This window comes from Mytilus edulis, chromosome 1, assembly GCF_963676685.1.
Source record: "Mytilus edulis chromosome 1, xbMytEdul2.2, whole genome shotgun sequence".
NCBI classification, from domain to species: domain Eukaryota; kingdom Metazoa; phylum Mollusca; class Bivalvia; order Mytilida; family Mytilidae; genus Mytilus; species Mytilus edulis.
In genome coordinates, this window is record NC_092344.1 from 116,991,491 (window position 1) to 117,115,762 (window position 124,272).

Here is a 124,272-nt window from a genome sequence, read left to right on the forward strand (position 1 = left end):
ATGGTTAAGCTCAGTCACTTGTTAACATGTCCAATATCACTACATAGTTTTTTTTTGTTTACGCACAACTTTTGAGTTCCTCAACTAGAGGCGCATTAGGGATATTGACCAAGCTATAAAGCTAAAAGGCCCTAACATGACAAAATGTAAAATAATTTAAACAATACATGTAATACCAAAAGCCTGGCTTATTACACACAAAAAAAATACATTTGTATGATATGAAGCAACAAATGACAACCACTGAATTACAGGCTCCTGACTTAGGACAGGCATCTAAAGAATATGAGCACTCAACCTTGACTAACTCATGGTTCATGGTTCTAAACTCAGTTGGAAAGCGCTAGACTTATCAGATCTGTGCTTAGAGCAATAAAATGTGGGGCAAAGTTTTATACGACTGCATAGGTTAAATCCTGATCATTTGGAGCAAGTATCGACACTACCATTCATTCGATGGATCTAAATACACAGTTAGATTCAGCATATCTAATTGCATCAAGAATTCAATGTATTTATTTATAAATGAACAACATTAGTTAAGTTTTTAAAATGCTCCAAAAATAAATTGAGTATAAGCTGATATTGGCACAAAAAAAACAATTTATTAGATTAATTATATCTATTTTTAACCATCTAAAAATAGCACAATGCATGAACAATAATCACTAAAATTAATATATCTGAATCAGAAAAAATCTAAGTAACATTTAAAAATAAAACAGCAGCTTCTCATTTGCATATCGTATCAAAGAAAAGACATAAATTACAAAGCTGAAACATTGCACAGGAGGTAAATCTTAATGTTAAAAAAACTCCAAACAAATAAAATTGATCAAATATAAGCAATTCAGCGTAGCAAAATCCCCCACCATTAAATTTATGTAGAAATCAAACAGAAATTTAATTTTGGACACTTCTGGACCCTTCTGGACCCTGATGTGAACAAATTCAAAGAGTGGGCCTCAAATCCAAACTCTAAATACATTATTAGATTCATCATATTGAAATCAATCAAAGTTTAATTTTAAACCATAATATGGACCACTTGAACACACATCATAACATAAACATGTTTAACAACATGACACAACATAACATATACATGTTTAACAACATGACACAACATAACATATACATGTTTAACAACATGACACAACATAACATATACATGTAAACATCATGACACAACATAACATATACATGTTAACAGCATAACTCAACCTAACATAAACATGTTTACATTTCATGACACAACATAACATATACATGTTTAACATCATGACACAACATAACATATACATGTAAACATCATGACACAACATAACATATATCGTCGGTGTTATGCAAAAACCTCGTATCTCAATTTTTTGCGGAAATCTTTTTATCAATTATTTAGGGTTAAATATGTATGTTCCACTGTATGCCAAAATATCTGATCTTCTAACCAATCATTAACCCAAATTCTGACATGTGACGAAAAAGTGTAGTCGGATTGATGAGACATTTTGTTGTGCGAAAATATCGTATCTCTAAGAAAAACACATGGCACAGCAGCTGACATTATCACAGGTACAGTTTTAACAATTTTAGGTTCTCAAAGCTATTACATGATGAAAAGCTTTGAAAATACGTAATAGGTGCAGAAATATTTGCTCGTCTTGGTAATTGATTGGTTAGAAGATCAGATATTTTCGCATACAGTGGAAAATACATATTTAATTCTAAATAATCGATAAAAAGATTTCAGTTTTTTCTGTCTGGTGTAAAATTATCAAAACCTAAGATACGAGGTTTTTGCATAACAGCGACGATATGTGTTTAACAACAAGACACACCATAACATAAACATGTTAAACAACATGATTCAACACTACATATGGGTGTAAACATCCACAGCATAATTCAGTGGTTGTCATTTATTGCTGTATATCATATGTTTTGTTTGTTTATTGTTTTGTATAAAATCAGGCTGTTAGTTTTCGTGTTTGAATTGTTTTACATTGGACATTTCTAGGTCTTTTATAGCTTGCTATGCTGAGTGGGTTTTTCTCATTATTGCAGACTTTACAGTCATTAACATGTACTGAATATGTCTTTTATTAGCCCCTGGACATCAGTTATCTATCATCATTAATAAGGTTGTTGATCAAAGAATGCCAGACCATGTGTTTTTTTTAATTTTCCAGAATTCTCTGAAAGCATGTGTAATGTAAATTAATGTTTTGAATGACTTCAAATAAATACAAGTAAATGATAATTTTTATTTTGTGTTTAATCTTTGACATTTGTCAGATCCTTTTTCTTTGTTGTTTTCAGTTTTTGCAATCCTTGATCCAAACTGTATTGCTCTCTTTGGGAATGTTGCAGTTTTGACCAGTCCTAGTTTCATGGCACATAATCGTAGCAGCAGTTTCTCCCCAACACCTCTGGGTAGTGATAAATCTGCCTAGAAAAAACAAGACATTAGTTGTTTTACATGTATATAATCAAACATTGTCCAAATACTTCTTACATACTTGTAAATTTGAAATAAAAGTTATGAATCAATTTAAAAATATGAAGACGTGGTATGATTGCCAATGAGATAACTCACCAACAGAGATCCAATGACAAAGCTGACAATTATAGGTCACTTTACGGCTATATATCCTGTTTATATCAAGAAGATGAAGATAATATGTTATGATTTTTTTGTTGTTGCAAAGTGATAAACATTGAGGTACCCATCCACTTGGTGTTTGTATCTAGAATTCATGACTTAATTAATATTCTTTTAAAAGAGTATGCAACAGTTAATTATATTGGTTGTTGATATTTCATGGCTCTTGTAGCACGCTAGGTTTTATTGAGACAGCTAGTTTTTTACTGGAGGAAGAAACCAAACTGAAGATGAAGCAGAAAACCATAGGCATGAAAACTGATCATTTAGAATCAAGAGACAAGCACCTGCCAAATGGAGGTTATGAACTTACCTCAGTATTGACAGGCTAGTTTACTTTTCTATATTGGCTAGAGGTATAGGGGGAGGGTTGAGATCTCACAAACATGTTTAACCCCGCCACATTTTTGCGCCTGTCCCAAGTCAGGAGCCTCTGGCCTTTGTTAGTCTTGTATTATTCTAATTTTAGTTTCTTGTGTACAATTTGGAAATTAGTATGGCGTTCATTATCACTAAACTAGTATATATTGGTTTAGGGGCCAGTTGAAGACCTGTTGGTGACCTTCTGCTGTTGTTTTTTTCTATGGTCGGGTTGTTGTCTCTTTGGCACATTCCCCATTTCCATTCTCAATTTTAGTGACACTGTAGAATCAAGAGTCAAGCACCTGCCAAGTGGAGGTTATGAACTGACAACCTCAGTATTGACAGGCTAGTGACACTGTAGAATCAAGAGTCAAGCACCTGCCAAGTGGAGGTTATGAACTGACAACCTCAGTATTGACAGGCTAGTGACACTGTAGAATCAAGAGTCAAGCACCTGCCAAGTGGAGGTTATGAACTTACAACCTCAGTATTGACAGGCTAGTGACACTGTAGAATCAAGAGTCAAGTACCTGCCAAGTGGAGGTTATGAACTGACAACCTCAGTATTGACAGGCTAGTGACACTGTAGAATCAATAATCAAGCACCTGCCAAGTAGAGGTTATCAACTCACAACCTCAGGATTGACAGACTAGTCGATGAACTACTTAGACCTGGACTAGAAAACTTCATTTTGCATAATAGCGTATATGCTTTTCTTTTAATGGGGTTAATATTTCATTATGAGTGACTAAATGTTGTATCAGAAAAAAGTTACTGAACATTGTGAAATGAAAAATATTCTCCTTTGTAAAAGAATTTCAAGCTGATTTTTTTCAAATATGACCTATTGGGTTTTATTAAATGCAGTATTTTCTCCAACGAAGTGCATTTTCTAACTGTCAGAAGTTTGGAAGAGGTTTTAAAAATTTTGAACTTTAGTACTGTTTTTAAAATTTGTGTTACCTAATACTGTATAGGAAATTGTAGAAATATAATATATAGATATGAAGGTGTATGGAACTACGTAATACCATTTACTGTATAATTGAATGTCCAAGATAATCATGAAATACCTTATATTGTACAGGTAGTTGCAGAAAATGAAGTCATACCTTATACTGCATAGGTAGCTTTTGTAAGTAGTTAACAACATTCTCATCAATGAATGGAAACCTGGATTCTTTACCATGGTCAGTTATAATTCTGAAATATGCATAAATTAGCAATTAATCTAACAGAGCTATAGTTTTCTGTTTAATCTGCTAAGGTTGCAAGCTAAAGGTAAACATTTAAGGAAGACCTGACATTTATCATTACTAAAAGTAAACATTCAAGGAAGACCTGACATTTATCATTACTAAAAGTAAACATTTAAGGAAGACCTGACATTTATCATTACTGAAAGTAAACATTCAAGGAAGACCTGACATTTATCATTACTAAAAGTAAATATTTAAGGAAGACCTGACATTTATCATTACTGAAAGTTGACAGCCTAATATTGTGTGGTCCTACAAAGAGCACTAACTGATAAATATATTTTTATTTTTTTTTCCATTTTAGGAGTTAAACATTTGTGAATTTATATAACATGTTTAAATGGTTTTAACAATTGTGTTCAGTGAAAAAGAAAGGGAAAGAACTTTGTATATACTAACATGTCTACTATCTAAAATTAATTTACCTATCATCTCTTCCCAGATTTCTGGCTGATATTCTGTTTACTTCCATTTCTATTTCTTCAAGTAATCCTTCCCATCCATGCTCCCTAAAATTTACAAGAATTTTTATCAATTAGCCCCAAATAAATGAACATCATTAATTTCAAAATAATAATAAGATTCTATACAATAGAAATCAAAATATCCATGGACTTTCACAAATCATTCTTTCCTACCAAATTAGTCAGAAAAGGTTCAATAAATTTGAAAATTCAAAACTTACTTAGGAAAATTCCTACTAAACTCACATAAGTAGAAAACTGAAATTGCTTATTAATATATAGTCAGTTGGCCATTGCCTAGGAGGCAGGATCTCGAAAAATTTGTCAAACTGAAATGCAACTGATAGTTATGCAACTTTATAAATAAACATCATTGATCTAACACAAAGTTCTGGTTTGATCCAAACTTAACAATTGTTGACACCGCTAAAAAAAACCATGGACACAACTTTCTTCACCAGTGAGACAAAAACAAGATGTTGTTGAATTTAAAAAGTGATAGAGCCAACATGACATGGATGTAAGCAATCATGATAAGTTTGCATACTTTTTATAAGAAAACAAAAGATGCAGACAAAGAAACCATTACAACTTTAACCCAGAGAAGTGCCTTTGTCTGCTTTGCAACAACTCATAGATTAAATTGATGATTGATTAATGTTTATCCCACTTTCAGCACTTCTGTCTGGACTGTTAAATCTTAAATCCATACCACCAGATAGCAGCATATAATTTTAAAAGAAAAAAACGTAAATATTTAACTCTTAGACTTACATGAATTTTCCTCTATGTCTTGAATAGCCAGCAAGTTGTTCATCAGCACCCATACCACATAATATTACCTACAACATAAAAAAAGTAATTGATCTTCAAAAAGATTTACAACTCAGAGAAAATGAAATTTTATATTCAAGACCCTTTTAAAACATACAAAATGTCATTAACAAGATCAGTGACAAGTTTTACATCATATCAAAAAAATAACTGATCCAAAAGCAGGTTTTCAAAATTGATCAAGACCAGCTTTATGACATAAAATAATATAATTGAAACCAAAAAAGTTTTACATCATATTAAGAATTTAATTTATTGAGAGCATACTTACAATACTTAGTGAAACTAATCCAAAACCAGAAATAAAAAACAAAAATGATCAGTTATACAAATTGACAAAAAAATGACTAAGATTTTATTGATCAAAAACCAAATTTAAATTAAGACCTGTACCCATCACCAGAATACAGTCATAGTGTTAACATGGTCCTTTTCTCACTGTAATAATCTTATGAAATCCCCTCAAGTTTGCCTCTTGAAAGAATTTTTAGTTAGAATAAATCAAAATTAACCAGATGCTCCGCAGAGGTTGAACCCTGAAAGGTTGGGGCAAGTATGGACACAACATTCAAGCTGGATTCAGCTCTAAATTTGGATTGTGATTAAATAGTTGACACAGCATAGGTTTCTGACACAGAATGAATGTGGTCTAATGAACTTAAAAAAAAATGTTTGCCTTTGAGCAATTCACTATGCTGTTGAATATTAATCCTCTCAAAAAAATGTTTGAAGAAATTTTCTTTTTATTTATGAAATCTGAAATGAAAAAAATTGACCCTCCAATTTTTTTTTCACATCCCCCTTTCCCTTATTTCAAAACTGATCTCAATTCAAATTTCTAATGAAGTTTGCAACAATAACTACTCATTTAAATACATCATAAAATATTAAAATGTAAAAAAAGTGCTTGTTATCACTGAATGGTAAAGATTGTTTTAATCTATCAGTTGGTAGTAAAAGTGAATATACATTGTATATTGTATAAAACAATGATTTAAGTTGATTCAACTACTATTCTGGACAAAGAAAGATAACTCCAATTGAAATCCAATTGGAATTTTTTGCTATTGCACAATATTGTGCAATTAGATATTTCTTGCTATTGTGGAATACTGTGCAATTGAAAATATTTGCTATTGCACAATACTGTGCAATTGAAGATTTCTTGCTATTGCACAATACTGTGCAATTGAAGATTTCTTGCTATTGCTGAATACTGTGCAATTGAAAATTTCTTGCTATTGCACAATACTTAATATAATAATTTTGGATCCTGATTTGGACCAACTTGAAAACTGGGCCCATAATCAAAAATCTAAGTACATGTTTAGATTCAGCATATCACAGAGGCCCAATAATTCAATTTTTGTTAAAATCAAACTTAGTTTAATTTTGGACCCTTTGGACGTTAATGTAAACCAATTTTAAAACGGGACCAAAAATTAAGAATCTACATACACAGTTAGATTTGGCATATCAAAGAACCCCAATTATTCAATTTTTGATGAAATCAAACAAAGTTTAATTTTGGACCCCGATTTGGACCAACTTGAAAACTGGGCCAATAATAAAAAATCTAAGTACATTTTTAGATTCAGCATATCAAAGAACCCCAAGGATTCAATTTTTGTTAAAATCAAACTAAGTTTAATTTTGGACCCTTTGGACCTTAATGTAGACCAATTTGAAAACGGGACCAAAAATTAAGAATCTACATACACAGTTAGATTCGGCATATCAAAGAACCCCAATTATTCAATTTTTGATAAAATCATACAAAGTTTAAATCTGGACCCTTTGGGCCCTTTATTCCTAAACTGTTGGGACCAAAACTCCCAAAATCAATACCAACCTTCCTTTTATGGTCATAAACCTTGTGTTTAAATTTCATAGATTTCTATTTACTTATACTAAAGTTATAGTGCGAAAACCAAAAAAAAATGCTTATTTGGGTCCCTTTTTGGCCCCTAATTCCTAAACTGTTGGGACCTAAACTCCCAAAATCAATACCAACCTTCCTTTTGTGGTCATAAACATTGTGTTTAAATTTCATTGATTTCTATTTACTTAAACTAAAGTTATTGTGCGAAAACCAAGAATAATGCTTATTTGGGCCCTTTTTTGGCCCCTAATTCCTAAACTGTTTGAACCAAAACTTCCAAAATCAATCCCAACCTTTCTTTTGTGGTCATAAACCTTATGTCAAAATTTCATAGATTTCTATTTACTTAAACTAAAGTTATAGTGCGAAAACCAAGAAAATGCTTATTTGGGCCCTTTTTGGCCCCTAATTCCTAAAATGTTGGGACTAAAACTCCCAAAATCAATCCCAACCTTCCTTTTGTGGTCATAAACCTTGTGTTAAAATTTCATAGATTTCTAGTCACTTTTACTAAAGTTAGAGTGCGAAAACTAAAAGTATTCGGACGACGACGACAACGACGACGACGCCAACGTGATAGCAATATACGACGAAAATTTTTTCAAATTTTGCGGTCGTATAAAAAGTACTGGGAGCTATGTCTGGAGTGTATTGTTTTTTAGCTGTAGTACCAGGATTTTCATTTACGGAAGCAATGCTCCTGTTATTCACTTTAGAATTCTGTTACCTTAGCAGTACTTCTGTATGCCTTCCCAACCTGTTCAGTATTACCCAGAATCCCACAACCTCTTGAAGCAAACCACACAGCACAACCAATGCTATCATCTAATACACTCTCTAATGGATATAATAAATGTTGTATATGGTTAGTCCTGAAAAAGGGAATTAAAAAAGTTTCATACTATTTTTTTTCAATTAAACATATTTTATTTGTTATAACATGTAACAAGAAGGATCAGACACAAGTTATCACATCTTAGATAGTCCTCTCCTACTGTTTAATAGAAGCAGTTGTTTAACAAAAGTGTCAATTTATTAAATACATAATAAGAGTGTGTGCCTTGAAATGTCTTTATACTATAAGGATTTTTGTTAATGCTTTAATTATAATGATGTTTTATGTTGAGAGCAAAATCTTCTTACAAGTAACATAATTTATTTTTACTGTTTCACTAAATACATTTAATGATGTGTCTATGTTTCCAAAGGACAGAATATCTCTCAATATTTCTTGTTTGGATTACAATATAACACGGTCTTCCCAGTTGTCCATCTCTGCTCCTTTTGAATTATCTTCTATTTCTCTGAGTGGACTTTGACTTCAATGCCATTCTAATTTGAGACCAAGTTCAAATTTCATTATCTTACCTTAGTTCTTGAAGCTCTTTTATAGATACATTCACCTACAAAAAATAATCAATTATTTTCAAAATTGACTCTAGACCGACATTTATTAGGACTATGACTAATGCACCCCATGTTTTTTTCTATAATTCTGGTTATGAGCATTCTTAATTAAAATCAATTGATATGCTATGAATCTAGTAAACTAAACTAGACCAATCAGTGGCCTGCATGTGTTTTTTGCTCTTTAGTCAGGCTGTTGACACATTCCCCATTTCCATTCTCTATTTTAACTTAAACAAAAAGTTATATATGATTCAAGACAGATAAATGGACAAATGGACTAACAGTTAGACAGGTTTTAATATTGTGCTATATTTTCAAATATATACATTATGTCTGTGCTTTCAGCAAATTGACTTCTGTAAAAAGGAAAGTAAATAATCGCTTTTTTTATTTTCAGTCTTTTTCATCTTAACTTTATTTTCTCATATACCTCAATAAAGTTCCACCTTCTGTTTGGATTGAGTTCCTGTAACGCTGTATAACCTGTTACCCTGTCTGGTACCTTCCAGTTGGTTTCTGTAGTTTCTGTCTTGGGCCTGTAATGTAAGTTTAGAAGATAGAATTATAATGAGAAATGATATGAAGAAGATACATATTAGATAAGAATCTTACAAAAAACTGGGAATTAAATGATATACCAAAGAAACAGTACTTTTATAGCTTTTCTTGAAAGTTAACGATGCTAAACATGCTAAATGACCTTTCTCTTTGACTTGAGCATGTTAAGTATGTTTTCTTCTGATTTAAAGTATGCTTTCAATATCAGCAGGTTTGAGCTGGCTTTATGCAACTATTTACATCCATAAGCAAAATAAATGTAGTATTGTTTACGTATATGTACATATTTTTATGTTGTGTGGTTTACTGTTATTGTAGGATTTCTGTATAAAGGGTTTTAGGGCTAAAATAAAAGTTAATCCTCATGACATGTTCTAATGACATTGAATGTCTCAAGTCAAGGACTTCATCAGTATTTATCTTTAGTATTAATTAATTCTTATCTTTTCTAAACTAAGAACACATTGCAAAGACACTTGTCATGTATTGCATAGTTATATGTTTACCTCTACACCTTTTTTTTGTGTTTGGATTAATGCTTACTGACATATAATTAAGGACTTCTTTGGATTAATGCTTACTGACATATAATTAAGGACTTCTTTTATCAGTATTTTTAGATTTTAAATACCAACAAATTGGAAATTAGTTTGGCGTTCATTATCACTGAACTAGTATATATTTGTTTAGGGGCCAGCTGAAGGACGCCTCCGGGTGCGGGAATTTCTCGCTACATTGAAGACCTGTTGGTGACCTTCTGCTGTTGTTTTTTTCTATGGTCGGGTTGTTTATTGTCTCTTTGGCACATTCCCCATTTCCATTCTCAATTTTACTGAATATCTAACAATTCCCATTGTTTACCTTTCGCCCTTCTTTTTCTGAGGAGACTTTGCCTTTTGTTCAAATGCAACATTCATTAAATCCACAGGTTCCTCTTCAGGCAAACATCTGAAAAAAGAAGCAAAAATTGCAAAATTAACCAATTCATACGCCAATAATCTGAAAGTTATCTTTAAAGGCAACATTAACCAAATTATGGTGTTCTACATATGTAATCATCTGAAGTATGTCAATAAAGACAACATTAACCAAATCTAGGTATCAATTATATGCAAAATATCTAAAAGGTGAACAAAATTCTGTAAAATATGGCTTTATCATTTTAATCTAGGGAGAAGATAAAGGAGAAGAAGAATTAGGAAAGCACACTACACTTTTTTTTTTTATTAATTATGCAGAAATAAAGTTTAATTCAAGGTACAGTTTATCATTAGAGCAAATTATATATCTTACAAAGCATTAAATTCTTTCATTAAAAGTATTTTTACCTATCAACCAGAGCAGTGATTACAGCAGAATCTATCCCTCCAGAAAATAACACAGCTACTCTAGCATTGCCAACTATCTCTGATTCTGAACATGAACTTGCAACATCAGGTGAACAGTCTTTAGTATGTTTTCCATTCAATGGTAATAAATTGTCCTCTGCAGTTTTACTTGAACACTTTTCACTCATGTCAGATTCTGAGTTACAAGAATTTTCTGAATGAACATGATCTGTTAAACATGTTACTCTATCACTATAACTTTCTTTTTGTTCACAATCCTTATTATTACTTGAGTAGCTAACAGAAGTCTTCTGACAAATTTCAGCACTATTATCAGCATGCTGCAATGTTTGCATCTGTTGGCAGTAACCATCTGAATTTTTGATCCTCTGTAAATCTACTTGATTATATACACGCAAAGTTACAGCTTTTAACAAAACATCCGTAAGTTGATCTGATAGTTTATTCATTAATTCATCAGTCTGTAAGACATTTTCTAGATATGATTTTGGATCTATAATCTCCTCTAGTATTTCTACATTGACATTTTTCTTAGAGCCTGTCGATGTATGAGAAGAACTAGGTATATGAGCTCTTTCAGAGACAGAACTAGATTCTGCCTTAGCAGTTGCTTCATTGACAGAGCCAGATGATTCTAATGTATCATCCTTTTTAGAAATAGAACTAGAAATGCTATCCTCATCTAGTTCTGATTTGGTCATTAATTTATTAGCATCGGTGCTAAAATTTTTGCTGGGGGATCTTATACTGCAGTGTAATTGTTTATTTAATTTAGGTATTGACATAGGTACCATCTGTGCCTTGTCGAATTGGAAATCAAAATTTGGAGCAAGAGTGAAAGGTATACAGAAATGACTAGGGTCAGATGACTTGACCAGGAAAGATGTCCCAGGCCAAACTGCCTCATCTCTAGGATACATTGTCATAGTAACCACATCACTGATTACATGCATGGAATATAATCCAACCGATGGCACTTCTTGAAATTCCTGAAACAGAACAAATACAAGTCTTTTACTCATAATGTGATATTTTGAAATGTAACTAATATTTAACTCATAACTAACTCATGGTTCAGTTTTCCAATACATTGTATAGATTTTCATTCTTTGTCAATAGTAGTGTTATCTGAGAACTTTCAAGAAAATTTAGACTACAACAACATTTGAACCCTTTTCTTGATAGAACTTTGATGGGTAGAGCTCTAACAACTCCCAAGAAGACCCCTCAGTACTAAAGGTCAGTGGACTAATAGTCCATTATAATACCTAATACATATATGTACAATAGGACATACATCCTTCAAATAATTTTGTTTTATTCTGCATTAAAATAATAGCTTCATTAGACTTAACATATTTAAAGCACACCAGCCTTAACATCATTCCTACAAAACTTTTCCATTTATAGATTGCACTCTGTAAAATACAGCCGTTTTTCAAACCACGTTTCTTTTTGGGAGATTTAGAATATTCATAGATAATTAATTTTGCTAACATACTGGTTCACAGTTCTGACCTGTATGTTGCATCTCATAGAGACATAACTTGGGAATATTACCAGTAAATATACATGTGAATATTGTTTATATTGAAATCTATGGTAACCCTGCAGTCGCGGTAGGGGTAGTTAAGAAATTTAGTGTTAGTTTAAACTCTTAGAAGGTCGGGGCATATAGACGTAGAAAATATGTCGCACAGACCTATATTTTAGTAATGCATATGCACTTTCCATTCTGGAATATGATTTTTTTCAAAACTTCATAGTAAAAGTGATACAGTTTTAGCCATAAAGAGAGTTCCTATGGGAAAATGTATTGTCAATATTTACAGAAATGCAACCTAAATGAAAACATTGAATACACCACCTACATAATCACTTATCCTGACAGACGACAACATGAACACATCATCAACTGTCCTAGGGAGGTGCCATAATAAACTTCTTCTTCCAAACATGTCTCTACCAAAATACACAGTCTGTGTGGCATTCTGAAATAAAAGTTTATTATTTTGAGTGTGATAACATATTTGGAACATCATTAACATTAGCAATGTAAAACAAAACTAGTTTAAAATGGCATGTTCATTTACAATTGAAATAAATGGGGAATGTGTCCTTGGGACACACAGATGATGCCCCGCCAGCATATAATGTTGTTATAAAGGGACATAACTCAAGATCTGTAAAAGTGATCCTACCCAAATTTGAACTTGATCTGAGTTTTGTGGTTATAAGCATTGTGTACATGTTTCATAACATTTGGTTAAGGCAAACTAAAGCTGAGTACAGAAATGAAAAATTCAGCAATATTTCAATTTGTAAAGGGGCATAACTCTAGAACAGTGAAAGTGATGCCTCCAAAATTCTAACTTGATCTGTGATTTGTGGTAATAAGCATTGTGCATAAGTTTAATAACATTTGGTTAAGGCAAACTAAAGTTAGAGAACAGAAATGAAAAATTCAGCAATATTTCAATTTGTAGAGGACCATTACTCTAGAACGGTAAAAGTGATGCCACCAAAATTCAAATTTGATTTGTGGTAATAAGCATTGTGTATAGGTTTCATCAAATTTGGTTAATGCAAACTAAAGTTAGTGAACAGAAATGAAAAATTCAGCAATATTTCCATTTGAAAGGGGGCATAACTCTAGAATGGTAAAAGTGATGCCACCAAATTTCATACTTGGTCTGTGTTTTAAGGTAATAAGCATTGTGTATAAGTTTCATAACATTTGATTGAGGTTAAGTAAGAGAGTAAGAGAATGGAAACCAATGAAGGGTAGTATGCAGAGGTGGATTAAAATTGGTTGATTATATAGGGAATCACTGAAGCGCGATGGGAGCGGCCCCCTCTTAGGCAGCCACTGAGCCCCCTATTATGAAAATTTCTAGATCCGCCACTGGTATGGACAGACAAATGGACAGAAGTACAGACGGACGTACAGACGGTCAAGGTTATAACTATACTAACTTAATGCCCCCTCCACTACAGGGGCAGAAAAATGTCATCTGTTTTGTCACTGCACAGATTTATGTTACATGAAACTCTAATGAGCATTGACATTTTACTCTCTTCAAATTACCTGCCAATATATAAATGACCAAGGTCCTTCTACATTTGCCATGGTTTTCAGTATATGTTTTGGTGATGCATCTTTGGTTAGCAATTGAAGTAAAATATCTGTGTCATTCTGTTCTTCTCCAATCTTTAATTACAAAAATTAAATATTTCATCTTTTAAATAACAAAATTTTTTAGAATGTAAGCAAACATTATATTATCAACCTAGCTTTAAGTTGTAATGTAGTGCATCATTAAGTTTCTTTTTTGTCCTTTGTTGTGCAATTATTACTGTATCTAATAGTTTTTCTTTATAAAGATTTTGTATGGGTTTTAACTATATATATCCAATCATATACTGACTTGTATTCCACCAAATATTTCCCCATTCCATAAAAGTAGATCACCATTCTGATTTTGAAGAGGTTGTGATGTGAGTTGACCTCTAAGATGAAGTACATGGCCTGTCAAGGTCAATACATGTTTGTCTGATATTGTTACTTCCTTTGTGTTTGATGAATCTGGTCCTCGGTGACAAATCTGTCCATACTCCATACAGTGCTACAATAATTGTTTAAAACTTGTGTTAACATTCTCTTAGTAACAAAAATTACCAGTTACATAGAATATATCATGCTAGCTTTGATAGCATTTGTTTAATGTATGATGTAACACTGCAGTAATTTAAAGTTTTATCAATTGTGTAAAATGTAAAGATAATGATGACAAACATGTTTTTTATATGTTAAATTCAGTCTTTTTAATGCCTATGGTATGTAATAACAAAAGTGAATATATTTAAATGTCTTACCGACTTAACTGATTTTCATTTTTTTATATAAATAAGGCCTTAAGTTTTCTCGTTTGAATTGTTTTACATTGTCATAAAGGGGCCATTTATAGCTGACTATGCAGTATGGGCTTTGCTCATTGTTGAAGGCCGTAAGGTGACCTATAGTTGTTAATGTCTGTGTCATTTTGGTCTCTTGTGGACAGTTTTCTCATTGGCAATCATACCACATCTTCTTTTTTATATTAACTGATAATGATTGAATTTATGTTGAAAGTCTTTCAAATGATCTTTTAAGTATACAATAAACTTGACATTATCAGTGATCACTGTAAATGAGGTCAAGGTCAGACTACCCCTGCTGTTTATCTACCTGTTAATTTATGCCCCTACCATAGGCAAGGGGGCATTATCTAAGAATTACATGTACCCTTGACTGCTTATCCTTACATGTATGTCAGTCCCATTTCGTTTCCACACTCGTAAGTCAAAAATACAACCATTATCATTTAAAGGGCAATAACTACAAAAAAGTAGCTATATCTTGTTATCTGAATATATATGTTTTCCCCTCTCCAGTCACAATTTATCTTTTTCTCATAATTTTTTATGATATACTAGTAAAACATTTACCCCTATGTTTTTTTGATGATGAAAAGAGCACCCTAATGGTCTTTGATGTTTGGTTTGAATTAGTTCAGTATTTTAAGAGTAAAAGAACTCTAACAAAAATTAAGACAGAGGGAGGATGGACATGAAATGATGGCAAAAAATCATCATGGCCTTTTGTTGGCAAAAGCATTATGAAAAAGTCAGCAAATTATTACTATTTTTAAAACTTAATTAATTAACCTTTAGATCACTGTAATCTTTCTCATTTCTTTCTGTCAACAAACAGCATATACCACACATTACTGTAGTTTTGTTCAACCTAAAAAATAAAGAAAAAGAAATCAGAATAATATCTTAAATACAAATGTGTATCTCAACAAAAGTGTTATATCAAGGACTAAAGCTGTTACTATATTCAACAAGAGTGCACACACAGAAATGTCTCGCCTTCTTTACTAATCATTGATATTATGTTGATACTCCTAACAGGCGCGGATCCAGAGGGGGGGTTCCGGGGGTTGGAACCCCCCCTTTTTTTTGGACAATCAATGCATTTGAATGGGGACATGTAATTGGAACCCCCCCCCCCCCCCCCCCTTTGTCCTGGGTTAGGAACCCCCCCTTTTTAAAATGGCTGGATCCGCCCCTGCCTAAATATAAAGCTTTATTAAGACTGTCACATAAACTTAACATGAACCATTAAAATGAGGTCAAGGTCAGTTGAACCAAATGCCAGGCAGACATGTACAGCTAACAATACTTCCATACAACAAATATAGTTGACCTATTGTTTATAGTTTAAGAAAATAGACCAAAACACAAAAACTTAACACTGAGCAATGAACCGTGAAAACCAGGTCAAGGTCAAATAAAACCTGCACGACTGACATATAGATCATAAAATATTTCCATACACCAAATATAGTTGACCTATGACATATGGTATTAGATAAAAAGACCAAAACTCAAAAACTTAACTTTGACCACTGAACCATGAAAATGAGGTCAAGGTCAGATGACATCTACCCACTAGACATGTACACCTTACAATCATTCCATACAACAAATATAGTAAACTTATTGCATAAAGTATGAGAAAAACAGACCAAAACACAAAAACTTAACTATAACCACTGAACCATGAAAATGAGGTCAAGGTCATATGACATCTGCCCGCTAGACATGTACATCTTACAATCATTCCATACATCAAATATAGTAAACATACATGTATTGCATAAAGTATGAGAAAAACAGACCAAAACACAAAAACTTAACTATAACCACTGAACCATGAAAATGAGGTCAAGGTCAGATGACATCTGCCCGCTAGACATGTACACCTTACAATCATTCCATACAACAAATATAGTAAACCTATTGCATAAAGTATGAGAAAAAGACCAAAACACTAAAACTTAACTATAACCACTGAACCATGAAAATGAGGTCAAGGTCAGATGACACCTGCCAGCTGGACATATACACCTTACAGTCCTTCCATACACCGAATATACCAGCCTTATTGCTTATAGTATCTGAGATATGGACTTGACCACCAAAACTTAACCTTGTTCACTGATCCATGAAATGAGGTCGAGGTCAAGTGAAAACTGTCTGACGGGCATGAGGACCTTGCAAGGTAAGCACATATTAAATATAGTTATCCTATTACTTACAGTAAGAGAGAATTTAACATTACAAAAAATCTGAACTTTTTTTTCAAGTGGTCACTGAACCATGAAAATGAGGTCAAGGACAATGGACATGTGACTGACGGAAACTTCGTAACATGAGGCATCTATAGACAAAATATGAAGCATCCAGGTCACCCACCTTCTAAACTATATAGCTTTTAAGAAGTGAGCTAACAACGCCGCCGCCGCCGTAGCCACCGCAGCCGGATCACTATCCCTATGTCGAGCTTTCTGCAACAAAAGTTGCAGGCTCGACAAAAACTAAAATGAGTGCATCCTACTTGTTACAATCATGTTTTTTTCATTAGAAACCAGATGCTCTGCAGGGCACAGCTTTATACGACTGCAGAGGTCGAACCCAGAACGGTTTGGGCAAGTATGGACACAACATTCAAGCTGGATTCAGCTCTAAATTTGGATTGTGATTATATAGTTGACACAGCATACTGTGGATTCATTTTTATTCGTTTGATACAAATTTTCGTGGGTTTCGTGGGAAGAGGTGAACCACGAATTCAAATATTCAACGAATACCATATTTTCAATAAGCTTTGTATACAGAGATTGGCAAAACCGCGAAATCAAATATCCACGAAAACGCAAGTTTTCAGCAATCCACGAAAATTGATACCAACGAAAATAAATGAATCCACAGTAGGTTTCTGACACAGAATTAATGTGGTCTAATGAACTTAAATTTTTTTTTTGCTTTTGAGCAATTCACTATGCTGTTGAATATTAATCCTCTCAACAACAAAAAATATTTGAAGAAATTTTCTTTTTAATTTCTGAAATCTTAACAGAAAAATTGACCCAACCCCCAAATTTTTTTTTCACCTCCCCATTCCCTTATTCCAAAAGTGATCTCACTTCAAATTTCTAATGGAGTTTGCAACAATACATGTAACTACTCATTTAAATACATCATAAAATATTAAAATATAAAATGTCATACAGACATGGTTAAAATTATTATTAATTAATAGTAAGTTCTAAAAAAAAAATAGGGAATGTGTCAAAAGGGACACAGATGATGCCCTCGCTAGCATATAACATTATAAAGGGACATAACTCAAGAACTGTAAAAGTGAAGCTGCCAAAAATTGACAAGGTAATAAGTATTATATACACATTTCATTAAATTTAGTTGAGACAAACTTAAGTTAAGAGAACAGAAACTAAAAAATTCTTCAATTTTTCCACTTGTTAAGGGGCATAATCCTAGAATGGTAATCAAAACGTTTGTAATCACTGAATTGTAAAGATTGCTTTAATTTATCAGTTGGTAGTAAAGTGAATACTGCATTGTATATTGTATATAACATTGATTTAAGTTGATTAAACTACTATTCTGGACGAAGAAAGATAAGTCCAATTTTTAAAGAAGATTTCATAAAGCATTGGTTTTAGATGATCAACAACCATTCTGGACAAAGAAATATAACTTCAATTTATTGTCTTAAAACTACAACCAGGTGCTCCGCAGGGCGCAGCTTTATACGACCGCAGAGGTCGAACCCTGAACAGTTGGGGCAAGTATGGACAAAACATTCAAGCGTGATACAGCTCTGAATTTGGATTGTGATCAAATTTTTGACATTACATGGTTTTTTTATACACAAAACAAATGTCAAGATTTTACAAATCAATTAAAAATTTCTTCTTCAAACTTTTTAAATCTAAAATTAAATAGTTGACACAGCATAGGTTTCTGACACAGAATGAATGTGGTTTAATGAACTTAAAAGTTTTTTTTGCCTTTGAGCAATTCACTATGCTGTTGAATATTAATCCTCTCAAAAAAATGTTTGAAGAAATTTTCTTTTTATTTATGAAATCTGAAATGACAAAAATTAAACCCCCCCTCCTTTTTTTCACATCCCCGTTTCCCTTTTTCCAAAACTGATATCAATTCAAATTTCTAATGGAGTTTGCAACAATAACTACTCTTTTAAATACATCATAAAATATTAAAATGTAAAATAAAGTGCTTGTTATCACTGAATGGTAAAGATTGGTTGGTAGTAAAAGTGAATATACATTGTTTATTGTATAAAACAATAAAAAAAACTTCATCAGCAACATTTTATATTGGCAAATTTCCAATGAAGTTATTTACATAAAGTTATTGGCAAATAAAAATAGAAAATGACATCATAGTCATGTCTGGCAAATGTCCAACATACATTATCTAAAAACATTTTAGATAAGATAAGGAAAAAAAGCTTCATCAGCAACATTTTATATTGGCAAATTTCCAATGAAGTTATTTACATAAAGTTATTGGCAAATGAAAATATAAAATGACATCATAGTCATGTCTGGCAAATTTCCAACATATATTATCAACTACTATTCTATACAAAGAAAGATAACTCCAATTGAAAATTAATTGCTATTGCACAATATTGTGCAATTAGATATTTCTTGCTATTGTGCAATACTGTGCAATTGAAAATTTCTTGCTATTGCACAATACTTGATATGGAATCCTGATTTGGACCAACTTGAAAACTGGGCCCATAATCAAAAATCAAAGTACATATTTAGATAAAGCATATCAAATAAGCCCAAATATTTAATTTTTGTTAAAATCAAACTTAGTTTAATTTTGGACCCTTTGGACCTTAATGTAGACCAATTTGAAAACTGGACCAAAAATTAAGAATCTACATACACAGTTAGATTTGGCATATCAAAGAACCCATTTATTCAATTTTTGATGAAATCAAACAAAGTTTAATTTTGGACCCCCATTTGGACCAACTTGAAAACTAGGCCAATAATTAAAAATCTAAGTACATTTTTAAATTCAGCATATCAAAGAACCCCAAGGATTCAATTTTTGTTAAAATTAAACTAAGTTTAATTTTGGACCCTTTGGACCTTAATGTAGACCAATTTGAAAACGGGACCAAAAATTAAGAATCTACATACATAGTTAGATTCGGCATATCAAAGAACCCCAATTATTCAATTTTTGATGAAATCACACAAAGTTCAATTTTGGACCCTTTGGGCCCCTTATTCCTAAACTGTTGGGACCTAAACTCCCAAAATCAATACCAACCTTCCTTTTGTAGTCATTAACATTGTGTTTAAATTTCATTGATTTCTATTTACTTAAACTAAAGTTATTGTGCGAAAACCAAGAATAATGCTAATTTGGGCCCTTTTTTGGCTCCTAATTCCTAAACTGTTGAAACTGAAACTCCCAAAATCAATCCCAACCGTTCTTTTGTGGTCATAAACCTTGTGTCAAAATTTCATAGATTTCTATTAACTTAAACTAAAGTTATAGTGCGAAAACCAAGAAAATGCTTATTTGGGCCCTTTTTGGCCCCTAATTCCTAAAATGTTGGGACCAAAACTCCCAAAATCAATACCAATCTTCCTTTTGTGGTCATAAACCTTGTGTTAAAATTTCATAGATTTCCATTCACTTTTACTAAAGTAAGAGTGCGAAAACTAAAAGTATTCGGACGCAGGACGACGACGACGACGACGACGCCAACGTGATAGCAATATACGACGAAAAATTTTTCAAATTTTGCGGTCGTATAAAAATGCTAGTTTTTGGCCCCTTTTTGGCCCTTTATTCCTAGACTGTTTGTCCCGTAACCCACAAAATATATCCAAACCTTCTACTTATGGCATTAAACAATGTGATACAATTTCAGAACAATTGAAATACTTATACACAACTTTTTGTCCTGACACTAGATAAATGCTTTTGTGGGCCCCTAATTCCTAAACCTTAGGGACCATTACCCCCAAAATCAATCCCCAGCTTCCTTTTGTGGTGATAAACATTGTGTTAAAATTTTATTGATTTCCATTTACTTATACTACATGTACTAAAGTTATTATCTGGAAAGCATCCATCATCAGACAATGCTGATAATGACGACGACGTGATACCAATAAACGACCGCAAAAATTTTGAGGTCGTATAAAAAGACAAAGTTGCAATTCATAAAGATAATTATAAAAAATTCTGTCCCTTTGAATTGTACAATTATGGCATGTTTGCTGGCAAATCTGACATAGCTTAACATCTGACTGTTAATATATTGATTAATCTTATGGTCAATAGTAAAATGTATTTTATTACCTACACACAAAACACAATATGACAGTCCAGTATTGAATCCATACTATAAAACAGAGATTGAGGGACAAGAGATGGTCCAGATACTAGCAGTACAATATGAGATGAATAAACAAAATGAGCACTCAAGTGTGAGTAAAATGATTTAAAATCACTAACACTTAGCATTGAGATCTTTGGTACATGGGCGAAAAGATGCAAGACTCACCAAGCTCTTCTAAATTATAAACTTGCAGCAATAAAGGAAATTATTCTGATGCCACCTAAACTGTCAAGAAACATAACAGAAGCTTCAAAATTTTAGCAACATCCAGGGGCGGATCCAGCCATTTTAAAAAGGGGAGTCCCAACCCAGAGTAAAGGGGGGGTTCCAGCTATATGCTCCCATTCAAATGCATTGATCGGCCAAAAAAAAGGGGGGGTTCCAACCCCCGGAACCCCCCCCTCTGGATCCGCGCCTGACATCAAGTGACTACCAGAAATATTCTTTACCCATGAACTTCAGAGATTAAAACACTCCCTTTCTGGCAAGTTGGGGAAGTATTAGTTAAAGCTTCCATCAGTTCATATCCTAAGGGGGAAAGCTGAACTAAACTTAGGGGGAGGGGTCATTTTGCACACTATTGTCATGACAAAATACTCAGTTTGTTGATTGTTCATGTAGAAATGCATGTAAAAGAGACTTTCTAGAACATTTTTTTAGAATGTTTTGTCATGTATGTTAACAAAATAATTAGCAAAGTTTGGAGATATTAAAAACAGTGACATATTGAAAGAATGACAAAAACATTTACTGTGCCCATAATTTATTTTGTTCAGCAGTACTGTATATTAGCTAAAATAAAAATTGTGAATTTGTGTGAGAGGACACTGTGTAGCGAATGGAACAAGCCATCGACAGAAATACCATCCATAATAAAATTATGAACACCTCTAGCTCACAGATGTTCCCAGGGGCGTAGCCAGAAGAAAACGATGTGCAAGCAACTACCGCCGAGCGTAGCGAGGCGAATAATTTTTGGGACCCTTTAATGCAGAAAAATGTTTTTTTTTCGGTTTTCGGTCATTGGACGGTTTAAAGAGGAGCTACATGTAGATAGGACTTATAAACAATTTATGAACGTAAAACTATTAATACTTGAATCTTCTGAATATAGTAAATCATGGTTAATTTAATACATAAACAACACATTTTTGAATTACAGAATTTACTCAACATTGACCAAAATCTTCTCTTCGGGTCTAAGCAGAAACGAACTTCTCTATTACTTTGTCAACATTCACACTGAAATCCCGATCAATATGCAGTAATGCTAGCGATGATAACCTGACGTTGTTAATTTTCAACAGACTTAATAAACTGATAGATCTGCATGGTAGCACTCGCGAGATGTTATAAACCAGCGTACGTGTTCTCTCGAGCGACCTCCCGCTTGAAATCAGTGTCCGCCAAATACATGCCAGGTCATTTTGTATGTCTCAAACAATGTTGAGAATTATTCGTTGGTTATATGTCCTACAACACGAGGAAGCAGATACGACACAAAGAAGCTATTTTCTGATAATACCAGACATCCTCTACTCTCCAATTCCATTATCATATGGTCTTCGTGTGTGAACGCAAAATATAATGAGACTTTCCAATGCTCTTTTGGCGTGTTTCCAGGGTGATTGGCTCTGGTAGTCTGTCGAATACATCGCCTCGGCATATTTTCAATAATATCAAATGGTTTCGATAAATCTCGAATGGTACATCGCATCGCAAACAGATAAGCCGTACTCTGTAAAATGTGCTCCGAAACTACACGTCTTAGACTGAGTATAATAAATTCAAATCTGGTAAAAAATACAAGTTACTGTTCGATTTTTACATGATCTCTTATTAAACGTTTAATTTGAAATGCCGTTATTTAATGAAAGTTCATCAATTAAAAAAGTAACAACATATGTGTTTCCTTTAACCATAATTAATTTATAAATTTTTATTTTGGCATTTTTTTTTTTTTGCTTGCCGAATCGATGTGCACGCAACTGCGTGTTAGCGTATATGGAGCTACGCGCCTGGTTCCACAGACTCATCAGAAGAAATTTGGGTGATAACTCCCAATCTGCAATAAACTGTATAAAAACTGATGAAAATGAATTTCTTTTTCTGGCTAAAGACCAAAGGAAAGCTTTCGCAAACTATTACGAAGATTTGAGTGCCCCTAAACCGGAACAATTTGATGATTTATATGTAAATTTATGCAAAATTCGTCAAAAAGAAATGTTGAAAACACTCGAAGACCAGGAAATACCGTCTGACTATTTTACATCAGCTGATATAATCAAAGCCATTGAAGAATTAAATATGAATAAAAGTCCTGATGAATTTGGATTATGTGCTGAACATCTCAAATTTTCCAAAAATGAAATAGCTCCTTATCTTACAAAACTTTTCAATAACATAATAGAAACTCTAAAGACTCCAGGCACTTTCAAGACTGGCATTCTCTTCCCCGTTTTAAAAAAGGACAAGGATACCTCTGATGTCAACAGTTACCGTGGTATTACAGTAACCCCAGTCATAGGAAAAGTTTTCGAATACTGCATTCTACCTAAACTCAATCTGCAAAACATTACGAACTTACAATTTGGCTTCACTAAAGGCCTAAATCCTCTCATCTCTAGCTTCATTATATCGGAATCAAAATATGATCAAACAAGGAAAAACAGTGAATTTTATATGGGTTTCTTGGATGTTAAATCAGCCTTTGATGTGGTACAGCATGACATTATCCTAGATAAATTATTAGACTTAAATATTCCTTCTTTCCTCTGGCTGGTAATTAAAGATCTATATTCTAATCTTTCAACAAAAGTGAAATGGCAAGGCGATCTTAGTGAAAAATTTTCGGTCCACCAAGGTGTACGACAAGGTGGGATTTTGTCTACTCATCTCTACAAAATATTTGTACAAGACCTACTTTTAGAACTAGAAAGAAACTCTCTAGGTTTAAATACTGGAAATATTTTTGTTGGTACTCCTACATGCGCTGATGATATGGCTTTTATTGAAACAAATAGAGACAATCTTCAAATTATGCTCAACGTTTCAGAAAGATATTCTAAACAACATCACTACAAAATTCATCCTACAAAAACAAAAATTGTTACATGTGGAAAGGTTATAAATGCTGACTGGACTCTATACGATACTCCGGTTACAATATCAAAAGAAGCAACTCATTTAGGTATAACTAGAAGTTGGAAAAAGGAAGGAGAAATAAATGTGGCCAATAGAATAAAGCTCGCAAGACGAACTTTGTATGCATTAATGGGCTCTGGGGTGCATGGAACAAACGGCTTAGATCCAGTAACATCTTATAAAATCTACAACACATACGTTCTACCAAGACTCCTTTATGGTTTGGAAGCCATTCCTCTAAATAAGACTAATATATCACAGCTGGAATCTTTTCATAGAAAGAATTTAAGACATTTTCAATCTCTTCCTCAACGCACGGCTATAGCTGCAATATATCTTTTAATTGGTGGATTGCCAATAGAGGCTGAACTACACAAAAAGCAACTGTCTTTCCTACATAATTTACTGTCTTCAAATGTTCAAAGAGTTGATGATATCATCATCAGACAAATGTCGGTCAACTATGACAACCCGAACAGCTTCTTCTCAAAAATTCGAGAAATCCTGTTAAAGTATGGACTGCCTCCAATTCATCTTCTCCAAGAAACTCTTCCCTCAAAATTGAAATGGAAATCTCTTGTGACGAAGCATCTGAACACATACTGGCAAAATACACTAAGGGACGACGCAGAATCTAAATCAACTCTAAAACATATGAATACTGAACATCTTCTTGTTGGCAAAAATCATCCAGTATGGACTATATTTGACAAGACAAAAGCCGAAGTTCGGAAAGCTATTATTAAAGCTAGAATAGTTTCAGGAACCTTTATTCTGAATTCTGATCGAGCGAAATTTAATCAAGCACCTTCTTCAGTCTGCCAACTATGTAATCTTTCTGAGGAAAATATCTCTCATTTTCTCCTGGAGTGTCCAATTTTATCAAATACTAGAATTACATACTATCAACCAATCAAGACATATGTTACTCAACATATAACAGCTGAAGTCTGGCACAGTGTCTTTCAATCTAAATCAAATATCATCAGGCTAATTATAGACTGTAGGCATTTCTCACAAACGCTAAGAGACGACAAGATAATGAATATGATAGAAACCAAAACAAGGGAGATGTGTTATAAACTGTATATCAAACGCTTAAAGTTGCTTGAGGCAATGGATGGTTGACGGTCTGAAACAAACAGTTTTTATTCCGTATAAGTTGTGTTTTAACGTTTATAAAAGACACTCGGATTTTATGTGTAAATAGAAAGAGTTTTCTTTTACTGTGTATTATACTGGTGGATATTAACTTTTAAAATATATATAACATACATATATTTTAATGTGTAAATAGTACTTTTACTTGGAGATAATCCTTGGTGTTCCTTATAAAGGAAGCTTATACGGAGAGAAGAAGAAGAAGAAGTAGCCGAAATGCTAATTTCTGTAATATCTTACACATGATCAGAAAGGTACAATTCATTTGCGGTTTCAATCGTCAAATAATTCACTGAGACATCTATAAAAAGTATTGCGTTTCTCCCTGCTGGTGGCTGTTGGTTCAAATATAGAAGGGGAAAGAAACTTGTCAAGTGTGTTGGAAAATCTGTGAATCGGTGAAGTGTTAATTTAACACTTTACAAACAACATAATAACTTTAAAGTGTCTATTTCCCACTTTATAGACAACCTGTTTCCCAAATTTTCCGGAAGTAACAGTATATCTGGAATGTTTCAGGACATTTGAACTGTAATCTGTTCTATTCTGTTCTGTACAGGTATTTTCCTCCGTTATATATTAGAGCACTCCCACTTGGGATATATGTGTTTAAAATATTTACACAGATATTTACAGCGGCCGGGTGATGGGTGCTTAAGTTTAAAAAAAACTTTATATACAGGTAAAACTGTGAATTTTAAAAACAAGTGTTTAAAATCATGTGCTATTTACATCATTTATAATTCTACCTAGGTTAAAAAAATGATTTTAAAAACCGTTTTGATTCCCGGTTTTGATAAGTAAAAATGATTAAAATATGAAACTGAGAAAAATTTTAAAACCAAAGGATAAAAGTTAAGTATAAGTTGATAGAACAAAACAAAAAGAATGGGATTAAATTGTGTCAGTATGGTTTTAGCTTAAGACAAGATTACCAAAAATAAAATATATCAGTAACTGCAAGGTCTAAGCATATAATTAGATGTAGGCAGCTAATCTAGTCGTAGATGGAGGCAGTTAGCTTGGCATTCCATGAATACTGTTTGGTCCATCCTGTGTTCTTTTACTTACTGACTTATTTATTCACTGTCCTACTCTCTGTGGGCACTTGCATCTTCGTTCTAAAATAAAAACGCCCATTACACAGTCTCAGGCCTCTTCGATATTATGCCCCTGATTTTTATTTAGCAAGCCACGGAATATGGAGTTGAGTTGACCAGTTCGTACTAGTGATACAGTGCACCCTTTTATTTTATTGTACTTGTTTACTGAAATCAAGAAATTTCTCAGCAATTTCAGACAGCTTCATACCTGAAATTCTTACTGGAAAATAATAAAAGGCTAGCATAATCCCAATCGTAACTACTCGGTCATCTCGCTACGCTAGTTCTCTCTTTGTGCAACTAGACATGCCGAGTAGTTCTGAATGGCATAATCCTTTAAAGATGATTTCCTCTCTATAAATAATTCAAAGTTTGGTGACTATGATGAACGCATCCATTCCAATTTCCATCAAACTTTATGATAAAGTATATATATATAAAAGATACAATTAAGTCTTTCTCATATTTTTATTTACATCTTGAATTTGACAATGAGGGTCGGTTGACGAAAAAACTTTACGAAAAAAGAGATGATGATTTCAGTTTCCCAATTGTGAACTTTCTGTGTTTATGTAGCAACATTCCGGCAGCGCCGCATGGTTTTCTTAGTAGAGGGTTGCTTCTTACAAAGAAGCTATTGGATCAAGAGTTCCAAATGGTGAAGTTGACATCATTCCTTCGAAAATTGCACAGACACCTTAACCGATGGGTAAACTGTTATGGAATATGTTTCACTGATGACTGTCAACTATGTTCCAGAATTGTCGTAACCACAAACGCGTCCGCTTTTCCTCAAACAGTTTTGCAAGTTATAACTTGTTCAAGTACTATTGTCGAAAAAAACAGGTAAAAATAATGAAAAGTGCGATTGTGTTGTACCATGGAAGTATTATAGTCAATATAATACTTCGATGGTTGTATTGACAATGATCAAAGAAAACCTTCGCAGATTCGCTTGGAAACGATTTCCTAACCGCCAACGTAATGTTTGTGTCTTTAATAAATTGTCAATGAGTAGCTGTGACTGTTATCACAATATCAATTTATTACACGTTATTCTCAATAACAGTTTTGCAGAGGGAGAAAGAACGTAACGGAATGTGTTGGTGGTCACGGTATTGTTGCTGTTATGAGCCATGTCCGTTTTGTAGAGGGAGAAAGAATGTAACGGAATGTGTTGGTGGTCACGGTATTGTTGCTGTTATGAGCCATGGCAGTCAGTTAGGGTTAAGGCAACACTGTGACGGACTTTAGCTGTGGTGTCAACATGCAAATACATAAGATTGAGTAGAGTTCAACATTAGATAAAAGAATACCAACTTCAGACTCTTTTTATACTATTAACAGAATGATAGCAACGATCAACCTATTGATTACCCCTACAGAAATATGATTTAACCGCATGCGTGAAGCCTTAAGTAAGGTTTTGCTTACACATTATTAAAAGAGGGGAGATTAACCTTATAACCCACTGCTTGAAAATAAGTCACTACTGAAGTACTGTGCGAAAGAATATCACTCGATGCCGCCTCGCTTGCATGAGTAGCTGACTTCACAGGGTGCAGCAAACTCAGATCAAATCGATAATGTTTATATACAATATATTCAAAACATTTGACTTCTTCAATTATAAAACATAAAAAATGAAAATGCAAACAAGTTGATAAATTAATGACAACACAAGAACACAAAAATATACAAAATAGTATACATACATGTATATAGATATACATATGACTCGAATGATACATGATTATATCAAAACTGGTGTTTTCAAAATAGAGCTTGAACCGATATAAAAGTGTTTCGGAAAATAAAAGATATATCCAAGTCATTAATATTAATAGAATAATAAGTATAACTGATTACTACTCGTACTATTGTGGTTGAACATTTCTTTTCCTTCAAGGGAAACGCCTTGTAAGTAATTGCAATCGTTGTTTTGAAAGCTTTCCGTAAGTATAGTATGGGGGTCTAGAATGTTGTTCGTTGTCCAATATCTTTCTGTTTTGTTCGTTGTCCAATATTTTCTTTTTAGGTATCATCAGTTCATGGCAGTGTTTTTATACTTAATGGGTGTTTTCCTAGCTTACAACGAAACATATGACTGGTATATCACGTAAGAACTTTATGTTTCAACGATTGTCATGATGAGAATGTATTTATCATTACAGAGAATGTATTTATCATTATAATCGTCGAAAGACCCGTTGAAGGAGAAGAGGTTGGTATAGAAATCTCGGACTATACAAGTATGAACTCTGCAAGTCTAACAGACAATCCGACGACCCGAAGAACTGACTTGGACACTGCCGATGGCCTCTGGAGCTGACTGAGACTCCCGGCGACCTTTAGGGCTTACTAGTTGCCCTCCATGTGACCTGGATGGCTCAGTGATTGTGAGGCTAACGATAACCTGTATGGCTGATTGGGAGGGTTCTTGTGACCTGCAGGGCCGATTGTGAGACTCCCTGCGAATTGCAAGGCTGACAGGGAACATTCCGGAGTGAAACAGAATTTTAAACTAGCATGCCGTGTGTCACTCTCCAATCTAATTAAAAAACCGATCTCTCACCGCTCCTGTGTCTGATATGTCGCGTGGGAGATCTAACGAAACCCGCTTTGAGGTCACATGTGAGTGACCTCGTAGGTGTGTCTTTTTCGACCAATGAAATTGAGTCTTCCACGATCTTGGAAGTTTAACGTAAGGCAAAGGGATGTAACTCATTTTATTTACGACGAAATCGTCAGTCAAAATAATTCATAAACTTTTTTGATTGGCTTATTAATAGGTCGTCAACTCATTTGCATATCTTTATAAATTCATGACTTTTAGTTCACTCACATGTGACCTCAAAGCCGGTTTCGTTAGATCTCCCACGCGACATATCAGAAACAGGAGCGATGAGAGATCGGTTTTTAATTAGATTGGTCACTCTCTAGATTTTATTAATAAAAACATGAAATATTTTTTCTGAGACAAGTGCCTGCGTTAGATACAGGATGTTTTTATAAGTTGTTGTTGGCTTTGAATGAGAAGTCAGCAAGTACTGCGTATATACTATCGGATCTGTACTATAAGTGTCTTTTTGTTGTGGGAATGTATAAATACCCTGCCACGTATTTTTTTACATATATGTTTTGTTACTTTGTATTGATTTGCATGATGAGTCAAGCCTTTGTCAACTTTTTTTGTTTTGGCGAGTTTGGCGCCAGCAATAACCCCGCCACATTCTGTATGTGCCTGTAGTCCACTACATGATTGTCGTGTGTTGATGTATATTATATTTGTTTTTCGACCATTATTTTGAAAAAAAAATCACAAGGCCATTAAATTGCTCGTTTGTATTTGTTTATATACAGTTTCTTAAAATTTTTTATTTTTTTTTTGTATTTCCGTTTTTCTGTATTTTTCTGCATACTTTGAGTTAAAAGTTTCCAAAACTTGAAAAGGGGCCTGCAGTCTGTTAAATTGTTTGATCGAAACCTCCGTTTCAACACAACATGCAATGCTTTAGTTTAAAAAAATCTTTGTACGATCATTGAACAATATAAGCATGGGCAATTTGTTAACCTAATACCATAAGTTAACCAACGTGCTTAGTTGAAGTAGTTCCAATATTTGTATCATTTAAAAAAAAACACTATGGACCTAGGTGTTGCAGAACGGATATGTGTGGTGTCTATCCCTCAACAAGTAGTGGAAGAACTCTTATGTTAAATCACTGTATAAGCTGAAGACCGACCGCGCGAGGGCTGTATATCCAGCCAAGGTCGTAAAACACTCCCAGTTGTTGTAAGCTGAAGTTTCGCTATAATATAGATATATCTGGTCTGGTCAATACATTAAACAATTTACCTATACCAAGGATTTGGTAGTACAAGTTGGATGAACAAATTCATACTATAAGAGACAAAATCTGCAAACTGAGCTTGTCCGATGGCAGAACAAAGGGTTCGTTGAAATCCTTGTGGCCACGTCTTATGACTCATTTTTGAAAACACACAAATAAGAATTACATTTTTTGTGAATAAAAGGAGAAGAGGTTAACCTGACAACACAATAACCACAATAAACCTTTAATCAACACAATGTCTTCAATAATATAGGTTCCTATACCAGATGTCAAGCTCTCGGCCAACACTGTTAACGATCTGATTCTTGTAAATATTTTTTGCACTATAATTCACCTTTGTTTTATGATATTGGGTGGAAGATGTCATTGCCAACCAATGCATAATTTTGTATAAGATTCAGGGTGGAAAAGGCAAATTTTAATAAGGATTTAAACCAGATATTTGGAAAGAGAAAATTTGAGGAAGAAGTCGTTCCCATTCCAAAAACTCCCCCATTTGGATCCACGAATTGCTAAACTTATTCCAAAAAGAGTAGTTTACTACATGTACTAGATGTACGTTCATTTACAGCAATGAACGCTATTCGTGAAAAACAACAAACAGCAGTAATAAGTTTCATATTGTATTACAACATAATAAGTACACAAAATCTTATAAATATAGCAAAATACATTTTAATGTTAAGGTTTCAACAATCGTTCATAACCAACTACTTTTTCCTTTTATCGAAAATACAAAAATCACCCGTTTTTCATCGAAGAAAAAGGAAATGACAACCTCAAGTATATGTTCTTTATATTTCCGTTTGACCTTGCTTTAAAATTAACCAAAACTTGGAGGAAAACGAAATCTAGAAAAAAAATGGATGTTTGAATACAAAGAAATGAAAACAATATCACAGAGGGAAATACTTTGAAAACCAAAAATGTAGGATACATGTATCACTGAAATACAACATGATTTCCATGACAACAATAAATAATCTAGAAATATATACATAACCTACTCATGAGATCATGTTGAAAACCTTATAACACAATGAAGAATGAATTTGTTCGTATTGCACTGGGTCCCAGCCCGAGATTCTAGAACATCACACAAAATAATTATACAAGTTATATTACAATAGGATTTCTGTAGATCCGTTCAATGATAAATAAAATCAATCAAACAATCTCTCAATTTTCTTTCCATTCAGCGCTTTTATTCATCAACATTTGTTCTCATCTTCAAAACTCAATCATACTATGTCACATATCTTTCCATTCATAATTTACATTCTTTCCATTCACAATTACTTTCTTTCCATTTATAAATACGTTCTATCGAGCATACATTCACTATATCTTTTCTCAGAAAACACACTCACACATACACACGCGCGCACTCCACACTCGTTCTTATTAAATAAGTTATCACAATGACTAGATTAACTCATCCAAGTTGAAATATGAATCATATTTCGTATTCAATAATATAAATTAAAATAAATTAAATAAATTAAAATTAAATAAGTTAAATGTACAAACATCTTTTCCACACATTAAAAATGGACATTTCTACGAGGAATCTATGCTATTCCCAAACAAAGAAGTCAAATATTTTTATTACTGTATGTGCATGAATTATGCAGCAGCTGGCAAGGTTACTGTCGTTAATCAATAGTTTATAACGGACTTGTCGCTGTGTTGTTTAATACCGTGACTGCTTTTAAATTATGAATAATATGAACAATTAAACTGGATGAAATTAAAATTGTATTCAAATTTGAAAATGAAATTTGAAAAAATATGCAAACTGATTTTTTTTCTGAAATTTGCTAATTGCATCGAAAATAAAAAAATAACCGTCAAAAAGTAGTTTTTCCTCTCTTGAAATAATCAAAAATTATAAAGCTTTATATTAAACAAAATTATGCTACATTTTGTTACCTACATGTACTGTTGTTATAATTTTTCAAGAATCTTTTGATTGTTTTTGGTAGAGGGAGAATGTCAATTTCGTTTTGTCTCTTTACACTGGACAGAATCGTAGCACGGCATCGGTCCTGTAAACTCAAGTACGCTCGACGACGAATTCCTAATGTCATCTCTGTTTTGGCCGCAGTTGACGAAACTAAAGGAAATAAGTCCTCGTCAATATTGTTCAGTCCTGAAAAACCAACACCAAGACTCACACCGTCCTTGAAATATGTTAAAGTTCCTTCGAACCAATCAAAAAGCATTCCCAAAGTAGTAGCTTGGTTTTCTGTGAAAGGTTTCGTGAATTCTTTACACTGTCCGTTATGCCAAAGAAGTCCTTTATGCGAAAGTCCCCAACTGTGTTCATCTTCTCCTAACATATTAACAAATGAATCTACATGTAATCTAGCACTCCTCGTTCCTATTCCAAACATCATACTGGTTCCGAAGATTCTCTGGGATACTTTGATTTCCCAGTAATGTCGTCCATAATTCAGTGGTACACTGCCTCGGACACCCGCCGTACCATTAGACCAGTTTGGATGGAAGTGTGCAGTTAAGTATCTTTTTCCTTGTACCTTGACTTCGTGCGACTTATCCTTTTTGTTCCAGGTCCATTGTTCCTCGCATCCATCTTGGATGATCTGATGTCGAGTGCAAACCATCCTCCGGATCAATACTTGTAATGCTAACGTCACGTTAAATCAATACACTCATAATCATAAAATCTCTATCCCAATAAATCTCAATATTTATGGTAAATATTGGTTACAAAACGTTCCAGTAGCATATAATGATCTTAAACCGTCCAGATATCGAAATCGAATGTTTTAAATTTGAACTGTCAAATCCCTCTTATAACAGCGACAGTTGTCATCGACCGTTATTTTCTCCGAGTATCACATGTCTATGTGAACACAAAGAAAATATTCGCTACCATTCAATAATGCCGTTATCATCCCCTGGTTTAATAATCTTAATACAAACAAACTCTCGCGACGGCCACGTGCGGTGGCCCCGTCAATCGATCCCCGTGATTGGTCTACCGAGACAAAGGGTGGGCTATTGATCGTTAACAGCTGTTTGATTTCCCCTAACTTTTATGATTTGTAACACGCTTTATTATATTCATATCTCGCCATGAATTAATTAGAAATATGAAAATAAATAATATGAATTGATTGATAAAAAAATTAAAACACTGCAATTAGGAAAAAAGGAAGCAAAAGAGGAAAGTGTGATGAATTAAAAACATACATAAATAAACATATCATGGGAAAATTTAACTTTAATTTCGCATAATGTAAAAGAAGTTATGAAATCTCATTTTTATCCTGTGAGCTAGTCTTTAAAATTGATTGTTACAAATACGTTTAGAATGAAAACATTGACTTATTAGGATAGCAAAATTATGGTCATAATCTTTTCATTTATAAAAACTTTATATTGAATATTTATTATGGAAAGAAGAAAAATATGACTTTTATTAAACGTTCACAGAAGAAAAAAATGTATAAAGAAAAAATGTAAACAGCTATTGTCGCTGATTAGATAATGTCGGGTATGACAGGAAGTGTCTACTTTATCTTATTAATTCTACCCAGCGTGAGAGAAGACATACACCAGATGTGGTTTTCTGGAAAAGGGTAGGGGGTTAAGTGATTTGTCGTAATCCGATAAGCGTTTATTCATATTTAAACATAATGCTAAAAATACCCGATTTCATGTGTCTCTGTCACACACGTCTGATAAACATGAGAAATTAATCAAAATATGAATATTTAGTCCTTCTCGTATAAATGAGTGCAGTTTGTTTGAATCGATATTGCATTCAATGCGACTCGAAAAATATCACCTCTAAGCTTTGCATCTGCTTCTATCTGTAAGAGTCTACCCACAGGAATAATGACCCAATCCGAAGTGAAGAAACTGAAATAGCCTCAACCTCTTGACCACAGTGACCACCTCCTATAGAAAGCCAATCCAGCATCATTGCCTAATAAGTGCTTCGCGTCGAATAGCGAGCAAGGATCTCGGGCTAATATATATAGAAACCTCCTTCTGTACATTGGTAAAGTTTAAATTATATGAATAATATTACCGTGATTAGAAATACATCACAATAATTCAAATTTTTTACCTAAAATTACACTTTATATAACTATTTTCAAATATTTTCAACCAGTGTGATGTAGGATTTTCGGGAAATCAAAATAATTTTTCCGGATTTTCGGGAAATCAAAATAATTTTTCCGATGTCTGATATTTCAAACATTTAAAATAAAATAAAAATAGTGTTCATGGAAATGGGGTTTTTTTTCATTTTGGAAACCATGAAAATATCAAGCATATGTCATTGCATACGGATGTAAATATTAATAATAAAAAAAGCTAAATCCCTGCGAGTGGTATAGTGTGTTAGCTGGCATGCGGGTATAAACTGTCTGATTACAATATTACACGGGCAAGAAAGGTTGATAAATGGTATTTAAAGTGGATTAAATATTAAACACAACAAAATGAATAAATGCTTTTGTAACTTGTCATTAACATATGCAGATATTTCCAACACTTTTTCTTTCATGTCATTTTCACCTGTTTTGTTGACAATATAACAGATGTCATCTGGTCGCGTGCCGCTAACGGGACAAAAGATCCAGGTAGAGTGCTAAATATGGTAAACAGGCGTGACCTGAACGTAACACGTGCGATCGATACAGTTTACCGTTACCGAAAAGAGAATCAATAATGAAGGTATTGTCCGTTACCAATTAAAGGGGCACCTGGTCTTTGTTGTATAATAGAACAAAGGTGATAACATTAACGTTATATTTATCAAACTTAAAAATCACACAGTGCCGAAAACAAACCAACTGTTATAAGTGTGTGATTTGTGTTACTGACAACAGACTTGTTTCTCACAACCTGTTAAAACTGATATTTTAAACTTTGAGATCTCAAAACTTTATAAGTCCATACTACTTCAAATAATAGCTTTGTTGATGACAAAAGTTCGCGTTTTTAACAAAAGATGCGATATATCTGGGAATTTTAAACTGGTCCAGGAAATATGGGGTACATATCGCATATGCCATACTTTAAAAGTAAGGTGTCCGAGCATGATTAGTATAAATGCACCGAGGTCCTTTAAAGCCTGTGTCGCTCACCTAGGTCTATGTGCATATTCACATATGGTAACGTCTTAGCGACGTAGGAATAACTTTTTAAAATTTAGATTTCCTCTCTATTGACTATTCAATATATATTAAACTTGAGTGAAAATAAGAATAAATACTAAAATGTCAGAAGCGCCCGATCTAACCAATGAACTGTTTGAGCTATTAACAAAAATAGATAGCCGATTAACCGTGATCGAAGCCCGAACTGACCGAATAGAAAACATCGAAACAGCGCTAGGTCAGTTAACTAGGAAAGTCGATACAATGAAAAGTGACATTATCGAACTAAAAACGAAAACCGCTGACCTGGAGAATAATGCCAATTTTATAAGTAACAAGTATGAAGAATTACGTGGTGAAAATTCTGCTCAAGATAACAAAATTAGACAGTTGCAGAAAGATGTATTGGATATAAGAGATGCTGAAAAAAATACAACAGAATTAAAAGAGAAAATACTAGATCTGCAATGCAGGTCTATGAGGAATAATTTGGTATTTACAGGTCTCGAAGAGTCTGCTGAAGAAAACACCAAACAAGTGCTGCATAAATTTATAAGGGAAGAACTCGATATTAGAAAAGAAATTCAACTTGGAACCGTTCATCGATTTGGACAAAAAGATAACAATGGCAGGCACAGACCTATTGTGGCGAGCTTTATTTTTTATGAAGATCTGCAATCCGTATTATATTCCGGACCAAAACTAAAAAATAAACCAAACTTTGGCATAAATACTCAGTTCCCAAGAGAGATTGAAGAGAGAAGAAAAAAATTGTACCCCGTGATGAAAGAGGCAAAGAAAAAAGGAAAAAGAGCATACATGATAAAAGATAAGCTGTTTATCGAGGGAAATATTTATAAACCGGAAATTAAGAAACAATCACCTGGTGAACAAAAAACCGAACAGTCGACTTCCCTCTCAGGAACACCACCAACAGACAACAGGAAATCACAAAAACGAGCAAGACATGGGTCAGAACAAGAATAGGGGCACGAAGAAGGAGTAGCTGAAGAAAATGAAAAAAGATGTTATTGTGTGTCTGTTAACAATAGTGTTTGTAAATTAAATATTCTTAGTTTAAATGTCTGTGGCATAAAGAAACGACTACAATATCCTGAATTTATAGAATTAATTAATCGTTATGATATAATATGTCTTCAAGAAAGTAAAACTGACAATTGTGATGAAATTTTCGTACCTGGCTATATCAGTAAAATGAAAAACAGACACGATATGACATTTAGAAAATCTGGTGGACTTATGGTTCTTTATAAAGAAAAATTATGCGATCATATTAAGTTCCTCTCGAGTGATAGTAATTTTGTTATATGGTTTGAAATCTCATCATCATATACTAAACTTGATGCTGAAATAGCCATTGGGTCTGTTTATATTCCACCGGAAAACACTAAATATAGTTCACCCGACGCCTTTCGCGAAATCGAAACTGATATTCTAAAATTTTCAACTAAATACAAATATGTTTGCTTAAATGGCGATTTCAACAGTAGAACATCGACTGATGCTGATTTTATCCCAACTGATGGAAATGATATTTCTGATATTCTGAATTTACCGGAAATCACAGAAAACGACACCTACAAATTCGAAATCTACAACATACCGATAGCAAGAAATAATAAAGATAAAACAAAAAATAATTATGGGAAATTATTACTTGATTTATGTAAATTTACAAATATGTATATTATAAACGGCCGCATAGGAGAAAATATGACGGGGGAACGGACGAGCAAAAATGCTGCTGTTGTTGATTATTTCATAGGGTCGCTAGATTTTATTAACATTATCTCAAATTCGAAGGTTTTAGATTTTAGTTGTTTATATTCCGATATCCACAGCCCTATATATATAGATGTCGACATAAATAAATGTACATGTGAATATGGATCAGTGCCGATAAACTCGATGAGCGGAGAGAAAATAAAAAAATGGGATATAAACAAGAAAGAAGATTTTATTATAAATTTAGACAGAGAAAAGATTTCTGAATTACAAAGTTATCTCGAAGAAACCAAATCTTGTCCTACTGATTCAAACATTTTTATAAACAAAGCTGTAGAAACTATTACGAACATATTTGTGACTTCTGCGAAGAAAACGTTCGGAACCTCAAAAAACAAGTCAAAGAACGAAAATACCCCTCAGAGTACAAGATCGCAAGATGAAAAACCATGGTTTAACATAGATTGTAAAATTGCTAGGAAAAATGCGAGAAAATACAGAAGAAAATATAAATTTAACAAATCCATTGTAAACCAGGAAAATAAAAAACGCAGTGAAAGACTATACAAAAATACCATGAACAGAAACATAAAAAAGTATAGGAAAAATGTGCGAAATGATATGAAAAATATGAAAACCACGAACTCAAAAGAATACTGGAAAATTCTAAATGGAGGCTCTAGAAAGACACAACCTAATATTTTAATTGAAAAACTTTATGATTTCTTCAAAAATTTAAATCAAGAAAACATAGAAGAAGAACAAGAGCTTAACTATGAAGAGATTGAAAGAAATGTCGAAAATAATCTATTAAATGAAATGATTACGCCCGAGGAAATAATAAGAAATATAAAAAACTTGAAAAATAACAAGGCAAGCGGCGATGACCTGATTATAAACGAATTCTTCAAAGCTACGTCTGCTTCAACAGAAATCATTAATATCTTTGTAAAGTTATTCAATCTTATATTTGATACAGGAATCATACCAGACAGTTGGTTATCTGGAAATATACACCCTTTATTCAAAAATAAAGGCAATCAACAAGACCCGCAAAACTATAGACCTATCACTATTCTTAGCTGTTTTGGAAAACTGTTTACGTCCATCCTAAATGAACGATTAACGAAATATTTCGACACCTTTTCAATAATACATAACAATCAAAGTGGCTTTAGGAAAAAATATTCAACAACAGATAACATATTTATATTACAAAGCCTATTCGACCTAGCTAGATCGCAAAAGAAAAAGTTATTCTGTGTTTTTATTGATTTTGCTAAGGCGTTCGACACAGTTTGGAGAAACGGCCTATGGTTTAAGATGGCATTGAATCACATTGATGGAAAAATGCATACAGTTATACATAGTATGTACAACAATATAAAATCAAGAGTTATATACAATAATCAAAAATCTGATTTTTTCCCATGTAATACTGGAGTTAGACAAGGAGAAAATCTTTCCCCTCTATTATTCTCTCTATATATCAATGACCTCACTGATTTTTTGCTATCACATAATGTGAAAGGTTTGTCATCAATATCGAACTCCCTTGAAACTAGCCTCAATATCTATTTAAAGCTGTTCATTTTATTATATGCCGATGATACTGTTCTAATGTCAGAAACAAAGGAAGACCTTCAAATGCAATTAAATTGCTTCAGTGAATATTGTGATACTTGGAAACTTAAAGTAAATACATCTAAGACTAAAGTTTTAATTTTTTCTAAAGGAAGACAGCCTAATAATATTAATTTCATTTATGAAGAAAATGAAATTGAAATAGTGAAAGAATTTAACTACCTTGGACTATTGTTAACAAGATCCGGATCCTTCAACACAGCAAAGAAAATACTATCAGAAAAAGCAACAAAAGCTATGTACAACGTTATTAAAAAAGGAAGGCAGTGTAATTTATCAATTGAATGCCAATTAGAGTTATTTGACAAACTGGTGAAACCAATTCTTCTATACGGATGTGAAGTATGGGGATTTGGAAAAAATGACATTATTGAACAAGTTCATCTCAAATTTTTAAAGCATTTACTACACCTCAAGAGATCTACCCCAAGCATGATTGTGTACGGTGAAACTGGACGATACCCATTGGAAATAAGCATTAAATGTCGAATGATAACATATTGGTGCAGGCTGCTTATAGATGAAAATAAGTTATCATCAATCTTATACAAATTTGTATATTCCCGATATCACACACACAATGATGATATTTTATGGATAAAGAACATTAAAAATATATTGGACAATGCCGGATTTTCAAATTTATTTTATGTGCAAAATACAGACCTCACCAAATGGTTACCAAAAAGTATCAAACTAAGATTAATTGACCAGTTTAAACAAAGTTGGAATTCAGCTATCCAGAGCACATCAAAATGCATTACGTATAGGCTCTTTAAGGAACATTTTGAATTTGAGAATTATTTCAACATCATAAATGACCGAGATATATATACACTTTGTAAATTCCGAACATCGAATCATTCACTGCCAATAGAAAAGGGGAGATGGTATAACATTGACAAAAGCGATAGAAAATGTTCAATATGTACGAAAAGTGATATCGGAGACGAATACCACTATATTTTTGTTTGCCCGGCTTTACAAGATGAAAGAAGAAGATTCATCCCAAATGAACTAATACCAAGACATAACACTATTGCATTAAACAAACTGTTTAATTCAAAAAAACCAAAGACACTTAGAAATCTCTGCAATTTTATAAGATGTATTAATAGTAAGCTCACTCCTTCTTAACACCCATAATTTATATACCATACCTATACTTATAGGAAGTATTTCTTTATACAATTTTAACTATTACACTTGACTATCAAAATCTATATATATATATTCTTTAATATGTTATCTCATCCGAAATTTTTGAAATTTTTGAATTTTATGCATTTTAAATGCATAATTGGTTTTATATGTATATTATTTTTCAACTTCTCTGTAACCTTTGTACTTGCATGGTTTTATGAGAATAAACTATCTATTAGACACTAGATCACATATTGTAGGCGATAAAATGCGTGTGAAAACATCCTTTTTTCCATCTTGTAGTGTCTTTCTTTTGTCTGTTTATCTTCTTTCTATCTTTTATAGTTTTTACTCTAAACACATAAGAGGGCAAAGAAAATGTCCCATCTAAGGTCAATAAAGATCTATAGATATTGACCCTCTGCTAACTATATCAGTAAAATTGCCTCGCTTGTAGACATTGCCTCGCTGATCATTTTTTGTTGACCCTGCGATTTTTGTCGCAAAATCGAGACATGTCAATCCAACATTCTTTGTCGTCGGCGGCAGCGTCCACAAATATTCACTCTGTGGTTAAAAGTTTTAAAATTTTGATAACTTTCTGAAATTATCCTGGATTTCTACTAAACTTGGACAGAAGCTTTTTTTAGAATCATAAGATAGTATCCAGACGTAAATTTGGTAAAAAAGAAATCATGTTTATCCGTATTTTACTTATAAATGGACTGCCAGTTAACATTACCAGAGACATATAATATTAAAAGATAAGATAAGATAATAATTTTATTAATCTAATCAAGAATCCATAAAGGACATCATTTTACAACACAATATGATTGGAAAAAGCAAAACAGAAAACTAATACCATACTATAACGTTATGAACAGGATCAGAGCCTAACACACAATGTGTCTTATATTACTATTATATTAAATCTTATAACAAAAATTTTTATATTATTTCATATATTTTGTTTACATCTGGATCTTATTTCTAAACCTTTAATAATGTAATTTCCTAGGCACATGAGAGTTGGTAAATGCTCATTTGTGAACAGCCAGAAATATTTCTTATCATTAGGTAGTTCTTTAAATTAGTATAAAAAGTGAAAACTTTATCAAATAATAATTTCCTCTGTTCATTATATTAATGGACAATTTACTCTAAAATGGGTCTCATCTTCAATAGAATTTGATCCATGTGATAAGCAGTGATGACATAGACGTTGATTTCTCTCTATGTATTATTTACTATATCTATCTTTCTCAATTCTATATATAAGATCATGAGCACTTATTCTCATTTTACATATAGCTCTTCTTATACTAAAATCTTTGATAAATAAGCCTCCTTTACAAAGTCAGTCTTAAGGTTGAAATAATTTTCTAATTTACTATTACCTTGTGATAAGGTTTCAGATCTTTTGGCCAACCAAAATGTTTTAAAACTGTTACAAAGTTTACATTTTACAAATTTAATTAATTTATTGAGCCTGCGACTTTTGTGGTAAAAGCGAAACATATTGATCAAACAGACCTACACTGAAAACAGACAACGGCAAAAGTAGGCGAGTGATTTTTAAAAAGTAAAATTCGAAATCAATGAAGGGCAATAACTCTAACAAGGAGTTTACTGACGATTTTTCCCTTGCAGACCTATTCGTAGATCATATTGCTGATCATTAATTTTTGTAATTTGATTAGTAAAGAAGGCGAGACATTTAAGCGAGTGTACTCTTGTATTGTCTGTGTATTGCTTTATTTTATTTGGTCTCGGATGAAAATACATCCTACACGCATGTCGGATAATTAGGATTAAACCATATACATGTACTTAAATTTATATTGATTTAATGAACCATATCTGAGAAGTTGCGATGAAAAAATAGGTGATGGGCAAGAGTTAAAATTTGTCTACAGATTAGGATCTAACAATATATATTTTTTCTGTACAAAACATGCTGGGGTTGCATATACGGAGTTTGACAAGGTTATTTTATTAAGTGAAAGAGGCATTACACTAGCAAGTTTATCTATGTTATCACAGAGATATGTCTCGCCTTTTTGTATTTTTGATAATGCAAATGTTGAAATTAAAATAGCAATACTTTAACCTGCAAGTTTTGCAAATGATTTAAAGTCGATGAACCCTAAATGAAGGTACATGGCTACAAAATCTTCATGGAAATGAAATGTGCCAATGACAATACAACTGCATACCAAATACCATGGACCTATAATACGTAGTTCCCTTTAAACAAACTTAAACACACACAATAACTTGTTACTATGAAAAAGATTCAAAGTCAATGAACCATGATAAGGGGGTGGGCTTGATGGAAACGATACTTACAAATATGTCAATGTCAAAGGATAAATAAGAGAGTATGGATAACCAGATAGACAGAACGACACTTCGTGTATCATTTTGGAGAGTACAGCTATGAGAGATAAGACGATAAAAATCATTTTCTGGTATGTGGCAGTTTGAAAATAATTCTATGTGAAAAGAACAAGACTGAACTTTTTTCAAAAAACGAATGGTCTGGGAAAAATTAAGACTGAAGCATGCTAACAACATGCACATCCATGTATTACGATTTGACAATATATAAAGTTTCGTGTAGAAACTTGTACGAGTTGCAATGACAAGGTTGGTTCCGAAAAAAAGTGCAAATTGTTTTATCATATTTTATAATAGTCTAAAATAAGGACAACATATTGACAAAACGTCAAAAATATGCATGTCAGACGTAGAAGACTATACACATAACAACTTTAGGAGGGGTGTTTATGTTCTTCAAAACAGTATTATATCCGCGAAAATTCGAATGAATGATATGCTTTACCTATAAAGTAGCTAAATATGCGTTCCTGTAACGACCAATGCTATTTTTTTATATTTTTTTTGCAAAAACAAGTAGTGTTCATTATGGTCAGATTTCGGAAAATCATTAAGTTATCAAAACTTATAGGTTTTGAAATATAAGATAATATGAAATTTCGTTTGTGTAAATTATGTTCACAAAAGAACATAGATATACCATATCAAAATCAAATTTTTGCAGCACTCACTCTACACATAAAAATGCAACGGCTTCTGGCAAATGTCTTGCAAGATGTCCAATGTCGGATTTTGTCGCTTTTTTTTAAATACACTGTCATTTGCGACGTTATTTATTGAAAAATTAGATTTGTTGCATGCTAAATAGTGATTTTCCGTAATTGTACTTTGGCTCTACAAAACAGCTACATACTTTTTGACAATTTGCGTGGTCAAAACGATTTCGTTTTCAAAGAAATGAAATTCTTGCAAGTTTGTCCACTGAACGATTTTCATACGTTTTTAACGTTGTCGATTCAGGACGCTATTTACACTGGGGTAAAGCTGATGACCGTAACTGCATTCACGGTCATCCCAAGATGTCGGATGAAAATTTAGGTCAGTATTTGTATTGTCTGTTTAAGTGTTTCTAAAGCATTTTCTTTACAAAGCATACATTATAACGATGTAAATGTATAAAAGAATCACACGGAAATCATATATTACTACCGAGAAATGTGTATGAAACAGTATATTGGATTTGAAAAAATCGCTAAGATGACCGTAAATCGTAAGTAAAATATTTTCAAGATGACCGCAACATAAAACAAGGATGACCGTGATTGGTAAAAAGATGACCGTAATTTGTAAAGGATGACCGTAATTTATAAAGGATGACCATCGATTCTAACAGATATCCGTATTTGTATTACCTTTTTTTGTATCAAATAATTAATTGTGTTGGTATAAAACGTATTTATAAGACTGCATTATCCTATAGGTAGAAGCAAATAAGACTTGCTTCAAATATGTATTAAATCGTATCCGAATGAAAGAGGAATCTTGCTAGCTTTGAACATGAGCTATCTTGTAGACAATGTGCTTACTATGTTAACATTTTAACCTGCCTGTAACTTATAACCCAAGGAAACAGGTGTATATATGTTGCACCTGCTTTGCACGATAGTGTTGCATATATATTATTGGAGGGCACCTTTTAAATATACAAGGGGGTTGGATTGTTCAACAATTTTTACATTTCTAAAACTATCCGATGTACAATGTATTAAGTACTGTAAAAAATCTAAATTATACAAGTGAAAACCAAATTATAAATTTAGAAGAACTAACTATAGCATTCAAAAGATGTTCCTCCAATTTTAAAGTCAGTGGCGATTATGTCCAAGAAGGGTGTCCAACTGAATTAAAAATGAACTTTATTAGGTCGTTAGTTTTCTCGTTTGAATTTATTTTACATTGTTATTTAGGGGGCCTTTTAAACTGACTATGCGGTATGTACTTTGCTCATTGTTGAAGACCGTCCGGTGACCTATAGTTGTTGATTTCTGTGTCATTTTGGTCTCCAGTGGAGAATTGTCTTTTGCAGAGTTGTCTAATTGACAATTATACCACATCTTTTTTTATATTTATGAACTATTGTCAAATATTGAAGCAAAACTAAAAGAGATATATATATAGTGCGATACAAAGACTTCATTTCTGTATTGAAATCCTTATCTAATGGAATTTTTACTGAACATATTGCTTTTCATTTGTTAAGGAATGTTTAATCTCAGTCAAACCAACTGAATGCCGAATAAATTTTGCAGTTCCATCGGATCGATCCGGTGTTGTCAATGGACTGTTTGTATATTTCAAGGCAGATATTAAGTTTTAATCTGATTCCGCTGGATAATCTTATGCTTAATCAATGTTTTTTTCTTCAACTTTTCGTCGCATCGCTGTCAATTTGTATTATATTCTTCCCTACACAGTTTGGAGTTATACAAGGAGATAACATATGTCCTAACCTGTTTAATATTTTCATCAATGACCTTCCCAACTATTTGGAAAAATCTCTAGACCATGTAAATATTAATAGGAAATTATCTCTAAATCCTTAAAAACTAGTACTGTATGCATGTTTTTGAGCATGCTATTAAGCTTATTCCTCTATATGGAAGTGAAATTTGGAGCTCATTCAATCCCTTGATAGCAAAATTTAGATATGGAAACCAACTAATTTGCATGGATAAAATGTATTCAAATTTAACTTGTGAAAAACTACACAGTAAATTTTGTAAATTCATTCTGGTCGGCACAAATAAAAACACAAAATGTGCAGCTTTATCTTAACTTGGTCGGTTTCCGCTGACTGTACTTTAATTAGTGAGGTCTATTTTGAATTATTGGCTTAGACTAAAAAATAAGAATAATTTCCTTTATTACAAGATGCATACCAGCATTCAAATCTCTATATTCTCAGTATGAATCTTCATGGTATAGCTTTCTCCAACACATTTTAAAAACTCTTCCTTCTCCAACACATTTTTAAAACTCTTCCTGGTTTTGCAAATCTAAATGATGGGGAAAATATTTCAAATAACACCATCAGGAAAATATTGAAAGAGACGTGCATACAAATTTTGGAAGGATCAACTGACCAAGAAATCAGAAGGAGAGCTCCGCACTTATGTGACAGTTAAGGATAATTATGGTTTCGAAAAGTATCAATATCAATATCATAACAAAATTTTAGCGTATAGGGAGATCGTTAACAAAATTGAGGGTGTCATCTCACCATTTGCAGATTAAAATAGAACGATACCAGGGTACTCCTCCAAATCTTAGACCGTATGTCATCAATATAATTCTGGTAATATTGAAAATGAAGTTCATTTTCTCTTTTATTGCACAAAATATAACGAAGACAGACACTTTTAAATCACAGCTGAATCATGTTCCAATTTCATTTACCTAAATTCTCAAGAGAAATTGCTACAGCTGGTGTCTTGTGAGAACTCAACTGTATGAAAAGAGTTGTGTATATTCCTGGTTAAACACTGCAAATAGCAGATTTATAGTCCATGTTTCGCAAAATTAGTTCTGTATTGTTGTTATTTAAAAAAAATATTTGTTAAAGGGAAACTTCGCAAAAAAATCAAAAATTGATATTATGTTCATTCTGTATAAAAATGTTCAAATTCATAGATATTAAAGTTTTATTCCGCTAGATAAGCGATCACCATCGATTTTAAATTTAGAGTATCAATATTCCGAGATCCGCCATCTTGTCTTCTTTCCCGATGAATAAAAACGATATGTCTATAAACCACAAAGAAACAAAACTACAGTAACCGATGTAGTCGTAATTGCGTGTCGATATCTTGTCAATCGTACGGTTGTTTAATACGACTAACTAACTTGATACGGAAAATATTCTTACTTTTTTTTAAATTACCATGGTCTGTTGTTTTTAAACTGTTGATATTGGAATTAGGTGAAAAGTCAAAGTTGAAATCATAAATAAGTGTTCCGTGAAAATTGTTTTCGAAAATCTAATTTGTTCATAATTCTTTAAAGTAATAAACTTTTTTCAAATATATTTTGATCTTCCCTTATCTGATCACCAGCATGGCTAAAGGTATTACTTCCAAAGGTATTGTGAGGGGTGTGAGGTGACACGTCCAGGTATTCAAGCGATTTCCTGTCGGGCTTGCAAGTTCATGCATCGTTTCACTTCTGCAGGTATTGATCAGTGTACACGGCTGATAACTTATAACTTATAACTTTCCATTTTGAACTATCAGATGTATAATATACAACTCTGTCTTACTTGTCATTACTAAACTCATACGCTTGTTTATAAATAACATTTCTGGTGTAAAGAATATAATTCATAATATATAAATAATACCCAAAAAATAAGATTTGATGAAATTAAAATCTATTTAAATATTTTTTCCAAGGGTGAATTTGGGAAAATGTAATATATAGTCATTGTCAATAGTGAAGGACAGATTGGAACAGACCAGAAATATTGATTTAAAAAAATGTACGCACTTGCCGACGATTCGTTTATACGACTGGATATAAAGTTACGGAACTATAGCGCAATTTAAAATATATACGTGTATACATTGAACATAAGAAAAAAACATATATTTTGAATAAATAGGGGTAAAAGTGTTGTAAATAGACTAGCCAACGTATGCCAACAGTATGTAATCATCGAATGTCGATAGACTACAGTTGTATACCAAAAGAAGAAGAGAACCAATTTGATTTAAATACAGGTCGATGTATAACTTTTGCTTTGGTTCATTGAAGCTGTGGACCTAGGAAAATCACAGATTTATATTTCAATAAGATTGTTCTGAAACAAAGGAAGGAATTCGTCATCACAATTGTTATATATGCCACTGGACGAACACTAATTATCCCCAGGGGATGTGAATATTTTGCTGGGAAACTTTTGAGTATCAAAGTTTCAAATTAATTTCGGGATTTATTTTCTTTCTTGGTATTCAATAACCGAAAAAAGAATAAATTACTTGTTCGCTAAATAGGGATATTCTTGTCAGATAAAAGAATTTTAGTTATATTTAAAAAATAGGGAAATATGACATTAAATTGGTTCTGTCTTTTTTTAAACATCGTTAAAACGATGTGTGTCTAAGGTGAACGCCACAAGAACCCTGTAATACTAGTACGAGAGTATAGCATGTAAACATTCCTTCTCAATAATATGGTTGTATTGGAAAACTATTCATACAGATTGACAACTCATTGTCCGATATGCATGTAATATTTGCCACATGACGCCCATAGTTCTTTCTACCATCATCACCTTATTCCTTGATATTGCTGTAAACATCGATGGTTCACACCCAAACAAAATGGGAGTAATGAACCTTCAGAGCTTCTCCGTGTTATACACTTGTGAAATATATAGACGAAATTTCTGTATTGAAATGAATCTACATCTCACAAACAGGATTTTCAAATAACGATTTTGAGTAATCACCTTACAAACCAATATAAACGTATGGCAAGATATAACCATGAAGGAATTTAGTTTTTGTCAGAACTCATCACTATATCATAAACGTATACGTATATATATGCATACAGTTTCAAATATCAAGAACAAGCGTTCGATGTCGATAGTCTGTTCTCTAACTGTTCAGAGTTAGACATGTCACTTGTTCATTCTTGGAAGCCTTCATATTCCCCGTCTAACGATGGGAACTCTTTCTGATTGTGTTGACTATAAATGCTTGTATGGTAATTCTGTCGTTTATCTGTACAAGCGGTTGCATTTCCTCTCCTTTCCCAACAAACAAACGAACGAAACGCAACTAGTCTGATTTCTCTGGAGCTCATCCTCAATGGCTCTTATACGTCAGGAAACTTACATGTATACTAATAATGATTGTTTCATGAACAACGATGTATGAACGAACTATTATAAATTCGTCAATATCTGTAATGCATGACTAAAGTATAACTTTTATTACAACTACTGTATTACTTATTTGGATTAATGACGGCTATCATGTTCAACATTGCACAACTATTGTCATAGAATTTTTAAAAAAATCCTCAAAAATCCTCAAAAGATATAATGCCTTAGCTTAGATAATTAGTATTCTTTTCACAAAAAGTTCGTGTAAATGATTGTCAAATGAATTTAATTATGTAAGAATAAAATGTTAAAAAGAAACTAAAAAAAAATTATGCATGTTGTATGTTGTATTTTTTTGTCAATTAATAACTTTAAAATTGTAATAGTTTTATTAGCATTTATACACAGCCAGATTTGAATACAAGTTAAGAAATTCCGGTAAAGTCAATGATATCAAACAGATGTACAATGGTATATCAAATTGGGTAATATTGCATTTAGTTTTTATTAAAGATTAAAACTACTATTTTTTGCTTCATATTTGAATCTTTACGCCAATTGCCGCTAAGAAAGTAATCAAAAATTTTTCCTTTTATTTTTATACACTTTCGGAATTACGAATCTGAATTTTATTTTCAATTAATTTACACAATTTAATTATTGTATCTTTATTCTCATCGTGTATTTAATCTTAGTGTATTAACATCATGACAGCATATACTCTAATCCTTTCTATTTATCCTTTCCAAGTAACAACATTTATACCTGTGTACGCTTGAACTCACACCTGCGGCTAAATAGCTACAAGGTAAACGAATTGACCTCAAGCCGAGAAATATACAGTGACCTTTACAAAATAATATACACACTCTGCTCACACATTAGTTGCATTGAAATGATTATCAAAACAATAACGGTAAATAGAACTGAAATATTTTCAGTTCAATATCAGTAAAAATGTTCAATAAATATTTTATGAAAAAAATCTCAACAATAATTAATTAAATTTATTCAAAAACATTTACTAGAGATAATTTTATAGGAGTTTAATTCAATCAATACAAAACGGTATATATATGCATATTCACTTTCGTTCATTCTTATATTGTGGTTTATAACTTCGACCATTCGTCAGCTGTGCGCTTTTAATTACGTATATTGTCGATAAGCTATAAGAGTTAAACAGATTTTATTTTTTCCCAGAATTCAATAAATCGGGCTAATACGTCACGACCCACTCGAGAATTCAACCAAAAAAGTTACAAATACTTGATTTTCTCCGTTATTAGAAGGAATATAAATTTAAAACTTTGCAAATGTGTTTTTTATGTTAAGATGAACATAATTAGATGATAAGTAAAAAATCGCGGAATTTCCCTTTAAGTGACAGTATTGAGTTTCTCTATTTATTTTTGTTCATCTGCTTCTGACACGAGGAGGATTGCTGTTATTGCCTATCGCAATCAACAGTATATCCTACAGCACCGTCCCTTGAATTGGTGTCTCCTATACAGATGAACAAATTTATTGTCATTTGTCTATTATAATATCTGTCACGTTATATAATTTTCAATGTTTGTTGCATATACTTTCATTATTGGTAATTGTATAAATGCCCGCTTTGGGACCCTGATTGGAAAAATAAAATCTTTGATTTGTATTCAAAATTTTAACGTTGTTATCAATAAATAATTTAATTTTAGATGTAACGCGTCTTCTGATTTGCTGACGTTATTTTTTAATGAGCCCATAGACATAATTTAGTCTAGTGACCGTGACGTCATCAACGTTTTTTCATGGTTTAAAATGGAATTTTGAATTAAATTATAAGAAATGAATGTAACATTTTTTCTGTCTATTCGAAATAACATAAAAAATGTGATGCACACTTAAATAACCAGCTACGCGCGTTATTCAGTGTGCACCAACTTTTTTATGTTATTTCTTCATGGACAGAAAAAATATTACAGACATTCCTTAAATATTTAATTATTTACGAGAAATATGCAATTTACTATCATTGTCATAAACTCTAAATACGGCAAATAGTTGAAACGAAATTGATAAAACATATTCATAACCGCTAAACGAACCCCTATTGAGACAAACTCGAAAAATAGTTATGAATACAAATATGACTATTTCTTAGAATTGACGGTCATCCTTTAAAAGTTACGGTCATCCTTAACAATTTACGGTCATCTTTTAACCAATTACGGTCAGCCTTGTTATGAATCGCTAATCCTGTTACGGTCATCTCGATTACGATTTACGGTCATCCTAGCGAATTTTTCAAATCCAAATTCCCGTTTTATACACGTTCCTCGGTAGAGATTTGTGACTTCCGTGTGAATTTTTTATAAATTTACATCGTATCAAAGTATGCTTTGTAAGGAAAATGATGTAGAAACACCTTAACAGACAATAAAAATACTGACCTAATTTTTCATCCGACATCTTGGGATGACCGTGAATGCAGTTACGGTCATCAGCTTTACCCCAGTGATTTATATTGTGGATCATCTGTATATATTTCCCCAGATAGATTTCTCTTGATAGTCAGATACTATCAACAAATCAATTAAGTGTAAACAAAAATCCTATGACTGGGGTTGTTCGTTTAGACGAGGTTCTTAAGTTGTGAAAAAGTTGTGTCACGGTATTACGAGTGGACAACAAATTAATTTACACATTTTCAAATTTGGGAAGCGTAAAACTGCGATTTTATTTATTTTTCTACATGCAATAAGAATCATATGTATAGAACCTGAAAGTGAGATAAAAATTGGGCCTGAAGCACGGCTATATGTACCTCTCCATATAAAAATATGAGATGAATATAATTAACTTTTTTTTCTGACAATCGTTTCATGCCTTAATACAATTGTCCCGTTATTAAAGAAAATAAAGTGAATTTTGTAAGCGAGACCCGTTTAACTTGTAATTCCCCACAAACTTTTTTAATAAAAGCAAAATATATATCTTCTTCCTTTTCGGATCTAAATGGGGAAACTTTGCATTTTATTACGTTTTATGTCAATTGGTTTCTGGTAGAGAAATGTCTCGTTCGCACTCATCATACCGTATATTTATCTTCTCATTTCATATAGACTTATGCATTAACCAAATACGATATATTTTGTTGTTTATTGCTTACGTTGCTTTCAGTGGGAAATATTTCATGCATATTCAGTACAACAAAACATTAAGAAGTATCCATATTGATGTGCAAAACAAAAATTGCAAGCGATATAAGAAAATGTCCTCAATAATCATTAATCGCCGTAAAACGTAAAAAAATGACGTTACCATTTGAGACGCAAATCAATATCGTGCGTAACGTCACTATCAATTTCTATGTTCAGTGGACCGCGAAATTGGGTTATAAACTCTAATAAGGCATTACAATTAGAAAGATCATATCAAAGACTTATTAAAAAAATTTGAAGCGGAACAGAGGGACATACGGACGGACGCACAGATCGAAGTACATGATGCCTCTATACGGCCGTAAAACATGAATGCACACACTGAAATGTTCTTCCAGATTTACTTACCCCGATTTATTTTATGTTGAAAGTCTTTAAAGAAATAAGCTGAACATTATCAACTTGATGATTAATGATAAAATGAGGCCAAGGTCAGATACACCATACACACCTCACAATTATTCCGTACACCAAAAATAGTCAACCTAGTATAGCTTAAAGTATCTGATGCACATACTTAACTAAGAAAGCTTAATATTCCAAAATTCCCAAAAAATAGATGATGAAGGTCAGATTACACATGCATTTACTACTTAGGTACTGAGCATTTGATTGTATAGGCAAGTGTGAATTGACCGACAAAACCTTCTTAACCTTAGGCATCTATGCAAGATATTAAGCATACAGGTCTAATATTAAGTTTAATTAACATTGTTTATGTCACAGCTGCCCGATAATAATCGAAGGTCTTGTTTTCTGCAACTATCAACACTGATATTGCCATAAAAAAATAAATGGGGAATGTGTCCATAGGTACCAGATGATGCCTCCGCTAGCATGTAAATTGTAATGCTATAACGGGACATAACTCAAGAACTGTAAAAGTGACACTTCCGAAACTTGAACTTAAACGTTAAACGGAGTTTTGTGGTAAAAAGCATTGTATATACATTTCATTAGGTAGCAATAAACAGTTAGGAAAAAATATTAAAATTTGCCCTTATAAATTTTACCATCCCCTTTTCATTGCTTTCTTGCAATATCAAGCTTACTGTTTGTGTCATATATGGGCATATGTATGTAATCAGAATCTTCCATAGATTTTATATCCAGTATATAAAATGGTAAAATATAATTTCTTTTGGGTGTATCCATGGCAACAATCTGCATTTATTTGTTATAAAATATTGCAAAAAGGGGGGAAAAGATGTCACATATTTCCCCAAAATTTGGCTAAAAGTAGAATTTCAATCGCTTGAAGTAATACCTTTTCTGAAACTGTGTACATATATCATTCAGCAAATCCAAGGAAAATCATATGTCTTTCATCTCATTTTTTTGTAAAATTGCGTCAAAAACTTCGTGTAGAACAAAAAAAGTGTTTGTAAACATTACATTAATTTCTGGACCGATGGCCGGTCTAGCTATGAAAATACGGATTGTCAAACAGAAAACAGCCCATAAAACATGTAAAAAATAATCTTGATACACTTATAAACCACCTTTGAAGGCTAAATTAGCACTCAGCTGTCTAAAAATGAATTTTATTACACAAAAACTTTCCTATTTGAAAAATCCACAGGGGCCAAAATGCGAAACTAAACTCCTAACTGTGTATTGCTACCTTATATTAAGTTGAGACAAACTCAAGTTGGAGAACAGAAACATTTTTTTCATTTGTAATGGGGCATAACTCTAGAACGGTTATCAAAGTGCTTGTAAGCACTGAATTGTAAAGATTGCATTAATTTATCTGGGAACTCCGAAGTAAAATTGAATATTACATTGAGTATTAAAAGCGTTGGTTGTAGTTGGTTCAACCATTCTGGGCAAAGAAAGATAACTCCAATTTTAAAAGAAGACTAAAATATTTTTAGAAATGAAGGGTAAAAATTGCTTTAATTTATCAGTGGAAGGCAAAATTAAACATTGCATTGGACAAAGCATTGATTGTATTGATTCAACTATTGTCATCGACAAAGGAAGATAACTCTTAATTCTACTGATTTTAATTTTTTTTTTGTAGTAAATGGAAAATGTGTCCTCATGGACACAGATGATGCCCCCATATAAATACATTATAAAGGGACATAACTCAAGAACGATAAAAGTACTAAATTTGTACTTGATCTGTGTTTTGATGTTATAAGCACTGTGTATAGGTTTCACAATGTTTGGTTCAGGCAAACTCGTTTGAGAACAGGAACTAAAAATTTTTGCAATAATTTCATTTATAAAGGAGCACAACTCTAGAATGGTTAATGTGACACCACCAAAATTCAGACTTGATCTGTGTTTTGTGGTAGTAAGCATTGTGCACTAGTTTTATAAAATTTGTTCGTGGCAAACTGTTAGAGAACAGAAACTAAAATAAAATTTTGGAATTTTTCCATGTATAAAAGGGCACAACTCGAAGAGGTTAGAGTTACTATGCCAAAGTTCAAACTTGATCTGTATATTATTGAATAAGCATTGTGATTGATTGATTGATTGTTGGTTGCTTTACGCCGCATTAGCAATAAGCATTGTGTATAAGTTTCATAACATTTGGTGAGGCAAACTTAAGTTAGAGAATTGAAAGGAAAATCCAGCATTTATAAAAGAAAAAATGCTGGATTTTCCTTTTGCAGTGGGGGCATTACATTTTTCCGTTCCCTTACTTTCGTTTGCCTCAACTAAATGTTAGGAAACTTATACAAAATCCAGAATAGAAAAAGTGACGGCACCAAAATTCACTTGAATTTTATTTTGTGGAAATAAGCATTTTGTATAAGTTTCCTAACATTTAGTTGAGGCAAACGAAAGTAAGGGAACGGAAAAATGTAGTGCCCCCACTGCCACAGCAGGGGCATAAAAAAATCAGCAATACTTTTGAGACACCTTTATTTAAAATTAACAAGAAAAGACCATGTGACCTATCCCCTTGATACGCCACTGCTACACAAATCATACCCTTTTTAGTCTTGAAAGCCTAACTTTGACCTATAATAGTTTGTTTTTTTATATACATTGTGGCTTGGATGGAGAGTTGTCACTTTGACACTCACGCCACATCTTAGTGATCTTACCTATACAAGTTAAGAATACATCTGATTTTTCCAACAGGGTATGTTGAACTATCAGCAGACAAGGGTAGGCTAGAAAATCTCCTTTGGAATGGGGTAATTTTACCTAGACAAGGTAGGCTAGAAAATCTCCTTTGAAATGGGGTATGTTTACCTAGACAAGGGTAGGCTAGAAAATCTCCTTTGGAATGGGGTATGTTTACCTAGACAAGGGTAGGCTAGAAAATCTCCTTTGGAATGGGGTATGTTTACCTAGACAAGGGTAGGCTAGAAAATCTCCTTTGGAATAGGGTATGTTCAACTAAAAAAGATAGATTTAAACCCATTATTATTTTTTAAACACTAGGGCTCCCAGATGCAATTGAGTTATTTGATAATTTGAATGTGTCCAAAGTACAGGGATGATCCACTCATACACTATCATTTTCTATGTTCAGTGGACCCTGAAATTAGGGTAAAAAATTTGGCATTAAAACCTACCTTAAACAAAAACTTTAACCTGAAGCAGGACAGACAGACTACAGGGCAGACAGACTAAAGGACAGACAGACATAATGCTCCTAGGTGGTGTGTTAAAATATGAAAATGTAGATTTTGTCATTCTGAGGATGTATGTTCTATAATTAGCCATGGCAGCTCTATTTGTTGAGTGAATAGGAGAAAACTCACAAACTTTATACAACATATCCTTAGGAACATTCACCCAAACTTTAGTTGAAATTGGTTCTGTAGTTTTAAAGAAAATCTTTGAAAAGGTTTAAGATGGACAACAGATTAAGAACAAATGACGAAGAGATGGCAAAAGCTCACATGACTGTTTAGGCAAAATGAACTTCAAAGTAAAACATAAATAGTAAGTCTAAAACACTTCTCAACCTTTATTACAATTTCAATTTTTGTGTACACAATTTTTGAATACATTCCAAATAAATCTATTTCAACCCAATGTGTAGTGTAATCTGTATCATATATTCTTATCAACAATTAATATCTGATACATAATCATTAATATTGCTTTATATAATACTTGACCTCACTTCTTTCCAATTTAAAATAAATTTTGGAAAACAACTGTATACAATTACTTTATCAAGCTTATTCAAACTTTAACCACTAAGAAAAGAGAATTTTTCATTGAATATTTACAGCTTGACTATAAATTGGTGTTAAAACAAAGGTTTCTTGTTTCACTATAAAAAGAATTGTGGAAAAGAAGCTTGACTACTTCTTCTTCAAATTGGATCATAATTCAATAGCTGCCAGAGATTCGAAATTTATCTTCAATATTGATCCCATTTTAGACCCATATGTACAAAGCACTAAGTAACCCTTTAAAAATAATGTTTAGGCTGTAACAACAGCTCATTTGAGGGAAATGTTCATTAATATGTACAAGTTGGCCTGGATTGCACCAATAAATATATTCTTTTCTTGTTTCTGAAATTAGAAAGACAACAGAATGAAAACATGTATTCTATAATTAAATAATAACAAATTACAATAAATTGCTTCATTTAGCGCAGCTGGATACGATTACAGAGGTCCAACCGTGAACAGTTGAGGCAAAAATGGACACAATATTCGCGCTTGATATTGTTCAATACACTATGCTGTTGAAAATTGACCCCCCCCCCTCAAAAAAGAAAATAAAAAAGATATTTTTAACCCCAACCTTCTTTTTGTGATTATAAACCTTGTGTTTAAATTTCATAGATTTCTATTACTTATACTAAAGTTATTGTCTGTAAACCAAATGCCTTCAGACCACAACGTGATACCAAAATATAACTGCAATTTTTGTTTTAATCTTGGAAACTGGCTAGACATCTTTTCCATTCATACAACCAACCTGAAAAATACTGGTATACAATCAATTTTTACAAATACTACCAGCTCACCTTATTCATATCAGAAAAGAGGAAATGTGTTTCTAATATTTTTCTGCAAAATATCTATTATAATAAACAATAAAATTTCATTTTTCAGATTTTAAATATTCCTTACTACTGCTAGCTACGCTTTTTTTTATTAAATATAATAAGAAGCCATAAAACTAGTCATGAATTTTTTTTCTTAATAATTGATTTGCATTTTTTCGTTTTTGGAAAACATAAACACAAAATCTAAATAAACTTTTGCATGTTTATTTGAACGTTGCATTCATTTACGACAAATGGGTGATCCTATATGTTTTGATCATACATACTGACCCTATTTAAGACAGTATAATTACTCCTATATTTACCCTTATCCAATTTATATCACATTCCATTTAATAACAGTAGTTATTCCAATATTTACCCTTACCCAGTTTATATTACGTTCCATTTAATAACAGTAGTTATTCCTATATTTACCCTTACCCAATCTATATCACGTTCCATTTGCCACTTCCATATCTTCTTCCTCCTCCACAACTTCACCTACAAAGTAAATCAGTGTTACAAAAAACATCTACAGTGGACAATACATGTCAAATGATGTGTTAAAACTACTGGTAGTCCTTTTTTTACTTCCGGTAAATTTTGAATCTAGTTTTTAACCGGATTTTTGTGACAAAAATGTCGGTTATTGATTTGGGGATGTACGGCGGGCGGCAATCAAATGTTGTCCGTGCATTAACTCATGAACCGTTCAACCAAAGCTTTTAAAATTTTAATATGTTATTACTGACAACTATACGGAGGTCAAGTTCAATAATGGCGATTTTGACTTTTACCGTTCAGGAGTTATGGTTCTTGAAAGATTGAAAAATGGAGTTTTCAGTCGTGTTCGTGCATTTACTCATGAACTGTTCTACCAAAGCTTCCCAAATTTTAATATGTTGTTACTGAGGACAGAATGGAGGTCAAGTTCAATAATGACGATTTTGACTTTTACTGTTCAGGAGTTATGGTTCTTGAAAGATTGAAAAATGGAGTTTCCAGTCGTGTCCGTGCATTTATGCATGAACTGTTCTACCAAAGCTTTTGAAATTTTAATATGCTGTTACTGATGACAAAATGGAGGTCAAGTTCAATAATGACGATTTTGACTTTTACCGTTCAGGAGTTATGGCTCTTGAAAGATTGAAAAATGGTGTTTCCCGTCGTGTCCGTGCATTTTCTCATGAACCATTCAACCAAAGCTTTTGAAATTTTAATATGTTGTTACTGATGACAAAATAGAGGTCAAGTTCCATAATGACGATTTTGACTTTTACTGTTCAGGAGTTATGGTTCTTGAAAGATCGTAAAATGGCGTTTCCATTCACGTTGTTGCATTTACTCATGAACCATTCAATCTAAGCTTTTCAAATATTATTATTTCAAAATGTAGATACTGATGACAAAATGGAGGTCAAATTTGATATTGATGATTTTCACTTTCACCATTCATCAGTAATGGTTCTTGTGATATTGCCAGGACACAAATAAATGTAAATAAATCCGGTTTGCTGTCGTTGTGACAGCCTCTTGTTGATTTTATTCTCCCTCATATAACATGCACATATTTTCTGTATCAAAATGTAAGTAGATACCTGGCAGAAAATCTAAGTCCAATTAAAAGTAATATATCCGGAAAAATGGATTTATTTTTTACAAAATTTACTTCTGGATACTATCTTTTCATCATAAACAAGCTTCAGTCCAACTTTAGTACAAACCCAGGACAGTTTAAGAAAGTTACTAAAATTTCAAAAACTTTAACCACAGAGTGAATGTAATGTTTCCCCGCAGAAAAACTAAGTCCATTTATAAATAAAATACAGAAAAAATGGAATTTTATTTTTACAAAAGTTACTTCTGGATACTATCTTATGATCATAAACAAGCTTCTGTCCAAGTTTGGTAGAAAAGCAGTATAGTTTAAGAAAGTAATTAAAATTTCAAAAACTTTAACCACAGGGTGAATATTTGTGGACACAACCGCAGACGACGACAGAATGTAGGATCGCTTAGTCTTGCTTTTTCAACTTAAGTTGAAGACTCAACAAAAATGCTGATGGATAACTTTACCATTGTTATTGGGTATATTTCCCTTTAATTATCTCTTTCCTGTTTCCTGGTATACAGCCCAATATTGAAGATAAAATTGAGAATGGAAATGGGGAATGTGTCAACAAGAGTTCATTTTACTTTCATAACTTCCCCCATCACAAGACCTGTCTTACCTCTAAGTCTTCGGATTTCTTTCCCTGGTATATGGCCCGTCTTCAACATCTGATTAAGTCTTTCCACTTCATCTAATGTTTTGGCATTTGCAATAGCATTCTGTAAAGGATATTTCATGTAATCAGTATTATGGTTTTATAAGACATTCATTAACATGTATCAGCTTCTAGTTTATTTTAACACAGTAGACTTGTACAGTTATCTACTGTCAAATCTATTAGGCAGTCACTTATATGAAGTATCAAACCTGGTAGTTGAAGAAAAATTACCTTATAAAAGATGTTATCCCTGGCTTAGTATATTTCTAGGATTTTGATTGGTTAATGCACGTTGTTACAAAACCCATAGCCCCTGAGTCATATGGTGTTGCTAACCCATATCCCTGAACGTAGCTACCCATTACATCGGAGAAATTCACGCGCTTTTATCTTAGTTCCATGGTTGTTCCTTATGAAATATCGAATTCTGTAGATTATCCATGATGTCTGTATAATTAGATACTTAATACACTAAAGATTTTATTATGTCTATTATTTGCACTCATTTTAGTAAATGCATCACTATTCTACCACATTGACGTCACACGTCTATGATGTAACTATCACAACTTTGAGCGCCAAATTCGACCCATTTCACTTTCTCCGTCTTCAGATTAAAAACATTTTATATTTGTCTACCTGTAGGGTTATACCAAAGGTAGTACCCTACACCCCGTAAAAAAAATGTCAAACTCCTAAATTTCAATAAAAGTTTTTTAAATAATGAAAAAAAACGTTGCTTTCACATTACACTTTGTGGTCAAATTTCTCGAAATATCACCAGATTTAGACTAAGACCAGGAATAAATTCGTTATCTACATTCATATCCGAAGATATGGATATTTTTTAACACCCTTCGGCTGCGCCTCAGGGTGTACTTGGATATTTCAGGATGTTAAAATATTCATATCTACGGATATGAAGGAGATAATTTATATTCAAACATATAACAATATACCCCGTGACCAAGATCATGGCAAACTGTTTTTAAATTATAAGTGTTATTGGTCTTGCGAGGAGAAACATATATGATGATATGAAATGGAGCATTCTGTCACTGTAAATTTAAAGAAAACCTTTGTAATTTATTTATAGTCGTGGAAAAATAAGAAGTTGATATGGTTTTAATGTAAATTAAAAGGAATTAAACACAAGACATTCACCTATTACAAATAGGTTCTGATTATAATGAGATTTCTGTACTGAACAAACATCATGATATGTACTGAACAAACGTCATGATTGGCAGCTAAAACATAATATAGAGCATGAAAGTTTCCATGTTTCCTAATAGTTTATCTATCCATGTTAATTTTATTATAAACATTAATCAGTACTGCTTTTTAAAACTTGCCAGAAACATTACAGATATAAAAATATTAAAACAAATAAACAAGAATGTGTCCAAAGTACATGGATCCGCACTATCATTTTCTATGCTTAATAGACCGTGAAAATGGGGGAAAATCTCCAATTTGGCATTAAATTAGAAGTATCATATCATAAGGAACATGTGTACTAAGTTTCAAGTTGATTGGACTTTAACTTTATCAAAAACTACCTCGACCAAAAACTTTAACCTGGGACAAATGGACAAACATACAGACCAGAAAACATAATGCCCATAAATGGGGCATAAAAATTTGGCAAGAATTATACATGTGAGAAGGTTTACAAGAATGCTCCATATTTTTTGTCCCCAACAAAGCTCCATGCTGGTGAATAATTTGAAATGATGATTTCATGCATGCATACAAATATTTATAAATAATGTACCTTTATTAACTCCACATCCTCTTTTGAAGGACCCGTCTTTTCTACCAACTTTTCCCCAGGAACAAATGTTTTACTTCTTTTGCCAATGTCCTGTGCTCTTTCTTGTCCCTTCTTTCCCTTGAACATTTTGGTTGCTGCTTCTCTTTCCTACAACAGTAAATAATTACTTAATGATTGAATGTTGTATCACACGGAAATGAAAATCAAATGATTGGTAGTAAAGTGATATGTTTCTTACAACAGTTAAATAAAGCAAACAAATAAAATAGCTTTATATAATTCAAGCAACCTTTTGCATTACTTTTAATACTTACTATAGTCATTTTGTTTATTATTTTGAGAATAAAGAAATTCAAATGTATATAATTTGTATTCCCAACTTAATTTTCACCAATATCTAGCATGTCTATTATGCTTACCCATTTATTCTCATGAAATCTAGTATGAAGGTTTCGGTGTAAATCTACTACTTTTATCAACAGTTATTTTTATGCTCAATAACTTAAAACCAAGTATTTACTCTAGCTGTTCTTGAAATAAACACTCCCATCTCTTGTTTTCAACTTTTTTTTTAAGGCCTGTAAAGCATACCGGTATATCTTGTTTGATTGTGAAATATAGGATCTGAATGGTTATACTTTAAATACTTAATAAACATCGATAAAATATCTCATAGGTGGAGTAAAGTCGCTATAGTATGTACCTTTTGTTTAATTCTTTGGAAATCTAAAACTCGTAATTGAGGTATTTTAAACACTATGTATAATCTGTAATGTTTCTTTGTTGTGACAGGGTTTCGTAATAAACTGAAAAAGAGAAAAAAGATCATATCAATTCTGTATACTTTATTCTCAACTGAGTGTTCTGTCATCAAATGAAATTTATCGTACTTTTTATTGATGATAAGAATGAAAGGAGATTGAGAATTACAAGGGTTTAAATAAAACAGAAACCCAACAACAGAGAAATTAGAAATACATCTAATGGTCAATGTATAGTTTCATTAGACAAGTGCCTAAGAATTGTTCCATTCAACAAAAGTATTTGTCTAGCAGGCCATTCATTAGGAGGCGGTACCCGGTACTTTTGCCCTCCTATGCTATTAACAAGTACCGCCTAAATGTAGGAATTCTTATATAAGATATTCATGGAATAAATTGAAAAGTACCACCTAGAAACGTGGAAAGTACCAGTCAACATGAAAAATAATGAAACCCCTGGTCTAGGTTAACCTACTTAATATGTTGGTGCCTATCTGAAGTAATAAATCTTAGTAGTAATCATTTGCCTTTTTTATATCATTTAATGATCATGGTTTCATTTTTTTAATGTTTTTTGTCAATGCTTTTCCATCTCTTTGTCACCTTGAATCAACTGATTCATAAGTCCATTTTTTTTTTTTATATTCATTTCAGAATTAAAGGGGTGTGATGAATTCATTAACAACAAAATATACAAAATAAATTATTTGGAATATATAATAAATGGAAATGAATAATTCCCCCCCCCCCTTTTTTTAAAAACCATTAAGACATCTATTATGTATAAGTTACCTGAGCTAGGTCAGTGATTTGAGGGATCCAAGGGACACTTTCTAGAGACAGGTAACTGATTTTAAGGATTCAAGAGAAACAAATCTGACAGCGATTTGAAGGATCCAAAGGACACCTACCCGAGATAGGTCAGTGATTTCAGGGATACAAGAGACTTTTCTGAAACCTACCTGAGATAGGTCAGAGATCTGAGGGATCCAAGAGACTTTTCTGAAACCTACCTGAGATAGGTCAGTGATTTGAGACAAGAGACTTTTCTGACACCTACCTGAGATAGGTCAGTGATTTGAGGCAAGAGACTTTTCTGACACCTACCTGAGATAGGTCAGTGATTTGAGGCAAGAGACTTTTCTGACACCCACCTGAGATAGGTCAGTGATTTGAGACAAGAGACTTTTCTGACACCTACCTGAGATAAGTCAGTGATTTGAGGCAAGAGACTTTTCTGACACCCACCTGAGATAGGTCTGATTTGAGGCAGGGACTTTTCTGACACCCACCTGAGACAGGTCAGTGATTTGAGGCAAGAGACGTTTCTGACACCTACCTGAGATAGGTCAGTGATTTGAGGCAAGAGACCTTTCTGACACCTACCTGAGATAGGTCAGTGATTTGAGGCAAGAGACTTTTCTGACACCTACCTGAGATAGGTCAGTGATTTGAGGCAAGAGACTTTTCTGACACCTACCCGAGATAGGTCAGTGATTTGAGGCAAGAGACTTTTCTGACACCCACCTGAGATAGGTCAGTGATTTGAGACAAGAGACTTTTCTGACACCTACCTGAGATAAGTCAGTGATTTGAGGCAAGAGACTTTTCTGACACCCACCTGAGATAGGTCAGTGATTTGAGGCAGGGACTTTTCTGACACCCACCTGAGACAGGTCAGTGATTTGAGGCAAGAGACGTTTCTGACACCTACCTGAGATAGGTCAGTGATTTGAGGCAAGAGACCTTTCTGACACCTACCTGAGATAGGTCAGTGATTTGAGGCAAGAGACTTTTCTGACACCTACCTGAGATAGGTCAGTGATTTGAGGCAAGAGACTTTTCTGACACCCACCTGAGATAAGTCAGTGATTTCATGGAACCAAGAGAATCCAAATCTCCTAATTCTTGCATACTGTTATTTGATAAGACTAATGTTTCAAGACTTTGTATACTTTCTGCTAATGTATCAGATATTCTCCTGAAAAAAAATACAAAAGATGATTAACAGTCTTGTTTACAGATTAAAACTATTAATTGTATAAAAGAGATTTCTTAAATTTGTAAACAACTATTTTCATGGTCTATTTCATTGCTCAGAATGACTGTTTACTCATGTATAATTAAGGAACAGACTAGATATTGTATTTAAATTATGACACTCCATGTAAAAGAAAACCCACAAAACAAAAACAAGACTAATAGTGCTCAGCATACTTCATATCAGTCACAATTAAACATTCAATTATGTTTCAGTTTAAGAACAATGTTATAAAGCAAGTTGTTTGATGTAAACAATAGAAATTAGAACATACATTTTGTAAGTTTCAATGCAACCATTTTATTATTTCAAATTTCAATATGAAAAATCATTGAGAATAAAAATATGAATTATTACAATACTTGTAAGACTTATAAGGTGAACTTTTATTAAATTATTGTTTGTTTGTGCTTTTGCTTTGCTTTTAAATAATTTCATCTTCCATACATTTTTTTCAAATATCTTCATTGCATTGTTGAATAATTTCAATTTTTAAACACATGTTAATTTTGCTTTGACTCATCTGAGAATGGATTTGCTATAAATTGTAACTGATGATACTGAATTTAGTTTTACAGTATTAACACATTTGAATGGTGTATATGTCATTAAAAACTACTTACGCTACTCTGTTATTATTGACTAACAAACATTTGAGTCTTTTGAGTAGTGGAAATCCATCCAATTTCCTGATATCATTGTCTGATAAATCTATTGTATCAAACTGGTCCTAAAATATACAATAATATACATGTACTAAGTATTAAGAGGAGAAAGTTTTTGAAAAAAATGTTAACTTTAAATTGTAAATTTTTAAATGCCTTGTTTTCAAAATTCAAATAGGGAACATATTTATGTATTATAATAGGGCCTAAAATAAAATATTGTTTGTTTCCCCAATCCCGACCTACCCTGCAAAAACGGTGCTACTCATAAAATTTTGTTATCACAGCTAAGTCATATATTATTTTATTCATTTCCAATTTTTTATGTTTGCCATATCGACAGTTATTGTTACAGCTTTTTGGAAAAAATAAAAATATTTCCCTACCTACCTACCCACACCTGGCTTGGCAGGGTCAGGATTGGGGAAACAAACAATATATTAATTTAGGCCTAATCTGGTCTGATAAAACACTTAATTACAGTTAACGTTGGTTAATGCCGGTCTATTAGCACAGACTATTTCTTAGACAAAATTATGCATTTAAGTGGAGTATGATTGTATCTGAATGTCAAATTAACCCTTTCCTCCATAGTGACGCCTTTTGAGGCCACCCCCTTTACTCCATAATGACGCCTGTGTAGTACCTCAGTTGAAACGCTTTGACTACAAAGTGTCTGCAGTAGACTTAATAAAATTTGTATCCAATATGAAAAGGAATATCGTGGGATTATCCGACTTTAATTTATTTGATGAAATATTTGTTTTTCGCAATGCATTAATACTTTAAAGCATATTTTTAGCATTTCATTGAAAAATCCTTATGCGAATCAAGTATGCAAAAAAATAAAATCAATGGAGGAAAGGGTTAAGGAGTCATTGTACCTGAATGTCAAATTAAGGAGTCATTGTACCTGAATGTCAAATTAAGGAGTCATTGTACCTGAATGTCAAATTAAGGAGTCATTGCATCTGAATGTCAAATTAAGGAGTCATTGTATCTGAATGTCAAATTAAGGAGTCATTGCATCTGAATGTCAAATTAAGGAGTGTCAAAACTCAAATTAAGGAGTCATTGTATCTGAATGTCAAATTAAGGAGTCATTGCATCTGAATGTCAAATTAAGGAGTCATTGCATCTGAATGTCAAATTAAGGAGTCAATCATTGCATCTGAATGTCAAATTAAGGAGTCATTGCATCTGTATGTCAAATTAAGGAGTCATTGTATCTGAATGTCAAATTAAGGAGTCATTGCATCTGAATGTCAAATTAAGGAGTCATTGTATCTGAATGTCAAATTAAGGAGTCATTGCATCTGAATGTCAAATTAAGGAGTGTCAAAACTCAAATTAAGGAGTCATTGTATCTGAATGTCAAATTAAGGAGTCATTGCATCTGAATGTCAAATTAAGGAGTCATTGCATCTGAATGTCAAATTAAGGAGTCAATCATTGCATCTGAATGTCAAATTAAGGAGTCATTGTACCTGAATGTCAAATTAAGGAGTCATTGTACCTGAATGTCAAATTAAGGAGTCATTGCATCTGAATGTCAAATTAAGGAGTCATTGTATCTGAATGTCAAATTAAGAGTCATTGCATCTGAATGTCAAATTAAGGAGTCATTGCATCTGAATGTCAAATTAAGGAGTCAATCATTGCATCTGAATGTCAAATTAAGGAGTCATTGCATCTGTATGTCAAATTAAGGAGTCATTGCATCTGAATGTCAAACTAAGGAGTCATTGCATCTGAATGTCAAATTAAGGAGTCATTGCATCTGAATGTCAAATTAAGGAGTCATTGCACCTGAATGTCAAATTAAGGAGTCATAGTATCTGAATGTCAAATTAAGGAGTCATAGTATCTGAATGTCAAATTAAGGAGTCGTTGCATCTGAATGTCAAATTAAGGAGTCGTTGCATCTGAATGTCAAATTAAGGAGTCGTTGCATCTGAATGTCAAATTAAGGAGTCGTTGCATCTGAATGTCAAATTAAGGAGTCGTTGCATCTGAATGTCAAATTAAGGAGTCGTTGCATCTGAATGTCAAATTAAGGAGTCGTTGCATCTGAATGTCAAATTAAGGAGTCAAATAACAGTCAAGGGAATACAGAAAGAAAGATGAACAGCCGTAATCCACTAACAACATATTGAATGATGATTAAAAGTTATATGTCTGGTCTATTATTGCTCTTCATGAAGTTTAACACATTTTGTTTTAGTTTATACTTTAGTATAATACTGTAGTTTTCTTTACCTTGGATACAAAAAAAGACCCAATTGTTCTGAAAAAAGATTGGTTTCTATGACCTGTATGATCAATGTAAACGATTACGCTTTGTACCCAAGCACAACAGCCATTTTGATCTTGTTTTTCAAATAATCTTGATTCCCTTTTAATTAATTCTTTGTACAATAATGTTTTACATATAAATAAATGAATCTTTAGTAACATATAATCTCTAAATGTTTTTTTGTTTAAGTTGTTTGGTTGCTTTTTCATTTTTTTTTCAATCTGATACATTTTATTGTACATACCAAAGTAGCTCCCAAATTTTCAATAACTGGAATTTTGTAACCTGAAATTATAAGGAAAACTATGTCTTACGAATGCAGGTTACAATCATTTTGTTCCTACAATGTACAATCTGTGGTTTGTATAAAAAATTCAATTACAGACAAAGATAAATGTTCAAAACTAAACAATTTTTGATAATCTATTATCAATTAGGATAGAAATATGATGTTTATAATGCAAATAATAGATCAAACATTAACCAAACGCAATTTCAATCATACCTTTATGAAGCAGCAAGTTTTCGGTAAAATTAAATGTTTTGATGTACTCTCAAGTAACTAGTTCCAAAGGGACAGTTTCATGAATAGGTATAAATGAATCAAAAGGTGAGAGCAGTAAAAAAAAACCAATTGTGTGTGACACCAACAGGGTTTCCGCTGGCGATCGCCATTTTCGCATTTTGCGAAAAAATAATAAATTTGGCGATTAAAATTCGTCATTTGCGAAAGAATTTAGCGAAAGAAATATATAGAACGATTTATTTTCTTCCATCTTGTTTATTTACTTTTATTTGGGGTTTCTCGGACTTTATCTGATTAGACAATACTAGGAATTCACATTGAATTCGTTAAGATTTTGACAGAAAATCAATAATCAGCTGATTGCATATTATAGCAACCGACAACAAAGGACTAATTAATAAAGGTGTTGATTGTATTGTTTAACAAAATAATATGGTGAAATGGCGTCCTTCATATGTCACATAATAAATTTAACAATCACTTTGTGACGCACGTGTTCGAAGCACATTTTTGACGTCTCCTCTCCTTTTAATGATAGTCCAGAAAAGAAAACTGTTGTTATGACGAAAGATGTTCAAAAGCAAAAAAATCTCCGATTAAAAACGTTATCCTTTGACTTTGATATAGATAATTGATTTGAGAGAGAACTTAAAATTCGTTTGAGTGACACGACGTCTTCCGTCTCAACTTTTTAGACGATGGTCTAGAAAAGAAAATTATTGTTATGAAGAAATCAATGCAAAAGTTTGCGAACAACTCCTCGAATGAGAGTAACCCTTCAATGTAATGACTACACCTTAAATGAGGGATCAGTTTCAAGTGATAAAAGCTTTTGTTTTGTTGTAAAAAATAAGTCTTAGTACAAAAGGGCACATTTTTTTCTTTTAAAGGAACTTTCCCAAAAAACTGTACATCTTTCTTGTATTATATTGTCAAAACATGTCCAGGAATTTTGCTATATTCCAGGACTTATATCTTCTTTATCATTAAAAGTAAGTGACCTCCTCCTTTAGAAAAGTTGTTCAAAATATAATTAATTTTCCCCCTTTTAAGTTACAAAAAAGATTTTTTTTTTTAAAGTAAATGTTTAATGTTTAAAGTTTATTCATTACAATGTAGACTCTAAGACACATTTGAGAGAATATTCATAGACAACAAAGATCATCTTATTAAGGGTGGAGGGCGTAGAAAAAAGGAAAATTTATAAAGAAAATATATTTATGTTACTTGGCGAAAAAAATAATAAAGTGGCGAAAAATATATTGTTTTGGCGAAAGAGGTGGCGAAAAAAATAATTGACCCAGGGGAAACCCTGGACACCAAGTCAATTTTTTGTGATTTATACTTGTTTCATCCTCATATTAAAGAATTACATGTACACTGTGTACATCTGACAGTAAACTTGAACAGTAATGACTATCGATAAAATACAGTAAAGACTATTGACAAATGATCGTAACCTCTTCAGTATCATCATGATCATGAGGAAAAGTTGCTTCTCTTTATGAAACTGATAGGAAAAAGTCGTTTGACTTAAAAGAGAAAGTGTATGTTGGGTCATTGTCCTCTAATGTAACATTTCCACTCATCAGAAACTATGTTGATAAACTAAAAAGCGATAAATAAATCATCATTTAACAAATCACGCTGAATAAAAGGTCTGCTGGTCTACCCCAGTTATTAACGAGAATGTGTCCAAAGTACACGGATGCCCCACTCGCACTATCATTTTCCATGTTCAATGGACCATGAAATTGGATAAAAAATATAATTAGGCATTAAAATTAGAAAGATAATATCATAGGGAACATGTGTACTAAGTTTCAAGTTGATTGGACTTCAACTTCATCAAAAACTACCTTGACCAAAAACTTTAACCTGAAACATGCACTTTCATTTTCTATGTTCAGTGGACCGTGAAATTGGGGTCAAAAGTTTAATTTGGCTTTAAAATTAGAAAGATCATATCATAAGGAACATGTGTACTAAGTTTCAAGTTGATTGGACTTCAACTTCATCAAAAACTACCTTGACCAAAAACTTTAACCTGAAGCGGGACAGACGGACGAACGAACAGACGAACGGACAAACGAACAGACAGACGAACAGACGCACAGACCAGAAAACATAATGCCCCTAGAAAACATAATGCCCCTCTACTATCGTAGGTGGGGCATAAAAATAGAAAAACCATGATTTATTTATTCATGCCATGTTGTCCCACTTATTAAAGACAGTCTACTACGCTAGTAAAGACTGTTCTTACATTCATGAAAAAGAATGCATTCTCATAGAATTCTAAGAAACTGATAGGCAAAAGATGTGAGACTTAAAAGAGAAGAGTACATGTATGTTGGGTCATTGTCCTCTAATGTAACATTTCCACTGGTCAGAAACTATGTTGATAAATTAAAAAGTGATAAATAAATCATCATTTTGACGCCACCCCCTTTACTCCATAATGACGCCTTTTGATGCCTGTGTAGTACCTCAGTTGAAACGCTTTGACTACAAAGTGTCTGCAGTAGACTTAATAAAATTTGTATCCAATATGAAAAGGAATATCGTAGGAATATCCGACTTTAATTTATTTGATGAATTATTTGTTTTTTCGCAATGCATTAATACTTTAAAGCATATTTTTAGCATTTTATTGAGAAATCCTTATGCGAATCAGGTATGCAAACAAAAAAATTCAATGGAGGAAAGGTTAACAAATCACGCTGAAAAAAAGGTCTGCTGTTCTACCCAGTTATTAAAAATAGAAAAACCATGATTTATTTATTCATGCCATCTTGTCCGACTTATAAGGACAGTCTACTACGCTAGTAAAGACTGTTCTTACATTCATGAAAAAGAACTCATTCTCATAGCATTATAGGTTTGCCAACACGCCCAACTGTTAAATTTAATAAAATGGTTATGAATACCTTAGAAATGCATCTTAGTTTTTTTAAACTCTTTTCTTTTGGTTGAAAGAAAGCAGAAAGATGAATTAGTGTTTCTGTGAAGGACGATGTAATTGACTATTGTAACTGTTTATGATGGGGTTTTTTCCTGGTTTATAATATAATCACTGTTTTACAGAATAAGTGGATAATCATTGTTCACATATGTTCACATAATTTTATTTTGTTATGATAGGTTTGCAGTGCAAACTTTGCACAATAAGTCAATAACACAAGCAGTGGCATGATAACACAAAACAAAATACTAAATGAAATATCAGGACTAGAAACAAGACCACACAACTAAATCACCCAGTGCGGACTTGTATATAAATTATACATATTTGTATGATATTGATAATTCTGGATAGTGGAGGGTTATATTAATATTGTACTCTACCAAGAGGTTGTCCTAAAGGACAAAGAAAGATTCAGCAGTAAGATTCAGTACTATGGCATACCATAGATAAGTTTTCATCAGTGGGGTGAGTTGGCTGACCTTTAATAAAATTGAGAATGGAAATGGGGAATGTGCCAAAGAGACAACAACCCGACCATAGAAAAAAACAACAGCAGAAGGTCACCAACAGGTCTTCAATGTAGCGAGAAATTCATGCACCCGGAGGCGTCCTTCAACTGGCCCCTAAACAAATATATACTAGTTCAGTGATAATGAACGCCATACTAATTTCCAAATTGTACACAAGAAACTAAAATTAAAATAATACAAGACTAACAAAGGCCAGAGGCTCCTGACTTGGGACAGGCGCAAAAAATTTAAACATATATATATTCTCCAGGATTATATTTAACAGGATTTAATCCTTTTTATATAAGTTGGGAGAGTTTGTAGGCCAGTGTGTGTCCATTTTAAGTGGGGAGATAATTTTTAAAAGTGTGGCGATTTGATGAAAAAGTGAGACGATTTAGTTATGAGACGATATTTTTGGTGTGGAGTATGTATATTGTTTCACAGGAGTTTGAAATCCTATCAATAAGGGGGTAAAAATATACCAAAGTCGACTATCACAGTATATTTTCGAGAGAAGCTCTACTGTGATAGTCGACTTTGGTATATTTTTACCCCCTTATTGATAGGATTTCAAACTCCTATCATTGTTTACACAAGAAATATATCAAAACCAGAAGAATCTACTCCGACCAATTTTGCATGAATCTACGTTTCAAAAAGATACATTCGCAAAAACTAAACTGCCTTAACAAAATACTGATTAGCCAAGTTTAAGTTATGAAAAATTATATTATTTTGTTGTGTTTTTGACAAACTCTGTCATTGTGATCTTTTACGATTCGAGACAGTCAGTTTACCTCTGAGATCAAGTTCTCTATCTCGAACTGGGTTTGTATATTGTGCAGATTGTTCAATCAATTCAGCTGTTAACTTAACCATGGTGTTTTAGTCTTTTTATTTAGTTTTATTTAGATTTAGTACGCCATGCGTCTGTTCATGTGCGCATGCGATTGTGGAAGTAGTTTAATTTGAAAAACTAATGCGATCAGCCATGTATAGTATCCGGAAACTGGAACTGAGTTTTTCGTAGATTCAAGCAGAGCCTTCCTATACTAACTTTCTTTAAATTAGTATAAAAAGTCTCTGTTTCAAATGTGGTAAAATTCACAGATTTGTGACTCAAGAAAATCCCCCATAAGAGGTTAAATTTTAATATGTCATAGTGCTTCAAAATCTAAACATACTTTAACAACCGAGGCTCAAATTCATTAAATAAACTAGTAAAAAGTATTCTTTTCAAACGTTTTTTTGTGATGTATAAATGTCATAAATACACATCCACTGACGTTCATTTTTTATATCGAGATTACTCTATCTATATTTCACATTAGACATTTTTCATTATCAGTCTGTTCATGACCGTGACGGCGTATGAGTGGCCGTTCGTGTCATTTGCGCGATTATATACGCGTATATTATCACGCAAATGACATGAACGGCCACTCATAATGACGTTAAGGATTATGTACCCTTGTGTTGTATCAATGTTAAACGAAACATATGAGAATTTATAAGAAAATCCCGTGACAGCCTTCCCTCCTCGTACTCTTAATTTTGGCAATTCGGTGCTTGATAGATAGAGGATTATTGCATGCAGTGCTAGCAATGATTTCCTTAAAACAAGTACATGTATATGAATGTTATATATGGTGCGCTCGACTCAAGTTTAACATGTGAATCAGCACAATTTTTTTTTTTAATAATCAGGTTTATTTATGACTTTTCTATAAACAATAAACGCTAGTAAATCATAGAAACACAAGTGAGTGATCTATGCTTAAAATTTCATACGAAAAATCTTTGTATTATTAAAATCTTGGTTTTATTTATCACAAAATCCTATTTTTCTATTCAATAAATGCAATGGACAATAAATAATGATGCTTGTTGTTCACATGGCAACAGAAGGGGTCATAAACCTTAAATTACTAAATCTCTGGGATGTGTTTTAGTTGATTTTACTTCCTGGTGCATGATTTTTTTATCATTAATTTGTTTTGGTGTTCAGTAACTGTTTTAGCTTTCCGTAACTGCGAATACTCTCGAATCGTACTTTCGTGTTATTTTGACCTGTTGAGATAATTTGTAATGATTTTTTTTGTTATTTAATGTTAACTTGGCCTATTTAGTGTAATATAATATTTAAGATATTTCATATAATATATAAGATATCTCATAGAAATGAAATGATATAAGATATCTTATATATTATAGGAGATATCTTATTTAGTTTATAAGATATCTCCTAAGGTTTATAAGATATATCCTAAAGTTTATAAGATATATCCTAAAGTTTATAAGATATCTTGTATAGTTTATAAGATATCTTATATAGTTTATAAGATATCTTAAATAGTTTATAAGATATCTTATATAGTTTATAAGATATCTTATATAGTTTATAAGATATCTTATATAGTTTATAAGATATCTTATATAGTTTATCAGATATCTTATATAATTGTCTTTTTGAGATATCTCATAAACTATATAAGATATCTTATGAAGTATATATGATATCATATAAACTTTATGAGATATCTTATATGACATTAAAGATATCTTATATAACATTAAAGATATCTCATATAACATTAAAGATATCTTATATAATATATGAGATATCCTATAAAAATTAAATTATTTTAGATATCTTATATATTAAAGTAGATATCTTATATATAATAGGAGATATCTTATATATAATAGGAGATATCTTGAAATTCGAAGAAATAGTAAAACGGCTTGCCATATATATCGACCCCCTTCGAAATTTCTGGCTACTGGCCTGTGGTTCATAAGTGTTTCTCGTTTCTCGTTTTTTATATAGATTAGACCGTTGGTTTTCCTGTTTAAATGGTTTCACATTAGTCATTTTTGGGGCCTTTTGGCTTGCTGTTCGGTGTGAGCCAAGGCTCCGTGTTGAAGACCGTATGTTGACCTATAATGATTTACTTTTACAAATTGTGACTCGGATGGAGAGTTGTCTCATTGGCACTCATAATGCATATATCATGGCATAAGATTTAACACATAAAGACAGCTACGGCGTTCCATACGAGTCGTCAGCACCGTACGTGAAAATGATATAATTCTAAGGAATCTAAAGATACCCTCAAAAGTATCTACAAATCAAAATTTGTGACTAGTCTAATTATCCAGCGTTTATTTATATTAACTAAATATAGTGTGTTCGTTCTTCAACTATTCAATTATAAGTGTTGAATTTAAAACAATAAATTTAAAGGTTACAGTTATCACAAAAATCAAACGTCAACACGTTAACACCTAAGCAATTTTGTCTTGACGAATCAATATCATCGATCAGTATTCCTTATGACCCTTCATAATTTCTTGGTTCAAATATAATTTATTATTGAAATATTAAAAATCAAAATTTAAATTCAAAGTTATCCATATAGTATTCGTATTCAAGTTCTTTTCACTATTTGATAATTAATTTGCACTTAATAATTCTATATTTGTGATATTGTAGATTACTAAATGTCTTGTTTAGATAACCGTATCAATTAAACTATTCAAATTTGCGAACATATGATCAGATAATTTGGTAAAGAGATCAATGGGTTGTTGCTATAGTAGTTCCCAGGTATGCTGCTAACCTGTGTAAAGGTATCGACTCCGATCAAAAGCCAAAATTCACCTTATTCAATTTTTCAATGATATAAGATACTATGAAATCGAAGTTGCTTGGATATACGTTACAGGTATTTTGTAAAGTCATATCTTCCTCGACCAAAGTGACATCTTAAGATATTGAGTATTTGTTTAACCCTACATATGGAAGTAGTAACTTAAAAAGTCATTGCTAACTGTTAAAGGATGTAAAGATATTCATGTGATAAAAAGGGAGACAGTACATTCTCATTATGCCGTCTGTCGTGGTGTATGCTAAATTGGGTAGGTAGATGTTTCCTTTTTATGACATTTTTTTTTATACAACAATGTATTTGAAATATGAACCAAAACAAAATCTTTTTGAACATTTTCATATTGTCTAAAAATGTAATTTTGAAATCAAGATGACATATCTCATCATTAGGTCAACATTACAGTTGAATGTTTAGAAAAATGAAAATACTTTGAAATTAATGAGCAATGTATATATGAAATATGCATATCCGCGTAAACATTTTTAAAGGAAAAGATACAATAACATGGACATATTGAAAAGTATGTTGAAAACTGCTATCAAGAGGACGTTTAGAGATTGAATGGAAAATATATATAACTCTTACTGGAAATAAGCTTACTATGCAGAATGAATTTAGTTCATTGTTGAAGGCCGTATGTTGACTGTAGCATATATATGTTACTTTCAACGTTACTTGGTCTCTGGTGGAGACGATTGTTTCATTAGCAATCATACCACATCTTCTACCAAAAGTGTAAAATGAAACATTATAAAAAAACTTAAGCTTTTTCGATAAAGCAAACGATTTATTCGGTCTGTAATCACCCCTGCAATTTTTAATCAACAGATATATCTGACTAAGGTGGGATGAATATACTGGGTTGTTTCGTATGGTTTATTTTTACTATTGTATGATTGGAAGCCAACCAAATAGATTGCTGTTTGAAATATGAATAAACCAATCAATCAAATACAGCTTTCCTGGTATGCTTACTTTCTGTACTGTCAAATACTTGAGTTGCTTAATTCACGGAAGCGGTATTATTGTATAAGGATGGGGTTTATACGAATTCAATGAAGAAAATAGCTGAAGAATATAAATATGAACAGCAAATGCGATGTCATCTAAGAAATTCTTAAATTACTATGCTTTGTATGGGGTATATAATTGTTAAAGTTTTATATATACTCTTTCTGTACAAGTTTATATGCATTATCTGGTGTGTATTATCATGATTTCTTTTATGAACTAAAGTTTAATTTAAAATGTTGAATGGAAGTTTAAATATACTTCACAAGTTTGTTAAACCGTTTTATGATGAATATGAGGACTTTAAGCTGGCTACAATAACTTGAGTAATCAAAATAAATATTCATTACAAATCATGGTTGCATGTTTTTTGTCGACTTACAACATCGGTATTAAATGTTGTTTATTATGCGTGTTCTAATGTATACAAACTAAAGATAAATGAAATTCTTGTGAGAACTTGTATTAACTATGAATTGACACCATCAATTTCATTATGTTTGAAGGGTTGTAACATATTCAAAACGTTTAAAATAACAAGTATCTTATCAAGAAATATCTAATATCTCGAAATCAAGAAAACATCATTAAGCCACTCTAATTAAAAAAAAAAACAACACCACCAAACATCGAATCTACCAGCGGAGTCTCATTTCATTCGTCATCATTTCTTGATACTATTTCAAAAGATAGCCGTACAGTTTATCAATTAAGAAAAGACATATTAAGGAACATTAAAGGTGGACTACCGTATATTTACCAGCTATCATAATGTGCGTTATCCGGTTCAAACCTAACGGGATTCAGGGAACGGGGACAAAACGCGTTCCCATTCAAGTCTTTCTTAAACGGCATGAATTGAAAACCGTGCTATAGACATAGATATAAGAAGATGTGCCACAGTGGTATGAGTGCCAATGAGACAACTCTCCATCCTTCAAGATCATTCAAATCATAATGTGTAAAGGTAAACCATTATACGGTCTTCAACACGAAATTGGCTCACACCGAACAGCAAGTTATAAAGGGCCCCAACAAATGACTAGTATAAAACCATTCAAACGGGAAAACCAACGGTCTAATCTATATAAAACGAGACACATTCATGAACCACATCAACAAACGACAACCACTGAGCATAAGGTTCCTGAGTTAGGACAGGAGCAAACAGGTGCAGCGGGTTTAAACGTTTTCATAGGTACCAACCTTCACCCTAACATGAAACAATAGTATAACATCACAACATAGAAATGTATACATTTTAATTTCCAAATATGGTTTTCGCCCAGCGTTACTAAGTTTTCCGTCACACAGATGCCCTTTTTATTTGCTCCCAATTTGTCAAAGAAGCAAAAGAAAAAGAAAAGAAGAAAGGGCGAAACTGTTCGAGTCAACTATAGCCTTTCTGTTCAAATCCATTGAATTGCATATCACAAAAACATGTATACGTCAATAGCAAATAGATTTATCGTGTTGACCGATTGTTGTCCTGGACAAAAACAATATTTGACCTTAATCTTTCTGTATTTCGAGATCAGACATTATTAAATGTGTAAGGATTAAAGTTTTAATTGCGACGGGAAGCATAGCCTTTCTTTGGCTTATCCTTAACCTGATAACTATCGTCGGGATGCCTTGGGACAAGCAGTTTGAGAAACATCTCGATATAGAATCTTTAACAGGTAAGACAGTACTTTCTGAGACAAATGATACTATTTCGATTGTTAGTCCAATGGTACACGACCGGAGCAAAATAGACACACTAATCTATAGCAATAATCTTATACAATTATAGGCGACGAATCTCAAGGTTTACAGTATAATTGCGGTTATTTCATTCGTACGGTAAGCCTATGTATTTTTGTTAACATAACCTCAAATGCACCACGGAATCATAAGATTAGACAAACGGACTAACATACCAAAGAACTGGAGGAGAGTTAAATGTTATGTATTGATGACTTTCCATCGCTATATGAGTATGGAAGACGTCATCAAACAAGAACATTAAAAGTTAACTATATTTGAAAACTTTCGCAGAAATAGAAATAGGCATATGATAGGCATATAGGAGAATTCCGAAACAGTTTTATGATTTGAATGTGAGTAATTTTTAGGTTTTCGTGGATTTTGTTAGGTACGAGCGCCTTTGTCTAGGAATTATGATTTGAAGAAATCGAATCGAATTTAAACGAAACGTAAGAAGATTCAATGCACTTGACGAATTTATAAAGTACAATTTTTGGTTGACATAGAGAAAACAATTGTTTCCAGGTTCCAAAAAATGCTAAATGTGAAACCATTGCTAGAAGGAAGTTTTTAAATTATCTATAAAATCTGTATTCCATGCTGAATAAAATTAATAACAAAAAAAGTTCTTTCCATGTAACAGTTTTCAAAGTGTTCTTCATTTCTCTCATCAAACATTGAAAATGAAATGAGGTTGGTGTGCAAGGATGTTAGGAGTAGGATATAGCTCTACGTTTTGTTTTGAGGAGAACACGTGTAGAAGCAAGTGGCACACTGTATACACTTTGACTGATAATTCTGTTCCTTTCTCCCACATTTCGTATTTACCAATCTTTCCCCAGGTCAAACCTTGGTATATTTTAATTTGTTTTCAAGTCTTCCATGATCAATATCATGACAGTTGATTGCATGATTAAGTCACATGAACAATACAAGTTCTACGGCTTCTTCGTCTATAATTTGCGTGTTACGTCCATTTGCTTTAGTAATGTCTTAATTGTAACAGGAACAATCTTAATTGAAAATCAGTGTATAAAAGGTTATTCATAATTGTCATATTGTAAACGTGTACCAGAATAAGTACCCACTGATTAAGCACTACCAATGCATTCTAAGGGAACATCTACACTGTAAAAATTGTGCTTAGAATTTAAACGTGTTGTAAGACTTATGTGCTTAGGAAAGTGTTTAATTTCTAAACATAAAAAAGTAAACATGTTTTGGCTCTCAGCACTTCGCAGTAAACATGTTTTAGCCCTCAGCACTTGGCAGTAAACATGTTGCTGTGCTAAACATGTTTAGCTGCTTCGTCAAGTTTATGAAGCTAAACGTGTTTTAATTCTAAGCACTTTCAATATTTAGACACTTTCCTAAACATGTTTAGAATTACAACACGTTTAGGCTGAAGACGGCATTCATATCACGTGATAATTTTTGAGCGGGAGGACGAAACAAAGAACCCGAAGTCAAAGACCATGCTGTTTACTACTGACCATAATTGACCATAACTTTACTATTTTAGAAAGGTAAGGAGTTATGATTATACTGTCTTTTATTTTGTACTGCCAATTGTAAATGATTATTGACAATTATAAGCGTTATTTACAAGTACACTACCTTAATTATACCCAATGCAGGAGAAAAAAGGGGGTGGGGTACCATCTCACGAAACCTTGCAGTCAGTGCTTGTAGGAGTTCAAATTATCTTGTGTAAAGATATAAAGAGTTGTTTAATGTTCAATCATGCAAGTTTTCATTTATATTTGATTAATGTGCTTGGAAAAAGGAGTTTGAGAGGATACTCGGTACTCCTCGGCAAATTATGATGTAACAGGGAGGGTAACGGAATCTACCGAGTCTCACTAGGATGAGGTGCATCATTTGCAAAGCCAGTGTCATTTCGAGTTCATTATTTTTGTAACTACTTCCGAAATGGAGAATCACACTTTTCTCCAAAATATAAGAATTGTGCTTGTTTATTTCAATAGTTAAAAGAGGTTTTGCTTTTCTTATGATTTATATTCATGTATTGTTTTATTCTAGATTGCTGAGAGCAGAATAAATCAATGTCTGTCTTGACATGCTACAAGAGGCGATAAGAACAGTGACAAATCTGTTGCAAGGTAAGAATCAGAAGTGTATTTGATTTTTAAAATGCCAATATGTAGACTATTTGATCAAATTTAATGAATAATGTTAAGCATGAAGTTTTATATTAAATCAATTGATACATCAGTAAATGTATGCTTTTATACCAACTTGGTCTAAACGTTGTTATATATATATATAGATCATAAATCCTGCTATTACTTTTTGGTGATGTATTTCGTAAACTTATATTTTAAAATGTATTCTACTAAGTTGCTTATCATTTTTTTTTCTATATTCCAGGCCAATGACCAGCAGTTAGGATCTAAGAAAGAAGAAGTGCCATGGCTTATTGTCCTGTAAAATGAAAACGGGACACTTTCAAATTGTAGTAGGAGTGGTCATTAACAATATTATGTACATGTACCTTGTTATGAATTAATGTTTGACTGTTCAATGATTAACTGAAATAAATAATACTAGTAACATTAATTCATTTGTTTTATATGTTGTGATTTTGTTTTTAAAGCTAGATGTTACAGATGTGTTATTATAATTACATTTCAAAAGTTTCTAGAACATGGCAATTACTATTCTACGAAGAATACATGTAATAATCGTCAAAGGATGTGAATTGGAGTAAAGAAACACTCATTAGGATTGAAAAGTTATTGGTCGCATTGAATTTGAAATGGGAATTTCATGTTGTTAGTTTGATGCATTGGCTCCTTTTTTTGTGATGGTATGAGAACCTGTTTTATTAAAAGCTACCATGTATTAAAAAAACGTTTGACAGTCTAGCTTTCCGACACTATATGGTCTAAACATGTTTACATTCAAAACACTTCACAGCTAAACGTGTTTCCAGACAAAACACTTCACAGCTAAACATGTTTCCAGATAAAACACTTCATAGTTAAACATGTTTACAGTCTAAGCACTTTTCAGCTAAACATGTTTCTGGTCTAAACACTTTATAATTAAACATGTTTACAGTCTAAGCACTTTATAGCTTGACACGTTTAGGCTGTTAGCACATCAAATATTAAACGTGTTTAGATCTAAAACATGTCAAAAATCGGTTTCATCAATGTGTTTAGGAAAGTGTTTAGGCTCTAAACACAATTTTTAGAGTGTAATTTCAGCCATTTAATAACGGAAAAGGCAACACGAACTGCATTGAAAATGTAATTCGTTGCATGTTCAAATAAAGTTTAAATAAAAGAACCACTATATACAGATAGTAATCAATAAAAAAAAACCAGAATGATGTTTGATTGTCCACGAGACAACTCTCACCAGAGACCCAAGACGTATTTTATAAGAGGTAAGAGGCCGTTGAATTAAATCCGCGTCAGCTAGTTCTATACTAGCCGTAGCCGAAAGAGCACGAAGCGCTTACCGTGGGCCATTCGAACTTAGTACCTCTTAATGAGAGAGAGAGAGAGAGAGAGAGAGAGAGAGAGAGAGAGAGAGAGAGAGAGAGAGAGAGAGAGAGAGAGAGAGAGAGAGAGAGAGAGAGAGAGAGAGAGAGAGAGAGAGTAGTATGCTCTCAGCTCGTGGAATCTTTTCAACTCTTTGAGAAGTACTAACTTTATCATAGGCCAAAATGGTTTGGGACTGAGTTGCAAGTTAAAATTACCTATTAGTTTCTTTCCCTTTTTAAAATCCTTTCCTTTTCAATTATCCTAAATGAAATGTTGCTTGTTTCATTCTGGTCGACCCACTTTACAAAACCTATACCTGATATAAAAATAAATGCTCTCAGCCCGATTATGAAAATACTGATATTTGCCACTGGACGTTTTACTGTCAGACAAACAACAATCAGTTTCTGGTTTAGTCTATCCGGATATTTTTCTCTCCGCTAGATTCCATCACTTAGAATTGAAGTTTCCGGTTTACCCTTAAAGTATGGACAGTGGTCATTAATTACTCAAAAGGTTTCCAGATTTGATGTGTAAATTTTCATTTCAAGTGACACATCAAGACTCTAAGATCAGGGTAGACAGAGCGCTAAAGTATATCATACACATTCTTGACACCTAAGGATGATACCGGCAAGCCAACTTGGATCCAAATCAGAAGCCAAAGAGCATTTAGAAAGGTCGTGATCTTCAGAATGGTGATAAAATTCATATCACAATGAATACACAAATTGGGCTAAACAGAATAGAATAGAATAGAATATTTTTATTTACCAAATTAGGGCCCCAGGAGGGCATATCATACAGACAATATTATTATAAACAATAACATATGCAATACATAAACAATAAAAGATATGTTACAAGTGTTATAAAAATAATAAAAATAGAATAATATACCACAGAAAATACACTCAACAAAATAATAGCAATGTATTATTCAATGAATACTATGTTGACATTGACTAAACAGGCAAATAAGTTGTTTTAGCTATCCCAGTAAATAATAGACAGATTTTTAGCACATTGTTGAAAAGTTACAGATTGCATATATGTGTTGACCTTATTAATTTTTTCCTAACCTTTGACCTTTTTCTTATCCCTTGTCTACCTTCCTGCTTGAGATGAATTTTGCATTAGCATCATAAAGTTCCGTTGACCTACCTTTGCCTTTGACATTGGGGGTAAGATTTCAAAAAATATCAGGAAACGACTCTGATAATTTTTCTCATGCTCCTGCTGCCCTGCAGGTATTGATTATCATACATGTTCAAAGATAGAGAAGTAACAGTTAATCAGTTGACCAGCTTTTGGCACAATTATTAGATTTGATTCCATTGCATTTAGGACAATTTAATAAATTTGTGAATATTACAACCCCTTTTCAAACTGTGGACCTTGTTTACACTGGTAAGTGGTGACTTTTTAGGTAAAAATTGTAAAGTGAATCCAGCAATGAAGCTGAATTCATAATTGATATTCTATTAGACTATTGCTATTTTGGGATAATCTAATCTAACAAATTGATCTTGGTGCAAGCAACTACCGATAGTTGTAAATCACATTATTAGAAAATAGCATTCTAGTGGCATAATTATAGCATTTGTGGATTAATTCCATTTGCCTTGACAATAATAAAGTCACTCACAGTAGAAAAATGTAGTGCAAGTATTTCAAAAGTGAAACATTTCAAGAAAGAAATTAGAATATTAAGACAAATCATGCAAGTTGTTAACAACAAAAAATATATAAAATGAATATGCCTGGTACTTATATCCAAACTGAAAAATAAAAACCCACCTAAGAATGTATGCTGAGAAAAATATGTGGTAGGTAGGGATTTTTTTTTTATTTCTAATATTTTTTTGACATTGAGTTTATGGGAAAAACATTGTAACTTTAAATGTAGTGCTTAATAAAAAATGGTAAAAAAACTTTATGGTAGGTGATTAAATTAGTATAGGTAGAGGTACAGTGAACACACATACATTTTTATTTGGCCCAAACATGGCTTTAGTTATACTTCACCAAAGACCTTTTTAAAAATGATTTTTTTTCTTTTCTTTCAGATCCTGATGAGGTGACACTTGATGATGTGGTAAGTAAAAAATATCAATGATTAAAAAAAGATTGATTTCTGAGATGTATTGATTTTTCTGTTCTTATTATATTTGGAAACCTAACATATTTTGTTATACCCTGAATTTAGAGCTGAAACCTCAGTCAGGAGAGATGTTTCTGACAAAGGCTTCAATAAATTCATTTAATGTAACTGGTATATTTTGTAATGTACATGTATTTGCATAGTGAGGTTATCAACATCATAAATTTTAATAAAAAAAACATGAAAGGATAAATGCCAAAGTTGTTACATAAAAGCAATATAAAGTCTTGAAAAAGGTAGCTTTTTAAACCTGATGTTTTATATGTATAATATTAATGCATTTTTAAAATGCTAACTCTTGACATTTATCGATTGGAATATTCAACTGCTATTAAATTTCTGGTGTAATTTTGAAAAATCAATGGAAACAAAGTCATTGATGTTGAATATCACCATGAAATATTGAAAATGTATAAAATTTTGCGCAATATTTTATAAATTTATTGACTTTATTGATTGAAAAATGTATTTTAATTATTTTAAATACTTAATATTTCAATGAGGAAAATTAGGAAATAGTACCTTAAAGAAATATGAGACGAAATTTAACACCAAATAGACAGCTGCCCAACAATGTACAGTGCCAAAATCAAACCCTATTTTTTAAATGGGAAATTACAAGAATTTGATTTTTTTGTTTTTTTTCATTTTGTTACATTTAATAAATATAGTATAAAACTTTCATTTTTTTTTTTTATTAATGGCTTTATTTATTTATTTATTTCCATGGAGACATTCTTATTATCTTTTGACTTTAAAATAATATTTGCTTGACAGATTAAAAGGTAAAATAAACAAAAAGATAATCTTTGTAGCAAGTGATTAATTTTCTATTCAGAATAAAAATCTATGCACAATTGTATAATCGTTTACAAAAGTTCGTCATAATTGCTGGTTTCCATGAGGTAACCAAATGGAAATGAGCATTTCACACGTAAAGTTAATTTCCCCTTCAGCACAGATCTAAAAGGTTTTAAGTTTATTGATGTCAGAGTTCGTAAAAAGGTGGATTACTATATTGACAAGAAAAAGAAAACATTGAGATGGAACATTCTCATTATTAGAAAAAGTAAATAAAAAGAACAATATTTCAAAGACTAATTGGTAAATATTTATTTATAACAGTCAATATCTAGATATCGGCCATAAAAGTGTAAACATTCACATAACCATAATTACAAATAATATTGTCTTTTAGATCCATTAATTGTTTTATACACATTGTATATTAATACAGTTAACAAAGACTTTAATTGGTTAATATATTTTTATTTGAGATTTATTAAATAACCAAATAAAAGTTTACGGTACAGACCACTTGAATGACTTCAAACATGTTTTGCTTTAATCCGAGTGTTGTGTTGGGAGAACAAACTTTATAGAGGTTGTTATAACAAATCAGAAGGAATCTCAGAATCCAACATAGATTTAACACAAATAACTACGAGTACTCATTTATCATTATCCTGGTTTTAGTTTGAAAAATACATTCAAATTCCCCACATGCGACAATAGTAGCCTTGCACGAGATAAAGACTTTCGAAAGCTATTTTTGTAAAGAAATCTTGCTAGAATGAAAGAAAAATTATTAGGACAGTGCCTTAGTCCATAAAATATAGGTTCCCGTTGCTTTTCTTCACACAATTTGTACTTATCTCCCTTTCCAATAAATTCTGCACTGAAAATACTTGTCAGTTTATTTTATTTAGCTAGAGCTATAGAAAATATATAAGTGCAGAGTGAACTAGTAATAAAAGTAACGGCTGCACACATCCACCAATCATGACCAGGGCCGTAACTACATTGAGGCAAATGAGGCAAATGCCTCATGTTTTAAATTTCAAAAAAATAAAATAAACTAAAACCAAAGACTTTTTTCATATCAAATTGTTTCCACGGAAAGTGTCTTGCAAGAAGCAAGTTCTCTTCACTCTCTGGTGTCGCCCCTGCATGTTTTTCGCAATCCATGTTTCTATTTTACTTTTGGTTTTCAGAGTTGATGGTCTATTGTTTTTACTTCTGTGTCCCGGGTTTGTCTTTCATAATGACTAGTTTGATTGTTGATTTTCATTTGTAAACGTGTCACACTGTGTAATATTGCATGTCCAAAGATGTCCAGGCATTATGTGAGAAAATATACGATGCTTAGGGACACAGAAAAAATTGTCGTTTCTACATGGAGAATTGAACTTGATATCAACGAATACAAAACTGCCTTTTTTGTATGTGAAACCACAGGCGATTGGGTATATGATACAGATATTTTTTTTTTCTTGTTGTTTATTAAAATATTCAATTTTCTATATTTATAATACATATCTATCACTTCTGTGCATGTCTCACCTAGTTCCGAGTGATTTAAACGACTCAGAGAAAATAGCCAATTTTTCTTAGTATGGATTGTAAAATTGGGTATTTTCTCTGAGTCGTTTAAATCACTCAAAACTAGGAGAGATATGCACAGAAGTGATAGATATGTATTATAAATATAGAAAATTGAATATCTTAATCAACAAAAAAAATTTAAAAAAATTATCTGTATCATATACCCAAGCGCCTGTGGATAAAACTAGATATACATGGTTTAAATTAAAGTAAGTCCACCAATTTTCCGGTATCAAATCATTTTTTGAAAAAAAACATCAAAGTATTGTCATATAACCTTTTACATTCAAGGGTTAAATTTGCATTAAGTCGTGTTTAGATTCTTTAACAGACAATAAAGGAATATGAAGTACACGTGCACGGGAGCTAATCGCACACAATGTCATGGTATAGAAAGAAAAAAAAAAAGATCAATGGTCAAAGTTTTTATTCCTGTTTTTCATCTTGATAGTTGCTGGAGGGTCTTCAATAATGAATGAATCATAAATATCGTAAAACAAAGTCAATATGGTCCCTATGGGGTAGACTTAAGCAGTACTAGTACTTAAAGTATATTACTCAGACTGCACTGTCACTATATCTAAGTCTAGTCATAAAAAAAATCACAAGTCAGCACAATACAAGACAAGAACAGATAGACAGATCCGGTATTAATGATTATGAAAATTACGATTTTTGCTTTATCCTACAAATCGGTCTTGTAATGTTCTCCCTAAAACCTTAAAGTCTTAAATAACAATGAATCTATGTTTTTGCTTTGAGATCAGAATAGTGTCGAAAAATAGCTTAAAATTATTTGCCTTTCTATGTAAAAAAAGAGTCCGGGAAACGCTCAGAATGCACGATTTTGCGTTATTTTTCTCAGAGCTTCTGGGGGCCTTGAGCGGCCCCCAGACCCTTCGTCAAAATTTTTTCGCCTCACTACGCTTGGCGAATATATTTTGCCTCACTATTAAAAGAGGCTAGTTACGGCCCTGCATGATGAGCTATAATTCTAAATTCTGATTACCATGTTATCTTCATCAAATCAGACAAGGCAAAAATGTTCAGAAAGTCAAGATCTACATTCTGTATATTTCAATCAAAATTGTAATTCCTTTTAGTAGTAATTGCCCATGAAAGATAATTTTACCATTTTTAGTGTGTTTTTGCCTATTATCTTGAAAATTTTAAGAGATGGAGAGAGAAACTAATGTTTTACTGCTGTTTGATTAATGCCCAGTGGCAAATATTTCACACCTTCATGATGAAAACAGTTTTAAAAGTAGGTTATGGGAGATTGGAATGAAGTCTAGGAAATTTTTATTGTCACCGAAAAGATGAAATAAGAGGGTATGGTTATTATTGCCAGGAGGAAAGGGGAAAGTTGTAATGCAATAGGTTGTCTTCAGATCTTGCATATAATTATGAGGAAAAAATTAAAAACTATCAAAGGGGAAATCATAAAAATTCTGTCAAACAAATTTGGACAAATCAAAGAAAAAAAGACATTGTTGACAAACACACTGCAATCAAATTAGAACCTAATTTAACAGACATTTTTTTTTATTCTAATCACTTCTTAATATACAGATGAGAGATATCTTATGATTAATTTTTTTCCATTATGCAAATTTTGAAGACATTTATGGGAGTTTATTTGTTGGTTATTCAGAAATGACCTTTCTCTAGATTTATTTAATCAATTGAGAGCATTGGATGATTGTATGCACTGTTTATCAAATTCTTGGTGTAGATTTTAAAGGATTCATAGATTTGCCTTTTTGACAATATCTTTATTTACAGAAAGTTATGAAAAAATATGCATTTTTTAAGGAATTTAGATGAGAGGAGAAGGTTCCTTCACCCATAATTTTGGTCGTTTTAAATCTGAAATTTATAACTGGGACAATTATGAAGCAGATATACAATTATAAGTATTATTCTTTTAAAAACAATACATACACACAAGATTTACTCAACAAATGAATTAGACAAAAATACACCACTATAGGGCTGTTTCTTGGTGTTACTGACTCTGCTCCTTTGAAATCTAAGACAGGTTCAACAACAAGATTGGATACTTATTATATCAGCTGTTTCTTAGACCAAACTAAAATGGATTCTCTATCAAGTACTCCTTTGAACAAACAGAAGTCTTTCTTTAAGTAAATTTGATACTCTATGAAGTGCTTTAGCAAGTGCTCCTTATATAACAAACTGATTAGTTTTATTGATAAGTTTTAAAGTTACCTCTGAAATGCTTAATTTACAAACATTTTGTATCACAATGAAGAAAAAATTTGTAATTTTACAGTATAGAATCCAAATTACAGTGGTGGGAGAAACATGGACAGCAGCTTAATAACAATAGACAATTTTTTGGAAATTGTTTTAAAGCTATTAACATAATTCTAGAAATATAAAGTTTTTAAATCCAAACTGTTTTCAAAAAGTGATAACAAGAATTGTACAATGTATGCTTATTTTCTAGTAAACCATTAAATTAACTTTACAATTTGAAACAGTGAACCGAAATACTACACAGGGGTTTGAATTTCAATTAACTTTAATTCAATATTTAAATCATGCAGTCTTTAACTTTCTAGGACCTGTAGAGAATATATTGCCAAGTTTTGCTTTCCATGAAATAAATGTAATAAATAATATTCAAATGTCTGCTTTATTACATATGTATTAAGGTGATTTGTAGTGTGTTGTTAAGGAAGATGATTTATAAACCTTACCAGAAGTAGAATATTCATAAATCTTGTTTAAGGTCAGAAAATATATTGCAGCAGCTATTTATTTTGTTGTAAGGGAAGCAACTCTATTTGATCTCTCAATATTATTCCAAAGCATAATATCTAATTAGGTTATCTCCCTTGTACTATAAGATGTATATATAAGGTTTGTTTTAAAAGATTTTAAACTTAAAATTAAACACAGTAAACCTGCACTAAACAACCGTTCTGACACATTATTTTCTGAACAGCATTTAAATTCCACAGCTATATCTTGATATAGTATCAGTTAATTAAACTTCAGTGCAAATGGATTGTTAATTACTTTACATTATCACTTATATTATCCTTATTTTATTGAATAATAATTAATAGTTGATATTTTGAATGTTTTTTAATTAAAGACTAGAATGGGTATGAACAGATAAGGGAAATGGTTCGTGAAATAGATAAATTTGTATTGTTCTTGGTAAGTTCAATTACACGGAACATTAATTATTTGTTAAGTCCTTATACTGTAAGGTGACAAATTCATTTACAATAGGAAATAGCTAGAGAACTTGATATCTAGTATTGGGAGAGTTTATTTCCATAAGTATTGCAATGATAAACTAATACAAAAGTGTGGAATGGACATTAAGTGCTGACATTTTAATTATGGTTTGGATAAGAATGGTGCATGATTTACTAATGGACTAATATGGAAGAGAACACCACAGGCTTCAAAATTGTTGAAACAGTGAGAAGAGAGCCGGTATGTTACACCACTGGACCAGGTTAGGGGAGGGTTGGCACTATTAGCATATTTAACCCCCCACATTCTTTTTTATGTGTTTGTCCAATTTCAGGAGTCTGTAGTTCAGTAGTTCAGTGGTTGTCATTGGTTCATGTGTGTCATATTTTTTTTGTTATAAATAATATGGTCATCTGAGGTCAAATTGATAGTTAATTAGATGGCGTCTGGACTAACATACACATGAAACGAACCTACATATTATCTACATCATGCTCTGTAAACTTTTGATTTCAGACTTTTGATAGTTTGGATAAATGTTTTAAATTGTTATAAATCAAATATGAGAATTTGAGTCAAATCGGTGACCATGAATTTGACAGCTAGTGCCCCTTTATGGTCATAAATCTATTCCAAAAACTGATTATGAATAATATCAGATTATTACATGGCATTTTTCATATCGCATGTATTATCAGCCATAGGTTCAATATCAGCACGAGAGCCGCATGGCTCGAGGGCTGATATTGACCGAGGGCTGATAATACATGCGATATGAAAAATGACATGTTATGATCTTTTTATCATATGCTTCAACAATGGAGGAAAATACCAGATTCATATATTGATCCTTTTACGTGGTTCTAAAATATAGGTTCAAAGAGTGAAAAGTTAACAGACGTCGGACCCCAATTTTAGTACATTCGATATATGAAATCTTTCTATCATATGCCTAAACAGAGAAGACACATATTTTAATATGGACGAATTGACAAAAATATACATAATGAACACTGTTTGGAAAAGTCAAATTTTTTAAAGTAACTTTTCAAATTATGTTTGAAACATTTAAAAATGCATTTATTTAATAATTTGTTTATTTGTTTTTTAAAAATTACACAATCTACTTTCCAGTATCCAAATAATTGTTTTGTAGTTGTACTACTTTCTTATGTTTTTCATAGAAAACGTAGCTTTGAGGTGTATTTTCCAGAATTTGCCGAGTATCACCGGAATGCCATGCGATAACGTTATGGAAAGGCATGTGATAACAATCGAAGCATGTGATAAACTTTTTATATCAGCCCGCTAAGCACCAATTCGATAAATATGGAATTTACGTTAATTTAATGCTATTATCATACAGTATAAATCATATGTTATTTGGTCTAAGTATATGATAACAATAAATATTACCCTAGATAATCATTTTATCAAAATAAATGACTTAATGAAAAAGATAACAAATAATCCAAAAAGCAGCATTGTTCATTTATACTTACTTCATCTTCTGCAAATCTAGAACTCTTATTATTGTGATGTTAAATGGAAAACAGTATTAACTGGCTAGATGTTGACTGTTCTCACTAAGAATTTATGTTGTCATGATAACCAGATATAAGAAAATATCAACCATTATTATGAAACCAAGTTATTTAGACTTATGTTACTAAAAAAAATCAGATATTTAACCTTTAAAAGATACATCTTATCAAATGTTGTTTTTGAATGTAAATTTTAGCTAAATCTGTTGGATAATTTTCATAGTTGAATTTATAAAATACAAACTTTTCTTCTAAGGACTACTGTTTCGGAATTGTTAGTAAAACCCATATCATCATACTGTAAAAAAATATCTACATGTATTTTTTTTAATGCTGCATAATTTGGGTTTTTTGTTCGCTTCCCTGACAACCATTTTCAATGATTCCATTAAAAACTATGATTTTGCTGCAATTAATTTTACATATTTTATTTGAATTATTTAAACAATACATTGAAAATTTGTATGTTTAATGCTGTTGGTCAAACTTCATTTTTTGTCTCCATGGTAACCATATATTTTTTATAATTTTCACAAAATTACAGAATTTTTTAAGAAAATATTAATTTTGGCGAGTAATTTGTACAGATAATCAGGATTTTATATAATTTTTAAAACTGTTGAATGATACATTCTATATATAGATCTATTAACATTGTAAAAAGCATTTTCAAAATTTTGCAAAATTATGATTTTAGGCACTGACACACATCATTTGGGAAAATATATATAATTCCAATTAATTTCAGCATGTATACCTGCAAAATTTTATTCATTTTTCAATAATACATGTAATTAATTGCACCTTTTCTACCTAAAAAATATGAAACTTTGGTTGCTTAGCAACTAGAAATAAATAGGAGTCCAAGTGTTTAAGATAAGTTTAGTTATATATCGACCTTATATTTTCTTAAAAATAAGGTCAATATTAAATAACTTGCTGGTAATTGTTGCTATGAAGATTTAAAAATTAGTCAAAACTTGAAAAAATGGAAAATAGCTAAATATGGAAAAAGGGCTTATTTTAGACCTCTTATAGCTTGGTGATAAAAAAAATGGAAATTGATGTAAACAATTTTTTTTATTCATCTTGTATTATTGTTTTAGTATATAAATACAATCTGAGTACTAATAATTACATATATATATACTAAATTGATTAATAAAATATGTCAATTTTAGCCTTGGTTTGTTGATTTTTAGACTCATTTGGTAGGAAATGTTAGATTTCAGTTTCCATAGCAACCATTTATTTATGTCCAAATTTTTTTTCTTCTGATGACTTTTCACTAAGTAAGTTTTCAACAGATTCTGAAAACCTCAGTATATCACCCTTTGCATGATTCTTAGGTGGACTGGTACTTAATTATTTAAATTTTGGATGTAATTAATGTTGGTGATGTTGTTCTTTGAATTTCGTATCAAAAGATACTGAAATTAAAAGAAAAAGAGAAAATTTTGAGGAATGAATAAACTTTCTGAAACTAACAATAACAAGGTTTGTTCTCAAGAACTGCATATATTAACCTTTTTTGTAAAGTGTCAATTCCTTTAATTTATTTCACACTTGTTACGGTAATGTTTAGGAGGTTCTCCAATCTTTAAGAACAGTTTCACAGCTTCATACTTTTTCTCATATCCATACCCTTGGTTCATTAGTGAAGTGTTTGATGCCACCCAGCTCCTGCACTTTAGAGTTCATATGATTGTGTAACTTTGTAATAGAAAGTTAAGTAAATTTGCCTTTGTATATACAAACTGAGTGCAGGGCCATTTAAATGAATATGTAGGAGTTGTGTAAATGAATATTAGACACAGACTACACTTATCTTTCACTTAAACTTTATTTCTAAAGTTAAAGAATTAAATGTAAGGACATGAAAGAATTTTTGTAAAGGTAATTTGATTTTAAAGGTACCAGTGGATGTTATTGATAAGTTCACTATGTTGATCCTTCATTGATAGGGAATGTAACGATTAATTAGTTGTAGTAGAAAGTTTTAAAACTTCAGTGTATAATTGTTGCCATTTCAAGCTATATTTCAACTATATGGTATTATAAAGATAACGTCCTGGTGATTTTTACCTAAAATAGTAGGCTAAATAAATATGACCACTGAGTTGGCATAAGCACCAAATGGAAAATTGGAAAAATCCAGTAAGGAAAAATGAATCGACTGATACAAGTTGTTGTCATAAAAATCTTTTCTTGACACAATATTATCTATCAATCTTTCTTAAAATATTTTAAAATGTTGTGGTCTATTGTTATTTGTAGTTTGTTTACCAGCTTTTAAATTTTTCTTGATTTTGTAATTGGTGTTAACTTTTGATTAAAACGTTCTAAAGTGTGTAGTATGGGAAACAACAATCATTCAACATATTTACAGGATTGTTTAAGAATTAAATTTCTGAGTAATCTCCCCTTTGTAATAGGATTACAGAATATTCTATACAAGTTAAATATTAAACATTCTTTTCTGAGTAAGCTATTTAGAGAATTACAAAATGAACAATACAATGACTTTTGTAATATATTTATTAAAATTTTGTTAGTTGGTGGCCTTTTGTGACCAAGTAAAGAAAATGAAATATTTGATTTATAGAAGTAAATTAATACTGTTCCTCTCTTTGAGGATTAGGACATAGTCTCTTGTGGGAATTACTAACACATAGTTCCTTACTGCTAACAAACATAATTTTGGACGCAAGAGTTATATGTAATATTTCTTAGGAATCAAACAGGATATAAAGTGTAATCAATTTTCAATAAGACGCAATAGATTTCTTAAGTGTTATTTTCATTTACAGTAAATTATTTTCAATATGGAAATTTTTATTTAATTAAGCTTTAAAATGCTTTTTTATGGTATGAAATTGAGATACCTAAATTTAAGTGTATTTATTTGAGGATATTTAATATTACAAAACCCATACAATATTAATTTATCTTTTAAAAATCAAATTAAATTGTTGGAATAGAACATATAACCATTTACATCATAATTTTGGTAAATGACAGATGAACGAAGAAAAATACTAATTTCTTTGACTATTGGACATTTAAATGTGGATTACTTCACCTGGATTTACCTGTGGACTCTCGTTAACTTTTTCTTGATGTTTGTAAATGGATTTATATTGGCTTTAAGCACTAGCAACCAAATAGGTGGTAAAATCCTACTTTTATGGTGTTAAATTTCTTATAATTTGAGTCAAAATGTGATTGCATGTTCAATTTGGAAATTTTTTATTAATACATGGAATATCATATGTAAAAATGAATATTCACAAAGATTCAGGAATTATAAAAAATTGGTGGAAAACTTTGGTAAGTTTTATTATTTACAAAAGTAATTAGAGTTGAACTTTCAACCATGTAAAAATATATATAGTACCATAAGTATATACTATGAAAATGAGAATACATTTACTCCAAATAATAATGAAATATTTAGTTTTTTGATAACATTAAAATTAGCAAATAATAAAAGATGCTAAGACAGATTTCTCAGATATAATTCTCGAGACCCCCCTTTCCTAGGCAAACTTTATGTATTATGTTTTCTTTTGCTGCATTCTCAGAAAAAAATTTCTGATTCAATTCAACTTTATCAAGATTTTATATACAATTTTTTTATATACTTGATTAAATATCGCACATACACATTATGGTTGATATTCATTGCTCACTGAATCGTTATTAAAGTTTATTTTTGGTAGGATGGCTACAAGATTTTATACTTATAATGCATACTGTACAAGCTGGGTGAATAAGCTTCCTCTATTGGGCTTAAAACTGAACAATAAAAGCTTTTAAAATTTTAACGATGGTGACTTTCTCCTAGCAATTTCTATTGAAGTTCCAAAAATGCACTTGACTCAAATATGCATCTACTTACTTTATCAATATAAGATAAAACTTTTGTTGTTTAAGTTATTTATGATTTGACAACTGTAATTCAATGTGGAATTAAAATGAAATTCAAGATTAAGATATCCTGATTTAGTTGTATTTAATCCTGAACTGTAGAAACTGAATGTATTATGGGGGAAAGGGAGGAATATACCAAAGCAAAGGGTAAACAAAAACTAACAAGTGGGGTGACCCAAAAGAGCATAAAAACAGACAAACAATACTCTAAGTCGACAAATACTGTATAAAAACTAAAGACTGATAAGACAAGTCTCTACATAGTTTTCTACACAGTTGTTACTTCCAGAAATTATTGACTTCTATGATGCACTGAATTATTAACATGCTGTTTTATGAGCAGAATATAGAGAGCAACAATAAAAGAAACCTGGGAATTCTACTGCCAAATTCACACCACCAAGTGGTCTATAAACACTACAACTACATAATAATAATAAAACTATAGGAGTAAGGTAAAATCAACGAGTCAGTAATCCAACAACATAATGAAACCAGAAAAATCCTTTAGAGGTCAACAGTCTTCAACAATATATAATGTCTTTATCATATGTCAGCTGGATTGCCATGTTCGGAAATACAGCAATAACTGCTAGCTTATCCAACCGATTAAGTTAAGGGAGGATAGGAGACTTATAAGTAAATAGCTACATTATGAAGTTTGAAAGTAGACCCCCAGCACACCTCCTATAAGACTGAAAAAATTCTGTAATAGTCAGATCTTCTCTTAAAGTAAAACACCTTTTAATCAATTACTAAACCCAGAACTGTCTGAACTTTAGAAAAACAGCTTATAGTACAATTTTCATCTTAAATAAGGTAATGAACTATTATGGTAATTTTGTTTTCAATGATATCAACAGTCAGGTTAATGATAAAGGAAGGGAAGCAACAGTAGACTAGACCACATTTGGTTGTGTTACACATTGTTAATTAAAGTTTAGGAGGAAGCAGATGTGAATAAAAAACAATTTGAAAAGTTCAAAACAAAAATAAGTAATTTTTCAAGCAACATTTATTCATGAATGAATTATACATGTATCACTTATTATGTTCAGCTGTGATATTTATGTCTGAATTTTAAAAGAGATTTACTGGATGTTCAGGTACAGATATTGGCTATTGCATTATTTCCAATACAAAGTCTGCCTTAAGCATTGTTTGTGGATACAATTCATGATTACTGATGGAAATAATTAATAAAATGAAGTTTTTATTGCTATATTGATGATATCAAATTAGTTATCATCTAAAAGATAACTAATCATTAAAAGTCTGCACTATATTAGACCTAATATATATATGCAAAAGTATTGAATAAAAGTAATTAGTGATTTCCTGAGAAGATTATTTTATTGGGAGTATTGCAATAAAATCGGTTGTATATTACAGTTTGTTATAATTGAGTTAAACCCTCTTCGGTATTTGTAGAGTATTACTTGTTTTTATTGCTTAGAAACTCAAGCAAGCTACCACCAAACAAATTGTGTTATAAGTAGAAAAGGCTCTCCTGATACCGTTTAGTGGGTTATTTTTGCTGGGTGTAAATTTTCGCTTATTTTCGCAGATAGAACAAAATCGCCAAAATTAATTCCCCAAATTAAAAGAGTACATACAAAGGTATTGATAACTATTGTAGCTACCTGAACATTTTGTGTTGGTTGGTATTGTAGCTACCTGAACATTTTGTGTTGGTTGGTATTGTTGTTACCTGAACATTTTGTGTTGGTTGGTATTGTTGTTACCTGAACATTTTGTGTTGGTTGGTATTGTTGTTACCTGAACATTTTCTGTTGGTTGGTATTGTTGGTACCTGAACATTTTCGTTAGTTGGTATTGTTGTTACCTGAACATTTTCTGTTTGTTCTATTGTTGTTACCTGGACATTTTCTGTTGGTTGGTATTGTTGTTACCTGAACATTTTCTGTTGGTTGGTATTGTTTCTACATGAACATTTTCTGTTTGTTGGTATTGTTTCTACATGAACATTTTCTGTTTGTTGGTATTGAAGTTTTCTAATTATTATGTGTTGTTGTGTGTTGTTGGTACCTACACATTATGTGTTGTTGTGTGTTGTTGGTACCTACACATTATGTGTTGTGTGTTGTTTGTGTTTTTTGATATTTTTGTTACCTGAGCATTTATATTTCCTTTGAATTATTGTTTTTGAACAAATTATGGGTTTTCGTTTTGTTTTTTCCTGTCCATTTTGCTGTGGTTTGAATTATTCTTGAATATACATGTTATGTTGTGCAAAAGTAATGCAATCTCCAAAAAATTAGGTTTAAGTGTGGTTTTTTTCAGGGCAGTTGATGTTGATAATTCCAATTTATTAATCATTGCTCAGTATTGTTGTTCATTTGTCTATCTTTGCTCTTAATGTTACTACCAAGATAACCTCTTTGTGTTATTTAGTATTCCTCAAACCAGTTTATGTTTTATCTTTCACTTTTCTAAAATACAGTAAGAATTTCTTATCACATATGACTTATTTGTGAAATAATTCTATGTATGTATGTCTGTAGGTGTAATATGTTTTATGTTTTTGATTCTTTATCACAGATGACTTATTTGTGGAATACTTCTGTGTTTGTATGTTTATGTTAATGTTTATATTTAATGTTTTTTCTTTTTTTTTACAGGAAGAATTCCTTATCACAGATGACTTATTTGTGGAGTACTTCAATGCCTTCTTGGCTTTACCTGTAAGTAAATCAACTATAAAAATATGAAAATAAAATCATTACTGGAAGTTACTTATCTACCAATGATTTCGAAAAACATGACGTATAAGAGATATGATTTCTGTGTGAAGTCAGTGCAGTCAATTGATATAAGAAGATGTGGTATGAATGCCAATGAGACCGCTCTCCATTCATGTCACAATTTGTAAAAAGCAAACCATTAACAGCCAAAGTACGACTACGGCCTTCCATACATAGCCTTTTCTCACACCGAACAGCAAGCTATAAATGGCCCCAAAAATGACTAGTGTAAAACCATTCAAACAGGAAAACAAATGGTCTAATCTATATAAAAAATAAACAACCACTGAACAACAGGTTCCATACTTCACTTTATATATGAACCTATATACCTCTCACATTGTCATACTTTCCCAGCTTACTAAAGGAACAATATATTTGTCCATTCTATGTACATAATACAAACATTAGAAAATATACAGAGAAACCAATACATAGTCACAATATATCGATTCAAAGTATTATATCTTAATTTGAGGTATTGTTCGTTGTCGGATATTTAAAAACTAGAGCATTGGATTCTATAGTGACATATTTAGTTACAGGAAATACATTTGAAATAGAGAAAAAATTGATAAGACTAAAAGAAATTATTGTTATTCTTAACATATAGAGTATTAAGTTTTTTATAAATTGAAATCAATAGTTCAATTTAAGTGACATATTTGTCTGAATTGAACACATATCAGATTTCAAAAAAGGAGCAGTTATTAGATAACTGCACATTATACCTTTAGTCCATAGCTATATCTCCATTTAATACAGATCATAAAATAACAAGGTGTTGGGAAGTTGTCATAAGTAAATTGAAACATGTACATATATATATATATACATGTATGTTGTCAACTCTATCATTTATTTTTTTTAGACTGCATTTTTGATAAATCTCAACAACATTGCTTCATGAACAATAAAACATGTTAATAAAATAATAAAGTTTGAATAAACAGGGTAATTAGCCACCTAAAATAATTATGCAATTTTTCAAAAATAAAAATATATAATGAAGTATACTGTTTGCAATGATGCATGTCAAATTATTTCTAAACACTTTTTTAAACTTGTAAAATGCAAAAACAAAATAAGATTGCAGGTTTTCTATTCAGATTAAAATCTTCTGTAATAGAAAAGTGTTTGTTTTATTTGGATTTGAATCTTTATAATTGCTAATTTAAGATCATTGAATTTGAACTGGTTGAATTATGACAACTTTTATCTAGAAGAGTGTAAAGAATTTGTAAACAATTTGATGTTTGTCTTTGGTTGTTGACTTTGTTTTCTTTCCCTGGTTGCCATTGACACTTACGTTAAATTAAATGTCTTACATTTCAAACCAATTTAAATCAGTGTAGCACTTTCAGCAGGACAATTGATCCTTTGAATGATCAGGGTATTGTTGCAGTCAACGTGTCATAACAATAGTTAAATTATCAGAGTATTGTTGCAGTCATGTGGTCATTAATAGTTTAATGATGACCAGTATTGATAATCATTTTATGGCGAGGTAGATACTATCATTTAAAATTTAATGGTTCGTCAGCCAGATTTTTATTAAATCTTACAAAAAGAAATGTCAAGCAGTTACTTGAACTGTTTTTATAGTATATAGTTTTATTACCCAGCAAAATACAAATAAAGTCAAAATTTATGTGATAGATGTGTTTACAATTCAAATATATCCTGATGTTAAGAAAATTCCCAAATATTTTATTAGCACTTTAAAACGTGAGTCAGTAGAAAATTAATGATTTATTTGTACTTATATTAGTTTGTATAGATATTTATAGTTCATGGGTTAAAATTTGGTAATCCAAAATGCCACTGACACTAGACATAGTCCAAATATTTCTACAAGACTCAAAGATACCAATCTTTTGATAATAAACATTTAATTTTTCTCACTGTGTTTTTTTTTTACATAATGGTCATGAAACACAAATTAGTAACAAAAACATCTCAACCAAATCTATCAGGTGGTTTCTAAAAAAAAAGGTGTGTTAATTTCTCCCTCTCCACTTAAAAACACAAGGGAAAGTTTGAAATTTTGCAGCATTATTCTGAAAAACTTGATAAATCATTTCAAACTGGATAAATTCATGTCTTTTCTTCAGGGGTCAGCAAAGTACAAATTACCAATGGCATCAAATATTTGTTATACTATAATTGATATTCTCTATGAAATATTTGTTACTTTTTCAGTCTTTTCCAACACCTCTCTGTTTCAACAAGGAAAAGACAGGTTTTGAGGTGGTCACAGAAGCCAGAAAAGAAATTGGAAAACAGATTAAAGCCGCCATAAGATCACAGAAAAAGCAATCAAAGATCTACAAAGTGGTGAAAAACCACAGTTTCATAGATATACCACTTATCCCAATAGTAGAACCTGAAGGTCCTGATCATATTGAAATCAACACTAATTACACAGTCACTGTAAGTACATATCACCTTCTTTTCCTTCATACAGTGTGTAAACTATCGTTAAGACAGGATATCAATATTACAGTCCATTGGTGACCTAATATGGTTTAAACATGGTCAGTAAATTTCATATGGGGACTGAAGCTACCATATAACCATATAAAATTTACTGACTGTGTATATACCATAGTAAATCACTGATGGCCTGTGTAACATATTTATACTTTCTATATAACCCATGAATGACATACCAAGCTATAATAGTTTTGGCACCATATAGTATTATAAAAAAAATATGGCATATTGAGACTCTTTTTGTGTCAAATTTGATCAACTTCGGTTCAATATGGTTTGACTGAAATAAGGCAAAACTTGAATGATATCAAAGTCATAGGTCAAGGAACAAGGTCACTTGATAACCTAATGAATAAATCTTGTAGATACTCAAGCCAGCTACATGCATTCAATCTATCAAGCTTGATACAATGGTTTTCTGTAGACTAATTTTACACTTTCTAATATACAATAGATTTCTAAAGGTCAAAGGCCATGGTCATATGAAAGCTGCACAGAAAATTAGCCTAAAGTTCAGAGTATGTTGAATGATTAAAAATGTAAAAACTACTTGTTTGAAACTGTTTTGTGATTTTATAATTCTTCTCTCGATATACATTCGATTTAACGGTACTACAAAAATCGTAATAAAGTATTCTTAATACTTGATGGATTTGTATGAAATTGATGTAAAACCTTGCTGAAATTCAGTAATATATATTCCATTGAATGCTATTATGATCTAAGTTGCTTCAATCATAATAAAGCTAAAATGTAATCTTCTTTGTATTATAGACTTTAAACAAAGAACAAGGTATACACTGGGTAAAAGAACGTAGAATGCCAGCGTTTTTAGAAAGTGACCTATACATGGAATATCGTCTTGCTAATTTAGTATCACAGGCCAAAATTACTGGAGAACAAGGAGAATATATATTAATGAGAATAGATTTCAAACCAAAAGTTAAACATAAAAAGAAAGTCGTAGAGGAGGAAGTAGAGGTAGATCCTAAAGAACAAATGATGAAAGATATGTACGTCTGTATGGGTACAGCATCCACCACTGATACTGAGGCTTGGTTTACTGCTGCGTCCATGGCAACAGTAACCAATGTTTCATCCTCAACACAGTTAAGACCAAGGAGTGCTGAAATGACAAAACGTCCAGTCAGTGCACGACCAGTAAGTGCATATAGTTCAGTGGATAATTATAAACGGTCTGAAAGTGGATTAGCCTCATCTGTTAAAAGTTCCTTGTATAGTAATTATAGAAATACACAAAATTCTGATGATTATGATGATGTGTATTCTAGTAAACTGTTCGCTGTCGATGGTAAACCTATGACCCCTAGACCCACTGATTCTGTGTGTGCTGTTACTGAAGATTATAGGGATAAACATAACCGACCTTTCAGTTCTACTGTATACAGTATACCTAAAGTTGACAATAGTGATGCTGAATCAGGATTAGACATAAGTGACGACACAGACTCTGTTGATTCTAAAGACAACAATGATCAATTAGAAATGCTACAAAATGAAGGACAACTCTCGTCAAGGAAAGGAAGTTCAGATAGTATAGTGTTTAAAAATATTGACGATATAGGAACTGCAATAGTAGGTGCTGTTTTGAAGAGAACTGTGTCGTCAATATTAAATGTACATGATGATGATTTACCTTTGGAAATTTTAGATCAAATCCCGGGTTGTGAACTGTCACGACATATCTCATTGGAGCATTTAGACAGAATATCATTACAAGAAGTGCAATTACCAGAGGAGGACTCAGAGGTTGATAAGGTAACAGAGGAACAAGTATCAGAAAAAGACAAGAAGAAAGAAGAAGAAAGTGATGCAGACTCGCTACTTGATAGTGAGGATGATTACGAAGAAGAAGATACTTTCTTCAGGAAACATAAAGCAAAGACATTTAAACTGACAAACAGAAAAGGAACAGAAAAGTTTAAATCCTTCTTAAGTGGTACAATGGGAGAAAGAAATTGGAACTTGTGGCTTGATATTGATAAAACCAGGTTTATGACAGATGATGAAGCTATTCACAGGTGAGTTTGTAAATCAGGTTTGTGACAGATGATGAAGCTATTCACAGGTGAGTTTGTAAACCAGGTTTATGACAGATGATGAAGCTATTCACAGGTGAGTTTGTAAATCGGGTTTGTGACAGATGATGAAGCTATTCACAGGTGAGTTTGTAAATCAGGTTTATGACAGATGATGAAGCTATTCACAGGTGAGTTTGTAAATCAGGTTTGTGACAGATGATGAAGCTATTCACAGGTGAGTTTGTAAATCAGGTTTGTGACAGATGATGAAGCTATTCACAGGTGAGTTTGTAAACCAGGTTTATGACAGATGATGAAGCTATTCACAGGTGAGTTTGTAAATCAGGTTTGTGACAGATGATGAAGCTATTCACAGGTGAGTTTGTAAATCAGGTTTGTGACATTCCATGAAGCTATTCACAGGTGAGTTTGTAAATCAGGTTTGTGACAGATGATGAAGCTATTCACAGGTGAGTTTGTAAATCAGGTTTATGACAGATGATGAAGCTATTCACAGGTGAGTTTGTAAACCAGGTTTATGACAGATGATGAAGCTATTCACAGGTGAGTTTGTAAATCAGGTTTATGACAGATGATGAAGATAGTCATCAGTGAGGTTGTCAAACTTTCAATTGGAATCATTTATATGTTTTAGAGTTTATTGTGATGTCCATTTTCAATGAACTATAACAAATTTTTATTTAGGAGCCAGTTGAAGCCTGCCTCTAGATGCAGGATTTTTTCATTGAGTTGAAGGCCCGTTGGTGGCCTTTCTTTTCTACTCTTTGGTCAGGTTGTTGTCTCTTTGACACATTTCCCTGTTTCCATTCTTAGTTATAAGTTTATGACAAATGAAGCTATGTATACAAATGAACATGTGATTTTAATAAAAAAAATAAAAATTGTGAAACTTTTACTTTTTCCTTAAACGAAGTTGAAAGTATTATCCCCTATTTCCAATAACATTATTTCTTGCATATTTTTAAACTAGGGATAACTTTTAAATTGTGTTAGATCATAAGAATAAGAATAACTATAACCTGGTATAGAAAGGTTCAAATTAATAAACAATCTGGAAAATTAGACTAGCACCAATTTTGATTTCAATTATCATGTCTTTACAGTGTCTGTCATCCCTTACCAAAAAGTGCTAACATGTTGCACATAAGTTGCACATAAGATGCCCACGTTAGAAACTAACATGATTGCACACGAGTTTTTTAACATGCAAATTAGGTGAGCATTTTGTGAGCAAAAAAATTGCACATATGAAACTAACCTAATTTGCATGTTAAAAACCTCACGTGCAACTGCTCATATGAGCTTTTGTTTCACATGTGCATTTTATTAGATTGCTCATATGAGCAGTTGTTCACATGTTGCACACGTGAATATTATAGTTGACCAAAACAAAATGGCTGCTTTAAAAAAGGAATATTTTTCAAATTTAAATGAAAATCTTAAATAATTCAGTTGAAAATAAAATAACTGATACATCATGTTAAAAGAGTTATTCTTAAATTATTGTCAGTTAATTATGATTTTCATATCATTTTTTTTTTTATTTATTTAAACAATAATCATGATCATGACTAAAAACATAACATTACATTATAAAACTAATAGCGGGACTTGCAAGTTTAGTTCACAATGAATGTGTTTGATTAATAAGTACTGTATTTCAAAAAGTTTAAAAAGGAAAAATCTTTATACATGTAGTACTTGTTTTGAAGCAACCTGTATATATATTCCCATAAAGGACTTAAAATTGTTATTTCAAAATCTGACACAAAAATGAAAATAATGAAATAGAAATGATAACTTACAAATAATTAACCACAGCCACACTGGTTTTATCAGATTTCAACAATGTCTTTCTTCAAATAGCACAATATAGGACTTAACATTTTCCATATCCATCTACCTCCATTTATTGCATGCTTTTCATGAATTTGAATTTACAGGAAGTACATGACTGGGCATGTCATTTTGAAAAAGCTCATATGAGCAATGATGTAGGTTAGTTTTGAATGGTTAGAAGAATGGAAAAACTTTTCAAAGTACAAAACTAACATAAAACTAACATGGATGATAAAAGCTCACCTGAGGTTTGAATTGCACATGTGAGCATTATGTTAGATTTTTGTGGGCACATATGAACTACCAAACTGCACATATGAGCAACCTGATTTGCATATAATTCTTACTTGCATCTCATGTGCTTCACATGTGAAACTTATGTGCTTTTGTTAGCAATTTCTGTACGGGAATTGCTTTAAAAACTGATTTTTATATCAATCATTTCAATATACTTTACAGTAATAGTAGTCTGACTGTTGCATTTGTTAATATTATCTTGTGACAGTGCCTATATATAAAACAATCTGCCTGACAATGTACTATACATGTAACAAGGGAGCCAAAAAATATATTAACTCTTTATACAATTTCTCACCAGATAAAAAATATTTAATGAGTCAATATTCCAATCTGACAGTTCAAACCAAGCAAATAAAAATTCATTACGAAAGTTACTTTTTGTTCTGTAATCACGCATCCTAATATTGAATCATGCAGAGAAAAATTAAAATCAACTGTTCAATGCTCTTTTCTTTAGTAACAATCTGCTGGTGAGAAGATACACATTTGAATATCATTCTTGGTTTAAAATCAATGACATTATATATAATATCTAAGTCACTTTATCATGTATTATACAGGTATTATTTGTGTATGAAATATTTGTAAAAGGTATTATACTAAAAGTCTAAATCTTTAATCCATATTATGGTAATTAGACAGCTACTGACCGCTTTCGATTTAAATATTTGACATATAAGTATTGATATAATAACCATTAAAATTAAATGTGAAGAAAAAAATATTTATGATATATTTGAGACCAGATATTTCTAGTAATATGTATTTCAATGAGACACATGTAGTTTTATGTGTAAATATTTTTCTATTTGGTCTTAAAGACATTGTTCTAGTGGAATGAATTAGTTGAGAAGGAAACCATTGACTGACTACATCCCTGACTCTAGGTTCAAACATCCTTCCCTCTCTCTTCAATAATTGAAATGTCCATGACACTGTCTTGCTTATATTTTACAGGCATTTACTAGAAATGAGGGAGAAATATTTCATCCCTGGCTCCTTGTTTGAATTGACTACTGAACAGAAGACAGATTTAAAGCTGACCAAACCTTCATCATGGACTAAAGAACATCTCATAAACATACAGAATAAAATAGCTGAGCCCTTAGTACTTTACTGGTAGGTTTATATAAGGAATACATAGCTTACATTAGAATGAAATGGCCATTGAAGATTTGAGTTCTGTGATGGTAAATTTTTATTAGGTTCCTTCAGATTTCCAATAGATATCTGTTTAAGGGATGGAACCAACTTTCTCTCCTAGTAACCAAAATTAATAACTGTTTATACTACAGCTTTGCATGTGTGCATGGAAGAATTGCAATGCTGTATGCAGTGCCAAGATCAATAATGTCTTTGGTTGGTTTTTATGCTGAGAAAAAATCAAAGTCAGCTTTCAATATGACAGATGCCGTCTTCAACATTTCCATTACCTGTTCAAAATCTGTTGAGCCATTATACATATCCACACTTAACTTGGCATAATGAAGGCCATTGTAAAGAGCAGTCAATGGTCAAGGTACCAATAGCTGTCAAAAGACTAAACTTTAAGAAAAAACATTTTGATTCCTGTATGTATCTATTGAAACATTTGTCAAACTCAAACTTTATCCGATAATACCTCTTGAGGGTGAGTTAGTCGCTGATTGATTCTTGGGTCAATAGGTCAAAGCAGCTATTAGTATTTACTAACTATTTAAAATATTTGCAAAAGTAATGTTCCCAGATATAAATTTTTGAACCATGACACACCCAACACTACCAAATCTAGTTTGATAAAGCCCCATGGGATAAAAGCTGCCAATGATTTTGGGGTACATAGGTTCAAGGTCACAGCAGCTATTCATACTGAAATTTTTGCTGAAGTTTGGTTTCTGGATGTTTTCTTTTGAACTGTAAGTTCAACTGCAGCGTACTTCCAAACTCAGTTCATTGTAAAATACACCATGGGGTGAAGCAAGTTCAAGTTCAAGTTCAAGTTTTTTTTTCCTCAAAAACCCCAACAGGGGTATGTGAACAATAACACAAATACTATATAAGTATTCATAATATAACAAAATAACAAACTATCAAAGTAATGCAGTGAACATTATAAACATTCATTAACATATATACATTTGAATAAGTAATGTGTTTTAAGGAAGACAGTAAACTTCAAATGGACATATTGTTAACAACAGCTAGTATAATTTTACAAAATTTTGCAATTTTGAGAACAACATTGTAAGAGTCGGAATTAAATAACTCATAAGATTTGTCAGTATTATGGTTGGTAATAAGATTACAAGGTAATAATGATTTCCTTTCATCACTGAAAAATGTACAATTAAACAAGTAATGATATTCATCCCCTAGTTGGTTTTTATTACATATATCACAAATTCTGTTGTCACATTCTATACCCCAAAAGCGACCCCTTTTAATAGGGAGTCGATGATTAAGACATCTAAAATTGCATACAGCTTTTTTCAAATCATCTGGTAAATTAGGTAAATAATATTCTAAACCATGATTATATTTAAAAATTCTAAGCAGAGCCCTTTGATTTAAAGAATCTCATCCTCTTTGATAAAGCTTCTGGTACAGAAAACAACTTCTTCACAAAAAAGAAAATGCTAAGATTTGTAGGGTAAGACATTCTGAACCTTGATATTAACGACCTAACAAAAAACAGAGGATTTTAACCTAAAATATATAACTAAAGCCCTAAAAATCTGTATCATTCAATAATACATGGGAATGAGTGGGATGGCATTCATAGACATGGAACACATGTGAATGTTTTTTGAGGAAGTGAAACAATTGAAAAAGCATATCCTTGTACAGGCAAAAAGTATGTGTGTTGTCAACTATTGAAACCAACATCACTTAAACTCTAAGTCATTTGGAAGCATGTACATGTATTTTTTTGTATTTTTTTCCTATGAAAACAGAAGTGTAAATGTTTCTTGAAGATGTCATATAAGTAATTAATTACCTTTTAAATTTTATGTTTTTAGGGCACCTAGATTTTTACTGACACAATTAAGAACAACAGACCCTGCCAAGCATGCTGAATACCTCAATCTAAAGTACCTTAAAACCAAGCCAGATGTATTCCCTACTCGTCCAGCAGCTAAACTACTGCCACTACGTCCTAAGTCATGTTTTCCAAGGTTTGGACAACAAGCTTTTGAGGTAAGTAAACAATGTCTTTCTAAAAAAGTGACTTTAAAATTCTGACCAATCAATATATGTTAGACATAGGAAAGAGTATCATATGCTTCATTTGAAATTGTTGGATGTTCTAGCTTTCTTCAGCAATTATTTTGCATGCCACATTGAATTCTAAATAATGTAATTTTGAAACTGAAAATTATTCATTGGTTTTAAGAGGTATACATTTTAATGAAATTACTATTTGTTCACAGGATTTACCATCTACTACTCTAGATACACAATTTGTGACCTCACCTCCTGTTGGTTTCCGTAGAAACTACTCATCGTCTGCTTTCACCTATGACAAGTTGCATGGTACCAAGCAGACTATTATCACACCCAAATTACCTGCACAGAAAGCAACAAAACCTCTAATTAGTGGTCAAAAGTCCAGGTAAAAGTACAACTTTAGCTATTGAATAAGAATCCTAAGGAAACTTAAAGATTCTGTAAATTTATGCTTTACTGTATTGATATGTTTTTGTATCACTCTTTTCCAAAACTCTTACCAAACTTTACAATAGTCTAATGTTGGAAGTGCAGTATTAAGTTTTTTTCCCTGCTAAATAAGAGCAACTGTATGCCAATGAACACATTGAAATACAAAAAGTCTATGTAATTTATGAACCTTATTGAAAGAAATAATTATTGCTTTTTAGGCCATCCACTGCAGGATCATCACGCCCTGTATCAGTTAACAGACAAACATCACGTCCAGTGTCTGGGATTAGACAAACATCCCGTCCTGTATCTGGTGTACTGCCAGCTTCACGTCCAATATCTGCACTTCCTTTGTCCCGTCCAGAGTCGAGAGATGCAAATCGTCCAGTTTCTGCAAATCGTCCAGTTTCTGTAAATCGACCAGTTTCTGCACATCGACCAGTATCTGCACATCCTTCTGCAAGTAGGTCAGAGACATCCACCAGCACACCGCAAACACAACTACGACAGCGACCTCAGACAGCAGGGGTTGGGAGAGAAAGAAATGGTTCTCAAAGTTCAGATGCCTCAGACTTTATTGGAGGACATCGGATGGAGGCTTTGTTACAAGCTCTTCACCATGAAAGAGAAGCTGGTGGATTTTTTAAGAAGTTTATCAACAGAAGTGGCAACAAGGTTGGGAATTAACCACTTTCATTATTACATGTATTTTAATATACTTTTACATAAGTTGATCATCATTTACAATACAGAAAAAGTGAAAATGTTGGCAGATTTTGTTATTGAGAAAAAAATTAAACTTCATATAAATGAAAAATTAAACTGTCACTTAGCGATCATGAAAACAGCAAACAAACTGCAAAATAAAAGAAAATCTACAAATTGTATGGAAATGACTGTACTTAGTATCTAGCTGCTGATTCCTTCGGGTATATCCACACTTGATGTGGGATGTATATATATGTCAAACCACATCAAGTGTTAGTAGGGAGGCTGAAAAGAGGCATTGTCAAAACACCATTGGCAAAAGGGGGAAGGGTGGGTCCTTATTTTCATAACACAAGATTTATAGTTTTGATATCAAATTTACATATTTAAATGTTTTTAAAAGTTTATATTTACATGACATATATCTTGTATTTTAAAGTTGTGGATTAACTGTTTGAACTTCTGGAGTGAAGTGCAGGACTACCATTGGTTATTTTATACAGAATTCATTGACCCGTATATACTACAGAAAAAAGCAAAGGTATCAAATAAATTTTAGAATAACGATAACAATATAATATATAAGATTGATTCTGCTCAAAATGGTTGCCTTGAACTTGTTGTGATGTATGAGGTTTTGCTCTGTGTGGAATGTTTCGTTGAGATGAAGAACAGCAATAACACCATTCTTCTATTCTAATGGTTATATCTAGGGGCATACTCTTTGTAATTATAATTCAATAAAATGTAGTGATAAGACATTAGCTATTCTAAATTGATGTTTAGATAACTGTATATTTGTTTGATAGTTTCTGGTATTGTTTGATATGATTGTCCTTTTAAAACATGCAACTGATAGTCTTTTAAGAATGTTTATGCAAAAATTTGGTAACGAGGAATTTTAAGAAATATGTGTAAATATGCTGCTTATTTAACAGTGTTCTCCCCAGGGCCTTTTAGCATCAGGGTAATGTGATGCTATCTATAATACTAAAATAACGAGGTCCAATTTGTCAGCCATCATCAGGTAAAAACAACAAATCAAAGAATTCAACTCTATATATAGCTAATATAGGACAATGGTGTAGATTAAAAATTACACCACTCCGGACCCTTTTGTTTTCCACATAATTAATATTGCCAATAATTAACAAGTTCCGGGTCGAATCCGATACCGATACCAAAGTATATTCACCTGTTACCTATTACCTTATCTGTACGTTCCGCATTTGACAGTCGCACCACCAAACGGTGTATTTAGGATTTAGCTATATACACGGGTCATAATCAAAGGGCTGACACTACTAAATTCAATCATTGTCAAATTGTTCCCTATTGTAGTTTAATTCAGCAATCAGCAAGACTTTCTAAGACAACTAATATAGGACAATGCTGTTGATTAAAAAATACTCCATTCCTGGATAGCCAGGACCTTTTGTTTTCCAAATAATTAATATTACCAATAATTGATAAGTTCCAGGTCGACGGGTTCAAACAGAAAGATTTGAAAGCAGAGAAAACTGTGTATCTTATAATCGACATGACTTTATCAGATGACAATACCAATTACTAAAATAAGGCTTAGGCATAGTTATATACTTTAATTCATTCATGGATTCATGATATCACGGGTGTGTACTTGTATTTTTGAATGTGATGGGATCTGAATTGGTTTTCTTATAGATTGTGTTATGGATGTGATGCTATTATTTTTAGAAGCAGGATGGTATTTCAAATTTCCCTGTTTACCATGACGCTAAATGCAATTTCTGGGGAGAACACTGTTATTATATGATTGTTATAGATTACAACTTCATTCCTTTTAAAATTTACTTCACCAAGAAAATATGATATTTATAGTCCCTTGACTGGAACAAGGTTATTTAATTTAAAGATTTTTTTTGTTTTTTTTATACAGCTATATACTATCGTAGGTGGGGCATTATGTTTTCTGGTCTGTGCGTCCATTCGTCCGTCTGTTCGTTCGTCCCTCCGTCCGTTCGTTCGTCCGTCCGTCCGTTCGTTCGTCCGTCTGTCCCGCTACAGGTTAAAGTTTTTGGTCAAGGTAGTTTTTGATGAATTTGAAGTCCAATCGACTTCAAACTTAGTATACATGTTCCCTATGATATGATCTTTTTAATTTTAATGCCAAATTAGAGGGTTTACCCCAATTTCACGGTCCACTGAACATAGAAAATGATAGTGCGAGTGGGGCATTCGTGTACTGGGGGACACATTCTTGTTTATAATTGTTTTGAAGAAGTCATGATGATAAGCTTAAGACATATCTCTTTTTAGACTGTATATTCCAAATACATAGTTATTGGAGGCATCTGCAGTATAAGTTGTAGTTACAGTATCCGACGAGAGGTAGCCAGGTGTATGCAGCCACCATTCGAGGAACTATTTGACGCAGCAGAGGAATATTCTATAAAGGAGTTGTATGTTGCGTGGACACAAATGATTACTGTAGACATGAAGACTTATGGAAAGGTTAGTGAGGTTATATGTCAGGGATTGGGTTGGTAATTTCTTGCCTTGACATACTAGGAGATGTTGATAACAAAGATATTAAAAAAATAATTGAAAATTATAAAATGTTGTTGCATACTTGAGAGAAAATTGGACTGGAGAGCTTTCAAACCACATCTTGCGATAAAGAATGAAACAATGAATTTTGTAGTCATAAATAATTCATTTACATGATTAATTTAAATAACAATTGAAACTGCTCAACAATTGTCTTTGTTTCTTTCAATTAACATTTGAAATATATTCACTGAGAATTCTGAAAAATTATTGTTAAAGGGAGGTAACTGCACAAGTTTTATAGTAATAATGATTTATATATTTTTACTGTTAATAGGTAGAATTAATAGAAGTGGTGAAACATTTAGAGACCAGATCTAAATATGTCCTCAATTTACAGAAGAGAGGTTTGATAAAAGAGGTAAGCGTCAGAAAGGGTGTTTTTAAATTTATATGCTTAGCTTGTGTCTTGATATAAATTTAAATTCAATTGGTCCAATAAATTGTGTTAATATCAACTTTCTGATCATCATTTAACTTGTTGTTTTTGAAGTTTACCATTTACTTAATTCTTAATCTCTATTCCCCCTATTAAATCTGATTTATTACATATTACATATTCTTTAAAGAGGAAATAAGATATAAAAGCCTTATTTTACGCCTTAGTTGAATTTTGTACACTAGACAGCAAGACAAAAATCATTTTGCATTATTTTTTAATTTGAAGAGGGTTGAAACTCCTGAAGATCCTATGGAGAAATATGAAGATCCTGTGTATGACCCAACTCTGCAGGAAAGAATACCTGATGAATACAAAGACTACACATTAGAAAAACTTGTCGGAAATCGTATTGAGTTAGAGAACTTCCAAGTTTTCCTGAAGGAAAATTACGCAGATACAGATTTACTATGTTGGATGGCTATTAGAACTTTCCGTAACATTCCATACACAGACGAGAAGGCTCGAGATGAACTTGCTACATCTATTCGGGACAGATACCTTAATCAGAAATATTTCTTTGGTCCAAATAGTCCGGCTGGGAAGAAAGGACAAGAAAAGGTAAAAGTGTAAATTTTAATGGAATTGAGATACTGAAGGGGGATGCGGGTATATATCAATAATTTTTAAATATAGAATTTCACTATTTTATTCTATAAATAAAATATCATATACTAAATAGAAAAATAAAATCAAAAGATGGGGTCATCATTCATTTAAGCTCATAATCTATCTTTGAAAGAAGCAAGCATTTTTGTTAAGGTAATTTTTTCTGTTGAACTAATAGGAGAAATATAGGTAATATCTAAATAAAAAAAGAATTAATTGCCTTAATTTTACAATTGTTTAGTTCAAGTACAGCTTATTTGACAAAAATAATAAAAATATAGGTCACCAATGAGTTAAAAAAAAAAATAATCAATTTTAATGCAATAAATGGCATTTTGGTGTCATACCACCATTGATTTTCCCCTATTAGTCTGTGTTAAATTTGCAAAAAAATGTGCAGAAGTTATCTTTGTTTCAAATAAAGAAATACTTGGCATGTGTAAAGTTTTATCCTGTCCAGTACTATAGAAAAAAAATTCACATAACATTTCATTACATACAAGAAAATAACCATCACTGGAAGTTAACCAATCAAATCTCTCCCCTTATCTAACCTGTGTACAAGGTTTAGGAACCATGTAACCTCAAGTTTACAAAATATTCTATAGAAACTCCAAATTAAAAAATAATAATGATTTGAAATACCCAAGACATATGTTTATGAAACAGAAATGTTCTACTGCATTTAAGTACCTAGAACTGTCAAATTCAAGGGAATATTTTTTTTCAACTTATTTTCATATACAACCGGATGTGACGTACCATAATTTGGTGGTATTACACCTTTTTTGCACCAAAGGGAGATAATTTGGTGCTTTTTCAATGATTTAAACATTTTAAAAGTCATCTGTGGCCAAAACGAATTGATTTTTTTTGGTTGATTTTTGTACCATATCACAAAGTAACAATTAATAGTGTAATGAATAAAATTTATAATGAAAATAAAATGTTTTAAATTTTTCTGAAATTTTTGAACCCTCAAGCCTCAGAAATAATGTTCACCTAAGTAAACTGCATTAGCAATATTGACATCTGTGATATAAATTTAAATGTATTAGAGGGGTTTAGTGGCCTGTTGTTCTTAGTAGTGTAACTTCTGTATCACAAGCCAGTCAACACTGAGTATATAGTTCGAGTCGGGCATGTGGCAGGTGCACTCGACTTCATTCTTAATCGACTAGGATTGTCAATTTTCCTACCAAAGAACAGTGCTTCTCTATGAGAAACTCTACCAATAAAAACTGATTTCCACAAAATAGCACTATAATAATGTTGAAAGTAGTGTTTAATACTTATCAATCAATCAATGATAATCTGAACAAGACAAGGCCAAGGTTTTTTACTGTGTTGTGGCCTGGTTCTGGTCAGTCCAGTATGACTTTTTTGCACATTGGCTATCTAATTGGTACATCAAATATTGGACTAGCTAATTGATAAAGATATGATAGTAGGATATTTTCTTATTTGCCTATTAATTGGTTCTTGGCTAGACATTGGCCTTTTGGTTTGCAACAAAACTATATTTTTTAGTTAGCCTTTGTTTTTGTCATAAAATAAAAATATTTTCCATATTTTCCAAATAAATTGACAATTAAATACAAGTTATATAAGGAAGTCGCTATAGAAGTTGAATTTTATTTTCAGGTAATGGCTGCTGCAGGAGGTTATAGCCAACTGTTTAAAAAGAGGCCACCAAATGAAGTGTTGATTGAAGCACAGAAGTATATACGGGATAGACTTGAGAAGAAATGGCTGCCATTGTTCTTGGCCACATCAGAGTTTGCTGATAGACAGAGACCAAAGGCTGGCATGGATGATGTAGTAGATGACGTGTTAGTTATCAAGAAAAAGAGATCACATAATATACAAAGGGTTAGATTTTCTCTCATTTTGTTACATGACTTTAGTTTATATTTTTTTAAAGAAAGAATTGCATTCATGAAATGAAGGCTGTTATAATTTTGCAAATGTCTCACAATTTTAACCCAATTTTCTTTTATACTATTCCAGAAACATATGTTACACAAACCCAAATTAACCATGAAATAATTGTTTTATTGCTAACTGATTGATATATCCCTAATTTTTTTTATATATATAAAACACGCACAAAATTGATTTTTCTTTCTTCAATTTAGCATTGATCTTTATTACAACAAATATACTTTTGATTTCCAGAGTTTGGATAACAATAAGTTTATCTCCTCATCTAAAGATGTGATAGTCTTCCGTAAAGGTCTGCTGAACCCAGTGACAGAGCTACAGTTTAGGAGATATGTGTCTATATACGGAGATAACCTAGAAAATGATGTACTTTTCTGGAAAGAAGTCCAGGCATTTAAGGTATGAATTATTTATCTCTGTCTTTAAACTGTTCAATATTGTTTTTATTCTTATGTAATGCTGAACATATTTGGTAATTTTGAAACTAAAAGTTGTATATTCAAATGACTTTCACATACTTTGAAAGATGCTTTAGTCATTGTTTGCATATCTGCAGAATATTACTTCAACTTATCAGATGTATACAACTATTTGATAGTTCTTGATGGGTTGTTCTGTATATGTATTTTTAAATAAGTTTTACATCCTTTATAATTCCTTATTGGACTTTTTTTTTTAAATTTATTAGGAACTTTACCATGTACATAGTGATGAAAGTTTGATTCAGGAGAAAGTAGCAGTTATAATCAGCTGTTTTATAGACTCACAAATTCCACCAAATATCCAGATCGATATTTCACCTGATATGGCAGAGAAAATCGTAGAGAGAAAGTATGAAAGAACACCTTACTTATTCAGAGAGGCACAGGTAAAAAATTATTTTTCAGTTTTCAGTTTTATAACTTGAAAGGCATTCCAATTAGAATTTATAAATGATTGCCAACCAAAAATATTAGATTTCTGAAAGAAAGGCATCGAAAAAATCTGATCTCAGTCAATTTTTCAAATTCAATTTGACAAATATTAGGAATCCAGTCATTTGAGTTTTCAAACCAAACATGACTGGCAAATATATAATTTATTTTTGACACCTGTTCCACCTTACACATATCATGGATTAACTTCTGATATTTTTTGTTGGAAAGAATTCAAACAATGGGATCATTTTACTATTCCAAGTACTTTTTTCTTTCAGTTTACAGTTTTTCGACATCTGTTTAGATTCTGGGACAAATTCTGTACATTTAGGGGAAACCATGCAGAAGAAAAGATATTACCAACAATAGAAAGAATACGAAAACATGAGAGAGCAAAACAACGAGCTGAACAACAACGACTGGATGAGCTTGCTCTCAAGGTAATTTTACATTGTATTGTTTATGATCTTTAGAGTGATTTTATGTTTGGCAATGCTTCATGTATTCTTGGGATAGAGTAGAATCTTCTGGTCTTCATTTTATGTTCTGAAATAGAATAGATATTTCTTTTTTCTGCATGTAGTGAGTTTTTGTGTACAATAAATTAAACTAAATTTACTGAATTTTCAGTTGACATGCTGTATGATTTTATGAAGTGAAAAAGGTATATTTAGAGATTTTAGCACAATTGAAATATTCATTTAATATTATTGAAAACTATTACAGTATACTTGTCCTGTTATTAATTTGTCATAAATTGCAAATTTGTTATCAAACATTAGAGAAGTGCAGGTATGTCTTTATTGTAAAGTTTGGATGTTGGCACATTTTCAATTTGTTTTTTTTTGGATTTAACTATTTATGTTTTATTCACAATTTTATTCTAAAGGAGGCTGAGGAGAAGAAGGTAACATTGTGTGTTATATGGTTTATGTCACCCTAATATTACACATCAATTTACACATCATTTGTCAAATTTAGATTCTTTTTAATTTGGTAGATTGATTTTTTTATGATTTGTTGATTGCAATAAGTTAATTGAAACATGAGGGTAAATTCTTTCTATGATCACACAAGTAAAGATTAGTTGTCACCTAGATTTTTTTATCATCATCATATCCTTCCAAATCTGTGATTTGCTCTATTTGTATGTTAACCTTTTTATTTGAATTTTACAATTTTCCTAACCAGTGGCTTTTTTGTGACTAAAGGGAAATAATTCAGTTACAATTTTTCTAACCAATTGCCTATTTTGTGACTAAAGGGAAATAATTCAGTTTCATTTCAAGAAGTGATTTTTTGGGGGGAGTTTGATGTGTTTGTGTCATCCAGACATCTTATGTATTACCCAAACAACACATGCATATACCCTGAATTGTAAATGTAGCACTACATATCACCTGTTGTTAAACATGTGCAGTGATCTGTTGATATATGAAAATAACCCAGTAAAATTGTGTACTTTTTATTAAGTTTTTGGCAGATAGCAATGGTCATGTAAACATTACATTAGTAAATTTAGTAAAATATTAAGACTTCAAAGTGGTGACCAATTTAAAAATAATCACAATCTGTTTATCTCTGAGAATAACCTTCTTGTTGTACTTACAGGCATATAGCATATATGGGACCTTGTTGACTATTGAGTTTTTTTTAAATTCTAGATGATGTGACTTAATGCCCTTTTACTAACTGGTGGCCGTTCTGTTATTCTGAAGTATATTCTACTGATCTATACAATTTCTTCCATTATTATCTGGATTAAGTTCTCATCTGTCATACTTTGTCAAGGTTACTTTTAAAGTCCTGTCAATACTTTTGTTTTAAAGTTATACATAGATATACATCTAAGTTGAATGTGAAATTTGCAAAATATGTTAAGAACATTTTATATCACAACAGAAATGATAAAAACATGATAAAAAGCTTGCAAGATGAATATTACCGAGATACTAAAAAGATATATTTTATATGACAAATTTAAACAAACTTTTGTATATGTCTAAAACAAAATGTGTAAAACAAAATGTATAAGACAGTTTTTAGATTGTGTCAAATGCATTTTTAATATATTCAACATTACAGCAACCTCAAAGGAAAAAGAAGCTAAAGTTTGGGAAGGGTGTAAGTCAGTGTTTATGTAACCAACCTTGGCTGTTTATGTTGCTTCACAGATTAAACCTAGCTTAACTAAAACAATGGTTTAAGTTTGTTGAGAGCATCAAATTAACTATATCATGCATGAAAACAGCTTCATTAATTTTTAGTTTCAGGGTTTTTATAGGATAATGTTATATCCAGTGTCATAAGATACTTTTTATCTGAAATTAAAACTTATGATAAAAAACCTACTTTCAGAATAAATTCTCGGTCATAAGCTGTTGGCCTTTTTTATATTGATTGAATCAGTTGAGGGTAACATGATACAAAAACACACTATCACAATATATTTTTTATTAGGGATAAGGGACACTACCTTGGAAATTGGTTGAATCAGTTTAGTGGAGCGAGATATATAAAACACTATTGCATTCAATGATTGAATCTGTTTAGGATTGCAGGATGTATAAATACACTATCACATTTGATTGGACGAGGGACATAGATATGACATTGTGTTCACTTCACTTTTTTATTGTGTTTTTATTCCTTTGTTTTGACTCAGAACTAAATGGGTGAAACCTAAATGACTTGATTTTTCTCCATAAAAACCATGTACTGTGTATAGTTTTTGTTTTTCTTTGTTGAGAATGAAGAAATACTGATGTACTTATAAGGTAATACTGAGCTATCAATCAAACTCAGTCTAAACTGTCTTAAATATGTCGTTCTCCTTCAGCATTCATCAGGTTAAATGTCAGACTTGGACTGAATTAACAATATTTTATGTAAGAAAATACAAGTCAGGAATATGAGAATATGACAGTTGATTACTATTGGTTTGATGCGATTGAGCTTTTGATTTCGCTATTTGATTCCGTTTTGAATTTTCATTGGAGTATTTATGTTTTTTGACTTTTTACTAAAAGTTTCACATTATTTTGTTTTATAAAAGGCCTCCTCTCAAAGTTGTTTTACTGTTTGAAATTTTTATTGGTTCAGTTTTGAAAATGTTTTCATATTGCCTGATTGTCTTGCATTAAATTTCTACTTTATTTGAAACTATGTCGTTGTTGAATTTTAAAATCAGGATTTTTTCATTTCTCATTTAGTGTTAAACATGTTCATTTATTTTTTAACTTGAAATTGATTTTAAAATATGTTACACTACAAAATTTTCTGTCATTATTAAGGTTTATACCCATTATGTTTTCAATTTGCATAATAGCCTTTTATTTGTGGATATACCCCTTGTTTTGTTAATATTTGAAGACATTTTGTTCAGGAGAGCTGTATGCCTGAATGATATACAATTACCTAAAACAAAAACTTATTATCTTAAGTGACCATCTTCACTTATACAGTTATTTGATTACAGCTTGGGAATTGTCCAAGGTATAATTTAAAATCCAGTTAATTTAATATTCACCTGCCTTTCCATAATAACAAATGTGGATAATTTTTTCGCAATGTACGATTGATTAAACAGGTCTGTGTTGTTTTTTTTCATCCTTAGGAATATAAAACTGCATTGTTGTATTTATCATTGAATCAATCTAAATTTGTTTTAATGATTTCCATTTTGTAGTGAAAAGAGTATTTATTATATATAAATCAATTCGTTGGAATTTGGATTTATTTTAAATTGCATGACAAAATACATTAGTGAATGGATATAATGTGCACGATTTTTAGTATGCATGTTTAGCTGCATGTATTGTATTCAATCCATATTTTATCATCTCCAAGTATGATAACCAGGACAGCAGAAAGTATGCAGCATTTTCAACAACTAAAGGCATTTCAATTATTCAAAGTAAATTGTGAATTTTGCTGTTTTTAGGTTTTGTTTTCATTTTCCAGAATGATTTAATGTTTATTTTAAAAAAGTATGAATATTAACAAAAGCTGTTTGGTTTTGATAGATTTTGAAATAACATTTGCTTAATTTAAAAACAAATTTTTTTTTTTTTAAATGTTTTTGTTATAAGTGTTGGTATCAATTTTATTTTGTAAAAACTGATGTTAAAAATTTGAAGAGAAACTGCAATTTAAGTAAAAGTGAAAGCTTCAATTAAAGGGGTCTTAATTACTTCTCAGTAGTTTTTCATAATATTTTTGGAAGTTATCTGTAAATTTTTCTGATTTTTTAAAAAAGCAAGACATTAAATAATTGTTTATGAAGTTTTATGTATTGTACTAACTTGTATTAACAATTCTAGTAATTGTGATTCCTATTTACCAATTTACTCATATTTTTTATTAAGAATTACCACTTTCACATTTTCATTATGTTTAATTCATTTACTTTATAAAAATCTTTACTTTCACATTTTTCGTTATGTCCATTACAGAGAGCTGAAGAAAGAGCTGCATTAGGACTACCACCAGAGAATGAAGAGGATGAAGATGCACTGGACCATCTACAACATTTCAGTCACCATGATGATGATGAAGAAGAACATGGGCCGATGGAGAAAAATAAAATCTCATGGTCTTACTCTAACTATATGGCTGCTCTGGAAAAGGAGGATATTCTAAATAATACAGATGAAAGTACATTTGGGTCATTGTTAAATTTTGGTGAGTCAAACATTTTATTCAGATTACACTTATTGCAGATTGATTTAAAACCATTTTATGGATAATTTTTGTACTGCAGAGACATGTATTGAATTTAAGTAGGTTATTTCACATTTTGAAATCAAATTATCCCAAGTTGTAGAGATATGGTAAGATTTGAAGAAAAGTGCTTGTGTGAAATGCTTACATGTAACAGAAATAAATTTTGACTTGAATATTCTTGATTAATTTTTTTGGTTCTTAGTCAAATTAGTCAATTTTAGTCAATTTAAAGTTTAAGCAAGAATATTTTTTTTAATATCAATTGATGGCTGATTTTTTGGTTCCAGGAGGAGAGAAAAGCAGTGAGAATGGTGATGAAGTATCATTAAGTAAACAGGATGATATAGAAACAATGTCCAGGAAAGAAACTCGTTCTGAAGAAACTCAAACAGACAAAAAGTAGGTGAACAGTAGGATTCTAACAATATGCTGTTTGATTTTTTCATACATTGTTGTCGATATAATTGAATTTTATGTGACTGTCATACAAGTGAGAGGTTTAGCTAGCTATATATATAGGTTTATTCACCTTTTTTTAGATAACGAAATGCCTACAACAAGTCATGAATATGACAGTTGTTTTCCATTTGTTTGATGTGTTGAAGTTTTTAACATTGTCACTCAGTAAGTGACTTTCTTTTTATACCCCCGCTTTAAAAAAGGGGGGGTATACTGTTTTACCTCTGTCAGTCAGTCCGTCCGTCAGTCCGTCCATCAGTATGTCCGTCAGTCAGTCCGTCCCATGAAACTTTCATCACATTTTTCTCAGGAACTACACATCCACCCTTTCTGTAATTTGGTATCAACATTTATATATGTCAGCCATACTGTGTGATGCGTTTTCAGATTCATCACTTGACAACTTCCTGTTTACCGAACACTTGTCTGATTTTACACATGATAGCCAAGTTGAAAATTTTCGTCACATTTTTCTCAGGAACTACAATACAAGGATTTCTGAAATTTGGTTTCAGGATTTATATAAGTCAGCTATACCGTGTGATGCGTTTTCAGATTCATCACTAGTCAACTTCCTGTTTACCGAACACTTGCATATTTTTACACTATTAATATTATCCACTTGCGGCGGGGGTATCATCAGTGAGCAATAGCTCGCAGTTTCACTTGTTTTTTATGTTTTCCATGAAGTTTGGTATTTTTGTGATTTTGTAAGACAAAAATTCTTTAAAACAGTAATTAAATAGGATGATGCATAAGTTATGTTGGAGAAACATATGGTTTTAAAGAAGCTCATAGAAAAAGTAAAAACAGGATGAACATATCAAGGGGGTAATACAAATTTACAAGTCAAATAGCTTCAGACATCTTCATGAATAAAAGAGTCTGCAAAATTACTACACACAAAACTTAAGCATCCTCCAACAAAAACTGGGATGAACTTGGTTGCTCTTTTATAGTACACACAGCTCTTGCCTCACTAGTGACAAATGCTTAAGTGAATATGTTTGCAAGAAGCACATCTCTTTCTGAGAGAGGTCTTCTTCATTCTTGAAAACTGAAGACACATTTAATACAATAACGTTAATGCTGAGCTTCATGATATACATTTAAGGCTTTGTTGAGGCTCTAGTTACTAGTACACAAGTTTGTTTAATACTTTGAAAAAGAATATGCAATAGAAGTTAATTGAACATTGAAAAACAATTAATTTCTACTCATCAACAGTATACTGTTATAGAAAATAATAGATTTGTAGTTTTTAACAGTTTACTATAAATACACTTCATGATTAGAAAAATATGTACATTTTATTTGAAAAATTCCATATTTTGAACTGTCATTTACAATTCGGATAAAGGATACATTATTTCTGATAATTTATATATAATTATTAATTTATTAGGAAGTCAACAAAGTCAAGCCCAAGTCCTGACTCTGAGAAAGGAGGGAGCAAGAAGAAAGTGACACAACGAAAGGGTTCTGTAGAATTTCAGAAAATGGCTTCTCTTGAAGAGGAAAAAGAGAATGATGAATCTATGAAAAAGTCCAAGTCAAAGGGTAAAGGTCAACAGTTATTGACAGAAAAGAAATAAACTGTTTAATCTTGATCATAGTGAAAAATGTTATTAAATACTTATGCATAGTAATAGTCAGTCAGTTAGTCCATGTCTGGATTGTTCTTTCAATTGTTCCTGTTTATTCACAAAAATGAATATAATATTTAAGCAGTTTTTATTCATCATGTTTGTGAGTCAACTAAGTTGAGACTGTTTATGCAATGTTCAGGGCCGATACAAATGTGTAAATTTTTATTTTTTATTTTAAGATTTACAACAACAAAAGCTCATTTTATCATTCAGGATATTCTCTGTATGTTGCAGTTGAGTGTGTTTACCAGGGATAGTTTTTGAAATTATTGAAACATTATCAACAGTAAAATTTACTTACAAAGTACAAGTAAAACCATAAAAGCCTATAAAACTGTAAAATGGTCATTTTGTAAGTTGAATGGTAATTTGTTTAATAGTTGGAGTATATCATGACATGACATGCAATTTCTGAATTTGCAAGTAAAATGTTGATGTAGGTATTTAATTAATTTATTTTTACAATGAACTGTCTTATATTTCAAAGGTAGAATTACAATTGTTATTAAATCTTTTCATAGTGACCTACAGGAATCACAGACATGTACACATTGCATCTACCTGCTATTTTGTCTGTATCATGTATATTTTATTTTTTGCAGCTACGTTAAATCTAAAAGTTATTCTATATTCAGTTATCTATCATGTAAGTGATATATGATTCTGTAGTCCTATGGCAGGTTGACTATTTAACTTGTGTATCTTTGTTTTGTTTTATATTTAAAAATATTTTTTAGATTATATTTGACAAATTATAACTAGTTGTGCCTAGTATATGATAATTTATGACTTGATAATGTATTTTATATGAAGCATTCAGATGCCTTTCTGCTACAATTATGTTTTGTATTATCGATTTATTCCAACTATTTACTCTAAGCTGATTAATTTTAAGTGTAACAAAACTCTTGTGAATTCTAATTTATTCCTACCATGTTATGTTTGTCCACTTCCAAGCAGACTGTGATGTTTTTTGTCTTTACATAGCTATTTTTATAATAAATAATGCTGCATTTGTTGATTTATAGTTTTTATGTGCCCATTATAGACATGATGGTTTATTGTATACCTTGTCCATCCTTCAGTCTGTCTTGTCTGTACCTCTGTCCTCAAAAGTTAGATAATGCTTTGATTAGATCTCATCAAAGTTTCATGGATTATTTTTAATCAATGGAATCAATTTTGAAATGTTTTTTTGTACTTGTTTGGCTTTATAAATATTTTGATATGAGCGTCACTGATGAGTGTTATGTAAACAAAACGCGTCACTGATGAGTGTTATGTAAACAAAACGCGCATCTGGCATACTAAATTATAATCCTGGTACCTTTGATAACTATTTACTGTCATTCCAGAAATACAAGTTTCTTGCTTTAAACCACAATGATTTCAAAAACAAATGCACTGAAGATGAACTAAACCAAAATGATTGACACCATATTAGTTAAGTTTGGTGTATTGATATTTCAACTAACAGTCAGTATTCCAATAGGTATTCTAATTGTGAACCCCTACTGGTGAACTTTTTTGTCTATTCATTTGTAGCAAATTCGCTCACAACCATCTCAAAGACCAAGAGAAAAAAAGTTCTGTTCTGTAACTAAATATACCACATTTTAGTTAGTGTTTGTATCTCATATCCCTGTAAATAGTTATCAAAGGTACCAGGATTATAATTTAGTACGCCAGACGTGCATTTCGTCTACACAAGACTCATCAGTGACACTCATATCAAAACTTGAGGTTTAGGTTACTACCAAAACGGAGGGGAATGCTTTAAAACTTCATATTTACCGTTGTATTTATGATTGACACAAATGGACAAACAAAACTATTTGAAAACAAGATGCTTCAACTTACCACATTTCTCGTTTCTTCTGCTCTATCTTATATCTTTGGTTTTTTATATGTGGTGTTTTGTTTACTATTTTACATGTTTTTGTTTTATTGATTGTTTTTTTTTTTTTTTTTTTTTATCATGGCATTTTCATTTTTAGCTCACCTGGCCCAAAGGGCCAAGTGAGCTTTTCTCATCACTTGGCATTTATCGTCCATCGTCGTCTGTCGTCGTCGTCGTCGTCCGTCGTCGTTAACTTTTACAAAAATCTTCTCTTCTGAAACTACTTGGCCAAATTTAACCAAACTTGGCCAAAATCATCATTGGGGTATCTAGTTTAAAAAATGTGTGGCGTGACCCGGTCAACCAACCAAGATGGCCGCCACAGCTAAAAATAGAACATAGGGGTAAAATGCAGTTTTTGGCTTATAACTCAAAAACCAAAGCATTTTGAGGAAATCTGACATGGGATAATAATGTTTATCAGGTCAAGATCTATCTGCCCTGCAATTTTCAGTTGAATTGGTCGACCCGTTGTTGGGTTGATGCCCCTGAATTGGTAATTTTGAGGAAATTTTGCTGTTTTTGGTTATTATCTTGAATATTATTAGAGATAGAGATAAACTGTAAACATCAATAATGTTCAGTAAAGTTAGATTTACAAATAAGTCAACATGACCGAAATGGTCAGTTGACCCCTTTAGGAGTTATTGCCCTTTATAGTCAATTTTTAACCATTTTTCATAAATCTAAGTAATCTTTTACAAAAATCTCCTTTGGGGTATTTAGTTTGAAAAATGTGTCCGATGACCTGGCCATTCAACCAAGATGGCCGCCACCAGTGGCGGATCCAGAATTTTTCTTAGGGGGGGGGGCCCATTGACTGACCTACGGGGGGGGGGGGGGGGGGGGGGGGGGGGGGGGGGGGCGCCCTCTCCAGTCATGCTTCAGTGATTCCCTATATAATCAACCAAATTTTTCCCACGAAAAGGGGGGCCCGGGCCCCCCCCTGGATCCGCCTATGCCCACGGCTAAAAATAGAACATAGGGGTAAAATGCAGTTTTTGGCTTATAACTATGAAACCAAAGCATTTAGAGCAAATCTGACAAGGAGTTAAATTGTTAATCAAGTCAATATCTATCTGCCCTGAATTTTTTCAGATGAATTGGACAACTGGTTGTTGGGTTGCTGCCCTCCAATTGGTAATTTTTTAAGAAATTTTGCCGTTTTTTGTTATCTTGAATACTATTATAGATAGTGATAAACTGTAAACAGCAATAATGTTCAGCAAAGTAAGATCTACAAATAAGTCAACATGACCTAAATGGTCAATTGACCCCTTAAGGAGTTATTGCCCTTTATAGTCAATTTTTAACAATTTTCATTAATTTGGAAAATTTATGTAAATTTTTACCAAATATAGTTCTGTTACTAATGGGCAAAGTTCATTATAGATTTAATTGTAAGAAGCAAAATCGTTCAATAAAGTAAGAACTTCAAACACATCACCATCACCAAAATACAATTTTGTCATGAATCCATTTGTGTCCTTTGTTTAATATGCACATAGACCAAGGTGAACGACACAGGCTCTTTAGAGCCTCTAGTTTTTTCATCTTTTGTGTTTGAATATCCTTTTAATATCTTTAGCTTCTACTTTATGTCGTGTACATATTTCAAATAATACACCTAGTCATGCATGTTCAAACTAGACAACTTACATAGCAGTGGTGTACACCTGAGTAAAAGCTGCTCCAACAGGGTAATGGTGAAAAACGACTAAAATAATCACTACAAATT

At 31.9% G+C, this 124,272-nt stretch overlaps 4 protein-coding genes and 1 long non-coding RNA gene across 16 annotated transcripts; 2 read left to right on the top strand and 3 right to left on the bottom strand.

Annotated features, from left to right (window-relative positions):
- Positions 1-2,250: 2,250 nt before the first annotated feature.
- Positions 2,251-25,820, bottom strand: LOC139502259 (asparagine synthetase domain-containing protein 1-like). The gene is made up of 14 exons (XM_071291695.1): positions 25,646-25,820; positions 15,490-15,568; positions 14,211-14,408; positions 13,871-13,993; positions 12,654-12,773; positions 10,762-11,771; positions 10,295-10,381; positions 9,306-9,411; positions 8,834-8,868; positions 8,193-8,337; positions 5,524-5,591; positions 4,711-4,794; positions 4,139-4,229; positions 2,251-2,449 (listed from the first exon to the last, which is right to left on the bottom strand). Exons 2-14 carry the CDS (start codon positions 15,547-15,549, stop codon positions 2,264-2,266), a joined length of 2,313 nt encoding a protein of 770 aa, XP_071147796.1. The 5' UTR covers positions 15,550-15,568; positions 25,646-25,820; the 3' UTR covers positions 2,251-2,263.
- Positions 25,821-30,975: 5,155 nt separating this feature from the next.
- On the bottom strand, positions 30,976-33,352 carry LOC139501868 (SPRY domain-containing SOCS box protein 3-like). The gene has a single exon (XM_071291098.1). It carries the CDS (start codon positions 32,990-32,992, stop codon positions 32,294-32,296), a length of 699 nt encoding a protein of 232 aa, XP_071147199.1. The 5' UTR covers positions 32,993-33,352; the 3' UTR covers positions 30,976-32,293.
- Positions 33,353-56,906: 23,554 nt separating this feature from the next.
- On the bottom strand, positions 56,907-71,241 carry LOC139501874 (U2 small nuclear ribonucleoprotein A'-like). The gene is made up of 8 exons (XM_071291107.1): positions 71,079-71,241; positions 66,520-66,560; positions 63,938-64,044; positions 63,129-63,254; positions 61,216-61,318; positions 60,513-60,659; positions 58,697-58,796; positions 56,907-56,966 (listed from the first exon to the last, which is right to left on the bottom strand). The coding sequence occupies exons 1-8, from the start codon at positions 71,158-71,160 to the stop codon at positions 56,917-56,919; spliced, it is 756 nt and encodes a 251-aa protein (XP_071147208.1). The 5' UTR covers positions 71,161-71,241; the 3' UTR covers positions 56,907-56,916.
- A 2,555-nt stretch (positions 71,242-73,796) lies between these two features.
- On the top strand, positions 73,797-121,649 carry LOC139501884 (regulator of G-protein signaling 22-like). Of its 12 annotated transcripts, none has more exons than XM_071291115.1 (22): positions 73,797-74,202; positions 82,300-82,328; positions 96,136-96,198; positions 98,461-98,691; positions 99,529-100,796; positions 103,914-104,075; positions 105,956-106,133; positions 106,367-106,548; positions 106,814-107,270; positions 107,743-107,844; positions 109,602-109,796; positions 110,170-110,253; positions 110,560-110,892; positions 112,585-112,812; positions 113,119-113,283; positions 113,573-113,752; positions 114,080-114,241; positions 114,691-114,708; positions 115,887-115,925; positions 118,256-118,484; positions 118,814-118,925; positions 120,391-121,649. In XM_071291115.1, exons 1-22 carry the CDS (start codon positions 74,172-74,174, stop codon positions 120,578-120,580), a joined length of 4,638 nt encoding a protein of 1,545 aa, XP_071147216.1. In that variant the 5' UTR covers positions 73,797-74,171; the 3' UTR covers positions 120,581-121,649. The 12 variants fall into 12 exon arrangements, with proteins under 12 accessions (XP_071147216.1, XP_071147268.1, XP_071147247.1 ...); XM_071291206.1 differs by lacking the exon at positions 73,797-74,202 and adding an exon at positions 80,787-80,910; XM_071291167.1 differs by lacking the exon at positions 115,887-115,925.
- Positions 78,147-79,295, top strand: LOC139501918 (uncharacterized). The gene is made up of 3 exons (XR_011658698.1): positions 78,147-78,241; positions 78,759-78,838; positions 79,107-79,295. It is a non-coding gene; the product is annotated as an uncharacterized lncRNA (long non-coding RNA).
- Positions 121,650-124,272: the final 2,623 nt, after the last annotated feature.

What these genes read in the sequence shown, in the direction of transcription:
- LOC139501868 (XM_071291098.1), bottom strand. Translation starts at nt 32,992, where the DNA reads ATGGTTTGCACTCGACATCAGATCATCCAAGATGGATGCGAGGAACAA.
- LOC139501874 (XM_071291107.1), bottom strand. Translation starts at nt 71,160, where the DNA reads ATGGTTAAGTTAACAGCTGAATTGATTGAACAATCTGCACAATATACA. An exon ending in TAGAGAACTTGATCTCAGAG is followed by an intron (nt 66,561 to 71,078) that starts GTAAACTGACTG and finishes TTATAATTTCAG; the next exon opens with GTTACAAAATTCCAGTTATT. An exon ending in TCCAAAGAATTAAACAAAAG is followed by an intron (nt 60,660 to 61,215) that starts GTACATACTATA and finishes TTACTGTTGTAG; the next exon opens with GAAAGAGAAGCAGCAACCAA.
- LOC139502259 (XM_071291695.1), bottom strand. Translation starts at nt 15,549, where the DNA reads ATGTGTGGTATATGCTGTTTGTTGACAGAAAGAAATGAGAAAGATTAC. An exon ending in ATCACTGCTCTGGTTGATAG is followed by an intron (nt 10,382 to 10,761) that starts GTAAAAATACTT and finishes TTCTTTTTTCAG; the next exon opens with ATGTTTGCCTGAAGAGGAAC. An exon ending in AATCTGGGAAGAGATGATAG is followed by an intron (nt 4,230 to 4,710) that starts GTAAATTAATTT and finishes TGCATATTTCAG; the next exon opens with AATTATAACTGACCATGGTA.
- LOC139501884 (XM_071291115.1), top strand. Translation starts at nt 74,172, where the DNA reads ATGCCGTCTGTCGTGGTGTATGCTAAATTGG. An exon ending in GAGCCCTTAGTACTTTACTG is followed by an intron (nt 104,076 to 105,955) that starts GTAGGTTTATAT and finishes TTATGTTTTTAG; the next exon opens with GGCACCTAGATTTTTACTGA. An exon ending in TCAACAGAAGTGGCAACAAG is followed by an intron (nt 107,271 to 107,742) that starts GTTGGGAATTAA and finishes TGTATTTTAAAG; the next exon opens with TTGTGGATTAACTGTTTGAA.